This window comes from Gigantopelta aegis, chromosome 3, assembly GCF_016097555.1.
Source record: "Gigantopelta aegis isolate Gae_Host chromosome 3, Gae_host_genome, whole genome shotgun sequence".
In the NCBI taxonomy this organism is placed as follows: Eukaryota; Metazoa; Mollusca; class Gastropoda; order Neomphalida; family Peltospiridae; genus Gigantopelta; species Gigantopelta aegis.
In genome coordinates, this window is record NC_054701.1 from 65,170,665 (window position 1) to 65,314,843 (window position 144,179).

At 37.6% G+C, this 144,179-nt stretch overlaps 7 protein-coding genes across 8 annotated transcripts in view; 4 read left to right on the plus strand and 3 right to left on the minus strand.

Annotated features, from left to right (window-relative positions):
• Positions 1–7,880: 7,880 nt before the first annotated feature.
• On the minus strand, positions 7,881–12,570 carry LOC121391737 (zinc finger protein 431-like). Its single transcript, XM_041523265.1, has 3 exons — positions 12,438–12,570; positions 11,099–11,664; positions 7,881–9,987 (listed from the first exon to the last, which is right to left on the minus strand). Exons 1-3 carry the CDS (start codon positions 12,563–12,565, stop codon positions 8,441–8,443), a joined length of 2,241 nt encoding a protein of 746 aa, XP_041379199.1. The 5' UTR covers positions 12,566–12,570; the 3' UTR covers positions 7,881–8,440.
• Positions 12,571–16,277: 3,707 nt separating this feature from the next.
• Positions 16,278–30,962, plus strand: LOC121391748 (AH receptor-interacting protein-like). Its single transcript, XM_041523270.1, has 6 exons — positions 16,278–16,409; positions 21,627–21,806; positions 22,079–22,259; positions 25,243–25,429; positions 29,724–29,866; positions 30,726–30,962. Exons 1-6 carry the CDS (start codon positions 16,311–16,313, stop codon positions 30,926–30,928), a joined length of 993 nt encoding a protein of 330 aa, XP_041379204.1. The 5' UTR covers positions 16,278–16,310; the 3' UTR covers positions 30,929–30,962.
• Positions 30,963–35,815: 4,853 nt separating this feature from the next.
• LOC121368433 (ras-related protein Rab-35-like) lies at positions 35,816–53,598 on the minus strand. The gene is made up of 6 exons (XM_041493164.1): positions 53,271–53,598; positions 45,110–45,157; positions 44,441–44,555; positions 41,210–41,337; positions 38,210–38,334; positions 35,816–37,045 (listed from the first exon to the last, which is right to left on the minus strand). Exons 1-6 carry the CDS (start codon positions 53,320–53,322, stop codon positions 36,911–36,913), a joined length of 603 nt encoding a protein of 200 aa, XP_041349098.1. The 5' UTR covers positions 53,323–53,598; the 3' UTR covers positions 35,816–36,910.
• A 20,055-nt stretch (positions 53,599–73,653) lies between these two features.
• On the plus strand, positions 73,654–77,188 carry LOC121391759. Its single transcript, XM_041523277.1, has 3 exons — positions 73,654–73,818; positions 74,934–75,180; positions 76,154–77,188. The coding sequence occupies exon 3, from the start codon at positions 76,162–76,164 to the stop codon at positions 77,020–77,022; it is 861 nt and encodes a 286-aa protein (XP_041379211.1). The 5' UTR covers positions 73,654–73,818; positions 74,934–75,180; positions 76,154–76,161; the 3' UTR covers positions 77,023–77,188.
• Positions 77,189–87,084: 9,896 nt separating this feature from the next.
• LOC121391770 (tripartite motif-containing protein 2-like) lies at positions 87,085–91,071 on the plus strand. Of its 2 annotated transcripts, XM_041523288.1 has the most exons (3): positions 87,085–87,204; positions 87,487–87,779; positions 89,261–91,071. In XM_041523288.1, the coding sequence occupies exons 2-3, from the start codon at positions 87,491–87,493 to the stop codon at positions 90,640–90,642; spliced, it is 1,671 nt and encodes a 556-aa protein (XP_041379222.1). In that variant the 5' UTR covers positions 87,085–87,204; positions 87,487–87,490; the 3' UTR covers positions 90,643–91,071. The 2 variants fall into 2 exon arrangements, with proteins under 2 accessions (XP_041379222.1, XP_041379217.1); XM_041523283.1 differs by having other exon boundaries at positions 87,086–87,779.
• A 14,739-nt stretch (positions 91,072–105,810) lies between these two features.
• LOC121368435 lies at positions 105,811–112,102 on the plus strand. Its single transcript, XM_041493165.1, has 3 exons — positions 105,811–105,940; positions 106,256–106,547; positions 108,087–112,102. Exons 2-3 carry the CDS (start codon positions 106,529–106,531, stop codon positions 109,457–109,459), a joined length of 1,392 nt encoding a protein of 463 aa, XP_041349099.1. The 5' UTR covers positions 105,811–105,940; positions 106,256–106,528; the 3' UTR covers positions 109,460–112,102.
• Positions 112,103–118,061: 5,959 nt separating this feature from the next.
• Positions 118,062–144,179, minus strand: part of LOC121368436 (structural maintenance of chromosomes protein 1A-like) — a 40,060-nt gene continuing 13,942 nt past the window's right edge. Inside the window, exons 10-28 of the mRNA XM_041493166.1 lie at positions 143,245–143,459; positions 142,302–142,437; positions 141,835–141,912; positions 140,790–141,001; positions 139,368–139,530; positions 139,024–139,082; positions 138,398–138,593; positions 137,670–137,738; positions 137,099–137,232; positions 136,348–136,469; positions 135,714–135,799; positions 134,538–134,756; positions 132,521–132,715; positions 131,617–131,726; positions 131,080–131,248; positions 126,160–126,338; positions 120,709–120,778; positions 119,622–119,732; positions 118,062–118,970 (exon numbers count right to left, since the gene is read on the minus strand). Coding sequence (XP_041349100.1) covers positions 118,872–118,970; positions 119,622–119,732; positions 120,709–120,778; positions 126,160–126,338; positions 131,080–131,248; positions 131,617–131,726; positions 132,521–132,715; positions 134,538–134,756; positions 135,714–135,799; positions 136,348–136,469; positions 137,099–137,232; positions 137,670–137,738; positions 138,398–138,593; positions 139,024–139,082; positions 139,368–139,530; positions 140,790–141,001; positions 141,835–141,912; positions 142,302–142,437; positions 143,245–143,459 — 2,622 coding nt within the window. The 3' untranslated portion in view covers positions 118,062–118,871. The remainder of the gene's footprint in view (positions 118,971–119,621; positions 119,733–120,708; positions 120,779–126,159; positions 126,339–131,079; positions 131,249–131,616; positions 131,727–132,520; positions 132,716–134,537; positions 134,757–135,713; positions 135,800–136,347; positions 136,470–137,098; positions 137,233–137,669; positions 137,739–138,397; positions 138,594–139,023; positions 139,083–139,367; positions 139,531–140,789; positions 141,002–141,834; positions 141,913–142,301; positions 142,438–143,244; positions 143,460–144,179) is intronic.

Sequence of the window (144,179 nt, forward strand, 5' to 3'; positions counted from 1 at the left end):
AACAGTCCGAGGGTTCTGGCAGGCATATGTTTGAAAAATATATAACTAAATCTATCTGGCCCTGGAGCTGAGCCTTTACGGTTACCAAAAGCCTCTTTCAGTTCCCAGATTTTAAAGGGTGCATTATAAGGTCTGTCAGAATCTGGGCTATGATCTTCAAGGGGGATAGGACTATCTCTTTCCATTTTAATTTTTCTAGTTTGAAAAAACATTGAATAATTACTTGTAGCCGAGTTTTGTCTAAATGTTGCTCCTAAAACATTAGCTTTTAGTTGATCATTAATATAAACTTTACTGTTTTTAAGTATACTATTATTTTTTGTAGACCTCCCCTGAATCCTTTGAATCCTCGACCATACTTCTTTTACATCTGAATCCTTGTTTAGCGAACTACAGAATTGGTGCCATGAGGCATTTCTAGTTTTAGTAATATTTAATTTTAATTTATGTTTACTTTCTTTAAATTTCTGTATATTCTCTAAAGTTAAATATTTCTTTAGTTTACGTCTACATTTATTTCTTTCGGCTTTTTGTTTTGATAGTTCCTCATTCCACCACGGGACGGAAGAGCGACTACCTTTTTTACTAAAAACTGGTATTGTTTTATTAGCTATTTCTATAATTGCTTTTATCAAATTATCATTAAATTTATTTATATTCTTGTCTTTAATCTGCTCATGATCCAGGAGACCACACATGTGACCATAGTCCACCCAATTAGCTTTATCTAAATTCCATTTTTTTTAAATATTATTATTTCCGTTATTCCAGCTATCTAAAATATTAAATTTAATTTTTATGGGTAGGTGGTCGCTACCCAGGTCATCAAGAATCTCCCATTCACATTTGGCTGCTAGATTTTTGGAAACAAACGATACGTCCAAACAAGACCAGGTATGGTGGGTGTCTGATAAGTATGTGGAACTTCCATCATTTAAACACGCCATATTTAAATTGTCCATAAATTGTTCTATTAAACTACCTTGTAAATTAGTTGAATCTGACCCCCATAAAATATTTTTACAATTAAAATCCCCCACTACTATTAAATTTGTATTATTAATTCCTATTGGTTTTACAAAATCATCTAAACTTAATTTTTTACCTGGTAGTCTAGTGTGAACATAATAATTAAAAATATTAATATTGTTATTTTTAGTATGAATTGACACCCCCAACACCTCAATCTCTGGCTTCGTCTTAAACACAGTAAGTTGAGAGTGGGAAATTCCAATTCTGACAAAGGTAGCTACTCCCCCCGTGGATTTATTGCCACTATTGAAAAAGAGTCCTGTATATCCTGGAATTTTGTATTCTGTAAATAATTTATCTTTTTTATTTTTTAATGAATTATTCGGCAAAAGGGACTCCTGAATGGCAATAATATCAATAAATTTATTAAGGTCAATATAATTTTTTAATTCAGGGCCATTGGTGCGCAGACCACGAGCGTTCCACTGTAATATATTCAAACCATTTTGGTTGATAAGTTTATTATTATTATTATTAATATTATTAGTTATCGTATTTATGCCTATAGGGCCTATCTGCATGATGAGGCACGGAGCAATTCTAATTTCCCGGGGACTAACTTTATCTAACAGTTTAGTCCACATTATCATTGCTCCGTGGCTCCGGTGCTACCAGGTCTCTGGCCCTGTACCAAGCAACATTACGTGCTTCGATGGCACCAGGGTCAACCTCGATAGCTAAATTTATGTTAAGCAACTCGCAGGCGTCACTAGAGGCCATCCGGATGTCATCTGCAGAGAATTTAGAAGTCGGGACCTTTTTATTCTCTCGGGTCAAAAATAGTCCAGAAAGTATCCTAACTAAATCGAGAGCTGTTATTATGCGGTCTGACTTTAATTGATTGGTCCCTGAGGTTACGCCGGCGTATGAGTTAAGAGCAGAGACTGGTTGGCTAAATTTGTTACCAGACTCAGTCTTGCTAGTATATTTTGCGCCAGCTGCCAAACCCGGGGGGGGGGGGTAGGGCCCCGCCATATTACCTTCCCGAGATTTTTTTGGAATGGGCATCCTGTCCGTCATGATGCGGACCGCCCTCCTATAATCAGGACACCCCTTGTCATGGGTGTAATGAGCTCCCCTACAATTTGCACAAGACAGCGGTCTTGTACAAGGATTGTCCGGGGACCTCCTGGGGTGGGCGGCCCCACATCGAAAACAGACAGGGAATTCTCTGGTTGCTCTACACTTTTTTGTTAAATGTCCCCACTTTTGGCACCTGGCGCATTTAACAGGTTTGGCCTGATATGGGTGTAGTCGATGTTCCACCCCCTTAACCCGTATGGTTTCCGCCGCCGTGGGTTCGACCAGTAGGACATCCAGATACCCATTACCCCAAACCGTTACGTTCGAGATAGGTATATCCGGATTGTCCGTCCTGACCGAAGAGAAGATGGCTGGGCCATTAGCTCCCTTGAGATCGGTTTTAATAATTCTACGTAGGGAGAGGGGTGGGTTACCCCCTCCATCCCTCTGTGAAGAACCCCCCTTAGTACCTCCTTAAAGGGTTCCCTGTTTGGTTGAGAGCTGTAGGGGCGCTTTATTTGTGTTTGGGCGCCCCCTCTCTCACTGGTTTAATTTGTTTATAAAAGGGGGGGGGGGAGGCCCAGCCCCCCTCTGCCCCTGGCGGGTTTTTTCCCCAGTTTTCAGTGGAGGAAAAGGGTCCACCTCCATACCACCTCATGTCCACCAATCAAAACCTTACTTGCAGAATCCTGCCAGTGATTTAAAAATAATTTGAAAACATTCAGAATTATCCTGAGGGTATACGATATGTTTCATGTGAATTACGAATGCCTTATTTAGACCAGTAGAACTAATTTTAATCGGATTGCTAACAACACTGCGTAGTCCCCAATGTCCAGGTAACATTTCGTCTGTAAATAATAATTTAAATATTGACCAGTCACACTTCGCCTTTTATAACGTTATTTGGGAGCATACAAATTCTAAAAATATCGGGCGAGTCTATTTTAGTGGCCGCAGTACAGCGAACCATACCAGTACGTACGGGGTGGGTTATCATCAGTCTTCAATTTTACATTAAAAATTATTTATTTATTTATAAAAAACCCCAAACTAAATCAGTCTTCAGTTTTACATTACAAATTATTTATTTTATAAAATAAAACATGTTTTAAGGCATTCGTAATTCACACGAAACATGTCGTATACCCTCAGGATAATTCTGAATGTTTTCAAATTATTTTTAAATCACTGGCAGGATTCTGCAAGTAAGGTTTTGATTGGTGGACATGAGCTCCAACTGGCTGGTGTTAGATCCACATGTAATAGTGGAGCTAATTTTAATCAGATTGATTTCCATAACTGCACGAAATCAATGCAACGATAGGACAATATCGGGGGAGGGTGGGGTGGGGCACAAGCAATATTGTTATCTTTATGTATATAGAGTAGGACAAAATACGTACATTTCCGTCCTCGAGCAACGGGCCTGTGACACCCCACCCACCCCACCCCCTAGTCACCCGGTTCCTACAGGCATGGATATAAGTATACTTTTAAATCTCTACATTCGTGTCAGAGCTTGGTATGCAATACGTCTGCTATTGTGAAACGAATAGTATGGTGTAACGCAAGAGACGTCAGCTTTTACAGCTTTTAACTATATACAGTATTATTACTTCCATGTGTGCCGCCGGGATTATTTTTAAAGTTTTTTTTTAATGAACTAGTACAATTGTACAGCCAGTATCAGTAGCGGATCCAGAAAATCCATTTGGGGGGGTGGGGGGTGGGGGGGGGGGCAGTGACATGAGGTGGAATGCCAAGGGAACTTTGGGGGAGGTTTGGAGGGGGATCGTAAAAAAAATAAAAAAAAATAATATATAGTAAAATTATAACTATGGCAAAATTTAGGGGGGCCGGCCCCCCCCCCCCCCCATCCCCAGATCCGCCTCTGGATATATTTTGTTCAAAGTAAAAAACCCTGCAGAAATTAAAAGAAGAAAAGAAAGAAAAAAGAAGAAACGAAGATTTGCTTCCTCCCCAAGCCTCCGGTGACGCGTCTGTTTTCTCGTATAAATGATTAGCAATGACTAAAAAAAAATGCAAAGATTTGTTTTCATACGAAATTGTCATTCCCTAAAACAATGCCATTAACCACGGCGCTGTAATCACGGCTATCATAAATTGTGAATATAGCGTGGAAACAGGAAGTGCCGAATTTGTTAAATTTAATTATAGATTTGTCTTAAACATAGGATGTTACAAGCGGCAATCTGATGATGATGATGATGATGATGATGATGAATCGATGATGATGATGTCTGTGTGTGTGTGTGTATGTATGTTCGTATGTGTGTGTGTGTGTGTGTGTGTGTGTGTGTGTGTGTGTGTGTGTGTGTGCGTGTTTAGGTGTATGTGTTCGTTTGTGTGTGCGTTTGTTAGTGTGTTTTCGTTTGTGTGTGTGTGTGTTTGTTCAAGTGTGTGTTTAGGTGTGTGTTGTGTGTATGCGTGTTATGTGTGTGTGTCTGTGTGTCTGTCTGTATATATGTGTGTACGTGCGTGCGTGTGTTACTACTCTCCATTTATCTAGTCACTCTGTTATATTTGTATTTATATCGACTTCCACACATCATCAAACGTCTTGACAAACCAATGTAATCACTGTACGGATGGCACAGAGTTTTTTTCCCCCAGTGTGTTGAAGTGCGTGTTTTCTGGTAATGTATCTGTCACAGGACATAATGGTCCCTGCGATACGTCGGCCACCGTGTGCCAAGCATTGTCGTCAGCGATACTCAAAACACACCAAAATCAACTGATATAGTACAGAAGATTGACAGCAGTGGTATTGAGCGGTTCAGAAAATACACAAATCTGAAAGTGATGTTGTCTCTACTTGTCATCAAAACTAGAGATCTGAATAAAACATCTTTAGATAAGCCAGTGTGCATACTTGGCTTAGTAATTGGTTTAACGTGTCCATATACCACTAGGGTTTCGAACACGCCTATCCTCGAGTCCGGCCTCCGATAGGATCGGGGGTCTGACTCGGGACAGGAATAACCTAACAAATACGGTCACTTTTTAAAAATTTGAATATTAACACATAGCATACATACTAGAACGTGGGCCCACTATAACCCCCTCCCCCCGCCCCTCCCTAGGCATTTTTCAAGATGGGTATATCTGTGAAGCGACGTATTCAAATCAGAGTATCAAAAATATACTTCTCCAAAAATCCCTTGGGGGGGGGGGGGGGGGGGACTCGGTTTTTGGCCCATGGACTATACACTTGCGACATTGGGTTTACATTTACCATAGTTTGACACCCAATAGCCGATGTACTTTTCGTGCTGGAGTGTCGTTAAACATTCATTCATTCATTCATTCATTCATTCATACACTTGCGATGCCGGGAGTGAGGGAAATAGGGGTTAAGACCCTTTCTCCTCCATCTTGGAAAAAGCTTTAAGCCTATAGTCCTTCTCACAGGGAAAGTCTTTTATTTCATACTAAGGAATTTACTACAAGTTATTAGTTTCTGAATTTTGAAACCTTGCAGATTGTAAGTTCCTTTTTTGTTCACAGACTTAATTATGTACGGACCATTCCAGCAGGCGCCAAGTTTACCACCTTTTCTGGTGTTTTTTCTCGTGTTATGCATCAAAACTTTGCCACCAATATTGAAATTTACACATTTCACCTTTGTGTCATACCGTTTTTGCTTTCTCTGTGCAATCTTTATGTTGTCTTTAGCTTCTTCTCTATACAAAGAGAGCTGAACGAAGACCTTATATCTGTTTTTCAGTGCTAAATCGCTCGATTCAACGTCCGGTCCGCTGGGAATATCTAGTTTCACAGGTAGCCGAGCAGATCTCCCACAAACAAGGAACAATGGGAGTCTTCTTCGTTGACTTGTGCTCCGCTGTTTTGTAGGGGCGGGACGTAGCCCAGTGGTGAAGCGTTCGCTTGATGCGCGGTCGGTCTAGGATCAATCCCCGTCGGTGGACCCATTGGGCTATTTCTCGTCCCAGCCAGTGCTCTACAACTGGTGTAACAAAGACCGTGGTATGTACTGTCCTGTCTGTGGGGTGTTGCATATAAATGATCCCTTGCTGCTAATCGAAAAGAGTAGCCCATGATGTGGCGACAGCGGGTTTCCTCTCTCAATATCTGTGTGGTGCTTAACCATATGTCTGACGCCATATAACCGTAAATAAAATGTGATGAGTGGCGTCGTTAAATAAAACATTTCTTCCTCACGCTGTTTTGTACACAAACATGTATGGCAACGTTTCTTCCCAGTCATTTTGATGTTCATTAACATAACATTTTAACATGCTACACCATGTTCTGTTATATCGTTTTGTTTGTCCTCCGGTCTGTGGGTGATAAGGCGAGGCAATCACTGGTAGAGCATCCCCTCGGTGGTTTTCTAGTTCCATCCACTGCTCCGCGACTGATATATTTAAAAGAATGTGCTATCATGTAGTGGAAGATGCGAACGATAATCGGATTTCTACTGTCATTCCAGAAACAAAATAAGTAAACCAATAAACCATACAGTGCGAACATAACGGCTGTATTTTAAAATTAAATGGGATGAATTTACGAACCTCGTCTTTCTTAAAGACATACTGTCACAGATTTAAGGACCTTATTTCTCTTTTAATGAATAATAAATAAAAAATTACATAATTTTTACAGACCAAATCTAACTATTGCATCACTTTAACTACATCATGATGGAGTAAAATCCATGTCCACTCTCTCAGCAATGTTAGTTTTTGAATTATGGACCATTGCCATAATTCAATTATTTCTACAAAATATCATTAATAGGTGGAGTATGGTGGTTACGTAGATGGTTGAATAAAGTACGTTTATGGACAAATAAAATATATAAATTTTTAAGTAATACTTTGTTAGGCCATAAAACAGGTCAGTGGTCTGTGACAGTATGCCTTTAAACGAAAGTGTAAATGCATGCAGTTACACGCGTGTTAAAGGGACATTCCTGAGTTTGCTGCACTTTTTAAGATGTTATCTACTAACAGAGACTTTTTAACGATTGTAATTACATATCAAATATATTTTTCTGCATAAAATATTAGTGACTGTATATTAAACGTGTTTCTGATCGTTCTAATATTTGTATTAGGTAATATTTCATCTTATTTTCTAAAATATTGTTTTTTCGTACGTACGAAATTATTTGAAGACAAAATCCAGTTTGGGTTTTTTACAAATATTAAAACGACCAGAAACACATTGAATATACAGACACTGATATTCTAAACAAGAAAATATATTTAATATGCAAGTTTAATCGTAGAAATATTTTATTAGTCGGAAACATCTTACAATGCAGCAAACTCAGGACTGTCCCTTTAACAAAAATAGACACAATATATTCAGAGCCGCGCTAAGATTGCCTTATGAGCACAACTACCTTATGTACTAAGATGATCTTGATGCTAAGATCGTTTTGTAAACCTGGGCGCTAGTGTCTTGCTAAGCACATTATTCCTTTTCTTTACTTTAAAAACAGACCAATCGAAAGGAACTGTTTTATTTAACGACGCACTCAACACATTCTATTTACGGTTATATGGCGTCAGACATATGGTTAAGGACTACACGGATATTGAGAGAGGAAACCTGCTGTCGCCAATTCATGGGCTACTCTTTTTGATTAGCAGCAAGGGATCTTTTATATGCACCATACCATAGACAGGATAGCACATACCACGGCCTTTGATGTACCAGTCGTGGTGCACTGGCTGTAGCGAGAAATAGCCCAATGGGCCCACTGACGGAGATCGATACCAAACCGACCGCGCATCAAACGAGCACTTTACCACTGGGCTACGTCTCGCCCCCAGACCAATAGAAAGCTAAAACTTTACTATAACCATATACTAGTAGTAGAATCATGTTTGAGTCTACTGGAATTGAGCACATGGAAACGCCGCCTTAATCGGTCATAGGCTTACGGACATGTGTGTGTGCATGTGCGTGCGTGCGTGCGTGTGTCGGTGAAGGGGGCTGATTTTTGCCCCAATTAAATAAAAGTGCTCAAATCTTTATAACATGCATTCATTACTACTAAACAGCTTGGGATCCAAACAAATCTTACACATTTTAATATACGGATTACAACAATTATTGAGAGCAGAATGATGGTAATAAGGTGAAAACGTTTGAGGCCAGTTAATTTTTGTCCCACCATCGCCATCGTTTTCACCCGAATCCGAAGATTTGCTCCAACACTGGAGGACAGTTGACCCCCTGACAAACACCACCGTCTCGTACGGGCTTATGTCCTATCCTTATAACTTGAAACTTGTTTCACATGCTTATATCCATTGAAGGTTGAGGTATGTCTACCTCGGGTCCTACTCATGGCAAGGCCAGCAGTGCAGTTTGATCCGATGGAAACTTATAACTGGGGTGGTGCTGGCGGATATACATCTCTATCCCAAGCGGACGTCATGTATGGAAATGGCGTTGGAAACGTTACGGAAGCCGGCGCGTCCACCACGGCAGTGTAACAGTGCGTCTGTGAATGTGACTGCTGGAAGGTCGTCTGCGACTGCTGGAAGGTCGTCTGGCGGCTCACGTCTGCTTCGCGGTGCGTGCGTTTGTGTCTGTTCAGCTTGGCCATCAGTCGGAATCCTTTGCCGCACACGTCGCATATGTAGGGTTTCTCCCCGGTGTGCACCCTGCTGTGAGCCCTGAGGTACCCTGCCTCTATGAAGCCCTTCCCGCACACGTCGCACTTGTGAGGCCTGTCGACCATGTGCGTCCGCTTGTGCTTCTGCATATCGTGGACGGAGAAGAAGCTTTTCCCGCACGCGGAGCACAGGTGGTCCTTGACGCCCAGATGTCTCTGGACGTGAGCGCGGAGCTTGACGTTCTGCGTGAACTCCTTGCCGCACTGCTCGCACTTGTAAGGCTTGACGCCAGTGTGCGTCCTCGCGTGTGTCTGGAGCTGGGAGGACTGCGCGAACCGCTTCCCGCACGCGTCGCAGCTGAAGGGTTTCTCGCCCGTGTGCGACCGCCTGTGCGTGTGCAGGTTCGACACCTGCGTAAAGCTCTTCTCGCAGAGGTCGCATTTGTAAGGTTTTTCCCCAGTGTGAGATCGCTTGTGCAGCTTGAGGTGCTGAGCTTGGGAGCACTGCTTCCCGCATACGTCGCAGGTGTACGGCTTCTCTCCGGAATGCAGTCGCTTGTGTATTGTCAGGTAGCCGGTCTGCGCAAACTCTCGACCGCAGATGTTGCATTTGTAAGGTTTTTCGCCAGTGTGCGTCCTCATGTGATCTCTCAGATAAGCCTTCAAGGAAAACTGTCTCCCACATTCGTTACAGGTAAACTGTTTCACGTCCGCATGGCATATCATGTGTTTCTTCAACGTAGGAGCATCCGACAAAGCCTTGTTGCAGATGTTACAGACAAAGCTTTTCCCAGAATGGCACTTGTCCACGTGAAGCCATAAGCCGGAGTGTGACTTGAATGTTCGCGGACACTCCTGACAGCTAAAGGCTTTGAGGTTCTTTGTTTTGCCGCCATCTTTGTGTATCTTTGTCATGTGCGTGGTGTACCAAGCTTGAGATGTAAACGTTTTAGAGCAAATGTTGCACTCAAATGTAATTTTCTTCTTCTTCTGCCCTTCATCTGAGTCTGTTATTTCTTTGTGATGCTTCTTACTGTGCATCTGCAGTTTATGTCTAGAACTGAATGTGACTGAACATAACTTGCATTCAGTTTTATCCGACTTGTCCACTTCAATGTGGTTCCCAGCAATATGCACAGATAGAAGAGTCTTGGAATTGAAACCTCTGTCACAGAGCTGACACTTGTAATTTGTTACAGCACAGGGAGGAATCTTTTCTGAATCAGCAGCTCCATTATTACTACCTGGATACAGTTCACCAGCAGAAGCAGGGTTATAATAGTCATCAGTATCATCAGCATTATTGTCATCATCTGGGGGAAACAAAACAAATTAATTTTACAATAACTGTTTAAAATGGTCACAGATAAGCTAGCCAAAGCTAGTATGGTGCAGCTAAAGTATGTTCATGGAGCTGGACTCATAATAAGTATAAGTAAAAGAGGGCGGCAAAACGCAAAGGGTCACCAGCGAGAACACTGGAATCATTAAAATTCTAAAACAGAATTAGGCTTGTTTCCGTCCATTATAATAAAATATGTTCCTGTGTATGAATAAATGTTCATGCCATCCTTTCACTCAAAAAAAAGGAAAGAAAATCATAAAAATGCATGGTGTTATTATGTCCAGTCCATTACATTTTTTATGTATATATTTTTATAATTTACATGTAAAGAATTTCCCTAACAAACGATAGTGACAGATCCTTCTGATGCAAAAAAACCAAAACCGTTCACCATTCACAAACAAATGGAACAAACATTAATACGACAATGTCTCCAGTTGTCTGCCCCATAAATGATTAACAGTTTAGCGTGAGACGCGAAACTCGCCACAGTCTTCCGGCAATTCATTTTACTGATCAGCACTAAGAAATGTTTCGATACACTTTGATCAAGGAGTTACAGAGGAATAGAAAAAAGAAAACAAAAGAATATACTAGTATATTGCGATTTTGTCGTTCAGATTAACTAAATTGCATCTTTATTGTTTGGGGTATTTTTATATATAATCTGAACAACAAAATCGCAGTACGTGATCAGAGCCGTATACATGTATCTGCACAATACACAGTCAAATGGGCATTTTGTAAAATAGTTATACAATCCATGAATCTTTATCTAGTGTCTCGTTAGTAGGAGGACAGCCACTCCCGAGGAGATCAATTACCGATATTTCATCTTTCTTGCACCGTCACAAAGAGGACTACCACTCCCAGACTAGTTTATTAAATTAAAACTAGTAGTGGACAGAACTGATTGAAATAAATACAGCTGTGATAACATGCACTCATGAATCACTGTCATAACAGTGATGATATCAGGATATCACGGGAAGATGAGCATATCCTGCCTCACCGGTAGGAACAGAAAGCAAACCGTTGAGATCCATTGACATGACTAGTGATATTAAAGATTCACAAACCTGTTTCTCTGTCCATTTCGTGACTGCTCACCTCTGCCGTGGAATCATCTTCCCCATCATTACCAACTTTTTCCAAAACAGTACGTTCGTCCTTTACACCCACTCTCGTTTTACTAACTGGGGGAACTGTTCTCACGCTGAGAGATGTCCTTGCAGATCTAGGCTTGTTTTTCGTTCTTGCATCTTTCGTAACCTGAAACTTCCTCTGTCTTGACGAAATTCTCTTGGTGCCTAATGTTTTCAAACAGCCTCTTTTGGTGACTGTGGAACCTCTTACTTTTCTCGCAAGAGGCGAGGTACGGGAATTTGTAATTGTCATCTCTGTACCATTGTCAGTATTATCAGAGTCAGATGCGACTTTAGGATCGTCATCGTCTTGGCAGCTACTAGATGGTGGTCCTGTTAGCTCTGGAATACCAGCCAGTGTACATTCTACTGGGGTTTTCCCATGTACACCAACTGCTGCTTCGTTCTGGATAGCTTTCAGTGAATCATTTACAAGATGTTTCAAAACATTGGTCAAAGATATACCATCACTTGTATTTGATGACAGGACTGCCGTTACACTAAAATGAAAACCAATTTTCTGTACAATACATTTGCATTTTGTTTGTAAATATTAGTATATAATATTTAAAAATAAAATATTTAAGTGTCAATTGGCAGGTAATGTCTTTGAATAAAATGTTCCTACTGAATTCAATTAATATAGATTCACCTTTTAGATCAGTCGTTAAACCATATTTATATTTAATATTTAATATTTGATGTATATTTTTTTCATTTCAACTTATTTTCATGCTTCCATTAAGGTTTAAGCACATTGATGTGTATAATTAATATTTTGTAATTAAAATTATAAAAAATAAAGAAACAAAAAAGTTTTTAGAAAACTAAGAATTTGTTTGTCTGTCTTCGTTAAAATCCTACAACACATACTACAAGACCGTACCAAGCCTACAATAACTAGGGGAGTAATAAAAATAGAATTGGGGCATAACAATGTAGCGTCTTCTCCAGCTAAAACAAATGGCTTTTCTTAACTAAAATGAGCACCTTTCGATTTGTCCTTCCTCCAGCCACCACACACACACACACACACACACACACATGTGCGTGGGCATATACGCAACACAAACGCACAAACCTAGTTATGGCTACGCACCCGCTTGCAAACTGCTGGGGTGGCGTTAAACATTCATTCATCCTTTGCAGAGATCTGGTTATAACAGCTTACACCACTGTGTTAAAGATCCAGAGGATGACATCATCATAACTAGTGACATTCTATATCGAAAACTGAATAAATAAAAAAAGAAATCTCTCAGACGAAACCTACCAATTGAAAAGCTCAAAAAACAGTTCCATCTGAGCATTGGCGTCTAACTTGGTGTTGTCCTGTATGTGCTCAAACTGCAGTAGAACATCACGTCGCACCTTAATAACACATATTGAATGACCGTCCATTATTGTCAGTGTCTGTAAAAATAAGAATTAAAGAATTGCGGCAATTTTAAAAATGTTATCGACTAACAGAAACTTTTTAACGATTGTAATTACATATCAAATATATTTTTCTGCATAAAATATTAGTGGCTATATATTAAATGTGTTTCTGATCGTTCTAATATGTGTACTAGGCTACATTTAATTTTATTTCCAAAACATTTCCAAATTATTTGAAGACAAAATCCAGTTTGGGCTTCTTATAAATATTAAGACGACCACAAACACATTGAATATACAGACACTGATATTCTAAACAAGAAAATGTATTTAATATGTAAGCTTAATCGTAGAAGTATTTTATTAGTCAGAAACATCTTACAATGCAGCAAACTCAGGAATGTCCCTTTAATATGGTTTAAATATCGCCATGTCAGCAAGAATCTTTAATAATCTTTCTAAACGATCTGATTAACTTAAAGGTGCTATCTCAAAGGCACAGTGCCACATTTCTCTATTTTTATATTTAATTCTAATGACTACAAACTAATGGATCCCACACACAATATTTGCATAACTAAGTCGGGAATGTCGAAATTGTAATGTGAATGTGTTTACTACGTAGTCGTGTTTAGTACAACTAGGTTCCTGTCATCAAATCCTAGGAGTCCACAATATCTGTTAAATTGACAGTCGACAGCTATATACATGTAGTACCATGGGAGTCCCAGTTTCTAGTATTTATAATATTTTAAACATTTGGAATAGATAATCCGGTTTTGTTTTCTTCTCTATCTCTGCTATATATGTCTTGTGTATTAACTAAGTCATGTGCAAATTCAATGTCATTCTTCGGACCTGTTTGTTTAGGTTACTTGCATAATGCCTTAAAAATGGCGTCGAAACGTGTTATGCTGCACATTGTGGAATATTGAGGTTATTAATTAGTACAATTAATAGGTATTGGTTTTTGGGCAGCTGGGTTCTGGTTACTCTAACGTACAGCAAAGGTCCATTTAGCGAAAATCGATAGCCCGTCGAGTGCCTTTTTAAAAAACTTAAGTTACCCAAACATCATGGATCCGTCTCTGGTAAGTTCACCAATCAACCCGTACTTTTTGTGGCCCTACCTGCTTATAAACACCGAAAGGGTAAATATAAATAACAAATGGATTATTTTATGTGAAAGGGCGCATTTTAAAAATTATTTGTTGTTACAATCATACATGTATATCAAACGTGATCATGATTATGCACATATCTTAATTTATTAATATGATTTTCGACCTCTGTTATAAAGTTGAGCACGTTATGACTGTAGTGTTTATATGCAACACCATAGCTTCAATTTAGCCTAAACGTTACAAGGGATGGCGAAAAGGATTAACTTTCATCTTAGTGCTATCAATGTTAGACATTTCTTCATGTATTTTAGGTATACTTTTCGATGAGGCAGAAATGGAAATTTGCGCGAATTCTGTTCACGTTGCATAACTAGTGATTAATTATGATAAGATTTTTAATCACAGTAAAACTATGTTGACTATATTTGGTTTCATTATTTACAGTAAAGAAAATATGTAAATATTATATTTACCGGTAATATATGTATTGTCCATATTTACATTTAACTGACATATTTTTTACATTAAAATATGACCCCACAAATTGTTAACATCACACGGAGCATTAACAACCTTTTGTACAGGGGTAGCATTTTGGCTTGTCACCGCTGTTCAATGGGAAACGATTTTAGCGCGTCAAACCTTCGGAGATCTGTGTCGCTGGTTTAGTATTTAGTGCAGATTGCTAATAAAAATTTATACTTTTAACAGTCATTGGCAAGATATCAACAAAATATCTGATTACAAGTATTTTCTTAAAGAATCGGCACCCTCTGGGAGAACATCGTTATCTTACCCGATTCCATTGTAATCAAGGCTAATATGCCGGGAAACCTTGACGTAGTCTTGATCACCGAAATACTCTGACTATTATTTGCTACCGAAAGAAAAAGGTCCTGTCCATCTATACATCTTTTATAATGAGTTGCATTCTCAAGACACAGTACTTATCTTTTTTCGGAATAAAATCCCCAAAATAAAATCTTATATAGATACCGAAAATAATGTAGGTTTAAAATTAAAAAAAAAAAAAAATGAAATGTAACAGTAAAATGTAACCGTTTGGAATTCATTCTCATATCAACACTGGGTTTGGGTTGGGGTTTTTTTCAATTTAATTAATTAATTACTACTTCGTGCGGTGTATTGTCATAGTAGATGAATCGACCAATATCAAGCTTAGCCGACCCAGAGATAATTAGATACCTTCCAGACTGCAGTCATATTTTCTTAATTGATACACTGTACCGGGTAAAAATGTAAAATTGTACTATTCGTGAAGGTGTGAGTTTATGTTATTTGTTGCACTTTTTCGCTGTTGTTCAGACTAATGCTTTTTATAGAACAGTAACTATATTTACTGTGGCCTTTTTAAAACAGTTATTTTAACGATTTGGGATCCAGTGGCCGCTTTGGAAGGTGACCACTGATTACATGTGGCTGCTGAGACAGATTTGACTATTATCCCCTTATATATATATATATATCAGGGGCGGATTATGCTTTAGGTAAGGGGTGTTTCCGAAACAATATGTAAATGTTTATAATTTGAAATTATATGTTTTACAGGATACCTCAGAGAGAGAGAGAGAGAGAGAGAGAGAGAGAGAGAGAGAGAGAGAGAGAGAGAGAGAGAGAGAGAGAGAGAGAGAGAGTACATCTGATGCGTACATCAGCGCTACTTAATACAGTTACCTGCATTTATTTTTAGCTGGGGGGGGGGGGTGTCCGTGCAATTGGAAAACCTCCCATAATCCGCCCATATATATATATATATATATATATATATATATATATATATATATATATATATATATATATATATATATATATATATATATATATAGACCAGTGGCGTAGCGGGAAGGGGGATACGGGGGTAGCGAGGGGGGGGACGGGGGCAATGCCACCACCACCCCAAATCAGACCTTTTTAAAAAAAATTTTTTTACTGTATTACATTTTATAAAATCATACACACACACACACACACATATATATTGTGGGTTGCCCCTTCCCCACCCCGAAATATTGGATCCCCCCAATATAAAATCCTGGCTACGCCAATGATATATTATTATATGTGCGTCTCTCTCTCTCTCTCTCTCTCTCTCTCTCTCTCTCTCTCTCTCTCTCTCTCTCTCTCTCTCTCTCTCTCTCTCTCTCTCTCTCACACACACACACCCTCTGTCTGTCTGTCTGTCTGGGCTGTCTGTCTAAGTGAGTTAGAGGTTAGTTTGTTAGTGGTTAGTGAGAGAGAAGAGGGTGTAGTGGTCTTACACCTACCCATCCAGTCGTTAAAACTCGCTCTGGGTGGGAGCCGGAACTTCATTTCATTTCAACTTATGTTCGTGCTTATATCCAATTAAGGTTCAAGCACGTTCTCCTGGGCACACACTGTAGCTATTTGGGATGTCTGTCCAGGACAGTGGGTTAGTTGTTAATTGTTAATTGTTAGTGGTTAGTGAGAGAGAAGAGGGTGTTGTGGCCTTACACCTATCCATTGAGTCGTTAAAACTCTGTACCTACCAGCCTTATGTCCGATAGCTTAACTACGCTTACCGAGGTCGGTTCTGATGAACTACATCATGCGTTAGTTTCAAGGGAGACAATTTATTCCCGTTTTGACAGGCAAAAAACAACATGGCTGATATATTAGCAAATTTACAAAAAGAAGGCATTCATAAGAAGATTATTTACCCTGGAATTGGAGAAATTCCACAGTATTTGGACGGAACAAGGGTATTATGATTATGCAAATTACCGAGTAGTCTAAAGTTAAACTAAAAATGAATAGCATGCCTATTTCCGAGATCACAGATACGAGATGGTGATCATATTTTATCATAATTTACTCTGTTGAATCGCCTTACTTTATAATTTCATTAGTATATTTTAAAACTGCTTTGCAATTGTATTATAATTATTAGTTGAACAAACTGTTTAATTGTTACAGGAAACAACAATCCAAAAAATCTGTAGAATTGATGCAATCAATAATTATCAAAAGGGCCTACCCTAGTTCACCAAGATAAACCTCGCGTGCAAGCACAAACAGCGAGGTTTATCCTGTCTAGGCATTCCACCATTAGCAACTTCTGGACAACGGTTCCGAGGAATTTTGCTCGGAACGAAATTGCGGTCAAAATAACGATTACCATCACATTTCCACACCCTAATCATATATTGTGATATATTTCGAGCTCACTGAGACCAAGAAATACTTACTTTGAAACAATCTTCACTTTGAATTAAAGGAAAAAAAGTCCGACTTTACCGAGCGGATTCTAGCAGCCACTTTCTAGCAGACAATTACGCTGGCAGACAATTTCAGCTGACACGCATGGCGACGTTCTAAACACCGGACTCATACGCCTTTCAAACACCGATATGCTAATTATTAGTATTCACTATAACTTAAGAATTTCAGAGTTTAAAAGAGTATCTTTATATAAAAAAATCACACAAAATCAAAATAACAACCAAGACTCATTTTTATGTTTTAAAAGGTCTTCGAAAGACTCATTTTTATGTCCTTTCGAAGACCTTTTAAAACATAAAAATGAGTCTTGGTTGTTATTTTGATTTTGTGTGATTTTTTTATATAAAGATACTCTTTTAAACTCTGAAATTCTTAAGTTATAGTGAATACTAATAATTAGCATATCGGTGTTTGAAAGGCGTATGAGTCCGGTGTTTAGAACGTCGCCATGCGTGTCAGCTGAAATTGTCTGCCAGCGTATTTGTCTGCTAGAAAGTGGCTGCTAGAATCCGCTCGGTAAAGTCGGACTTTTTTTCCTTTAATTCAAAGTGAAGATTGTTTCAAAGTAAGTATTTCTTGGTCTCAGTGAGCTCGAAATAGATCACAATATATGATTAGGGTGTGGAAATGTGATGGTAATCGTTATTTTGACCGCAATTTCGTTCCGAGCAAAATTCCTCGGAACCGTTGTCCAGAAGCTGCTAATGGCGGAATGCCTAGACAGGATAAACCTCGCTGTTTGTGCTTGCACGCGAGGTTTATCTTGGTGAACTAGGCCTACCCCCGCTTACTGAATCAGTGAATGAAGAAACGTGACTCTATTGAGTTGCGTTATTTAGATCTCACTACACAGATGTCATCTGCCATTGAAATCCATCTTAAACTGCCCATCTTCAAATGTAGATTGACAATAGAACAGGTTCTTGTTGGCACTGACTAACAACTGTACAACTGCCAACATACATTATATATACTCTTCAAAAACGTAGGGGAACCTGAAATATTAAAACATACATTTTGACCACAGTCATCCTAGTAAACCGGCCTCCGTGGCGTCGTGGCAGGCCATCAGTCTACAGGCTGGTAGGTACTGGGTTCGGATCCCAGTCGAGGCATGGGATTTTTAATTCAGAGACCGACTCCAAACCCTGAGTGAGTGCTCCGCAAGGCTCAATGGGTAGCCCATGTAGTGGCAACATCGGTTTTTCTCTCAAAATCTGTGAGGTCCTTAACCATATGTCTTACGCCATATAATCATAAATAAAATGTGTTGAGTGTGTCGTTAAATAAAACATTTATTTCTTCTTTTTTTCATCCTAGTAAAGAACGTTCAGGTCTCAGTCTTTGCCAGGAAAGGCGAGCGATCGCTCGCGCTCGCCTCCACACTCGCCTGGAAAGTTTTAGGCGATCTACGAATCGATCGCCTTGCAATAAACTTTTTTTTTTTTTTTTTAAACTTCTAGCTCCTTTTCTCTATGATTTTGACAAAACAAAACTATCTCACAAATCGGACACAAAAACTATCTCACAAATAAATATGCATAGTAACTATCACGAACTGTTGTGTTTATTTGCATAGTAAAAATCTCGAAATGATGTTTTTCTTTGAAACTCTTTGTTTGCACCGTTATCACAGAAACTCATTCGGAACTCCTCAACAGAATCTATGAACATCACAACTAGGAACATCTCGGCTGATACCAGAGAAATCGTGACGGGCCGAGACATTACAACGGTCCGTTATCGACCAAAGTGTTCCGAATTAGTGGGTGCGTGTGTGTTTTTTCAATGGCGAGAAAAGGTAATTCTGTGGAATTCAAAATATTTAAAGCATAGCCGATGACTGACCATTTTGGTTACAAAATCACAGAGAAAAGTGGTAGAAGTTACGTCAATTTTGTTTGGTGCAAATTATGTGCAAAATACAGGGATTTGTAAAGCGAGCGTCACAAACTACATCAACGGCACGAGTATGGTGACAAAGTGTAATACCTCCCGGCATTATTTAGTAAATAGTACATATACATTTATTGAGGAGAGTGATTGCTCGCCTAGCACCATTTCAGGAGAATGATTTTGCTCATGGCGAAGACTGGGTCTGTTTATCTACACACCGAAACACATTCCATAGTTTGCACATGCATCACGCAGTTGCCCCGTACACGTGCGTGGGGTGTCATTCTTGATTTTGACAATTTCAAGGAAGGTCCATTAATCACTGTGAAACATTATTTCTGTCAATCTTTTTCATTCTGTTGATCATACCGTTGTTATTGTTTTGTTTTTAGTTATTTTTATTGTTTGAATTTGCGATTTACTGATAAAAAACGTCAACTTTCAAATTTCACTTCTGACCCCAACCATCCTTCAAGATCTTTGGTGGTTATAAGACCTACTATAATACTGAACTACTGGTTGTAATGTTTGCCCAATTAATTCACTATTATCATATAACCATTCCCCATAGCTTACAATTTTGGCAATTGTAAATTCTTATTAGAGTTCCCCTACTTTTTTGTGAAGAGTATATAAGCATTTATTTTCACTCAAAAATCGAGAACATTTCTGTCTCAGTTTTTTTGCTATATGACCACATCTGGACCGAACAGATGGTTCATTAACTGATTCACTCCAGCTGTCTCTTCCTCTTTACACCCATGTCCCAAAAGTCAATACACAATATTACAAAATAACATGGACAAAATCCAACCAGAAGGCTTACCATTAAATATACAAATTGTTTTAATTCTTCCCCAGTTTCTAGAAGTGAATATGTGAACCACAACATGTCACAATTAGGAACTATAGTGGACTGTGCTGAATAAACTTTCACTCTCACCCAGAAGTGAACTGTGTAGTGAGACTTTAGTATTTTTATTTTTAAGTATAGTAGCACAAAATTTCATCAAATCATCTATTTAAACTTTAAAAATTACAAATAATGACTTATTTTCAAATAAAATAGCAATTATTACATGAAAGTTATTCGCCAAATTAAAATATAATTGCCATTTGTTTTTAAAATTGGCCAGTGCCAGAGTTAGCTTTAGTATATATAACTGAAATTTTCACGGTTGAATATCATGTGAAGCAATCGATAAAAAAGGAACTATTCCAACAATTAGTTAAAATTATAGATTTAGCAGTTAGCAGTTTGTTGCATGGAGTTTAAAATATTGCTTGTAAGATAATCTTGTACAAACGTCTTCTCTGTTGTTTTTCTTATATAGCTTTGGTGATTTTTTATGTTATTTTTTCTCTGAATATTCATTTATTATTTATTCAAATGTAGTACTAACTATACATATTGTAGTAATACTAATAGTCATATTTTTATGTAAAACTCAATACTGATCTACATCCTAATTTACATTTTTTTAAATTGTAACATCATTTTTTTCGATAGAAAAATGATTGATGTGTGACTTCACACTTTTACTGACATCACTCAGTAGTATGCAAAATTTGCATTGCAAATGTAACCCTGCATATATGCAGATGACACTTTGCCATATATTTTGAGCATGATCACCACAGATTAAGAAAATTGTAAGTTTTTTTAATGTACATATGAGTCATGTGTTTTTGTCCTATTTTGGTTCATGTCCAGAAAAATTCATTTTGAAGACAAAACATATATCAAAACTTTTTGATATATTTAAAATTTCTTGGCTGCTCGACTGTCTTCACTTCTAATTGAAAGACTGGGAACATAAACAAACAGTAGGTGGCATATTACTTTTAAAATGGGGAAATTCCAAATGGCATGACCTAACAGAGACCTCGACTCCACAGGCAGCATCGACATCCCAAACTGTGTTAAGCTTAACAACAAAAACACATACCATGCCCACAGAAAGAATATTCTATATTTTTCAGTTACGGTACATGAAATAAAATATATTCAAATCAGTTAACGTAAAAAATAAACAACGTTGATGTAAAACAAATCCATTGTAGTAAACAAAGGGGGAGTGGGACGTATCCCAGTGGTAAAGCGCTCGCTTGATGCACAGTTGGTTTGGGATCGATCCCCGTCGGTGCCATGGGCCCATTGGGCTATTTCTCGTTCCAGCCAGTGCACCACGACTGGGATCGATCCCCATCGGTGCCATGGGCCCATTGGGCTATTTCTCGTTCCAGCCAGTGCACCATGACTGGGATCAATCCCCGTCGGTGCCATGGGCCCATTGGGCTATTTCTCGTTCCAGCCAGTGCGCTACGACTGATATATTAAAGTCTATGGTATGTGATATTCTGTCTGTGCGATGGTGTATATAAAAGATTCCTTGCTTCTAATGAAAAAATGTAGCGGGTTTCCTTTCTAAGACAATATGTCTGAATTACCAAATGTTTGATATCCAATAGCCGATGATTAATAATCAGTGTGCTCTAGTGGTGTCGTTAAAACAAAAAAGAATAATAAAAACAGTAGTAAACTAAAGTGGAACACCATCCAGTAAACAGGAAAGTGTGTTAGTTTCTAACTGTTTAGAATATTTTTTTGGCTACAGTTATTTTTAATCTAAGTGAGCCCTGGTTCGAATATATATATATATTTTTTAAAGTGTCTTTTAAGAAAAAAAGAGTTTCACTGTTGTTTAACTGAAGAAGACCCTGTATTATTAATATTATTAATTTTATTTTTTCCCTGCTACATTTATATATATGTATCTCTCTTTTCTTTTTATTTGCAGATAACCTTTCATTATCAAACCACCAAAACAGATGAAGACAAAACAGTTCTTGATGACAGTCGAAAACATAGCAAGCCAATGGAGCTTATTGTGGGCAAGAAGTTTAAACTGGAGGTCTGGGAGATTTGTCTTAAAACAATGAAAACCAAAGAAGTTTCTGAATTTCTCTGTGATACAAAGGTACAGTGTGAGATGTTTCATCACTTTACTTACTAGTTAGCAGGTTTTACAGTTTATTTTATTTGATACCAAACAGGGAATTTTCATGTTAACTTCCAAAAGGTGAATTTCATTTGTCTCTAAGTCAATATAAAATCGATCCCAAACCGACTGTGGATCAACCGAGCAGTTTACCACTGAGCTATGTGCCGCCTCTTATGCCTGTCGTGGTACACTGGCCAGAACAAGAAATAGCCCAATGGGATTTTAAAATAAATTTATTTATCTTTCAGCAAACGGCTATATATCCACTGGTAGCCAAGAGTCTGCGTAAGATCCACAGTGACAAGCCGGACGATCACAACCACGAAGAACAGCACTGCTGTGGTATGATGGCGCTCTCGGAACATGGTCTGGGTCACGACGACCTCAACGAACTTATGAAGAAACCACAGCCTCTCATCTTTACACTCGGTTTGTTTTCTTGTAGTACCTGGATGTGATTTTAATTATATATTTTTATATATATATATATATATATAAATCAATAGTGATTTATTAGCTTTTTAGGCTTAAAGCAAAACATTTACAGCCATTCATTTTTACACTTGGTTCATTTTCATTTAGTACCCTGGTGTGATTATTTATTATATATTATGGGTTTTTTTAATGGATGTGATTTATAAGCTTTTTAGGGTTAAAGCAAAATATGTACAGTCATTCATTTTTAATTTGTGTTCGTTTTTCATTTAGTACCTGAATGTTATTTAATTTTTTATATATATAAATGGATGTGATTTATAAGCTTTTTAAAGCTGAAAACAAAACATTGTACAAAGTAGATTTGATTTTTTTTATCTTAAAGCTGAAAAGTTTTGGTATGAAGTTTTCAGCCTTTTTTAAAATTAATTTTTTAGCTTTTATGTTTTCTAATGGTTGTCGCCTCCCTGTCACAATCATGTTTACAGACAGATAATTTATTAATGTCCACCGTATGTACATCACACATTTACAAAATAAAACAAACATAAAAGTACATAAGCCATTCCTTATGGAATTATGAGAGACAGTATGTAGATAAATAATACAAGTGTACAATTAAAATAATAATAATAATAATAACACTAAATTGGGTAGTGGTAGTTTTATGTACATGTAGTTTAAAGTGGTACTTAAGTAATGTAGGTTGATCTGCAAACATGAAAACCCATTGGATATGATCCTGGATTTTAGATCTACTCAAAATATAATTTTCAAAACCATGCCAGTGTTCTTGCTGGGTGAAAATTAAAGGAGGGCGGCCACACAGCACCCTACCCTTCGGGGGGACCAAAAAAAAAAAAAAAAAACCACGAAAAAACGAAAAGCAAAAAAAAAAGCTTGGGGAGAGCTTGGTTGTTACCATGTTGTTGTGTGTTGATAGACTTTGTGGAAAGACATACTCCTTATTTTGATTACAAAAAGTTTATACGAAATACAAGCAGACTCGTCTTTTAATTGAACCGAAGATGTTATCGGTTTGATATTCACTGGCAGTTCTTCATCGAATGAATCGATCGCTGTGATAAAATATTATCGCCAACTGATAAAAAGTTTTTTGTTTTTGTAGTGGCGGTGTATATATTATTTGGCACCCAAGATGAATGATTTTAATGCTAAACACTACCACTTCCGTTGATTTTATAAGCAGTGATATCCCCCCAAAATGAAAAGTTTGCAATATGTTATAAGTACTGCTGAACAAACAGAATGACAGAAATGCCAGAAAGTAAAAATCGTCAGTTACAATCAATTACATCTGTAACTGAGGACAAAATATCAGACGACAGTTAGTGGAAACAAAAGATAGAGTGACCGTTCTGATCACGTGACAAATTTGGCACCAAATAAGTGGGGGGGGGGGGGGGGGGGGGGAGGAGGGTTTCAGTCGGAGATTGCTGAATCCATAACAAATTTAAAATGTTTTTATTGCTCAAATAAAATATAACTTTTATTGTTTGTATTAAACATACAAATGGATACAGGTATGGGACAAAATAGAGGCTGTTAAAAATACTATTAAATGTTTCGTCAGTTGCTTTTTCGTACACAACGCAGCTTGTTTCCATTGATGTCCAGTGTGCAGACTGATCGTTGTGATTTGTTTTATGCGTGAAAAAAGTGTGCATTTGGAAATAGCGGAGATAGGTGCTGGAAAATATAGTATGGTGCTGGAAAATAAAGAGGGGTGCAGAAAAATAAAGGGGGGTGGAGAATGTGAAAGGAGGGCAGCAAAATGCAATAGCAGGGCGGGCTGCCCCGCTTAAATGGAGCAGCGAGAACTCTGCCATGCACAGTTTTCTATATATTTTGTTTGTCCACTCTAATTTTTCTCACATGATCTCACATGATATGGTTAATAAAGTTTTGTACAGTTAGATTTGCTACAAAGGTAACTTGAACAACAATCACTTTTCTATAAATAAAAAACCCCACACCTGATATATGTACCTGTTGCATATGTGTATATTTTAACAGATGTATATGCCCAAAATATTGTAAAAGAACCGAACATGTTTGACGTAGTAAATAATTCTAACCTTAGGACTCAGGATTTTACAATTGTACACTAACTGACTAGAATTTGATGTTTTTACCCCAATGTGACTATGTGCTTCAGCACTGGTGGGGCAGTTGATCCTTCCTGCTATGGCTCCCCCACATCTCGTATGCTGATGATATATAATTCACCATTACCATAATCACTGAAAACTTGTTTTTGATGGATTCTGGTGATGATTATAAGTAACTCACCTAAAATTTGAGATCTGTATGTTACTAATTCAGGAGTGGTGGGGGGGTAGTTCATTGGTACAGCACTCGTCTGAGTCTGATGTGCGATCGATCTAGGATAAATTCCCGTTGGTGGGCCCATTGGGCTATTTTTCATTCCAGTCAGTGCTCCACAACTGGTGTAACAAAGGCTGTGGTATGTACTGTACTGTACTGTCTGTGGGATGGTGCATATAAAAGATCTCTTGCTGCTAATCGAAAAGAGTAGCCCATGAAGTGGTGACAGCGGGTTTCCTCTCTCATTATATGTGTGGTCCTTAACCATATATCTGACGCCATATAACCGTAAATAAAATGTGTTGAGTGCGTCGTTAAATAAACCATTTCCTTCATTCCTAATTCAGGGCTTTACATGTCACTAATTTGGGCACAACAGGGATTTTTGTGTTATCTGAATACAGGAAGATCGTTTTAAGAGTTGTTGACATATTCAGAAATGCATTTCAGATTACTGTTATGTAATTAAATGTAACATTTCAGTGGTTTTGAGGTGAAATATTTTGAGGTTATCATGTTTGTACGCAATTTGGGCATGATTACTTTGGGTATATGTATTTTGGGCACAATGTTTATCATCTCGACTTTGATGCAATCTAAAACCCTACTAATTTCTGTTTTATTGCAGATGTATTGAAGGTAGAGCTTCCCGGAGAGTTTGACAAGGAAGTGTGGACGATGGACGAAGATGAGAAGTTGTCTCAGGTTCCTGTCATCAAACAGGAAGGAAATCAACTGTACTTGCAGAAAAAATACACGGACGCTGCCAAAAAATACGCCACAGCCATTGGAATGCTAGAACAACTACTGCTTAAGTGAGTCGATCTTCACTTGCTAATTTAAAAAGCTTCTGTTGTTTTCACTATTATGTTTCTTAATTAGTAGACCAAACCATTAACAAGCTTGTACATCACTGTAGATTTTTAATCCACTGCAGGTCGACCGGAGGGGAATATATGTTTCGTCTTTCTGTCTGTCTGTGTCACATGTCGTTTTCCGGGTGTATGTTTCACAATGCCTCAAGATATAGAGCAGAAATTTTGTGTATAGCTTTATCATGTACTGTTACATAGGAAGTTTGACTTTCATGGCAATTTGCCTATTTGTATGAGTTATGACCCTTGAACTTAGGAGTTAAAAAAAACTACGTTTTCCAGACTTTTATTTTTGCAATGCCTCGGAAATATTGAACTGATGTTTTGTGTACAACTTTATCATGTACTGTTACAGCTCAAGTTTGACTTTCATGGAAGTTTACTAATTTTTGACAGAGTTATTGCCCTTAAAGTTAGGGGGGCGGGATGTAGCTCAGTGGAAAAGTGTCTCTTTATGTGCGGTCAGTCTAGGATCGATCCCCGTCGGTGGGCCCATTGGGCTATTTCTCGCTCCAGCCAGTGCACCACAACTGGTATATCAAAGGCCGTGGTATGTGTTATCCTGTCTGTGGGATGATACATATAAATGATCCCTTGCTGCTAATCGAAAAGAGTAGCCCATGAAGAGGCGACAGCGGGTTTCCTCTCTCAGTATCTGTGTGGTCCATAACCATATGTCCGATGCCATATAACCATAAATAAAATGTGTTGAGTGCGTCGTTAAATAAACTTAGGAGCTATAAAAATGTATTGGGACTCGTATGTATTGCTTTTAACAGTACTCCCAAAATGCTTAAAAAATTATCACATTGAAGGGAAGTAGTGTGGTGCTACTGAAAATAATGTTTTTCCTTTAACCCTTTCAACATGCGATCCTCTTTGGTCAATACAACTTCAAAAGAATTGATTGTCCTGTGAAGATACCTAAAATAACTAGGCTTGAGGATGTAATAACAAAGAATTGGAATACAGTAATAATTAAGGGTCTTCTCTAGCTGGAGGTGACATTTAAATGTAAAAGGACACCACACTAAATATGGCACTGTTCATGGTTATAAATACATAATAAATTGTGGGTGCAAGTCCACATGCAGCATATTGTGGTGTAGTGAGGATAGTACGGTTACTCTAAGAATGACCTAAACCTTTTTTTCTTCATTCAAATATGAGATCATTGCTAGATCGAACATTTAAAGCTTGATCTGGCTTTTTATTTGACTGTGAATACTAAAAGTTTTGCTTTAAAAAAAAAAAAAAAAAAAAAAATAGTGCTCAATTAATTCAGATAACCAATTGACCACAGTATGAAATGGAGCAAAATGTCAAATCAGACTGAGTTCCCATGAGTAATTTGAAAAAAATAAATATTTCCACTGAAGTTCAATATTTTGGATATAGAAATATTGTGTTAAAAAAATGAAAGAAAGGAAATATTAAACAGGCCATAAAGAGGCTGTATAAATTATTCTGTTGGCTCTCTTGTGAGATGGTTCAAGCATTATTAGTGTTTTCCCTAGCTTGTTTTAGCATGGTGCAGCACCATGCCTCAATAGTCTAGTGCCATCTTGCCTTAACTCTTTCACCACTAAGTTTTACAGCCTTGACCTTCCCTGCACACTGAGTTTAAATAGCAGATTTATGATCATGTTTGTTAAAGGATAAAACTACTTGTTTTATCATTAATTTTAGTTATAGGCTATACATTTCCAGAAAGGTGAATGGACGGCTGTCTAGATAAAAAAATAATACTTTAAAAATGTTAGATTCAACAGATATAAATCTGGTAATTACAGGTAAACTATGCATATTACTCACCTATTTGAGTAGGTAGGACTGGTAATTTAAAAAAAACAAACAGTACAAATGTTTTTCTTGTTGGATAATTAATTAATTAACATTCCAGTTATAATTTTAAAAATATATTTACAATGCTTTTGCAAAATTAACAAGCCATAATAAGCTTTCATTTCATCGACAGAAACATCATACCACACACCTTTGTTGTTAGCAGGATCTGTTTCACGCTTTTTTTTGGCATTTCATGTTGGTAAATTACACAATTTTTCCATACACAGTATTGGAATAAAATAGCGAAAAGTACTTATGGCGTTTGTGTTGACGTCAAACACTTTTACGGGCCCCGGATTTTTAGTAAACGTTGATCTGCAGGTAACCGAATATGGCTCATGTGTCCAGGTAAACTCAGGCGCGTGGTAAAACAGTGGCAAGTCATCTTGTAACTCGTCGTCGGTATCATTTTCTTCTAAATTGCCATGTTGAATGACATTTCGCTCACGATCGCCAATCTCGATTAAATCAAATGCACCAAAGTCCATATTATCCCACATTTCATCATCGGAAAACCCGTCATCTGAATCGCAACCATTGTTTTCAACAGACGAAATTTCGTCACCTCGGTTCATGTTTAATTACAGTCAAAATATCAGTATAAACTTGGAAAAACTCATTCAAAATTCGCTAGAACATGGGCGCAGCCATTACAGTGTGTCACATGGCAGCTATGGTCGCGCGAGATTTTGTCTAATTATAATATTGATGCGTCACTCGGCGCCAAATATGAACAGGTGTTACAAGCCGGTAAATCGGCCTGTCGTGCTGAGAGGCACTGGTATCGCTAGCCGGTATACCGGCCTGTCGTGGTGAAAGAGTTAACAAGCTTTTTTCAGTAATTAATTCTAAAATTGCTTTTATAAAACACCCCAAAAGGTATTATTAATTAATAAGATATGCCTTTTATATCTTTTTTCATTCATTTATTAAAGCAAGCACATAAATTACATTAATGTTTATTTCAATTAATTTTTGTGTATTTTTAATGAAAAACAAGTGCCCCGAAAATGGTGAAAATGCCCCATAAGTGTTTGGTCTACCATGCCTTGCCAAATTTTTAGGGAAATCACTAATTATATTATATATAGAGTATTCGTCACAAGTGTTTTTAATATGGAAAATATCAACTGAGTTTATGTTAATCAGTATTTGTTGAGGCTCTGCTGAGACAAATACCAATTAACTAGAGAGGGTGATATTTTACACATTAAAAAACATGAGTAGCAAATTCTGTTTATCCTATAACACTTCTAAAATAACACTTTAATTTGATATTTAGTAAAAAGTTCTGAAGTTGCCTGACCAGTAATATGACGCCATCATGATTAGCACAAATATAGTTTGATGTCAGACACTTCTACTAAATCTCATCAAAATGTTAGGCTCAGGTATACAAGTCTTGTTGGCTGTAAACTAATCACCCATTCACAGTAAAACATTACTAAAGCCCAGTTCTCACTTGAATTTTTTTTCGTACAACTGCGGTGCGACTAAAAGATTGTACAGCCGTGCGATTCCCGTATAAATTACCTAGGGGCCCCCCCCCCCCCCTCCCCGCACAGTCTCACTTGTGCAACTGCCATGCGACTGCCTTTCTGCACCGGGCTCACATACGCTCACATGAGATTTGCACAGGTTGCACGACAGTTGCAGGGAAGTGTGATGGATGTCGCACGGGAGTCGCAGGGGGTCCGCTGGGAGTCGCACATCTCGGCTCCCTTAAGACTCACGTACGACTCCCGTGCGACCTATCATACTGCTGTGCAACCTCTATGCGACCAATGCGAACTGTGCGAACCTAGAGACAGCCGTACGATAATTTTAAACATTTGAAAAATGTCGCACTGGCATGCGACATGTCCGAAATACACACGACACCCCTACAACGTGTGCGAATCATCAACATACTGCCGTGCGACTCCCGCACGCCCTGTATGATTTGGTGGTCGCACGGAATTCGCGTAGAAAATCGTTCAAGTGAGAACGGGGTTTAACCGAGTTAATAATGGTAAATATCAAATGAGTTTATGACATGGATATTATGGGTAAGTTATAGGACAGATAGAGAATAATACATGAGATACCATTTATCTCACAAGAAGTTATTTTAAAATGTATCTAACCAGCGAAAGCGAGTTGTGAAATAAATGGTATCTAATGGAGACGAATGTATTATTCTATTTCTTACAACCCTTTACACCTGTAGCTGTTTTTTTATTGGACATATGGCATTGATGACCTGGTCATCACCTAGGAGCAGCCAGTCATATGTCTTGAAATTGTTAACACCCGTACGTTATCAAAAATAACGCATGGTGTTCTCACCAACGGGTGTGTAAGAAAATGATTTACTATAGGTCTGTTACATGTTTTGTGTTGTCAGAGAGAAGCCCGGAGACGAGGACTACGTGAACCTAGAGAAGTTGAAGATCCCACTGTTGTTGAACTACTCCCAGTGTAAACTTCTACAGAGTGAATTCTACCCCGTCATAGAGCACACCACAGAGGTCCTAAAACTGGATCCAGGTGAGACACAGTGCATTCAGGCAGTGGCAGATATAGAGGGGGGTGGGGGGGGGTTCACAAACTGGATCCAGGTGAGACACAGTGCAGGCAGGCAGTGGCAGACATAGAGGGGGGTTCACAAACTGGATCCAGGTGAGACACAGTGCAGGCAAGCAGTGGCAGATATAGAGGGGTTCACAAACTGGATCCAGGTGAGACACAGTGCAGGCAGGCAGTGGCATATATAGAGGGGGGTTCACAAACTGGATCCAGGTGAGTCACAGTGCAGACAGGCAGTGGCAGATATATAGGGGGGTTCAGAAACTGGATCCAGGTGAGTCACAGTGCAGACAGGCAGTGGCAGATATAGAGGGGGGTTCACAAACTGGATCCAGGTGAGTCACAGTGCAGACAGGCAGTGGCAGATATAGAGGGGGGTTCACAAACTGGATCCAGGTGAGTCACAGTGCAGACAGACAGTGGCAGATATAGAGGGGGGTTCACAAACTGGATCCAGGTGAGACACAGTGCAGGCAGGCAGTGGCAGATATAGAGGGGGGTTCACAAACTGGGTCCAGGTGAGTCACAGTGCAGACAGGCAGTGGCAGATATAGAGGGGCTTCACAAATTACTAATGGAAATATGTTGTGGGTTTCCTCGCATTACCAAATGTTTGACATTCAATAAATCAATGTGCACTAGTGGTGTCATTAAACAAAACAAACTCTTCTTTTTTTTTTACCCTAAAACTTAGAATCTAGACACTGTTTATTGGGCATTGGCTGTGTTCTGTTCTCTATTATACTTTTTTTTAAACCTTGATAGTCTTATATTAAACTGGATGGTATGACTCACGGCTATAATTATTGATTAATTTCAGACAACATCAAAGCACTGTATCGTAGAGCAAAAGCTCATGTTGGTGCCTGGAACATAGAGGAGGCTCGGGCAGACTTTGACAGAGTACTGGAACTTGATCCGAAGTTGTCTTCTTCTGTAAAGCAGGAAATGAAACATCTAGAAGACATTTTGAAAGAAAAAGAAAACCAAGAAAAGAAATCTTTGAAAGGAATGTTTAGTTGACTGTATACGCTTTTAACTTAAATTATTGTTATTCTTATATTTATTGTTGTTATTTATTTATCGTTTATTAATAAAACCATGCTCAAATGTTGAGGAAAGGTCTGTTCTGTTTTCTGCCATATGAAAGGATATCACAGTGACCTAAAGGTTTGAGATAAATCACAAGTTTTCAAGATCTGGAATTATCAAGATTTACATCGAGTGGGTGTTAGTGTCTATCATTCATACATGTATTTGTGCAGGACATAGCTCAGTGGTAATGTGCTCGCCTAATGTGCAATCGGTCTAGGATCAATCCCAGTTGATAGGCCCATTGGGCTGTTTCTCATTCCAGTCAGTGCACTATGATTGGCATAACAAAGGTCGTGATATGTGCTATCCTGTCTGTGGAATGGTGCATATAAAAGATCCCTTGCTACTAATGGAAAAATGTAGTGGTTTTACTCTACAACTGTGTGTGAAAGTTACCAAAATGTTTACATCCAATACCCAGTAATGAATAAATCAGTTTGCTCTAGTGGTGTCGTTAAACAAAAAGAAAACTTCATATACATATATATTATATAACCAGGAAGACTTTCAAATGTGGAATGGACAGTTTGTTTCAATTTTTTTTAGTGCAGATCATTATTATTAGCCGAGTAAATAACATATTGGCAGGTCGAATTTTAGATTTTTACAATTATTTCTTCTGTTTTCGTTTTTTATCCCACTGCTATCTTTCCTTTTTCTCCATTAAATTCCATCATATTTCTTCCCGATCTGGCAGCGCCTCAAACCCCCATGGCTGCGGGGAAAATGCAGATATAAAAGATCCCTTGCTGCTAAATGGAAAAATGTTGGGGGTTTCCTCTCTAACTATATATCACGATGACCGAATATTTGACTTTCTGTAGCCGTGGTGTCGTTAAATAGAACAAGGGGCAGGATTTAGCTCAGTCGGTGGATCCATTCAGCTGATTGTTTTTTTTCTCATTCCAACCAGTGCACCACAACTGGATAAAGGCTGTGGTATGTGCTTTCCTGTCTGTGGGAAAGTGCATATAAAAGATCCCTTGCTGCATTAGAAAAAATGTAGCAAGTTTCCTCTGATGACTACGAGTCAGAATTACCAAATGTTTAATATCCAGTAGCTGATGATTAATTAATCAATGTGCTCCAGTGGTGTCGTTTAACAAAACACACTTTAACTCTTAACTTTTGATGGTATACTGATACCTCTTTTCTGATAGCAGTATTGATTTTAAAACAGACAAATTTACATCCGTAACATTCATGTACGTACTGAAAGTAAAGTGTGCTACCACCTAAAATGGAAATACATGTAGTTGTTTGACATTATGGAATCAAGGTTTGAGACCAGTCAGGAAATGAGATTTCTGGTTTCTAGTAGTGTTTCCCACCTGATTCAGTGGGAAAGTACAAAGCTACATGCACTACTTTCACCCACTTACGTATTTTGTTGGGGGTTTTAGTGTTGGCTGCTTGTGATTTTTTTTTTAAATATGCTTTTGTATTCAACATGTATGACCAGAGGTGGATCTAGAGGGCCCGCTCCCCTCACCCCCTACCCCTAAATTTTGCGACAGTTATAATTTTATTATATTATTTTTTTTATGATCCCCCTCCAAACCTCCCCCAAAGTTCCCTTGGCATTCCGCCTCATGTCATTAGGGCCCCTCCTAAATGGATTTCCTGGATCCGCCACTGATGACTCTATTCTCAAATAGAAGTCCTGGGATATCATCATTAATATCATCATCTATGTGTGTGTGTGTTCTGAAAAATATTTTTTTATAACTGAATATATACTGATAAATAACAACAACCACAGCAACTAGTTAAAATTCATTTATATTTGCAGACAAATATTCTTCAATAAAGTCAATGAAAAGAAAAGCATTTTTTTTTTAGTGACCAGTCATACTGGCTATATAATGTACTTTTTTTTTTCTAAGGTAATAAATAAATTATTACAGGAACATATGTGTCATATAAATTTTGTACAACACATTTGAGCTACGGTGATAACATATAGCCTAATTCTGATAAACAGGTCGGTTTCACCAAAGAACAATATTTTCATCATTGACTTCACAGTATTCTTGAAAAGGTTGTGTAACCAATTAGTTGAGCCGCATGAGTAATTAAGTTATGTATGTAAAAAATAACCTATATTAGGTGTTCCCATTGTATTATTTCCTAGTCAGTCTCTCTCAGAAAAAAAAAAAGTTGATTAAAAAAAAAAATCATAACCAAACCACGTGTCCATTTTTAACAAAATGAGTTGGAATTCATGATGAATATATTTTTTATTTAGTCCACTAACCACAGGTATTATGTTCAGTTGTTACTGACTGACACACACATGTATAATATACAGGTATAAATTATTTTTATATATATAGGCTTATTAACAGCCCAGTTTGTCGACCCTTCAGTACATAATAAAAGGATTGTAATTTACTTTAAAAAAAAATTGTGACTGTGTGTCCATCTTCAGAGGGCTCTTCCTGGTTTTTATTTTTAGCTCCTGGTCTGGTGCTTATAAAACGTTTAGAGTCTAGACTCGAGACCAGTGGCCTAGCCAGCATGAGGCAGATGAGGCGCTTACCTCGTCTGGAATTTCCCTAGATTTATTTTATTTTCCCATGACACTGAATGATATTTATTTTACAGGTCTGGGTTTGCCTCAGCGTTTTTTCTTCTCTGGCTACGCCCCAGGAGACTAATAGAGTCTGATACACTAATGTCATGACAACGCCATACAAACTGTATGCGTGTGACATCATTTGAGATTGAGTCTGGACTCTAAAAGTGTTATAAGCATGAGCCCTGGTCTTGTTGGCCACTTGCCCCCTGTTTTTACCCTGGCCTTTGTGACAGGGAATGGTGAATTAAAACAAAAGCATGCTGAAATGTTTAAAGGTAATAATAATATATAAAAATTCGTGAACTGAGCGCAGCAATATGTTCGTTGGCTTGAATGCCGAAAGGTCGAACTCTTAACAAAAGAAAATCTTAATTGCAGTCTTAAGAAAATCCATCTGGAATATGTGTGACCAATTTAACACTGGAATGCATGTGACCATTTTAAAGTTGCATTATATCAGAGTTCGAATTTGTACAGATGTACGAGAATTTTTTTACTTAGAATGTATTTAGTATATACATGAATATTCTTTTAAAAAAAAACCCAAAAACAACCCAAGAATATTGAAAAGTAGCAAAGCTAGTCCCACTTTGAATTCATTATAAATGTGGCGAGATTTATTTGTGATCACAAGAGGAGAAGATGTATAGATATATGTAATTAAATTAATCACTTGTTATAATAAGTCAAAGTTTGTAAATTTATAAATGTATCACCGCCTCCCAAGTAAGCCAAGATAATGTGTTTGCGCCATGGTATTATATACCCACGACTTATATCTAACGTGACATGATAAAAAGCTGTTAGAAGCTGAACTCAAATAATATACCAGCACAAGTTCACAAAATGGCTGCTAGGTGTCTTTCCAATTAGCGTCCTCGTTATAATTGTTTAAACACAGGCACGGCGGAGCAGGGGGTGGGGGAAATGGGGATAATTCTGAATCAAGAATATTATTGGTAGTAAATCTTAACGCAGGGATGAATTTTACTTGTAGAATGCAGGAAATTGCATTTCACGATATTAAATTTTCACAATTTTACGGGGGAGCATACCCCCGAACTCCCTAAAAACTTTGCTTTGCGCCCTCCATCTGATCAGACCCCCCCCCCCCCCACACACACACATATACCCAATGTCTGTTTGCTTGTTTGCTTCCGTCGTGCCTGAAACAGAGATGTGATTGTTCACATTTTTATCCTATTTCAGCTTCTTTGTGTAAAATTATGTTCATAAACCATTTGGTCTGAAGTATTAAAAATACAACTTAACTTTGGTATAGAGTTTTCATCTTTATACAAATCATTTCAACTTTAATACCTAAACATGTAGCACATCCCTGATTAAAGTCTAATATAAAGTTTGATAAAGGCAAGCAATGAATAATGCAAAAACAAACGTGAACAGTTTAGTCCTCAATACTTTGTACCCAGAATGGTCATTAAATACAATAATAATAATATTTACAGGTTAAAAATAAAATTAAACTTGAGGTGCATGCCAAATATTTAATGTTAGACTAGATTATTAGTTCTTAAACCAATAAGGGCATGGAAATATTTCAAGCCACGGGAGTATTCTACATTATTGCAGAGCGTGTGAAAAGGTAATAAAACATTAAGATATAAAAACTATCAATGTAAACGAAGGAGGTGGGTAAACAGATTTAAGAACCAATAGACTAAACTAACTGTATAACAAAGCTTTTCAGCTTCTTTAATGAAGTCATTTCTATAGGATGTCGTACAACGAGTAGGATATACTCTGGGTTTTTTGCTAACACCTGATGTCACCTTTCTATTGACAGTGATTCGCGAGTGCATGTCATCACATTTGTCTATGTATACAGGGAACATTTTGTTTTCAATATCTTTATTACAATATTTCTAGTCAATTGAAAACTGATTAGCAACTATTGTTCAATGTTTTTAAATTGTGTAGTGATCTCCGAAACTTGCGTAGCGAATCGCGGCGCGATACTGAACAAAGTGTTCCCTGGTATATGTCCAATTGAGCTTTGTTTTGTACAGGTATTGAGTGGCAGTCCTCTTGCAGGCGGATTAGATATGTATCGTCCTGGCAGTCCTCTTATAGATAAAGGACATGGCGGTGATCATGGTTTCAGCCAAGACTTTGCCAAAACACCTTTGTCTCTATCTTACGATTTTGATTGTGGTAACTGTTTTGTCGTTCAGATTTACAAAAAAGAAAGAAACAAAGAGAGAAACAGCGAGCAGCCTTGTCTGAACCCACGATCGTCCAGAACTTTACTGTCAAAAAATTATCAGAAATGACATGGCAGATTTTATTCAACAATTATAAGATGATAATATAATCTTAATAGAAAACATAATCCAATGTAAAACCGTTGCGTGATATCCTTATAAATATTTAAAAAGTAAGCACGTGATACCACACCAGTTTGTGATGTTAGAAATTGTCCTCAATTATTTTTTATTCAACAATTATAAAATTTACGATACAATCTTAGTACAAAACAATCCATTGTAAAACAATGATGTGATATACTCATAAATATTTAAAATGTGAACATAATAATTATATATTACCATACAAGTTGCCGACGTTAAAAATGGAAACATAACGAGCCACATTTTTAATGTCAGGTGAGTTCACAAAAAAACCAGAAGCAAAATAAGATACAGTATCAGAGATCATTAAAAATTATAGCTTTTAGGTGTGGATATATTGTAACTCTGGAAATTAATCAGGTGATGCTAACAGAACGGAAAAAAAGATTCCGCACAAACTAAAACAATGAATAAAACTATTACAAACATAAACTTTAGTCATGTTATGCTAACGGTAACAGCTAGTTGAAAACAGATTCGCACAGATTAAACAATGACCATAACTCTATTACAAACATAAATATTAGTTACCGAATGTCGAACAACAGCACATGACAAACAATTCAGACAAATATATTTTCTTTAAAAAAAAGTATAAATATCATAAAAATAGTCCCATGGCTAAGCCATATACAATACCATGTACCACAGTATAATCACAAATATTCACCAGGTTCATTCTATAGAGATACTGAGCCGACAGTAAAAAGAAAATAGTCCGTGTTGTTCTCAGAGATATGAATAGACAAAAGAAAATGATTATTTTTCCAACAATTCACCGATATATTTGGAGTTAAACATATAAAATACGTTTCGCCTGTGATTAAATTGCATATTTAAAATATATTTCAATAATAAAATGCCAATATGCTCTTTTTGTATAAATAATTTAATTTCTGTGACAATATACATGTAATGACAACAACAAGCGGTAAACGTGCAAATGGCGGACCACCATTAAATGCATTTCTTCTTGCGTTTCTCTGTAGCACCAAGTTGCACCGTGTCGAATTCAACCTGCAACTGTAGTTCAGCTTCCTCTATCTGTATCTTTCTCTTTCTCACCATGTCTTTGGCCAGAGTCATGAACAGCTGTAATACATTTAATAGTTACACGTGTGGTCATGAACGTGATGGATGTATGGTTAGCCTACATGTGAATAAAAAACATAACTGGTCATGAATAACGTGAACACGTTTGATGAATAATGTATTATATGGCCATGAAAAAAACTAATGGACCTTCTGTAAACCGGAATTCCCTCAAGACCGGACGTTTTTCACGGTCCCTTTTTAAATATTCGTGCAGAAGATAACTTCTCTAAACCGGATACCTCTTAAAACCGGACTTTTTACTTGGTCCCAAGGGTGTCCGTTTTAGAGGAGTTTCACTGTATATATATATATATATATATAAAGCGTACACGTATGGTCATGGGCAACTGTAACTGATATAATGTTCACATATATGGTCGTAAATAGCACACATGCGCATGCGCGACTGCACACGCACACGCTGTCTTTCTTTATTATTTCTCTCTCTCTCTCTCTCTCTCTCTCTCTCTCTCTCTCTCTCTCTCTCTCTCTCTCTCTCTCTCTCTCTCTCTCTCTCTCTCTCTCTCTCTCTCTCTGGATGCCCCGAACTAATGTTCTCTGACACCTACTGGCGCTGTGTTAACTTCTATGAATATTATCAAACGGATTAATCTCCACTTGTCATCACTAAACGGAACATATCTGAAAACTCGATTAAAATGGCATAACAAAATATACAAACATATATCTAAACATTAAATGTGGAAAGTTCCTATTCGTACGATAAACATAGACTTGAAAGTAATCAACTGAGATCAAGGTGGCAAAACAAAATATACAGACATATATTTAAACATTAAATATGGGATATTCGTACTATCAACAAATTTGAGAGTAATCAATTGAGACCAAGATTGCCAAACAAAATATACAAGCATATATCAAACATTAAATGCAGAAAATTCCTATTCGTACGATAAACACATTTGAAAGTAATCAGTTTAAATCAGGGTGGCCAAAGCAAAAACATATACAAACATATATTTAAACATTAAATGTGGAAAATTCTTATTCGTACAATAAATAAATTTTAAAGCAATCAGTTGAGATCAAGGTGACGAAAACAAAAATATATACTAGCATATATTCAAACATTTTATACATATATTCCTAAAATAAACGTGAATTTGAAAACATGAAATCAAGTGATATCAGACTTACATCTTCGACGTCTGTTTTTTCCTGAAGACTTGTTTCATAAAACTTCAGATTCATTTCCTCGGCGAACGATTCTGCTTCCTCGGTTCTCACCAACCTCTGTTCCTCGGACGGACCCTCGGCTCCAACTGTGATGACAAAACAAACATTCTGGAGGCTCAAAGTTGCCCAAAGATTGATTGAAAAAAATATTTTATTGTACAAAGAACAAAATAATCGGGCACAAGTTTAACAACTTACGAGGCCCTCGTATCTGTCTGTCTGTCTGTCTGTCTGTCTGTCTCTCTCTCTCTCTCTCTCTCTCTCTCTCTCTCTCTCTCTCTCTCTCTCTCTCTCTCTCTCTCTCTCTCTCTCTCTCTCTCTCTCTCTCTCTCTCTCTCTCTCTCTCTCTCTCTCTCTCTCTCTCTCTCTCTCTCTCTCTCTCTCTCTCTCTGTGTGTGTGTGTGTGTGTGTGTACACACACACTTAACTGTATATATTTAAGTTACATTTAAACAGTTACAGATAACCAGAAGAAGGAAATATATTATGTACAAAAGAATATGATCGTCATAGGATGAATTTAATTGTAAAAACAATTGTACCTGAATAAAAAGCATTAAAACAAGTTTTCATTTATATTTATACAGGACCCTAATGAGAGCAAGCTTGTCAGACCAATGATAAACAAAACAGGAGACAGGCAGAATGTAAATGAAAAGACCGTTTATTTTTTTTAAAACCAGACTGATTTACATTACATGTAAATATGTAACACAGATTAGGGATCGAAATATTGCCGTCCCGTCCAGTTTTTGCCAGTCAACCGGAAGATGTTTTTGTCTGTTATGTTTGGTCCAGCAGGTTTAGATTTGGGTAGGCAGAATTTATAGCTAGTCTTACACGTAGACTTCCGGGGAAAACACTATTAATTTTTCCATTAGTAGCAAGGGATCTTTTATATGCACGTCCCCGCAGAGATGACGGTACATACCACGTCATTTGATATACCAATCGTGGGGCACTGGAAATCGACGGGAAAAAAACAATCACAAAATTAATCTATCGAGAATGATTCGATCCTCTATTCAATGAGCTAGATCCTGCTTTATTCATGGATATGAAAACATATTTAACCCGAATAATACAAGTATCAATGCACATCAATATACATGTTTTATTACAAAATCATGTCACCAATAATTGAAGCCGGGTTTCAATAGTATTCGGTTTAAAAATCCATCGGAAAATAATAGAAGCGTCCGGCTTGTAAAAATAAAATAATAAAAGCGTCCGTCTTGTAAACAACTATTTACGGTAAATCTGTATTTATTGATAAGGCACTAGTAAGGCGGTCTTCCAAGACCTGTGTGTATGGTGGTAGGATCTTTCCCTCTCGATGAACCTACTGGGTTAGTTCCCTTTACAACCAGTGCTCCACGACTGGTTTATCCAAGGCCGCGGAATGTTCTATGGGGTTGTGATAACGTGTGTATGTATAAAAGCTATTTCTGCTAATAGGTTATATTAATTTACTAGCAGCAACGAGTTTCTAACGAGCTACTCTCGATTCACTAATATCAAAACCTATATTAGCTCGGCCATTTACCTTTCGACCGACCGTTCAAAATTGCGCCAAATTCCCTCAATCAAAATTGCGCACCCTTTTCTGCTCCATTCAAATTCCATAGCACCACCACCACCTCCACCCGCCTGCTACCGATTTGATCGAGCTGCTGGTGCTCCCTTGCACCTGCCAGTGCAGGCGGTCCCTCCTCTCCCCTCCCCCCACCTTTCCTGTCATGGACGGAGGAGCCGGCCAAGGCCGGCTCTTGTGCCCACGACAGGCGTGCGCTACAACAGCTTGTTCTGAATGTGCACGAGTTTCTTCTGTAACGTTTTAAATCCACTGTTTTAATTACGATAATATACAACACATACAACATGTACTGGGATATTGCTAAATAATTACTCATTTCCTTTCTTTAGTGTTAAGGATGTCATACACCTCTCCCCCCCCCCCCCCCCCACACACACACCTAAATCTTCCCCCGCGCATATTCAAAATATACTAAACAACAAAAAAAAATGTGAATATTTCATTATATATTTTTTCATGATACAATTGGTTTGGTAAATAGACTGTCAAAATGGGCCTAAAATGTTCACTAGACATTGGTCATTTAAATAGACACCAAAAAAAAAAAAAAAAAAAAAAAAAATGGGATTCAAACTGAACTAAATTAATAATATCATCTCTTTTGTTATCGAGTATACTTCTATGATTATATTGTTCACAGAACTTTGTTTCGGTGGTAATAATATGACAATAATGTATTGTATTTTTTTAAAACGTATCTCTCAATATTGCCTACTTTGGAACTAAAGCACATCTTGCATTTTTAGTATAGGGACAGAGGGTGCGCGACTTTAATGATTTATATATATTTATATATGTATATATGTATGTATGTATTGATGTATGAATATCTATATATTGTATGTATGTATGTATGTATGTATGTATGTATGTATGTATGTATGTATGTATATATGTATATATATATATATATATATATATATATATATATATATATATATATATATATATATATATAAATGATAAAAGAAAACAAGTTTACAGTATATATGTATTTAAAAAATAATTTAAAGAAATAACTATCCTTTTACATGTTTCAATCTTATTTATCTTATATATATATATATATATATATATATATATATATATATATATATATATATATATATATATATATATATATATATATATATATATATATAATAACAAGTAATGTTTAAAATCGAACAGAAAATCATATTTTACGTTTATTTCCATAGGAAGAAGTTAACATTTAAGGTAATATTATTTCCCCCTCATCCACTGATTTTTCTAAATTGGTAAACGCAGTTTTGAACAATTCTGTCTTGATTTAATTTTAAAGATTTGCTGTTTGACAATCGAGGGGAAAAACAACAGATGAGTGGTATACGTTGTAGACTTACCGAGTATTTTGATAACGGAGCTGTCACAATTTTGGTTTATTTCATAAAGCCAGTTTGGAATGTTTGTGAAAGTCGTCTTGTCGCACACTTCGTACATTATAATGATTCCACTTGTCCCTCTGTAGTACCTAGATATAAAACAAAAAGAGAAAAAGAACGCGTGTTAACCAGGGAAACATCTGGCCTGATATAACTGGAGCAGAGGGCAGTAAACATTAATCAGAGCACAGCAATAGAAAAGTCTTTTTCGGCTAAACAAAATGACACTTTTAAACAAAAAAGGCAATTTAAAAAAAAAAAATTTTGAGGTGTTGAGTGTAGATGAGGGTTTGGTTTTTGTGGGTGGGATTACTGCCCTCCGCCCATTTACTGCCGTTTTAACGACACCCTAGTAGGCGCGTGTGTAGAGAGTGGGTTTCGAGGATCAGTTATCTCAAAGAGTCCATTGGAGGGGGGGGGGGGGGCGGACGTAACCTCGTGGCAAAGCGCTCGCTCGATGCACGGTCGGTCTGGGATCGATCGCCGTCGGTGGGCCCTTTGGGCCATTTCTCGCTCCAGCCAGTGCACCACGACTGGTATATCAAAGGCCGTGGTATGTACTACCCTGTCTGTGGGATGGTGCATATAAAAGAACCCTTGCTGCTAATCGAAAAGAGTAGCCCATGAAGTGGCGACAGCGGGTTTCCTCTATCAATATCTGTGTGGTTCTTGACCATATGTCTGACGTCACATAACCGTAAATGAAATGTGTTGAGTGCGTCGTTAAATAAAACATTTCTTTCTTTCTTTCCATTGAGGGGAGTCGATCTTACGACCTATTACACTTTAAGTGACTGAGCTAAACATATACCCCCGTTCGCTAATTAGATACAGCATCCCAACTAATAAAGATTAGTCAATATTATTGTTATTTATTTCTCTATTCCTTTCGTTATTCTTTCTGTTTTGTTCTTTCTTTCTTTCTTTCTTTCTTTCTTTCTTTATCAGGAATCCATATTGAACTGTTTGAACACAATATATAATTATAAATAAAACAAAACCCAGTAATATATATCGTGTCTGGACCTACTTTTAACCATCGACTTTATTTATTTTTATTATTTATTTATTTATTTATTTATCAGGAATCCATATTGGACTGTTTGAACATATATACACATGTCTATATAATTTATTGATACATATAAAAACAGCAATATATATCGTTTCATGACCTACTTTGAAGTATTGACTTTTAAGTTACATCTTCTGCCTACAACAGACATACTTTGACCTTACTTTTCCTGGAAACTCACAAAGGAAATACATAACACGTAACCACACAGTAAGTGCCCTATCGTGAAGATCTACGTGCACTTAAATCTTCCCTGTTTCCGAACAAAAATATTATTTTCATGTTCCTAATATATATATATTGTTTTGGAGTATATATATATATATATATATATATATATATATATATATATATATATATATATTGTTTTGGAGTATAACTAGTTGGAATCTTTTTAACTGTTTAATAATAAACTGATTTGAAAGAAAGTATTTAATGTTGATGTGATAGAAGAAACGAAAGTTGACAATACCAAAATAATACCATAGTACAGGACACACTATTAGTACTAGTATATCAGATGAGGGTGAAATTGTTGTTAATAAATAATGAAAAAGTAAATATGCTGTCAATGAAAGATATGTTTTTCAAGTTCACATAAGATAGTTCAGTGATTAAATCAGTTTGTTACTCATCTGTTGAATTTTTTTTTAATCCATATCATCAATCAATGATTACAAAACTGTAATATGTTATTAGAGTCGTATCTCTGCACAATGCAGAGTCGAAATGGCATTTGACAAAATAGAAAGAAAGAAATGTTTTATTTAACGACGCACTCAACACATTTTATTTACGGTTATATGGCGTCAGACATATGGTTAAGAACCACACAGATTTGGAGAGGAAACCCGCTGTCGCCACTACATGGGCTACTCTTTCCGATCAGCAGCAAGGGATCTTTTATTTGCGCTTCCCACATGCAGGATAGCACAAACCATGGCCTTTGTTGAACCAGTTATAGATCACTGATCGGTGCAAGTGGTTTACACCTACCCATTGAGCCTTGCGGAGCACTCACTCAGGTTTTGGAGTAGGTATCTGGATTACAAATCCCCATGCCTCAACTGGGATCCGAACCCAGTACCTACCAGCCTGTAGACCGATGGCCAAACAACGACGCCACCGAGGCCGGTTTAACAAAATAGTGGTTGATTCCATGATTCTCTGTCTATAGGACAGCCACTCCCGAAGAGATCCTTTGCTAGAGTTCTCATCCCTATTGCACTACCATAAAGAGGACTGCCACTCCCAGACTAGTTTACTAAATAAAAACTAACACCAGAGCTCATTAGAATAAATACAGCTGTGGTGACATGCTATCATAACTAACTAACACCAGACAGAGCTAATTAGAATAAATACAGCTGTGGTGACATGCTATCATAACTAACTAACACCAGACAGAGCTCATTAGAATAAATACAGCTGTGGTGACATGCTATCATAAATCACAATAGTGTGCCTGTGTTTGTGTATTTTCGCCCTCAATATTACCCAGAAGACAGCTAATGGTAATTTAGTGAAAATCCATTATATATTTCAATCTTAAATGATTATTAAATTGTTTTCTAATTGAAGGAAATAGTCGATTTGGGGCTAAGTTCAGAAGATGAAATTTCTTTACAATTTCCATGAATTCGATTTTCATGAACATAATTTTATGAAAAAATGAATGAAGTGTGAAAATATTTTTAAATTTTTTGTCCTAATCACTGATAACGTTCAGTAAGCCTACACATATCGTAACTTATAAATGCAACTACTGATAGAACCATGCTTTAAAATTCAAAGAAATACCTTTCTGAAATTACAGCCAAAAGTCCTCCGTCTATCGTTTTTTTTCCTTAATATCGTTACCGACCACTTTGCTCAATAGTTTTTTTCTTTATGCAAGCTTATGCCAATGTTTGATTTGGATATCAAGAAGAGAGTATAAAGGTGTAGTTTTAAAGCTTAGAGCATTTGTTCTGTTAAATTGTTATTCCACATTAAATTAAAATAAAGGTCAAACATTTTCTGAATTGTAATTCCGTTACCGTGGAATTTCCCTATATATTTCACATCTGAAGTTAATAGGCCTACAGTTAACACAACATAAACAAACAATGTCTTACGTTGATACAATTTTGAAGGGGTGCATTTCTGCTGTGTCCCATATTTGAAGTTTGATTTTCTCTCCATCTATCACAAGATTTCGGATGGTGAAGTCACACCCAACTTTAGTTGTCTCTGAAAATTATTAAATATAATAAAATTAATCATTGTTAGGACATACAAAATATTAAACAATACTGTTTGTAAAGTATTTTTAATAGATAAAGACTCCAAGACTCTATATATGCCATTAAAAAAACCCTCATATGTACGGCGATCTTTAATTTTTATCCTGAATTTATATCTCATTAAGGTTGAAGCACGCTGTCCTGCCGCACAGACACATCAACGTTCTGCCCAGGATAGTGGCAAATGGTTAGCTGTTAGTAATTATTCCTTTAAGGCATGGGAAATTATTTTTTACAGCATCTTAATTATTGCAATAAGTGTCAAAATACTTTACGATAAATTAACATAATCATACTTATCTAGACAAATTAACTCAACATAGCAATAAAGAAATCACGATTTGTTATAGCAGTTCTACGTTTACTCATGTTTGAAAGTAAATATAGTATGAAGTATTATATTTAGAACAAAAACAAATCATATTTTACAATTTTGTCTCTTCCCCCCCCCCCCCCCCCACACACACACACACACACACACAACATAACTAAAAATCTTACCAGTTGTAGTACTATCGGCCAGGTGTACAAGTTTGGTTTTCGGCACACCTGTTGAACACAAAACAAACACTGCAATAAATCGATATAAGGTATCTACCTATACAACGAGGCGGCCCGAAAGGCAGATGTTCCGAAGCGGAAGGCAACCGCCATACTGCCATACATAGATTCATGATATTATTGTTACCAATAAATATATATACATGTATATACATGTTCAACAGAAAATTAGATTACTGTAGTAATTAGAGATACCAGAATTAAATATTTTCATAAATATAATATTGCAAACATTGGAAATAAATTATCGTGTATCAAACGTGTTGCAACAAATCCACACGTGTCTGTGACATAACGTTTCGTAAGAGTTATGTGAACAACAGGCATATATCATCACATTGCATAAATACAGTGGCGCAGCCAGGATTTTATATTGGGGTTGGCACAAGAGGCAGGCCCAAGGGTTGGCGGGGAAGTCGGGCAGGGAACCTGTCCCTCTAAATATATTCAAGTGTCTCTTTTTGAATTGTTTCTTGAAGGCGTGTCCTTCTTATAAATTGGTCCATGTGCCTTCAGATCCTCAGACCCCAACCCCGTAAAAACATTTCCTAGATCCGGCCCTGGGTACTAACATTGGTAAAGGGCCAACCACACCGTCTATGAATCATGTTATAGGGCGACAGGAAAAGATAAAAGGTGATGGGGGAGAAAGGGGGTATGCATAAATAATATCTATAGATCTACGTAAATGGTTATACATATATATTTCGCGTCTATACACACACGCTGTCAAAATGTATTGTTTTAATCACTGTGGTGTAAATTCACGATATCAATTATGACAGGTAGCAAATACTCCGTCAAAACAAGTAACAATATTAAGGACTCGTAATTTGAAGGTTTCAAGTAAGACCAAATTAATCAGACGCAAAATTATGCTCAAACTCGTCATTTTATCGATAAAAAAAATCTTCGCCGAGAGAGAACTCGACTGTTCTAAATTCTGTGTAAGCGTGTACAGCTTATAAATTTATAATAAGATATTATCCGATTCATAACTTTGGCAGGAACTGTATTGATGAGATTGTTTAGGGCTTTTTTTCAAATCACCGGCCTCGGTGGCGTCGTGGCAGGCCATCGGCCTACAGGCTGGTAGGTACTGGGTTCGGATCCCAGTCGAGGCATGGGGTTTTTTAATCCAGATACCGACTCCAAACCCTGAGTGAGTGCTCCGCAAGGCTCAATGGGTAGGTATAAACCACTTGCACCGACCAGTGATCCATAACTGGTTCAACAAAGGCCATAGTTTGTGCTATCCTGCCTATGGGAAGCGCAAATAAAAGATCCCTTGCTGCTAATCGGAAGAGTAGCCCATGCAGTGGCGACAGTGGGTTTCCTCTCAAAATATGTGTGGTCCTTAACCATGTCTGACGCCATATAACCGTAAATAAAATGTGTTGAGTGCGTCGTTAAATTAAAACATTTTCTTTTGTTTTCAAATCTTATTTAGAGACGTAGATGCTTGTGTTCACAATAAAAAGAAAGAGAGAAATGTTTTATCTAACGACGCACTCAACACATTGTATTTACGATTATATGGCGTCAGACATATGGTTAAGGACCACACAGATATTGAGAGAGGAAACCCGCTGTCGCCTCTTCATGGGCTACTCTTTTTGGATTAGCAGCAAGGGATCTTTTATATGCGCCATCCCACAGACAGGGCAGTACATAGCACGGCCTTTTTATACCAGTCGTGGTGCACTGGCTGGAACGAGAAATAGCCCAATGGGCCCACCGACGGGGATCGATCCCAGAGCGACCGCACATCGAGCGAGAGCTTTACCACTGGGCTACATCCCGCCCCCTGTTCACAATAAGTTGAAGTACTCCAAATTGTCCAGAGGGCGGGACGTAGCTCAGTGGAACAACGCTCGCCTGATGCGCGATCGATCTAGAATCGATTCCAGCGGGTGGGCCCGTTGGGCTGTTTCTCTTTCCAGCCAGTAATCCACAACTGGTGTAACAAAGGCCGTGGTATGTACTATCCTGTCTGTGGGATGGTGCATATTAAAGATCCCTTGCTGCTAATCGAAAAGAGTAGTCCATGAAGTGGCGACAGCGAGTTTCCTCTCTCAATATCTGTGTGGTCCTTAACCATATGTCCGACGCCATATAACCGTAAATAAAATGTGTTGAGTGGCGTCGTTAAATAAAACACTTCCTTCCAAATTGTCAAAAATTCTGACACTTACAAAAAACCCAATATCATCAAAATATTTACACATCAAGGGCAGATCCAGGAAATATTTTAGGGAGGGGACCAGGGGCAAAATATCACATGGATTAACTCCTAAAATAAATGTTTGGCATTCGTGAAATGAAATTGTAAAGAAATTGTTTTGAAATAGTTTAGGTTCAGCTGGTCCTCCTGTGGCCTAATTCACAAAGCTCTCTTAGGCTTTGTTAGACAACAAAGCATCTTCTTTGCATTTATTTTAGCACTGGACTGCGAGATCGCAAAGTTACGAGAGTTTAGTGAATTAGGCCCCTGGCTCCATATTCATAAACATACTTAAGTCAATGTATGATAATTATCTATGTACTTTAAGTATGTATTTAGGTATCATACATTGACTTAAGTACGTTTATGAATACGGAGCCTGATCTCTTTCCTTGGACATACCAAACTGTCATGTGAAGTCACTGTCTTAAACATGATGGTACCACGCCACCATTCAACATGTTGTTACTTTGTGTAGCAGAACTTTATCATAGTCTGGTTTAGAAAATAGGTCTTCATTTAAAACATTAAATTGAATTAAATTACAGAAATGCCCTCATAGGCGTACGGGCTCCCATTTTTGTAGGGGCAGGATGGCCTTTGCCCGAATTAAACGAAAATGCCAGAATCTGGATAACAACATATACTCGTTATTAGCATTACTACGAAACAGCTATACAGGCTTGCAAACGAATCACTACGCATTTTTACGTGGATTACAACTAATTGTGTTGGTAGAATTCTGGAAATACCTGGTACAAGGTCTCAGGTTAGCACATTTTGCCGGAATATCTTATCACTTTTTCCCCAATTTGAGGTTTTGCTCCAGCACTAGGGGGCAGTTGTACCCCCCCCCCCCCCCCTCCCCCCGCCCCTCTGTCTCGTACGCTTATGAATGCCCTTTTCAAACATTTCTTTGATGAATGCAAGCTGGGCTTTGTAGCATTTAAATAATCCAGTGGATGAAAACTGTTTGTAATTTTTATTACTAAACGATAACAACTGTGCAGTTGGTATGCTGCCACTTTATAATAACAAAGATGGATGGATAGCTCCAACTTTTTGTGGTCAACTTTACATAGTCAACCATGAAGGATCTTAACATATGTTATAATAATGCATACCGATGGATGATCGGACAACGACGATCATACAGTGCCAGCAAGATGTTTGTCAGTCATCGAGTAAAAAGCGTTTTGCGCTTTACTTCGCTCAACAGCATATTCGCTGAAGGGCAGAATCGAAACAACCTCAAGCACCTACTTGCCCACCTGCGGTGTACAACTGTGTACGTCAAATCTGTATGTGTAAATCGCTGGCACAAGCTACTGTATATTATGTAATCAGTTTTGTATGTGATGTTTAAATATGTTCTGTGGATCACTGATCTAAAATAAAAATCTATTATTATTATTATAGTGGTTACCCAGTGACTGGACGTCTTAAAATAGCAATCTGATTGTTTCAGTGTTGTAATATTTTTTCTACAGAATGTATTCTGATAAAGAAATTGAATTGAAATGCATGCAAATGTGAATGGTGGTATGCAATCTTTACAGATATTAGCACAACCACAAACACTCCTGGTGGAAATTCCACAAAACATTCACTTTACGATCACGATATGTTTATTTGTATGTCTGCTTTGTTAACGACACCACTAGAACACATTGATTAATTAATCATCAGCTATTGAATGTAAAACATTTTGTAATTCTGACACGTAGTCATCAGTGGAAACACGCTACATGTTTTTCCTAATGCAGCAAGGGATCTTTTATGTGCACCTTCCCACAGACAGGAAAGCACATACCACGGCCTTTGACCAGCTGTGCTGCACTGGTTGGAACGGGAAAACTCCAATCAGTTGAGTGAATCCACCGAGGTAGTTTGATCCGGTCACGCAAGCACATTAAGCACGCACTCAACCGACTGAGCTATCCTTCTCCCCCCGCCATCATACATACACACACACACAAAGTGTGGTCCCCCCAAAAAAAAATCCTGGCTACGCCAGTGCTGCTGATCATAAACGTACAGTTTAGTGAAATTAGTTGCAGGTGAAAAAAAAAAAAAAAATTCTAAGCACGAAACTATAAGACTGAACCACAACAACCATACACTTTTTTTAAAAGGACTGTACATCTTTAAGGTTCCGTAGCCCAGTGGTAAAGCGCTCGCTTTATGCGCGGTCGGTTTGGGATCGATCCCAGTCAGTGGGCCCATAGGGCTATTTCTCGCTCCAGCCAGTGCACCACGACTGGTACATCAAAGGCCGTGGTATGTGCTATCCTGTCTATGGAATAGTGCATATAAAAAACACTTGCTGCTAATCGAAAAGAGTAGCCCATGAAGTGGCGACAGCGGGTTTCCTCACTCAATATCTGTGTGGTCCTAAACCATATGTCCGACGCCATATAACCGTAAATAAAATGTGTTGAGTGCGTCGTTAAATAAAACATTTCCTTCCTTCCTTCTTTAAGGTTCCTGCCATCATTTAAAAATCTGTCGGAATGCTTGGTGACACGGTGTTCTCGTTAGATCGCCTCGCAATCCCGGTTTAAGCCTACACGGTTAGAAAAATGGCCTAGTTTCTTTAATGAGGAAGAATCAATATTGATCATCCGCTGTTGCAAATATAGCCACTGCGGCTTACTCCTACACACGCACGCACACACCGAACATCGTGGCGATTAAAACGGATTGTTTTCAAACTGGGCGTGGCACTGACGTTCATTTGCTGTGCTTTCCCCAGCAATTTTAAAGCCGTACGTAATTCCGGCAAACATAAAATGATTCAAGACAATGTTCTTACTATGCTGCCATTGTGAAATATTAGTTAAAATGTTTCTTTTTGTTTAACGACATCACTAGAGTACATTGATTTATTAATCAGCGGCTGGTATTAGATGTCAAACATTTGGTCATTCTGACATATAGTCTTAGAGAGGAAAGCCGCTACATTGTTTTCATTAGTAACAAGGAAGGAAGGAAGGAAATGTTTTATTTAACGACGCACTCAACACATTTTATTTACGGTTATATACGGTTATACGTCGGATATATGGTTAAGGACCACAAAGATATTGAGAGAGGAAACCCGCTGTCGCCACTTCATGGGCTACTCTTTTTGATTAGCAGCAAGGGATCTTTTATATGCACCTTCGCACAGACAGGGTAGTACATACCACGGCCTTTGTTACACGAGTTGTGGAGCACTGGCTGGAACGAGAAATAGCCCAATGGGCCCACTGACGGGAATCGATCCTAGATCGATCGCGCATCAGGCGAGCCCTGTACCGCTGAGCTACATCCCGTCCCCTAGTAACAAGGGATCTTTTGCATGCGTCATCCCACAGCAGTCTCTACGCTAACTGTTCCACCTAGGAGCCAGATGGCGACTACTTGTAGTGTTATATAGATAGTATGAAATGTTTCAGTCGCCAAATGAAACACAAAATGGTCGCATATGCAACCAAATCGGTCGCAGTGTAGAGGACAGGCGTGACAGACATAATAGCACATACCACGGGCCTTTGATATACAAATCTCGGTGCTCTGTCTGGAATGAGAATTGAGAAATAGCTCAATGGGCCCACCGACGGGGATCGAGTCATTGTACAACATAGTTCGGGATCTTGCTCAGGCGATAAAGCGCACGTAGGATCAGACGCCTTCTGTGGACCCATTCTCAGGCCCGTAACCAATGAGGGGTGGGTGGGGGGGGTGGGTGGGTGGGGGTCGAACCACCCCTAAGTAACTTCGTGCCTTACCATAACCCTACCCCCCCCCCCCCCCACACACACACCTCTCAAAATCCTGGCTACGGGCCTGATTCTCTAATTGTTTTGGGCTTTTTGTCCTAACCAGTGCCCAATGACTGGTATATCAAAGGGCCGGCAGTGGTAGGTGCTGTTCTGTTTGTTGAAAAATATAGGTAAAAGCATTAAGATCCCTTGGTGCTAATGCGACAACGTAGCGGGAGTTTTTTTAAATACTAAAGAATTATCAAACGTTTCACATTCAGTAGTAGATTATTAATAAATCGGTGTATAGTGGTGTTGTTAAAGAAAACTTTCTGACATGTATTTGCCTAATAGAGCCCTTTTAATGGCTAAAATTTCACATTGTATAAAATATGTTTCTGTATGTTTTTATTACACTGGATTTTACATGCACACACACACGCACACACACACACAGAGAGAGAGAGAGAGAGAGAGAGAGAGAGAGAGAGAGAGAGAGAGAGAGAGAGAGAGAGAGAGAGAGAGAGAGAGAGAGAGAGAGAGAGAGAGAGAGAGAGAGAGAGAGAGAGAGAGAGAGAGAGAGAGAGAGAGAGAGAGAGAGAGAGAGAGAGTGAGAGAGAGAGAGACAGACAGACAGACAGACAGACACACACACATAGAGAGAGAGAGAGAGAGAGAGAGAGAGAGAGAGAGAGAGAGAGAGACACACACACACACACACACACACACACACAGTCATACAAATACAGTAATTTCACTCGTACGAAAATAATACTACTGACTAATAGGATGGTCAAAACCAGATTGCATATACACACTGATATTCTAAATGAAAATGTCTTTAATATGTATTTCTAATCGTTAAAAAAGGGTCTGCTTGTTAAAATCTTAACACTGGCAGAAAACTCCGGAGTTTTTTTAAACACAGGATGTTAATAAAGGTTGTCTGATTTCCACATTTAAAATCTCCATCTCTAGTATATTTTTAAAACTTAAACATTTAAAATTTCGATCTGCCAGGTTTGTTTTCTTCTCACGACGCACCATTCTTGACTATGTTATGTGTAAATGCGTTGATCGCCATATCGACACTCGGGAGAGTGGCAGGAGGATAAATATTTTATGTTTTGAGTTGTACAAATGATTAAAAATGGCGACGAGACTTGAATGTTGTATTAAGATAATGGGTGATCTCCGTTGATATCGACATCTAACTATTCACAATCTCTTTAAGGCACCGCTCACAATATTATTGTGAACATTTGCATGAGCATACAAAACATACTCTTCTTTTTTTGGCAACCCCCTCCTAAAAGTGTCTTTACACCCCACTGAAAAAAAAGGTACGCCCCCTTATTATGTTGACAAAAATAGCATATGAAAAACAAAATACGTAAAAAGATACCTTTTAAAAAATCCAAATTATCGTTGAATAAACATTTATTACATACCAATTAAATCTTACTATATAAATACAGTCCTGAATACAAAAATTAAATACACTTTTCCGTATTCAAGTCAACTGCCAAAAATATATAGAAAAATAATAATTACACAAAAACAATCCTTAATAAAAAAAACTCTAAATTAATGTTGAATAAACCCATCATAAATGACTGTGCGATTTTGTGTGTGTGGTGTGAGAGAGAGAGAGAGAGAGAGAGAGAGAGAGAGAGAGAGAGAGAGAGAGAGAGAGAGAGAGGGAGAGAGGGAGGGAGGGAGGGAGGGAGGGAGGGAGAGAGAGAGAGAGAGAGAGAGAGAGAGAGAGAGAGAGAGAGAGAGAGAGAGAGAGAATTTGTCTTGTCTATACCATAACGATATTAAATCATATACTGAAAGCAAAATTTTATCTAATCCATAACGTAGGTAGAGTCATGTGCTTTTTTTCTTTATTACGCAACAATGACATAATGTATAAAAATACGTGTCTAGCATTACCGAACAAAGACGAACATGAGTCATGTTTTTCAATCGATATTGCCACCAGAACTAGGTCGACACAAAACATGCGAATTCAAACACTGATAATAAAAAAAACCCACAACCACCCATCACATTGTCCTTATGCGACTCCAAAACCGGTTCGAGAACCCGAAACCCGACCCCAACATCCAGTAAAGGTTGCACTTACCGCTGTCACCGACGACGATCACTTTGAATAAATGGTCCAAATGTTTGGACATCGTAACATAACTGACGTCGTGTTGTTGTCGCTATCCTCGTCTCGATTTCGTTATGTGACGCATGTCGACTGCATTATGTTGTGTGTGTGTGGATGTTTTTTTTTCCTCTATTTTTTTTTTAAAACTAGGATGTACTATTCCTATAGATCCAGAACGAGTTTTTGCGCAAGCCTTCACTGCTGACTAGGCGACGATGAAGGGAAAGCTAGTTCCAAGTACACAGGGAAGATGAACCGAACACCTTTACGACTTACTCATCCACGGCGCCCGAACTGGCAACCTATAACCTCGAGCTATTTCGCGTAGTCTTGGTTAAATTTGCATTTCTCAGGGATATGTTATGTATGTAGCTGGGAGATGCGAAATGTAGATCATCAAAATCACGATGATAATGTCAGGCTACGTATCAACACCTGTTAAATTTTATACACTGAATTATTATAGTGTGTGACTGAGCATGTGTAGGCATGCGTTTAATGTATGTTTGATGTCAAAAGTGTGTGTGTGTGTGCGCGTGTGTGCGTGCGTGCGTGCGTGTGTGTATTTATAAACAAGGCTTATTTTTAAAACAAATAAAATACATACTAATTATCTGTGTCTGTGCGTGTTTGTGTGTGCGCGTGCATGTGCGTGCGTGCGTGAATATGTATTTATAAAACAACCAAGGCTTATTTGTAACACAAATAAAATACATACTAAGTTACTCTGTGTGTGTGCGTCTGTGCGTGTGTGTATCTGTGTGTCTGTGTGTGTATGTGCGTGCGTGCTTGCGTGCGTGTGTGTGCTTGCGTGCGTGAGTGTGTATTTATAAAACAACCAAGGCTTATTTTTAAAACAAATAAAATACATACTAACTGTAAATGATGACGTCAAACGATTTACTTCGGTGCAATAAAAATCAATCTAATGGCAACTATTTATTATATTTTAGACTAATTAACTGTATTTAAAAATTTTAAATACGTTAGATGTCATAGATAAATATGGAAACAGCGGAAAATTATCCAATAACAAAACAAACAAACAATAAAGTCAGAAAATAATATGCATTATCTATTATAGTAAACACGTGTTACAAATGGTCAAAAAAACTCAACAATAAAACTTTTGTGTCTCCGTCTGGTCTGTACATTTACATTGTTATTATCCCCTAATTGTTGTTTTTGTTGTTATTGACGTTATATCATTTTTATTCCTGTGACACCATATTGTTTGGTATTGGGCAATAAACTAAATTGATTTGAAACTGAATATGGAAAACATGTTATCATAATGCTTGGAACTTCTACGAAAAACTACGATTGACACCAAGACGCAAAGTGTTCAGTTTAAACTTCTACAACGTATATTAACTACGAATACTTACTTGAATAAAACTGATATATACAATTTAATAATCAGTATGCAAAACTTTCTGTTTTAAGGAAGCGGAATCCAGTGGCGGATCGAGGGGGTGGGTGCAGAAGCACGGTCACCCCCTAAATTTTGCGACAGTTGTATTTTTTTTTTTTTTTTTTTTTTTCCATTCGGGAACGTTTGTTATTGACACCCCCACCTCCACCCCATCACCCACCCCCAAATGAATTTTCTGGATCCGCATCAGGAATCATTAGAACATGTATTATTCACCTGTTATGAAACCAAGCAATTTTGAGTAAATTTAAAAAACTTGGTTTGAGATCAAAGCAAGTAGTGCCGTAAACTTCGGTAGTTGTGTTATATTAATTGGAGATCCACATTTAAGTCTTTTACAGTCCTCGGTGGTGTAGTGGTTAACCCATCGGACATACGGCTGGTAGGTACCACTGGCGTATATTGGGTGAGGGTGACAACCCATATTGGGGGTGGGGGTGGGGGTGGGGTGGCAACCCACACTATGTATGTATGTATGTATGATTTTATAAAATTTAATACAGTAAAAACAACAAAACAAAGGTTTGATTGGGGGCATGGACCAACTCCCCCCCCCCCCCCCCCCCCCACACACACACACTACGCCACTGGTAGGTACTGGGTTCGCCTCCCGGTACCGGCTCTAACCCTGGGCGTGTTTAACGACTCATTGGGCCACAACATCAGTTTCTCTCACTAACAACTAACTACTAACCTACTGGTAGTACTAAACCAAATAACGTCAAAGTTCGAGGTGCACCGAAGTTTTGACAGAGAAGTGAACACCACAAGTCCTGTGATTGGTGATAAATGTGAGTGTGTTGGTTGTAAATAGAAATAGTTTCATCTGGGCAAAAAATTGTGCAATTTAATTTCACGTAGTACCACTGTGTCAAGTAGCCTTGTGCTTGAAACATGTATGGGGTACCTGCAAAAAACAAAGTACTCGAATTTTGTGCGGAACTAGGGTAGTCATAGACGCTACCCGTTATCTTAGAAATGAGTAGCTTGACCGCCAATATTTTCTGATTCACTTTAAGGGCGAGGAGTGGTAGTATGTACATCCATGGCGTTTATGTCGATTGATATGCTGCAGGTAGGAGTTTTAGCCACATATGTTACTATTGTCGTCTATGGGATTTGATTTGGTAGTATACATCCTACTGTACTGGGCAAACAGTCCAGATAGTTGAAGTGTGTGCCCAGAACAGTGTGCGTGAACCTTAATTGGATACAAGCTCGAAAATAACTATGAATGCGCGAATGAATGGATGAATCATCTATTTTTAATAGTTAAAAGGTACATTTACATTTTCAAATTTACAAATCATACTCTAAATGTTATTGATGTTCTACATATAATAAAGTATTTAAGAAATATTGAAAATATACATATTGTCAGGAAAAGAAGACCTGTAAATGGGATAACTTAGAACTTTAATCATTTGAAGACGGCTTCCCCTAGTTTTTAAACAAATTGTACTATTTCAAATAACATAAGTACACTTTGGATATTCTTTCTCCTTCCTTCTTTATCATCCCCCACCTACACCCATTTTCTGCACCCCCCCCCCCCCCCCCCCCCCGGTCCTAAACTGTCTATGTTTTATTGATGTGTATATTATGTGTGTATATACATATACATATACATATATATATATCTATATATATACACACATGTGTGTGTGTATGTGTATGTATATGAATGCATATATTTTTATTTTCATATATATTATTATCACAAAATAAATATTTAAAAAAACCCAACAATAACAACCACAAAAAAAAAGAAAAAAAGAAAAAAAGAAACTAAACAATGATCTCTTTGATTTATTACAGTGGGACTGGTCGACAGGCTAGGACTTGTCCGTACAGATTGTAGTAACAGATAGGTTTTATTTATAGCATGTTTATTGCTTGCAATAAAATGATAAACGATTTTCAAAATGTCTATATATATTTTCCTGGTTTGTTGATTCATTTGAACTTATTTTCGTGCTTATATCCAATTAAGGTTCAAGCACGTTGTCCTGGGCACACGCCTCGGCTATCTGTGCAGTCTTTCCAGGACAGTGGGTTAGTGGTTAGTGAGAGAGAAGAAGGTGTAGTGGCCTTACACGTACCGGTCCCTTACACGTACCCATTGAGCCCTTGAGAATTTGCTCTGGGTTGGAGCCGGTACCGGGCTGCGAACTCTGTACCTACCAGCCTGTAGTCCGATGGTTTAACCACTGCGCCACCATGGCCGGTTGGTTTATTGAGCGCAAACAATGATATATTTGACAGACACATTTCTTACAAATATATTAGCCATCAGAAAATGGAATATTATACTGCATAATTAATACTAAACTATGTTGTATTTTACTTGTTTTTACACAATGGACTATTTTGGTTTTAAAACGCTAGCTTCGATTAGATTAACCTGTTACATTATTAATTATAATGTATAAATTTTGATACATACTATGCAAAAATGTAATTACATTAGACTTAATTATATAGTTTAAACATACCTTATTCAAGAAAACAAAGCTAGGTTACAAGTTTTTACCGCTCCAAGAGGTAGAAAAGATATATAGGGAGAGAAAAGAGACCGAGAAAAATGAAATGAGAAATACTTTTGTAATTATATACATTAATTAAACATTTCTAGTAGTTAATGACTTGTTGAATGACCAGATTGATATTTATAAAACAGTTTATTATCTAATTGGAGGTAAAGACAAGTGACCACCAAATACTGTTATATAAGTGTGCGTGTATATATATATATATATATATATATGTGTGTGTGTGTGTGTGTGTGTGTGTGTGTGTGTGTGTGTGTGTGCGCGCGCGCGTGTGTTTGTGACGTGCGTGTGTGTGACCTGTGTGTATGTGTTTGTGTGTGTGTGTGTGTTTGTGGCGTGTGTATGTTTGTGACGTGTATGTGTGTGACGTGTCCGTGTGTGTGACGTGTGTGTCTGTGTGATTATGTGTGGCGTGTTTGTGACGTGTGTGTGTGTGTGTGTGTGTGTGACGTGTTTGTATTTGTGTGACATGTGTGTGTGTGTTTGTGACGTGTGTCTGTATGTGTGTGTTTGTGATGTGTGTATGTGTATGTGACGTGTGTGTGTGTGTGTGTGTGTGTTTGTTACGTGTGTGTGTGACGTGTGTGTGTACGACGTGCGTGTGTGATGTGTGTGTGTTTGTGTGTGTGATGTATGTGTGTGTGACGTTTGTTTGTGTGTGTGACGTGTGTGTGCGTGTTTGCCTGTGTTTGTGACGTGCGTGTTTGTGTTTGTGATATGTGTGTGACGTGTGCGTGTGTATGTGTGTGTATGTATGAGTGTGTATGTGTGTGTGTCTGTGTGTGTGTATGTATCTCTGTGTGTGTGTGTGTGTGTGTGTGTGTGTGTGTGTGTGTGTGTGTGTGTAAAGTACGGGGACTGTAACTTTGATATTTCACACCCATTACTATATGGGTATTTGCCCCTTCAGTGAAAGGTTTAAAATAGATCAGATATCGTTAAAATAACAACAGATTCGAAATTGTAAGTGAAAACAATTGTGATGCTCATTGCACTTACTGTTCTGTCTGTCGTCACAATTTTGTTTATTTTGGTCCGACACATTTTGTCTGAAGCCGATGTTGGGACTCGAACCTATGGTACCGAATCGTCAGCAGTTTTCTGACCTCCACGATACTGTATGGATGGATGGATATATGGATGTTTGGATATGTATATATGTTTGTGTGCATGTGCGTGCGTGCGTGCGTATGTGTGTGTGTGTTTCTGTAGTAACACCAATGACAAATAAGTGCATAATTAATTCATGCTTTCTAAAGGAACAGTTGAGAAAACTGAAAAAGCGCATGTTGTAGTAGACATACGATGTCTATAATAACATGCAAAAGGTTTCTTAAAATTAACCATTACATAAATACGATTGTAACACCAATGACAGTCAATAAACATACTTTTATATTTTGACAACACATTCATAACATTTAAAGAAAACTATTCACAACTGTTCATATATCTGCTGTTTTTGACAAATAAGTTTGATGGCCGATATCTACCGGTGGAATGTTTCATCCAGAGAGCATTTAGTTTCTTTTGTTTTCTCATAAGTATATACAGTAACACAATTGACATAAAACTCAGGGACAAACTTATATTGCCCACCATCTTTTGAATACGGAAAATATTTACAAGATTCCTTCTTTCGTAAGTCAGCCATCAGTACGTATTAGATTAAAGGTATTCACTGTTATGTCTTCTGCTATATATTTTAACAGTGCATGTTATGTATTGTGTTATGCTTGGGACAAGTAACACCAATGTCAGTTTACACTAATCTCGAATAAAATCTCTATCAAAGCTGATTACCACAGAGAAAAAAATGCTATGACAGGATGATATTATTAATAAAGTATCGTTAAAGACAACACATTTAGTTTTCTATATATAAATAAAAAAGAAATTGTGCAGGGACATAAAAGTGACACTTTCCGTAGAATGACCCAATTCTAAAATATTTGAAACATTTTAGAATCGTGGGACTACAAGAATTTACCCGTGGCACCATAAGAATGTACCGTGGGACTACAAGCAGTTACTCGGTAGCATGTGATCTCTCTCCCCCCCCCCCCCCCCCCCCCCCCCCCCACTAAAGCTAATACTGAAACAGCAAAGTGCGAACATAGCCAGTTGTAATAACAAAGCGTAGTTTTTCTCAATTTTGTTTTACCGGAATGTAAATGAAGGAAGAGAAGTCGCAAGTTGGTAATGTAGGTTCTTGTATTTTACTTTCCAACATTAAACATGATTAACAAGTTAACTACATGGTGATACAGAAAAAAAAATATATGTCTAAGCTCTTAGGTGAACGACAGAGTTGACATTGCGACTGAGACCTCAAAGGTCTCCCCTTGGGTCCCACCTTCCCGGTCTATCTCTGGGTCTCTATATATCTTTTCATGTAAGAAAAAACTAATATTTATAAGATAGATATGTTTGTTGACTCGTAATTGCCATGGGTTTTAGTCCTTAGCTGATAAGCAACGATTAAAAGTTGAACAACCAAAAATCTATTCAACCTATTCAACACAGAACAATGGAACCTTTAAGAAACCTAGTTCATTATGCTGTCTATCGATGGTGAATCTTTCACTTTGATATATAATTGACATTTGACACAAAACGTATGAAAATAAATGCTATATTATTGAGGAGCTACCTTTTTTGCTACATGCAGTTCTTTACTTCTTCGAAAGATATATTTACCCAGCAATTAGAGACTTCCATTATAGAGGAACTGTCCTGAGTCTGTTGCCATTGTTAAGATGTTGCAGACTATCAGAAAATTTTAATGACTACCATTGTATGTATGTATGTATATGTATATATATTGATGTATGAATATCTATGTATTGTCGAGGTTGACTGTTACATACATAGATATTAACGCACTAGCGCAGGGGATAATTAAATCCTTTCTGGCCTCACAAATTGTCCCGTGCCATTGCTGGGACTCGAACCTATGGCACCAAATCGCCCGCAACATTTGATATCATGTGATACTCCTCCAATACTGAAACAGCAAAGTGGAAACATAACCAATTGTTGGAAGCCACATCAAAGTCCAAACGGTTAGTTCGTATCTGATAAAAGTTAAAATTCAAAGTAGCTAGTTTTTAAAAAGGCGGGACCTTAGGTTTGAATTAGTATGTATTCACGTGTAAGGGCTCACTAATAATTATACTTGTTTTAACTTTAAACAAAAAAGTGCTATCCTAAATTCATCCTTACCAGGATGGGCCAATAGAAGTGAAGAAACCTTATCAATGGTCAGCTGTTTGTAGGTAAACAACTTCCTTCGAGTCTTCCAGGGCGTTGTCACGTGATCGGTAAGTGGTGGGCGGGATCTAGATCTGTCGGCAGATCGCTCGCATGAGGTGTTTGAATCGTAGGATGTTAGGAACGAATCCCTTTGGTAAAGTTGTTGAATTTTCCAGTGCCACATAACTGATATGTCAAAATCCGTGGCATGTGCTGTCCTGTTTGTGGGGATGTGCATTCAAAACATCTCGGGGCAGGACGTAGCCCAGTAGTAAAGCACTCGCCTGATGCATGGTCGGTGTGGGATCGATCCCCATCGGTGGGCCAGTTAGTGGGCTATTTCACTTAGAGAGTAAACCCGCTATATATGTTCTATTAGTAGCAAAGGATTTTTTATATGAAACATCCCACATAGAGGACAACACATACCACAAACTTTGACATACCAGTCGTGGGGCATTGGCTGGAACAGAGAATAGGTCCGCCGAGGAGGTTCGATCATGCGACCGTTATATATATATAAGCTACCGATTGAGCTATACCCCGCACCTCGTCGAAATTAGTGTCCCTATACTAGTGCTAATTCATACATTTCCCTATAATATTTATTTGTATAATTTTATATAAATAAAACTTTATATATTTCAAGCACTGTTAACACACAAATAAATTATGAACAATCAAATGTATGATTAAGATAAATGCACGATTATTGTGTTTGAATCGATTATAATATGTAGTAAATAAAAATTAGTCAACTTCCATTTGCTGTGCTTTTAAAATGTCATCGTGATTTTATAGTACCAATCCAATGTAGTGTCCGTAACAGCCGCATGTTGGCAGATAAAAACACTTGTAACGTTTTTAACAGAAATATCTACTGAATGAAATTTAGAATTTACATTGATTTCATAAGCATTCTACGTCAGCTAAGTGTCACACGTTAAATTTATTTTGGCACTCGTCGTCTGACTCGTTTATAATTCTACAGAAAGTGTCACTTTTATGTCCCTGAACAATTTCGCTTTTATTTATATATAGAAAACTAAGTTTGTTGTCTTTAACGATACCTTATTAATAATATCATCCTGTCATAGCATTTGTTTTCGTCTGGTAATCAGCTTTGATAGAGATTTTATTCTGGATTAGTGGAAAATGTCATTGGTGTTACCTGTCCCTAGCACAAGCCTATATATAACATGCACTGTAAATATATATCTAACAGAAGACATACCACTGAATAACTTTAATGTAATACCTACTGATGGCTGATTTACTCACTAAAGGAGGAATTTTGTAAATATTGTCCGTATTCAAAATATGGTGGACAATATAAACTTGTCCCTGAATTTTTATGTCATTGGTGTTACTGTATGTACTTATGAGAAAACAAAAGAAACTGAATGCTCTTTGGATGAAATATTCCACCAGTAAATATTGGTCATCAAACCTATTTGTTAAAAGTAGCAGACGTATGAAGAATTGTGAGTAGTTTTGTTTAAATCTAATGAATGTGTTGTCAAAATATAAAAGTAGGTTTATTCAAACTCATTGGTGTTACAATTGTATTTATGTAATCGTTAATAATTTTAAGAAACTGTTTGTATGTTATTATAGACATAGTATGTCTGCTACAACTTGTACTTTTTTAGTTTTTTTCAACTAATTTTTTAGAGAGCAAACATTAATTATTTACTTATTTTGTCATTGTTGTTACCTGACTGAAAATTAAAGGGACATGTGCAACATTATAGTTGCATAATGGTGACTACTCAAACAAGAATACACGAGAAGTCCAGACAAACAAAAGCATTGTTAACTGATCAAAAAGACTATTTAGCGACTATAAACCATTTGTTGAATGACGCAACAGTTTCGGAGTTTGAAATAATGAAATGGATTGAACTAATGCACAAACCAATGAAAGATGTTGACACATCCCATAAGGGAGTTTCACCTTATGAAATGACTTTTACTTCATCTAACGAAGTTACAGACATTTCCGCCAGTTTTGGAACACACTGGCTCTACCAGATGACGACACGATTACATCTACAGCTGAATATAGTAGTATACTAAACTGCTTCCGGAATTTGATTGGTCAAAGGTCGAGGCGCAGGACTACTAACTTCCGGCTGTAGAAATGAATTGAACATACATAATTATTATATTCGCTTGAAATGCAATTTAAAAACCCCCAAAAACATGTCTTATGATAAACCGAAAAAACAAAAAACTGGATGGTAATTCTAGATATTTTACAAGCATAAAACATCCAACCACTGTAGGTTACGCCTAAAATACATTAAGGTATATGGGGTTTACAGTCCATATTAGGAAACTGGAAGGGCTGATGGAGTTTTAAATTCTTCTACCAGTTACTTGACGCTAACCATATTTAATACCCAGAATCTTCACCAACAGTGATGTGTATCACATTAATTCAGTACTTCATCTGCATGCAGTGATGTTGATTTTAAGTTTGTTTTTGTTTGTTTGTTTGTTTGTTCGTCGTCGTCGTCGTTGTTGTTGTTGTTGCTGCTGCTGCTGCTGCTGCTGCTGCTGCTGCTGCTGCTGTAATTAGTCCGAGCTCAAAAGCCAGAAAAATAAGTTTACCCTACACCACTTGGCCCCCTTAATTACTGGGTATTTTATGATGCGTATACCATTGCTCTTTGGAAATCAGGACGCTGCACTAAAATTTAACCCTGCGAAGGTTTTTATTTCCGGTCAAATCCAAGATGGCTGCTAAAATGATCAAATTCTATCAATATTATACTCTTTTTTTTGTCTCACGCCACTAATAATGATCCAATTGTGGTTAGTGAGAGAGAAGAGGGTGTAGTGGCCTTACACCTACCCAATGAGAACTCGCTCTGGGTTGGAGCCAGTACCGGGCAGCGAACCCCGTACCTACCAACCTATAGTCCGATGGCTTCAATAATGCGCCACTGAGGTCCATGAGCTGAATAGATATTATTTAATACAAATGATATCATCCAAATACGCATGTTGTCACTACGTATATAGTTGAACATACACAGCCAAATGACATACATAGCTGTAAGCAATGTTTTATTTATTTATTTTGAAATATAATATATTGCATCGGGTACACATTATGTAAGGTTTCACTGTGAAAACAACGAATTTAATCCAGTTATCAGTTCATACATCACATCCTGATAGTCATAAAAATACCCTAAATTGACACGTTTTGAAAATGTGTATTATCAATATTATGAGTTTTTACATTATTATTTTTAATATTTATTTTATAAATTGCCACATTTACAAATCACACTATATATCCACGTGCCGTGCCTATATATCGGATTGATAATTACAATGACATATTACAGTAGTAACAATACATATGAAAAACAAAGACATGTGCATACATATAAAATTCGTCACGAGCGTTTTTCAATATAGAAAACATCAACCATGATTAATCGGTATTTGTCGAGGCTCAATATAAGAAAGATTATACCAATTAACATTCGGCAGGGTCAAAGTTATTGTACAAAACGCCCAAATAAGATCGGTAACAAAAAGTTTGTTTGTTTTGTTTAATGACATCCCTAGAGCACATTGATTTATTAATCATCGGCTATTGGATGTCAAACATTTGGTAATTTTGATATATAGTCTTAGAGAGGAAACCCGGTACATTTTTCCATTAGTAGCAAGGGATCTTTTATATGTAACATCCCACAGACAGGATCGCACACACCGCGATCTTTGATATACCAGTCGTGGTGCACTGGCTGGAACGAGAAATAACTCAATGGGCTGACCGACGAGGATCGATCCTATACCGACCGCGCAACAAGCGAGCGCTTTACCACTGGACTACGTCCCGCCCCGGTCGGTAACAAATACGTGTTACAGGTGGGGCAGCTAATGTTGTATATATTGTTTTGCACTTTTGGTTAAAAACTGACCCATTACAATTATTTTCATATATGGACGCAAACCAGTAGTGTCCCCTGGTGGCGCAGGAGGATATACCCCTCCCACTCCCCCATTCATGTAGGAAATTCTTAATGTGTTACAAATATCTGCATGCATATCCTACACCAACTCCGAAAGACATAAAACTATTTTTAAATAGATACAATAGGCATTCTATGCCATATATTTATATCAGAGACCTACTTCTTCCAAATGGAAAGCACACACCACGGCATTTGAGCAATTGTGGTGCACTGGTTGGAACGAGAAAAACCCAATCAGTTGAATGGATTCGCTGAGGTGGTTCGATCCTGCGACGCAAGAACCTCAGGCGAGCGCTACCGACTGAGCTAAATCCAGCCCCTGTTCGATTACAAAAATTCATGATCGATTAAATGGGGAAAATGTTAACGCATGGGCGTACATGGGGGGGGGGGGGGGGGGGGGGGGGTTCGATGGGTTCGACCGAACCCCCCCCCCCCCCCCCCCCCCCCCTGAAATCGCTTTTTTTTATAATTTAATATATCTGACATTGATATCTGACATTATTATATTTACTCAACATAGAAATATATGCCCAATATCTCTGCAATCTATTTTGGAACCCCCTTTTCAAAACTCAACATAGAAATATATGCCCAATATCTCTGCAATCTATTTTGGAACCCCCCTTTTCAAAACTCAACATAGAAATATATGCCCAATATCTCTGCAATCTATTTTGGAACCCCCCTTTTCAAAACTCAACATAGAAATATATGCCCAATATCTCTGCAATCTATTTTGGAACCCCCCTTTTCAAAACTCAACATAGAAATATATGCCCAATATCTCTGCAATCTATTTTGGAACCCCCCTTTTCAAAATCCTATGTACGCCCATGTAACGGTAATTGTTCCTTCAGTTTAGATGATGGAAATGATGCAAATATGTTAGGATTGTGTTTGTTTTCTTGTATCATATAAATAAACATAAGATATTAAATAGTTATTAAAGGTAAAATTAGCCATGTGTAGGGTCTAGATCCCGATAAATACGACGATATGTGCATGGTCCTTATACTTAAAGGCACTCAATTACGGATTTAATAACCTTCTTTTATTCTTATTTCTCTACATGTGGATTACAAATGAAACTTACATTTATTTGAAATACTAAACCTCACTTTTGTATTATCCAAGACGTTTTAATTCAATCACAGTGGAGGTGATCCAAATAGCCGTTATTATTCTTTAAATTATTGATCGTCGACATAATTCAATTGTTTTTACAAAATATCAATAATAAGTGAGATATGGTGGTTATGTAGGTGGTTAAATAAAGTACTATTAGGAACAAATCAAATGTATATATTTTCATTAATTTGGTCAGCCATCTGTGACTGAGTGCCTTTAAAATCCTCCTTATGTTCACGATTCTAACAGATTGTATAATCGAAGGTTGATATATTTATTTAGAAAACGAAGATCGCTTCACAAATAAATGGGGTATTTTACAATTATAATAACGATTATTATATTAAATTAACTTTGTTGTTGCTTTTTAATTCTTTTCTTGATTATTATAAAAATAGACGAACAAAATAGACCACAGAAACACACCTTTTTCTGTCACAATTGTCTATTCACCTCTGACTAAAGTGTGTATCATCCATACATTTTTAATTGTAGAAAATATTCTGTAGAACTTTACAATATTACCCACTCAAGCTGTGTTAATTAGTTAATAATTGTTAATAAACGCTGGTCATTCCTAAGATGGTGATGTAGTACAGAATTCAATGAATGATGATTTAACATAAAATATCATTTCGATTTCAAATACATGTACTAACAAAAGTACGCTTGGCAAATTGTAGACAAATAAATAAAGTTTTTGTTTTGTTTAATGACACCACTAGAGCACATTGATTTATTAATCATTTTTACATTAGTAGCTAGGGATCTTTTATATGCACCATCCCATAGACAGGATAACACATACCACGGCCTTTGATATACATATGGTGCATTGACTGGAACGAGAAATAGCCAATGCACCATCCCATAGACAGAATAGCACATACCACGGCCTTTGATATACATATGGTGCATTGGCTGAAACGAGAAATAGCCAATGCACCATCCCATAGACAGGATAGCACATACCACGGCCTTTGATATACATATGGTGCATTGGCTGGAACGAGAAATAGCCAATGCACCATCCCATAGACAGAATAACACATACCACGGCCTTTGATATACATATGGTGCATTGGCTGAAACGAGAAATAGCCAATGCACCATCCCATAGACAGAATAGCACATACCACGGCCTTTGATATACATATGGTGCATTGGCTGAAACGAGAAATAGCCAATGCACCATCCCATAGACAGGATAGCACATACCACGGCCTTTGATATACATATGGTGCATTGGCTGAAACGAGAAATAGCCAATGCACCATCCCATAGACAGAATAACACATACCACGGCCTTTGATATACATATGGTGCATTGGCTGAAACGAGAAATAGCCAATGCACCATCCCATAGACAGAATAACACATACCACGGCCTTTGATATACATATGGTGCATTGGCTGAAACGAGAAATAGCCAATGCACCATCCCATAGACAGAATAACACATACCACGGCCTTTGATATACATATGGTGCATTGGCTGAAACGAGAAATAGCCAATGCACCATCCCATAGACAGGATAGCACATACCACGGCCTTTGATATACATATGGTGCATTGGCTGAAACGAGAAATAGCCAATGCACCATCCCATAGACAGGATAGCACATACCACGGCCTTTGATATACATATGGTGCATTGGCTGGAACGAGAAATAGCCAAATGGGTCCACTGACGGAGAACGATCCTAAACCGACCGCGCATCAGACGAGTGCTTTATCACTTGGCTTGTCCCGCCCCCCTTATAGAAAGAAAGAAATGTGCTATTTAACGACGCACTCAACACATTTTATTTACGGTTATATGGCGTCAGACATATGGTTAAGGACCATAAAGATATTGAGAGAGGAGACCCGCTACCGCCACTCCACGGGCTACTCTTTTCGATTAGTAGCAAGGGATCTTTTATATGCATCAAGCCACAGACAGGGTTGTACATACCACGGCTTTTTATATACCAGTCGTAGTGCACTGGCTGGGACGAGAAATAGCCCAATTGGCCCACCGACGGGGATCGATCCCAAACCGAACGCTCATCGAGCAAGCGCTGTACCACTGGGCTATATACCGCCCCTTATTTCCCAAATTTTATAAAAAAATTTATTAAAACATGTTATACTGATATTCAATCAGCTGTTAAAGTTAATGGGTATGTATCAAACCTCTTTAATCTCTCTCGGGGTATTAGACAAGGGTGCCCGATCAGCACTGTTTTATATATTTTGGTAGCTGAAATTTTAGCTGAAGCTGCTCGGGAAGATTCCAAAATTAATAGGATAACTTTACCAGATGCTTTTGTCAGTAGTGGGTAGGCTATTCGGACGACGGTAACCAGGGCCGTAGCTAGGATTTTTTGTTTGCTAGCTACGGCCCTGGTAACGCAACTTTATCAGACTTTGACTCAGTTAAACAACTTTTCAAAATTTTATATATTTATGAACGTGCATCTGGAGCTAAAGTTAACTTTCAGAAAACCAATGGTTTCCTAATGGGGAAACTTAGGTACGAGAAAGATACTCCTCTTGATATAAGATGGACCAATGATAAGATTAAAATATTAGGTTTCTACTTTGGTAATATTGATGTTTCGGCAGATAACTGGGAACCTAAAATTAAAAAAAATTAAAGCAGTTTTAAATATATGGAGTAATAGAAAATTAACATTACATGGTAAAGTAGTGGCTGTAAATTCACTTGCCACTAGTGGCATTTGGTATTTATCAGACGTTTTGGAACTTCCGGAAAAATGTGCCAAACAAATTGATACAATGATTTTTTATTTCATTTGTAGCTATAGAAAACATTTTATATCAAAAGAGCAAATTCAACTACCTAAGGAGTTAGGCGGGTTAGGAATTAAATTTATAAGTAGATTTCTGAGTTTAGAGGGTGAAGGGAATTGGAAATCTTTAGTAGATTATTTTTTTAGGCCAGTATAAAAATTTAAATATCGATAGATAAAATGTAAAATTGTAAATAAAAAACAGAATTTTAAATCAATGCCGAACATTTACAAAGACATACTATTAATTTGGGATGAACTTGACTAAGTTGACAATACGCGCGACACGGAGAGTTATCAACAGATTCTGTATGAACCTCTCCATGACAACTCGACTATAAATAGCACAAAACACAAACACAATACGTAGAGAAGGACTAAATTTAGTCAGAGACATATCGGACTTGGGTACGAACGACTTCATGGACTTCGCTGGTTGCTCGACTAGCGCGGCATTGTATTGCCAAATAAAAGACCTACAGGACAACTTTCCGCGACCGCTATTATGGACATTAAAGAATGAAGACTCTTTTGATGGTAACTTAGACGCCATCTTTCGTAACAACGTAGGTGATACGAATAAAGACGTGGCAGTCGCGAAAAAAAAGACATATACACAGTTTTGTTATTGCGAACTCACTAAGACCAGATGGGAAACCATTTTTACTGAAAGCATAAATTGGAAAAATATTTGGCAGACACTAAATTCGGCTTAATTGAAAATCATGATTTTGATTTAATTTATAAAATGATTAGAAATGTAATTGCAGTTAGAAAAAATATTTATGATTGGAAGATTGAGTCCACCCCCGAGTGCGTTGTGTGCGACGGAGTGGACTCAGTCTTACACGCTTTTTTTTCACTGCAATAAAACTAGACTATTTATTAAACAAATTGAATCCATTTTCAAAAAACGTTTTAGATATAAATTCAGATTAAACCCATATAGAATGATTTTTGGAATTAAACATAACCCTGACAACTATGCATCGAACTTAGAGATCTTTCTCTGGAGTAAAGTTATAAGGGTAATTTGGACTACACGAAAATTATTAGAGGGTGATAAGCCATGTAATGAAATGGCACTTTTCAAACATTTAGTATATTCAAGGGTGGAAACTGAATATTTTGCTGCATTAGAACGACCTAATAGAAGAGAAAAATTCTTAAAACACTGGTGTTTCGAGGGGGTTATTGCCTCGTGCAATGATGCCTTCGACATTACATATCAATTATGAAAATTATTGGCCAATTTTGCCCAAAACGTAGAAAAAAAATAGGCCTGGACCTCCCGGCTTGTAGCTTTGGAGGCTAGGCCCGCAAATCAGGTTAGAATCTTTTAACTAATCAATTTTAAACAACACACACAAAAGTATAAATGAAAACAAGAACACAAGCATGCAGTGAATATATATTTTATTATGACACAAGCACAAACACTTTTATTGTACATATATTTTTAACATTCAAGGAGAACCTGGTTAATTGTAAATAGGTAGGATTGATAAATAAATGGGGCAACCGGCGAATTGGCCGGTAGTGCCCGAAACGTAAAACAAAAATAATTATATATATATATATATATATATATATATATATATATATATATATATATATATATACCGCCCCCGCCCCCTTATAGGCAACAATACAACTACTGAACTGTTAGTGGTGTTGGTGTTTTATATATTTGTATATACATGTATATATATATATATATATATATATATATATGTATGTATGTATGTATGTATGTATGTATGTATGTATGTATGTATGTATGTATGTATGTATGTATGTATGTGTATGTATGTATGTATGTATCTGTATCTATATCTATATATAAATATATATGTATGTGTGTGTGTGCGTGCGTGCGTGCGTGCGTGCGTGTGTGTGTGTATTATATGGGGTAATCGTAATCAGTAATTGCAATCGACTGTAATCGCAATCGTAATCGATTGCATTGCGAATGTAATCGTAATCAGCGATTACTTTCATGATTACTCATAATTTACCAGAACAGAACAGAAAAGCAATTTATAACACTCAGGCCGTTATGCAATGGCATAAGAGGAACATACATATTCTGATTTTGACAAGATGGTTTACAGAAGGGTACAATTAATAGAAATGCATGGTATTACAGTATAACAATATGTGTATTAACAATATAGATACACGATATTACATTATAGAGATATCTGTATTAACAATATAGATACATTCCGTGATGTAACAGAGTAGAGATATATTGTAAAATATAATTATTCAGAATATTTCAGTTACAACTGTGTACTTTGCAATTCTTGATAGTACAATATATAGATATAAATAGGTAGTGCATTTAAATTTTTATAAACGTATACAATTAGATGTAAAAAATATATTTCCATAAATTAAAACTAAAGACGTAAAATAATGTAATATGATTTAAAATATATCAAATATAGTTGTATGTTGACATTCAGTTTCATTAACTGGTTAAAGTGTGGTAATTTTGGTTGTTGTTGGGTATTGTTCTTGTTATGGGTTCTTAAATACTTGAAATATATGTATATGTATATATATATATATATATATATATATATATATATTCGTGAATTTAGCTATTTTTGTTATTGTGTGCTTATTCTTTAACTGCTCATAAGTTCTCTAAATTTATATATGTTTTGTCGGATATAATAGTATGGATGTAAACATTCTGTATTGATATTATTGAAAACACTACATACAAATAAATAATGAAATTCGTCTCCTATATCGTTTTCATTGCAAATTGTACAAAGTCTATCTTCCAGTAGAACTGTATTCCAACGTCCAGTCTCCACGGGTAAATAATGGTTGAAGTCTTAAATTTTTATCATAACGGTCCATAATTTTTCAGGAATAATATTACGATAATTTTAAAAATGTAGTTGCTCTTTGAAAAATTCGTAGGTTTTACCTCTTGATGACACTGAAATATTATTTTTCTATGTTTGTAAATACTGGTCGTTTTGTCTTATGCTAATTTGTTGTGATAGCCATTTTACGGATAGAAAGGTTTGTGATAGCCATATATTACTCATTCCTAGGTGATCCAAAATATTTTTAACATCAGGAATCCTGTTACAGTTAGTTCCATTGCTAATATGGTCTCTCATTGTTGATATGTATAATAATAGAAATAGTTTAGATTGTTTCCCTGAGATAACTCGAGCCCAATAACAAATTAATGTTTTGTGGATAGTCAACTCGACTGGCATTCTATCGAGTTCACCATATAACATGGAAGAATATGTCTAATAAAATTGATTTGAACAGAGTTATAGATGTCCTTGTTTTCGTATCCCTATATTTCACAGCCATATAATAATATTGGCAGAACCACCGAGTTAAACATTTTGAAATGAAGGAAGGAAATGCATTAAATGATTATTTAACGGCGGACTTAACACATATTATTTACGGTTATATGGCGTCAGACATAAGTTCAAACATTTTGAGTTTACACTCTATTGATAGATGACGATCTTTTGCTTTTGCCAGAACGAAATACCTAGCCTTTGTCTCCTGTTGTTTAAATCTAATCTTAGTATTTTAAAAGTTATTTGGTATAGTAAAAGTGGCACCTAAATATTTGTATTCTTTGACATTTTCAAGAATAGTTTTCAAATCTTAAAATTATATTTATAATCTTTACAATTTCCATTAAAAATTAATACTTTTGTTTTTGTAGTATTTATTTTAAGTTTCTAAATATTACAACATTGATAGAATATATTTAATGTGTGTTGTAAATTGGCCGCACGTGTTGCTAGTAAAGCAGTATCATCACCGTACAATCAGCAAAGAAGATGTATTCCAACTTCTAGTGAGTTATTTTTATTATCTTTAGTATGTTTAGCATCAGCTGCAGCACTCAAGATTTTCAAGATTTATTAAACAACACTCAGACACATTACAATGTGTAACAAGAGGACATTTTCCAATACATAATTAACATACATGACAATAACAGGCGTCAACATAGAAGTATCTATAATGAACATAGAACACAAGATATGCAAACAAAATAGCTAAAATATACGGAGAAACGTCAGTTCACTAGACAAGATAATCTTTTAATAAATATAGCAAGTTTTTTTTAATAATGGTGCATTACATAATGACAGCATACCTTTCATTTTAAAAACGCTAGGATTAATTCTATAATATTGTTTTATATATTTTCTTCTAATATTTTCAATATTATCATTTTTACAATTGAACAAATAATGGTATTCATCTCCAATATCGGTATTACAAAGTTTACATATTCTGTTTTTTGTAGGAACTTTAAACCATCTGCCAGTTTCGATTGGTAATCTTAAATTTAACGTACGCAATTTAGTTATCCAGCATCTATTTTGGTACGATAATCTCGACAAATAGGTTTGGAAATAAAATTCTGTTTTAAATAATGTATCAAACTGACCCCTAGAAGAGTTTGTAATGTCCGAGAACCACTGTTGTATAAATTGATCACAGCGGTTTTGTTTTAATTCTTGTTTATACGATTTGAAATCATTATTTTGATTGGTATAGATGTACTGGTCAATCAGTGTAATCAATATAACTGATATTCCACTGTTTCTACTCTAATAGTAGAACTGTCCATATATACTGATTAACCCAATTGAAATTTAGCATCTGTATTGCATTTTATAAGAAACGCATGATTAATTATGTTTTACATAGACGTTAGCACAATGTGCTTTTAAATATTTTAGAATTTTAAATGTTTGAAGTATCTCGTGGGCTGTTTAACCGGATGCTGTACCTTCTATCCTTTGTATATATTCGTATATTTATATTCTATGATTTATGTAGACACTGTATGTGCGTGCGTGTGTGTCTATTTATTTATTTATTACCCATATGGTCTTCAATAAACGGTTACATGAATGTCTTATTTCCCTCCACGTAATCTTCATTGCCTGGGTCATAACAATACCTTGAAAACCGTTATTCTTACACACCCGTTGGTGAGAACATCATGGTATCCAACAGCCACTCATGTATTATTCACCAGTAGCACACTACTAGTACTGACGTAACGAGTCACTATAGCAGCTGCTGTTATAAACAAATATCTATTGAGAAACAGAAAATTGATTTATTATTGACATTGTTACAGTTGTATCACGTAGGCCGACGTTTTTATTTCGCAAAATCACTAAAGTGGCAGATCGAAATACCCGTCAAAACGATGAATGATTTCAAATGAGTATTAAGGACTCATAGTTTTAAGCTTGCAGGTAAGAAGAAATGGAAAGCTAAATTTCATCGCAAAAATTCTACGCCAAGACGTTTTCTTCCGGGTTCGTTTCTCATTTTTCATCTCGTTTTTCATTTTTCATTTCAACTTATTTTCGTGCTTATATCCAATTAAGGTTCAATCACGCTGTCCTGGGCACACACCTCAGTTATCTGGGCTATCCAGGACAGTGGGTTAGTTGTTAGTTGGTTAGTGGTTAGTGAGAGAGTAAGTTAGCTACAAGTGCAAAAGGTTGTAAATATGTTTTAGTCAATAAAGATGTTAAAATGTGCTTAAAACCTGGTTTTTGAGGATATGTAAGAAATTAAATAATACATTCGTGTCCAATAAATACTATTTATCTCACAACTCGTTGCTTAATAACGTATCAAACTCGCTTTCGCTCGTTAGATACATTTTAAAACAACTCGTTGTGAGATAAAAGGTATCTAATGACCACTCATGTATTATACTCTATATTGGACATGGCTACATTTTCCATTAGTAGCAAGGGATCTGTTATATGCACCATCTCACAGACAGGATAGTACATACCACGGCCTTTGATATACCAGTCGTAGTGCGCTGGCTGGAACGAGAAATAGTCCGATAGGGCCACCGACGGGGATTTATCCCGAACCGACCGCGCAACAAGCGAGTGCTTTACCACTTGGCTACGTCTCGCCCCTCGAAACAACACAGTCTGAACAAAAGTTTAATTTCACCTTAAGATATATATCATTGAATAAAAATAATAAGATCACTGATTATCTTTCATTTATTTACAGAGTCTACAGAAAGTCTCAAATTTGTAGAGACCGTTTCATACCTTGATCTATACATAGATTCAGAATGACGTTGGCCTTCATACAAAGCCGTGTGATAAAAGGGATAACTTCAGCTTTTCAATAGTCAAGTTTCCCTTCATGTCGAGTAATATTCCTTCTGCTTCTTACGTCTTGAGAATGACAGTCCTACAGACGTTTCAGGAGGGATGAAACATCATGTTACGGATCTCTCAGGGGAGTGGCGGTCCTCTTAAGTACAACCACCTGATAGTGGATTATGGAAGCAATCACGACTTTGCCTAACTTCCTTTCGACTCTGGCTTGTGCAGAGATACGATTTTGATTGTGAAAAAGGTCATTTCTTTAGTATATTTTTTCTTACTTTTTTCAGATCTATGGCCACCTCAGCTGATTTCAGTGACGACATATCCTGTATAATCTGTCTGAACATATTTACGAATCCACGGTCCTTAACAAGACTGGCATTAGGAGCACATTCAGTTGTCCAATCTGCAGAGACCGTGCCAAACTCGTCCGCAGAAATGAGGTTCAAGACAAGACTGAGTCCCTGGCGGAACAATTCCCAATTAACTACGCACTCGTCAAGATCATCGATGTTATACAGAAATTACAACCACGTGAGTTTTAAAATGTATCAGTGGGGCTAGGTTACCCAACGAATTACCACTACTACTACTACTGCTGTTTTTCTTTTCCGAAGCATATCTTTCTTATTAATGTATGTAGGATCATCAAACCTTGCATTCAAGTACAACTTGGGATGGCGGTGTGTCGCTTACCATAACTAGGTCACCGTGACCTACTTTCCAAGCATTACTGCAGATTAATGTAAATCCTTACCAAGGCCACTTCTTCCTTATCAATTCATATAAGATCATCAAACTTTGCATGCAAGTACAACTTGGGATAGCGGTGTATTGTATACCATAACCAGGCCACCGTAATTTACTGTTAACGGTCGTATCATGTACCTCACTAGTACTCTCGTTTTTATATTATTATACGTTTTTCCAGTGTTCTATGTGCATGTTTAAAGGTGCATTCTTAAAGTTGCAAGTGTCATATGTTGCTATGTTTACATGTATTTGTTATACACAACTACAAATTAATCTATTCCACTTATAGGCGTGGCATAATTAACTTAATGACATGTATATTAAAATTGCAATGTGTCACTTCGGAATTCTTGATGAAAAATATGAAGTACATACAAAATCTTCAACTCTCAGAAAAGTTTAATAATATACGTATGATTACTCATTCTTTCTGATTCTGAAGGGGTACAACCAACACGTTCTCTTCCTGTGTTTGTGGAATATTCTTATAACATACATTGCCAAAAAAACAAACAATTCTTTCAGCAAAAGGGGATTCTATAAAGATGTCCCCTTTTGCTAAATCTCCTAGATTCGCCAGTGACAATAAACTATATATAATAATAATGTTAAAATGTGTCCATCTCCATTCTGTTATTAGTCAAATCATTGAATGCACACTATTCTGTTGAATGATATAACATGATCGAATTTTAAAATACAATGTACTTTTATTAGCATTTGATTTGTATTTTGTTTAAATTCTGACACACAGCGTCATCCATGAATGCATCAAGTAAATCCAGACACACACTCCGACAGATAGATCGAGAAAAAGACAGTCTCCAGCTTGTTACTACCATAAATGCAAGTCACAGCTCTGATACATTCAGCCCCATTCTGACAGCCAGTGATGTGCTACATGTTGGCACTTCAGTAAAAATACTAGTCGCAGACAACAACAACCACTGTGTCAAGTCCTTCAACCACGACGGCACACTGCACTGCATCTACAAACCTAACGGTATACCTGAAGGTCTTGTTAAGTTTCGTGACAACGAGGTAGTAGTAACTCTAACACGACAGAAGGAGATCGTGTTTCTGAAGGTTAACGACAAAGACATCACACTGACAAAAAGAGTGACAACTGAGAAGCATTTTACAATGATAACTGTCTTACCGAACTTCAATCTGGCCGCTGTTGAAGATTGTTCAGGTGGTCTGCTTTATGACATTATGGACCAGGACTGTCGTGTAATCTGGTGTGCACATGATATTTTACCACATGCCTATCTTGAATATCTCACTGTGATTGATGATTGTCTGCTGATTGGGTCTATGGGTTGTTACGAGTGTGCTAGAGGTGTGAAATGTGTAACAACATCAGGTGACAAATGGGCGACTAACAATGAAACTGGGCTTATGAGCAGTGGCGGCATCACATGCGACGCCAAGGGGTTCATTTATGTTGCTAATCCTGACAGACATTCAGTTGTTCAGCTGACATCCAGTGGTCAATTCGTACATAACATCCTCACCCAGGACCACTTGTCTTGTCCCAAGCCTATCTGTTTCTACCATGATCAGCTGTATGTGGGTGAGAAAAATGGCGAAATAAAAGTATTTACCTGGAAGACAAAATGAAATGAAATGAAATACAAGTGGAAATGAATGATGTATGTTTAACAACGTCAAGCATATTTTAACCTGCGGCTAAAAGATGCCCACCATAGTGATAACTGTGACTCGGTCTGCAAAGTGAGAACAAAATTCTGCTGTAGCCATTTTCCAGACAGACTATATGTATATGTATATATATATATATATATATATATATATATATATATATATATATATATATATATATATATATATATATATATATATATATATATGACCGGTTTAGACAGAGTTCATTCAGAGTTATGGTTCTTGAATGATCGACAACTCGCGATCAACAATGACATTTGAACCCATGGATGGTTGGGAACCACAGACCCAGACTTGCAATCGATTATTTCACAGACATAAAAAATATACTTAAAGGGACATTGCTAAGTTTGCTGCAATTTTTAAGATGTTATAGACTAACAGAGATTTTTTAACGATTAATTACGTATCAAATATATTTTTTCTGCATAAAATATTAGTGGCTACATATTAAACGTGTTCCTGGTCGTTCTATTATTTGTACTAGGTTAAATTTCATTTTATTTCCTAAAACATTATTTATTCGTACGTACGAATTAAAAATGTTGTGCTAAATCTTTCTGTTTTGACTAATTTTTGTATTAATTTGACTTTAGTTTCTAACGAAAGTTCGATACGTTGCCGTTTTTTGGGTTGCTCCGCCATTATAAATGAAATAAGACAACACAAAATATACGAGCGACTCGCACCTATTTAGACATGCGTTAGGTTGACAAGTAAAACTCGCCGAATTCATAAGAGTGAAATCAGTTAGGTATCAACACACACACACTAATATTAATCCGATTGATCTAACGGCCCACCGCAATAAGAGCAAACTTCATACGAGTACGATTACATTTTGCATTTGATCTTGCGACGGCGTCCTGATTACTTGGCAATTGACGATCATTGTTTAACTAATTAAGCAGCTCGTCGTTCAGACAAATCCCAGTCCGGTGTAGACAGAGGTAATTAATACATGAATAGTTCTTTTGTTCTTGATTTTTGATCCGGAGTCCGGAGTAGACAGAATACGGATTAGGCAGAGATTTATACCTAAGAGATAAACGGTAGCTGAACGGGGCTTTAGAAATTAACCGGTTTACGCAAAGATCTGGATTACACAGAATCGGTTTAGACAGAGTCCACTGTATGTATATATATATATATATATATATATATATATATATATATATATATATATATATATATATATAACAGGTAATCACATAATGTTGTAGATGTTTACATGTGTAATACATTTTATTTATAGATATAAAATATAAACGCAAATTTCTGAAAAATATTGTAAAATTTATATATATATATATATATATATATATATATATATATATATATATATATATATATATATATATATAATATATATATATATATATAAATTAATTTTGACATAGTCTTAGATAGGAAACCCGCTGCATTTTTTCCATTAGTAGCAAGGGATTTTTTATATGCACCACCCCGCAGACAGGATAATACATACCACGGTCTTTGATATACCAGTCGTGGTGCACTGGCTGGGACGAGAAATAGCCCAATGGGTCTACCGGCGGAGATCGATCCCTGACCGACCACGCATCAAGCAAGCGCTTTTCGGTAAATTACCACTGGGCTATGGCCCGTCCCTTCTTTTCTGTCTAGACTAAGTGTCACAATAAACATGTTAGTAAATAGCCATAATTTTAAAATGTGCTGAGGTGCCACTAAGAAGAAGAAGAAGAAGTACATGAGCACCACCACTAACAACATTCCTTTCCTTTCCCAACAGTATATTATTATTTGTTAGACCTTTTAACTTACTTAATGATTCACCAACTATTGGATTACATAATGTTTTTAATTAAACTATATTTTTTATTATGATTGCTACATATTAAAACATTATTAGGTAACATGTAAATTCTCGTCCCAGCCAGTGCACCACGACTGGTATATCAAAGACCGTGGTATGCATTATCGTGTCTGTGGGATGGTGCATATAAAATACCCCATGCTACTAATGGAAAAATGTAGCGGGTTTCCTTTCTAAGACTATGTCAAAATTACCAAATAGCCGATGATTAATAAATCAATGTGCTCTAGTGGTGTCGTTAAACAAAACAAACTTTAGATAGAAAAAACCATATTGCCGTCGCATAGACTACCACCAAACAGCACTTTTAACAACCTTTATGTTGATATTATAAAATTAGTTCAAACTAAATGTTTGAGAACCCATATTTAACTACTAATAGTTTTATTCAAGTATTTCCACTTTGAACCTTTACACCGTATATTAATCATGGATGGGTGGTTGGGTGGATGAATGGTTATATGTGAATTGTTTGGCCCATAAAGTTCAATCACTAACATCAAAATATTTTCCCAGGTGGATGCAAAATGCGATAATTGAAATTTCCTTGTTCTGGCTATAATAGTCATGGCCATCTTGGATTTAAATGATGCTACAGTGTCTTGATAAGTTGAGGGTAGTTCGAAATTAATTCCTTGACCCCTAAAATACTGTCATAGACATCAACAGTTTCCTCATAAGGGATAAAATATCCAAGATATTGCCAGTTGTGTATTTTGGCATCCATCTTCAATATTTAAAAGTAAAGTTTGTTTTATTTAACGACGCCACTAGAGCACATTGATTTTTTTTATCTTATCATCGGCTATTGGACGTGAAACATATGGTCATTCTGACACTGTTTTTAGAGGAAACCCGCTGTCGCCACATAGGCTACTCTTTTTACGACAGGCAGCAAGGGATCTTTTATTTGCGCTTCCCACAGGCAGGATAGCACAAACCATGGCCTTTGGTGAACCACTTATGGATCACTGGTCGGTGCAAGTGGTTTACACCTACCCATTGAGCCTTGCGGAGCACTCACTCAGGGTTTGGAGTCGGTATCTGGATTAAAAATCCCATGCCTCGACTGGGATCCAAACCCAGTACCTACCAGCCTGTAGACCGATGGCCTGCCACGACGCCACCGAGGCCGGTTCAATATTTAAAAATGCTCAAGGGTGCAAAGTTTGTACCTCTCGGATCTTGAGCACCTTTCAAAGTGAAAGGTGTTTTTTTTTGTTTGTTTTTGTTTGTTTAACGACACCTCTGGAGCGCCTTTCAGCGCCTTTCAAAGATGCAAAAAACCACAAACAACAGTTGTGGGTACCGAACTACAAGGTTCACCCAAACAATGAGAGTTTGGCAAACCGATAAGTGATTACCGTGGTGGTCTGGAAGCTGTGGGCGATTCGATGCCTAAGGGCATGAGACAACTAATTTATGAGGCCATACGGATTTTATTTCCTGTGCGTTAATATCAGTGTACATATATGTACTAGTCAAACCTGACCTAGAATATTTAGAGGTTAGGTCAGGTCATAGTTTTAACGTGCACATTCAGAGCAAGCTCTATTGAACTTTTAAAATATCCCGTAGGATTGAATCAAAAAATGAGATAGTTTGCGCAATTTCGTTCATTCATTTGAACTGATTTTCGTGCTTATATCCAATTGTTTCAAGCACGCTGTCCTGGGCACACACCTCAGCTATCTGGGTTATCTGTTCAGGACAGTGGGTTAGTTGTTAGTGGTTAGTGAGAAAGAAGAAGGTGTAGTAGTCGCTAAAACTTGCTGTGGGTGGGAACCGGTACAGAGCTGCGAAACCTGTACCTACCAGCCTAATGCCCGATGGCTTAACCACGACACCACCGAGGCCGGTTCAATTTCGTTAAGTAATTTTGACGCATAATTCGGAACGGTTCAGCAAAAGTAATTTTTGAGTGATTTGACTTAGTTGGTCAAATTATAGCTCTTGTTGGAACCTTGCCTATTTAGGGCCGTCGTGGTTGGTCTCCCATAGTTGCCTTCTTGTTTTACCCTTCGGAGGGTATGATCGATTGGGTGATCACTTTTTTTATGTGTTCCGGTTCTGCCCATGGCTGGTTGATGGGGGCGACCCATTGGAGTCTTGTTGTTAGTCCTTAGAAGGGCTTGTATATGATGACCTTGTAGGGCCGGGAGACGAGGTCGCAAAGCTTGTGCCTTTTCTTTGTTTTCATGTTATCCTTCATTCATTTGTTATTAGTCCTCCTCTTCTATCTTTCCCATCATTCCTTCTGCCCATCCAGTCATCCGCTGTGCCATGCGTCACCAAGAACCAAGTAATATTTAGATATCCGTACACCTATATACACTTGCCAGTGTCAGAATGTTTCGGTGGCCGAGTAGTTACTCGTGGTGGTCTGGAAACTGCTGGCAATTCAGTGCCTAAGGTTCAGTAACAGACAGACAATTTGTGAGGCCAAAACGAATTTCATCTCCCTGTTCCTGTGTGTTAATACTTATGCACGTACTGACATGTATACATACAATATATACTCTTCAAAAAAAGAAACGCAAAAGGGTACAAATGGGTTATAACTCCGATTTTATGTTTCCTACCGGTTCATGCTTTGTGAATATAAGGTCATTGCATGTCCCAAACACATTCCCACGGTTACATTCGATAAAACGCAGCTACTGTACAATAAAGTTCCAAAATGTGAATATTCGCAAAAACGCAGGCACGTGCAAACCATGTCACCACTGCACGTGCGTTGTCTGCACGTGCAACATGAACACCGACAGTATAAAAGTGCAGGGTGTTCGCTTCCCTGGCCTCTGTATCTGGCCGACAGTTGACAATCCAGGACATGCCACGTCTCAGTGAACCGCAGAGAAACAATGCCATCGGCCGACTAGACGCAGGCGAATCCAGAACGGCCGTTGTCAGGGCATTCCATGTGTCCCCAAGCACCATCTCCAGACTGTTGGACCGTTACCAGCAACATGGATCAACACGTGACCTCCCTAGATCCGGTCGACCACGGGTCACTACCCCCGGGCAGGACCGCTACATCCGGGTACGCCACCTTCGGGAACGATTGACTACTGCCACCTCCACAGCCGCAGCAATACCAGGTTTGCGCAGGATATCCGACCAGACCGTACGGAACCGCCTACGTGAGGTAGGAATTCGTGCCAGACGTCCAGTTCGAGGTGTCATCTTAACACCACAACACCGTCGACTCCGACTGCAGTGGTGCCAGATTTATCGACAATGGCCTCAACTGCGATGGAGACAGGTGTGGTTCATTGACGAGTCCCGATTTCTGCTCCGACGTCATGATGGAAGATGTCGCGTGTATAGGCGTCGTGGTGAACGTTATGCGGCAAACTGCGTGCAGGAAGTGGACAGATTCGGCGGGGGTAGTGTCATGGTGTGGGCAGCCATCTCACACACTGGCAGAACTGACCTGGTCCACGTGCAGGGCAACCTGAATGCACAGGGCTACATTGACCAGATCCTCCGGCCACACATCGTTCCAGTTATGGCCAACGCCAACGCAGTGTTCCAACATGACAACGCCAGGCCTCACACAGCACGTCTCACAACGGCTTTCCTACAGAACAACAACATTAATGTCCTTCCTTGGCCATCGATATCACCGGATTTGAACCCAATTGAGCATCTATGGGACGAGTTGGACCGACGCCTCCGACAGCGACAACCACAGCCCCAGACCCTGCCCGAGCTGGCAGCAGCCTTGCAGGCCGAGTGGGCCACCATCCCCCGGGACGTCATCCGTACTCTGGTTGCTTCAATGGGCAGGCGGTGCCAGGCAGTTGTCAACACACGCGGAGGCCACACCCGGTATTGACTCCAGATGACCTTGACCTTGGTGGTGTGTCCTATCACTTACTCACAATGGACTAGAGTGAATTGTGAACAATCCTGCAACATTTGGTAATTATCGGACTCACCATTCAATAATTAAATCAATTCTCCAAATGTTACGACAATGTGGTTTTGCGTTTCTTCTTTTGAAGAGATATATAGATATCCATACATCTACGAAAAACATAAATACAGACAGACATATGTACGTACTTACATGCATTACATACCTGTGTGTGCGTGTGTGTGTGTGTGTGTGTGTGTGTGTGTGCGTGTATGTGTGTTTTCAAGGGGTTTTTTCTTCTGTTTTTCATTATTGCGACTTTATTTTATTACTGCCAAATATTTTATGCCATCAACTATTTCGGGTTGATGAGTCAGTTTATATTATATAGTTTATATAATCATATCGATTTACCTCTGTAGTGCAAGTGGGTGGGGCGTAGCCCAGTGGTAAAACGCTCTCTTGATGCGCGGTCGGTTTGGGATCGATCCCTGTCGGTGGGCCAATTTGGGCTATTTCTCGTTCTAGTCAGTGCACCACGACTGGTATATCAAAGGCCGTGGTATGTGCTATCCTATGTGGGATGGTGCGTATAAAAGATCCCTTGCTGCTAATGGGGAAAATGTAGCGGGTTTCCTTTATAAGACTATATACCAAAATTACCAAATGTTTGACATCCAGTAGCCGATGAATAATACATTAACGTGCTGTAGTGGTGTCGTTAAACAAAACAAACTGCTACTGTAGTACAATACAAATATATCGCATTGTGCATTGTACCTATACATCAAACAGGGCCGTATCTTGTCTTAATTAACGGGGTTGGCAATATTAAAAAAAAACATGCAGGTTCATTTATTAAATAGAAAAGGGAAACTCGCTTCCACCACATAGGCTATTCCTGTTAAATCAGCAAATGATCTTTTATATGAACTTTCTCAAAGCCGTATCAGTTCGTAACATGGCTTTTGATTTATCTATCAGTCGTGGAACACTGCATGAGACGGGGAAAACATGTCCATCGAGAGCAATCGAGGCGGAGACGCATTGCACCCTCGGCGAGCGCTATATCACTGACCAACATCCCACTTTTGAACTATTTTACATTTTGGAATCGTGGAACTACACACATTGTTCGTGGGATTACACAGATTCATCGTGGGACTACACATATTCATCGTGGGACTACATATATTGCTCATAGAACTACACACATTCATCGTGGGACTACACAGATTGATCGTGGGAGTAAACAGATTGACCGTGGGAGTAAACAAATTGATCGTGGGACTACACAGATTGATCGTGGGAGTAAACAGATTGACCGTGGGAGTAAACAAATTCATCGTGGGACTACACAGATTGATCGTGGGAGTAAACAGATTGACCGTGGGAGTAAACAAACTGATCGTGGGACTAGACAGATTGATCGTGGGAGTAAACAGATTGACCGTGGGAGTAAACAAATTGATCGTGGGACTACACAAATTGATTGTGGGACTACACAAATTGATCGTGGGACTACACACATTGTTCGTGGGACTACACAAATTGATCGTGGGACTACACAAATTGATTGTGAGACTACACAAATTGACCGTGGGACTACACAAATTGATTGTGGGACTACACAAATTGATCGGGACTACACAAATTGATCGGGACTACAAAGATTGATCGTGGGAGTAAACAGATTGACCGTGGGAGTGAACAAACTGACCGTGGGACTACAAATACTGATGGTGGGACTACACAGATTGATCGTGGGACTACACAGATTAATCATGGGACAACAGAGATTGACCGTGGAGCTAGAAACAGTTACTCGGTATAATGTGATTCCCCACTAAATCCATTACTGATACAGCAATGTGTGAACGTATAATAATCTTCATTAGCTTCGACAAAGTCCAATGGTTAAATCGTATCTGATAAAATTCAATGTGACTAGATTTCGATATGTGTGTGCAGTAATAGATCGAATACTTCTATCGTTGTATATACATCTTTAATATATACAAATGTGTGTTCACTAATTATTCTACATTTTTTTAACGTTAAAAAAGTGCTATTCCGAATTCATCCTTACCAGGATAGGCCAGTAGAATTCAAGAAACCTTATCGATGGTCAGTCTGTGGGTAAACAACTTTCTACTAGAGAATTGTGGCGTGATCGGTAAGTGGTGGGTGGGACCTAGATCAGTCGGCAGATCGCTCGCATGAGGTGTTTGGATCTTACGATCGAGCCCCCTAAATGAAGTCACTGATTTTCCCCCCATCCCAACCAAAGAAAGAAAGAAATGTATTATTTAACGACGCACTCAACACATTTTATTTAGGGTTATATGGCGTCAGACATATGGTTAAGGACCACACAGATTTTGAGACGAAACCCGCTGTCGCCACTACATGGGCTACTCTTTCCGATTAGCAGCAAGGGATCTTTCATTTGCGCTTCCCACAGGTAGGATAGCACAAACCATGGCCTTAATTGGAGCTCATGTCCACCAATCAAAACCTTACTTGCAGAATCATTAATCATTAATCATTAATTGCATTTTATAAGAAACGCATCATAGGTTAACACAATGTGCTTTTAAATATTTTAGAATTTTAAATGTCTGGAGTGTCTCGTGGTCTGTTTGAACGGATGCTTTACTTTCTATTCTTTGTATATATTCATATATTTATATTCTATGATTTATGTGTGGGTGTGTGCGTGCGTGCGGGCGTGTAGTGTAGTCACAGTGTATTTATTTATTACCTATATGGTATACAATAAACCGTTAATTGTCGTATTTTCCCAATCTAATTAAAATTAGCTCCACTATTACATGTGGATCTAACAGCAGCCCGTTGGAGCTCATGTCCAGTTGACCTTTCATTTGTCCAATCAAAACCTTACTTGCAAAATCATGCCAATGATTTGAAAAGAATTTGAAAACATTCGGGATTATGCCGAGGGTATACGAAATAATTCGGGTAAATTACGAAGTATGCCGGAAAGTAATTGCAATATAAAATTTTATATAAAATTCGTTTCAAGACGAAAAAATAAACCGTGATGATATAGCCATAAAATCTGTTTATACTAGTATACAATCCAGAGTTTATTACTGCACTTTTCTCCCTGTTTTTTCAATGTTGAAATAGACCAAGTTGGCCTATTGCATAAATAGCTCGCCCGGTATTTTTAGAATTTGTATGCTCCCGAAAAACGCTATAAAAGGCGAAGTGCAATTGGTCGATATTTAAATTGTTATTTATAGATGAAATGTCACCTAGGCAATGGGAGTCCACGCAATGCTGTTAGATCTACTGGCTAGACCCAGTAGAGCTAATTTTAATCAGATTGGTATTTTCCCCACGTAATCGTTATTGCCTGGGTCATAACAACACCTTGAAAACGGTTACTGCACACTACTGACGTCACGAGTCACTATAGCAGCTGCGGGGCGGAACGTAGCCCAGTGGTAAAGCGTTCGCTTGATGCGCGGTCGGTCTGGGATCGATCCTCGTCTGTGGGCGCATTGGGCTATTTCTCGCACCAGCCAGTGCACCACGACTGGTATATCAAAGGCCGTGGTATGTGTTATCATGTCTGTGGGATGGTGCATATAAAAGATCCCTTGCTGCTAATCGAAAAGAGTAGCCTATGAAGTGGCGACAGCGGGTTTCCTCTCTCAATATCTGTGTGGTCCTTAACCATATGTCCGACGCCATATAACCGTAAAATAAAATGTGTTGAGTGCGTCGTTAAATATAACATTTCCTATAGCAGCTGCAAGCTTGTTTTTAAGGTCGATTGTGACGTGATTACAATAATATGTATTTAACGTTTGTTCAGAATCATAGTTTGTGAATAATAAATATAACATTCGCAAGAGTACCATTCGGAATTTATGAAACTCGTTTGGGGAATAAAATAATTCCCGAAATAAAAAATTCCGTATAGCACTCCCACTCATGCAATAATTATCTCTCTATATCTCTCTCTCTCTCTCTCTCTATGTCTCTCTCTCTCTCTCTCTCTGTCTCTGTCTCTGTCTCTGTCTCTCTCTCTCTCTCTCTCTCTCTCTCTCTCTCTCTCTCTCTCTCTCTCTCTCTCTCTCTCTCTCTCTCTCTCTCTCTCTCTCTCTCTCTCTCTCTCTCTATATATATATATATATATATATATACATACATACATACATACATAGATAGATAGGCGATTTGAAGTGGGCTGGTCCGTAATACGGGGAGGTAACTCTTTTGAACAACAATTTATTGTTGACATTGTATCACGTAGGCTTGTACGTTTTTGTTTCGCAAAAAACACTAATGTGGCAGATCAAAATACCCGTCGAAGCGATGAATGATTTCAAATGATTATTATGGACTCGTAGTTTTATGGTTGCAGGTAAGAAGAAATGGAAAGTTAAATTTCATCGTAAAAAGTCTGCGCCAAGACGTTTTCTTCCGGGTTCGTTTCAAGCCGATGTACATGTCGTACGACCGTGGATAGCTCGAGTCGTTGGAGTGGCAGTCCTACAGGCGGATCTCCTAGGAGAGTGGCGGTTCTCTTAAGTACAAGCACCAGATAATGGATCATGGACCAAATTTTGATATTGGAATACGGTATTGTCGTTCAGATTGTGAAAAAGGTCATTTCTTTAGTATATTTTTTCTTACTTTTTTTCAGATCTATGGCCACCTCAGCTGATTTCAATGACGACATATCCTGTACAATCTGTCTGAACATATTTGTCAGTCCACGGTCGTTGCCATGTGGGCACACGTTTTGCCACAACTGTTTAAACGAGCACATTAACAAGACTGTCACTAGGAGCACATTCAGTTGTCCGATCTGCAGATACTCTGCCAGACTCGTCCGCAGAAACGATGATCAAGACAAGACTGAGTCCCTGGCGGAACAATTCCCAATTAACTACGCACTCGTCCAGACCGTCGATGCCATGCAGAAATTACAAACACGTGAGGTTTTAAATTTATCAGTGGGGCTAGGTTACCCGACGAATTACTACTACTACTGTTGTTTTTCGTTTCCGAAGCATATCTGTCTTATCAATTTATGTAGGATCATCAAACCTTGCATGCAGTTACACCTTGGGATGGTGGTATGTCGCTTACCGGTACCATAACTAGGTTACCGTGACCTACTTTTCAAGCATTACTGCACATTAACGTAAATCCTTACCCGGCCAATATCTTCCTTATCATACTTTGCATGTATGTACAACTTGGGATGGCTGTGTATCGTGTACCATAACCAGGTCACTGTAATTTACTGCTAACTGTTGTATCATGTACCTCGCTAGTACTCTCGTTTTTATATTATTATTTAAAGGTGCATTCTTAAAGTTGCAAGTGTCATATTTTGCTATTTTTACATGTATTTGTTATATATAACTACAAATTAATCTATCCCACTTATAGGCTTGGCATAATTAACTCAATGACATGCATATTAAAATTGCAATATGTCACTTATCGGAATCAGTAGTTTCCTTAGTAATCCTTGATGAAAAAATATGAAGTACATACAAAATCTTCAACTCTCAGAAAAGTTTAATTATATAAGTATGATTACTCATTCTTTCTGATTCTGGAGGGGTACAACCAACACGTTCTCCTCTTGTGTTTGTGGAATATTCTGAAAACATACATTGCAAAAAACAACAATTCTTTCAGCAAAAGGAGATTGTATAAAGATGTCCCCTTTTGCTAAATCTAGATTCACCAGTGACAATATATATATTGTCATATTATATGCAAAAACATGAAAGACGATAAAGACATTAAACGACAGTATAGAGCCCTTTGTGTATGTGCAAACATGTTGTTGCGGCGATTTGCAAAATGTTCAAAAACTGTTAAAACACAATTATTTGTAAGTTATTGTAGTAATTTGTACGCGGGTGCATTATGGGTGAAATTTACACAGGATACCATGAAGGATCTTAACATATGTTATAATAATGCATACCGATGGATGATCGGACAACGACGACCATACAGTGCCAGCAAGATGTTTGTCAGTCATCGAGTAAAAAGCTTTGACGCATTACTTCGCTCAACAGCATATTCGCTGAAGAGCAGAATCGAAACAACTTCAAACGACCTACTTGCCCACCTGCGGTGTACAACTGTGTACGTCAAATATGTATGTGTAAATCGCTGGCACAAGCTGCTGTATATTATATAATCAGTTTTGTATGTGATGTTTATATATGTTCTATGGATCTCTGATCTGAAATATATATATATTTAATAATAATAATAATAATAATTTTTAAATGTGTCCATCTCCATTCTGTTATTAGTCAAAGGACTGCATGCACACTATGATCACACTGTCAGTATTTTATTGAATGATATAAGATCATCGAATTTTAAAATAAAATGTACTTATATTAGCATTTGATTAGTATTTTGTTTAAATTATGTTTTGACAGAATACATCAAAGCCCAGTTGAAAACGGACCGTGAAAACCTGGAGCGGTCATATCTGCTGGCAGGACGAAAAACTGATTCACAATGTGAACAGCAACTTCAACAACTAGACGTGAATGTTATCCAGATTTCAGAAAACATCGATAAAACAGCGTACGAAACAATTGAACAGCTAACATCTGCAATTCGTTCTCATCAGAAGATCTTGCACCAACAGCTCGTCAACTGTCACAAAACTGCTCAAACAAAAATACTAGAAAGATCCAGACGGACAAAAGCATTGTTAACTGGACAAAAAGCGTCTGTTGACCTATTGTTGAATGCCTCAACAGTTTCTGAATCTGAAATACAAAATGAGAGAGAAAAGGTTGAACTACTACATAAAACGTCGACAGATTTTCGCACATCCCATGATGAAGTTTCTCCTTATAAAATAACCTTCACTAAATCTAACAATGTGACGAACATTTCCACCCATTTCGGTACGCTGAAACTAACAGAGGAACACACAGCGTCATCCATGAATGCATCTAGTGAATCCAGACAGGCACTCCGACAGATAGATCGAGAAAAAGACAGTCTCCAGCTTGTTACGACCATTATGGCAAATCACAGCTCTGATACATTCGACCCCATTCTGACAGCCATTGATGTCCTACTCGCAGGAGGTTCACTGAAGATACTCGTTGCAGACAACAACAACCACTGTGTCAAGTCCTTCAACCACGACGGCACACTGCACTGCCTCTACAAACCTAACGGTATACCTAACGGTCTTGTTAAGTTTCGTGACAACGAGGTAGTAGTAACTCTAACACAACAGAAGGAGATCGTGTTTCTGAAGGTTAACGACAAAGACATCACACTGACAAAAAGAGTGACAACTGAGAAGTCTTTTACAATGATAACTGTCTTACCGAACTTCAATCTGGCCGCTGTTGAAGATGTTTCAGATGGTATGCTTTATGACATTATGGACCAGGACTGTCGTGTAATCTGGTGTGCACATGATATTTTACCAAATGAGTATCTTGAATATCTCACTGTGATTTATGATTGTCTGCTGATTGGGTCTATGGGTTGTCACGAAACTGCCGGAGGTGTGAAATGTGTAACAACATCAGGTGACATTAAATGGGCGACTAGCAATGAAACTGGGCTTATGCGCGGTGGCGGCATCACATGCGACGCCAACGGATTCATTTATGTTGCTAATCCTGAGAGAGATTCAGTTGTTCAGCTGACATCCAGTGGTCAATTCGTAAGCAACATCATCACCCAGGACCACGTGTCTTATCCCAAGCCTATCTGTTTCTACCATGATCAGCTGTATGTGGGTCAGAGAAAGGGCGAAATAAAGGTGTTTACCTGGAAGACAAAATGAAATAAAATAAAATACAAGTGAAATGAAGGATGTATGTTTAACAACGTTAAGCATATTTTAACCTGCGGCTAAAAGATGCCCACCATAGTGGTAACTGTGACTCGGTCTGCAAAGTGAGAACACCATTCTGCTATAGCCACACTGACTATTCTTGTGAAATAGCCTCAAAAGTCTGTAATATGCACTTTTTCCAGACAGACATTACATATATTTAATTTTAAAAAATTCCGATATTTTTACACAAAATTGCGTTTATATTTTATATCTATAAATGAAATGTATTCCACATGTAAACATCTACAACATTATGTGATTACCTGTGTAAAAACATGTTAAAGGGACATTCCTGAGTTTGTTGCATTGTAAGATGTTTCTGACTAATAAAATATTTCTACGATTAAACTTACATATTAAATATAGTTTCTTGTTTGGAATACCAGTGGCTGTATATTCAATGTGTTTCTGGTCATCTTAATATTTGTAAGAAGCCCAAACTGGATTTTCTCTTCAAATAATTTCGTACATACGAAAAAATTATATTTTAGGAAATATAATGAAATTTAACCTAGTACATTATAAGAACGATCAGAAACAGGTTAATATGCAGCCACTAATATTTTATGCAGAAACATATATTTTATATGTAATTACAATCGTTAAAAAGTCTCTGTTAGTCGATAACATCTTAAAAATTGCAGCAAACTCAGGAATGTCCCTTTAAATAATTATAATTCTTATTTTAACTGGAAATCACACATATTATCAATTTACGTTGCCTAATAATGTTTTAATATTGTAGCAATCATAATGAAAATATAGTTTAATTAAAAAGCATTATTTACAAATTCTCTAATCCAACAGTTGGTGAATCATTAAGTAAGTTAAAAGGTCTAACAAATAATAATATACTGACACTATACAAATTAAACGCTGAGATGCATACGCTATTTTTGGAGTATATAAAAAAGTGAAATTCTTAGGGGGCTGGCAAGTGTTCTCACGACCAAAACTGTGGGGATATTCACCTATACACCGAGTAAGTATGGGTATAACTGACTTATACCTAGTCCGAAGGGACGTAGAAAGTGTGGTTCTTTCTACGTCCGAATATATTGTTTAATACCCCACATATAGCTGGTATTCAAAACTTGTGGCACCGTGTTTCAACCGTTTTTCAACCGAAATAGTGCAATAAATGGACACACGAATCAAAATATTATAACCTACCGTACTCACTAAATCCCGATTGCTGTATTTGATAAATGTTCCAACGACAACATAAATAAAATTACCAGCGATTTTAAATTTGCTAAATAGAGGGAAGCAACTCGTCTTGCACATTAAGAAAAGTACTGACTTAATGTGCGCCCTGCATTCACTTATACCCTACTTTAGGAAAAAAATAATAATAAAAAAGTAAATAAAATTAATAATAATAATAATAATAATAATAATATACTGTTGGGAAAGGAAAGGAATGTTGTTAGTGGTGGTGGTGATGTACTTCTTCTTCTTCTTCTTCTTAGTGACACCTCAGCACATTTTAAAATTATGGCTCTATACTAACATGTTTATTGTGACACTTAGTCTAGACAGAAAAGAAGGGGCGGGCCGTATCCCAGTGGTAATTTACCGAAAAACGCTTGCTTGATGCGTGGTCGGTCAGGGATCGATCTCCGTCAGTAAACCCATTGGGCTATTTCTCGTGCACCACCACTGGTATATCAAAGACCGTGGTATGTATTATCCTGTCTGTGGGGTGGTGCATATAAAAGATCCCTTGCTACTAATGGAAAAATGCAGCGGGTTTCCTCTCTAAGACTATGTCAAAATTACCAAATGTTTGACATCCAATAGCCGATGATTAATAAATCAATGCGCTCTAGTGATGTCGTTAAACAAAACAAACTTTAGATAGAAAAAACCGCATTGCCATCACATAGACTACCGCCAAACATCACATAATGTTGTGTATGCACCATCACAACCTTTATATTGATATTATAAAACTAGTTCAAACTAAACGTTAGAGAACTCAGATTTAATTCCAACTACTACTAGTTTTATTTCAGTATTTCCAGTTTGAACCTTTACACCGTATATTAACCATTAATTCTTACCTGAATAAATGTGGTATACAATCTGGGTTTTATGTGTTCTGGTGTGTGTGTTTTTTATTATTATTATTATTATTTGTTTGCTTTTTTCTATCTACAAATTAATTTTGGCTATTTGAGTGTTTCTTTGTAAATTCGGTATTAAGATTATTAAACAAATTTATGTATTAATATAAAAACATTTTAGAAACATTTATGTATTCGTATTATTAGATTTTTGAATTTCTTAGTGTAACAGAAATCTTGAATTTGTTTATTTAATTTCAGTCATGCATGTACATTTTTTAAAACATCTATAGCTTGATCTCACATCCATAACTTATCTTTATTTATTTTTTTACTATTATTTTTATTGTTTGGCTATTTGGAATGGTTTTATTTTGTGTTGCATTTAAAATGTAATTTGCTTATACGTGTAGTTGCTTTTTTAGTATAAAGCAAAACCTTATCTTGGACGTGGATGGGAGATAATGTTTCTTTAGCCGTATAGAATTACTTTTGTAGCAGTTGATATTAGTTTACTTAATTGAAGCGTATAACTGGAACTTAGTTTAAGTGATTAAAACGTGAAGTGAGAATGTGCATGGTGAACCATGGTCATCATTGATATTTTGAGACATTCTCGTTCCAGCCAATGCTCCACAACTGGTGTAACAAAGGCCGTGGTATGTTATATCCTGTCTGTGGGATGGTGCATATAAAAGATCCCTTGCTGCTAATTGAAAAGTAGCCTATAAAGTGGCGACAGCGGGTTTCCTCTCTCTCTCTATATCTATGTGGTCCGTAACCATATGTCTGATGCCATATAACCGTTAATAAAATGTGTTGAGTGCGTCGTTAAATAAAACATTTCCTTTTCCTTCCAAGATAACCACCGGTTCGTATCTTCGGCTATAATTTCAACACTATTAAATCCAGGATGATTTAAGGAATCCATTTAACCTCTTAATTAAATTGGTTTGGATTTACATTATAGGGAATTCAATATGACCACAAATATTCCCAAAACGTTCGTTAATTGGTTCTTAATGCGGCATCTTAGGGTTACACACTACCATTAATTACCCCCATGCAGTTCAATATAATTTCTATGTCAGAATATATTCTGTGAAAAATACAACACTATCGATATGGTCATGTGACTACTAATTTTAGGGAGTGCTCTCAACTGACAAGTACCGTGTACAATTTACGCCAACCCCCCCCCCCCCATGCCTGACCACCGCCTCGTGTTGCTGTTATACAAGTAGCACCATACCACTTGCACAGTTGTTATCAGTTAGTCTTACATATAACAAGTTACTTCAAACCAATGGGTATTTAAATGGTACAGAGGTCAAATAAAGATTTCAAAAAGGATATCAACATTTTGTAGTATTTTTTTTATGAGGAACTGTTTCCTAAACTGGACTATATTAAGCTGCTACAACAAGTAACGACACGCCAAATGGTGGTGCGTTTGTCTTAAGATGTTCATTATTCTAAATCGTTTTATACATGTAAGTGGTCATTGTTTCCTAGTGCGTACAGTAGAAGATACTGAAGACGTTTTTCAGTTTCAGGCGGTTTGTAAATGTTTTTCTTTGTGTAGTAACAACTTTGATATCAATTATTCTAGTGATCTGGACCCCGTTTTACGAAGTGATCTTAGCGCTAAGTGCATACGGTAGCTATCAGGGGCGGATCTAAGGGGGGGGGGGCAGGGGCCCGGCCCCCCTAAATTGTGCAATAGTTATAATTTTATTATATATTAATTTTCTTCCTTTTTTTTACGATCCCTCCAAACCTCCCCCAAAGTTCCACTGGCATTCCGCCTCATGTCATCCCCCCCATCCCCCCCCCCCCCCCCCCCCCCCCCCCCCCACACCCCACCCACCCCAATTGGCGCATAATTCGGAACGGTTCATCAAAAGTATTTTTGAGCTATTTGAGTGATTTGACTTAGCTGGTCGAATTATAGCTCTTGTTGGAACCTTGCCTATTTGAGTGATTTGACTTAGCTGGTCGAATTATAGCTCTTGTTGGAACCTTGCCTATTTGAGTGATTTGACTTAGCTGGTCGAATTATAGCTCTTGTTGGAACCTTGGCTATTTGAGTGATTTGACTTAGCTGGTCGAATTATAGCTCTTGTTGGAACCTTGGCTATTTGAGTGATTTGACTTAGCTGGTCGAATTATAGCTCTTGTTGGAACCTTGGCTATTTGAGTGATTGGATTTGACTTAGCTGGTCGAATTATAGCTCTTGTTGGAACCTTGGCTATTTGAGTGATTTGACTTAGCTGGTCGAATTATAGCTCTTGTTGGAACCTTGCCTATTTGAGTGATTTGACTTAGTTGGTCGAACTATAGCTCTTGTTGGAACCTTGGCTATTTGAGTGATTTGACTTAGGTGGTCGAATTATAGCTCTTGTTGGAACCTTGCCTATTTGGGGCCGTCGTGGTTGGTCTCCCATGGTTACCTCCTCGTTTTACCCTTCGGAGGGCGTGATCGATAGGGTGATAAATTGTTTATGTTTTCCGGTTCTGCCCATAAAAGGGCATGGCCGGTTGACGGGGGCGACCCACTGGAGTCTTGTTGTTAGCCCTTAGAAGGGCTTGTATATGATGACCTTGTAGGGCCGGGAGACGAGGTCGCAAAGCTTGTGCCGTTTCTTTGTTTTCATGTTATCCTTCTTTCATTTGTTAGTAGTCCTCCTCTTCTATCTTTCCCGTCGTTCCTTCTACCCATCCAGTCATCCACTGTGCAATGCGTCACCAAGTACCAGGTAATATTTAGATATTCGTACACCTATATACACTTGCCAGTGCCAGAATGTCGCGGTGGCTGAGTAGTTACTCGTGGTGGTCTGGAAACTGCTGGCAATTCAGTGCCTAAGGTTCGAGTCCCAATAACAGACTAAGACAATTTGTGAGGCCGAAACGAATTTCATCTCCCTGTTCCTGTGTGTTAATACTTATGCACGTACTGACATGTATACATACAATATATATAGATATCCATACATCTATACATACATAAATACAGACAGATATGTACGTACTTACATACATACTTGTGTGTGTGTGTGTGTATATGCGCGCGTGTGTGTGTGTATGTGCGTGTGTGTGTGTGTGTGTGTGTGTGTGTTTTCAAGGGGTTTTTGCCAAATATTTTATGCCATCAGCTATTTCGGGTTGATGAGTCAGTTTATATTATATAGTTTATATAATCATATCGATTTACCTCTGTAGTACAAGTGGGTGGGGCGTAGCACAGTGGTAAAACGCTATCTTGATGCGCGGTCGGTTTGGGATCGATCCCCGTCGGTAGGCCCATTTGGATTATTTCTCGTTTTAGTCGGTGCACAACGACTGGTATATCAAAGGCCGTGGTATGTGCTATCATGTGTGGGATGGTGCATATAAAAGATCCCTTGCTACTAATGGAACAATGTAGCGGGTTTCCTTTATAAGACTCTATGTCAGAATTACTAAATGTTTGACATCGAATTGCCGATGCTGTAGTGGTGTCGTTAAACAAAACAATCTGAAACTGTAATACAATATAAATATATCGCATTGTACATTGTACCTATACATCAAACAGGGCCGTATCTTGTCTTAATTAACGGGGTTGGCAATATTAAAAAACCTGCAGGTACATTTATTTCGAAACTTGGTCGAGAGCCATAAAAATAGAAAAGGGAAACCCGCTCCCGCCACATAGGCTATTCCTGTTAAATCAGCAAATGATCTTTTGTATGAACTTTCTCAAAGCCATAACAGTTCGTAACATGGCTTTTGGTTTATCTATCAGTCGTGGAACACTGCATGAGACGAGGAAAACATGTCCATCGAGAGCAATCGAGGCGGCGACGCATCGCACCCTCGGCGAGCGCTATATCACTGACCTACATCCCACTTTTGAACTATTTTACATTTTGGAATCGTGGAACTACACACATTGTTCGTGGGACTACACAGATTCATCGTGGGACTACACAAATTCATCGTGGGACTACATAGATTGCTCACAGAATTACACAAATTCATCGTGGGACTACACAGATTGATCGTGGGAGTAAACAGATTGACCGTGGGACTACACAAATTGATTGTGGGACTACACAAATTGATCGTCGGACTACAAAGTTTGATCGTGGGAGTAAACAAATTGATCGTGGGACTACACAGATTGATCGTGGGACTACACAGATTGACCGTGGGAGTAAACAGATTGACCGTGGGAGTAAACAAATTGATCGTGGGACTACAAAGATTGATCGTGGGAGTAAACAGATTGTCCGTGGAAGTAAACAAATTGATCGTGGGACTACAGAGATTGATCGTGGGACTACACAGATTGATCGTAGGAGTAAACAGATTGACCGTGGGAATAAACAAATTGATCGTGGGACTACACATATTGATTGTGGGACTACACAAATTGATCGTGGGACTACACAGATTGATCGTGGGACTACACAGGTTGATCGTGGGAGTAAACAGATTGACCGTGGGAATAAACAAATTGATCGCGGGACTACACAGATTGATCGTGGGACTACACAGATTGATCGTGGGAGTAAACAGATTAACCGTGGGAGTAAACAAATTGATCGTGGGACTACACAAATGGATTGTGGGACTACACAAATTGATCGTGGGACTACACAGATTGATCGTGGGAGTAAACAGATTGACCGTGGGAGTAAACAAATTGATCGTGGGACTACACAGATTGATCGTGGGACTACACAGATTGATCGTGGGAGTAAACAGATTGACCGTGGGAGTAAACAAATTGATCGTGGGACTACAAAGATTGATCGTGGGAGTAAACAGATTGACCGTGGAAGTAAACAAATTGATCGTGGGACTACACAGATTGATCGTGGGACTACACAGATTGATCGTGGGAGTAAACAGATTGACCGTGGGAGTAAACAAATTGATCGTGGGACTACACAAATTGATCGTGGGACTACACAGATTGATCGTGGGAGTAAACAGATTGACCGTGGGAGTAAACCAATTGATCGTGGGACTACACAAATTGATTGTGGGACTACACAAATTGATCGTGGGACTACAAAGATTGATCGTGGGAGTAAACAGATTGACCGTGGGAGTAAACAAACTGACCGTGGGACTACAAATACTGATGGTGGGACTACATAGATTGATTGTGGGAGTAAACAGATTGACCGTGGGAGTAAACAAATTGATCGTGGGACTACACAGATTGATCATGGGACTACACAGATTGATCGTGGGACTACAGAGATTGACCGTGGAGCTAGAAACAGTTACTCGGTATCATGTGATTCCCCACTAAATCCATTACTGATACAGCAAAGTGTGAACGTATAATAATCTCCATTAGCGTCGACAAAGTCCAATGGTTAAATCGTATCTGATAAAATTCAATGTGACTAGATTTCGATATGTGTGTGCAGTAATAGATCGAATACTTCTATCGTTGTATATACATCTTTAATATATACAAATGTGTGTTCACTAATTATTCTACATTTTTTTAACGTTAAAAAAGTGCTATTCCGAATTCATCCTTACCAGGATGGGCCAGTAGAATTCAAGAAACCGTATCGATGGTCAGTCTGTGCGTAAACAACTTTCTACGAATCCTAGAGAATTGTGGCGTTATCGGTAAGTGGTGGGCGGGACCTAGATCAGTCGGGGTATCGCTCGCATGAGGTGTTTGGATCTTACGATCGAACCCCTAAATGAAGTCATTGATTTTCCTCCCATCCCAACCAAAGAAAGAAAGAAATATTTTATTTAACGACGCACTCAGCACATTTTATTTAGGGTTATATGGCGTCAGACATATGGTTAAGAACCACACATATTTTGAAAGGAAACCCGCTGTCGCCACTACATGGGCTACTCTTTCCGATTAGCAGCAAGGGATCTTTTATTTGCGCTTCCCACAGACAGGATAGCACAAACCATGGCCTTTGTTGAGCCAGTTATGGATCACTGGTCGGTGCAAGTGGTTTACACCTACCCATTGAGCCTTGCGGAGCACTCACTCAGGGTTTGGAGTCGGTATCTGGATTAAAAATCCCATGCCTCGACTAGGATCCGAACCCAGTATCTACCAGCCTGTAGACCGATGGCTTAACCACGACGCCACCGAGGCCGGTCCATTCCAACCAGTGCCACATAACTGGTATATCAAAGGCCATGACATGTGCTGCCCTGTCTATGGGAACATACATACAAAACATTCCTTGCTGCCAATGGAAGAATATAGCGGGGTTTTTTTGAAGACTTAAAATTTCCAATGTTTAACATCCAATAGCCGATGTTTAACACCCAATAGCCGATGTTTAATTAATTAATGTACTCTAGTAGTTTCGTCCGATCCATAACTGGTTCAACAAAGGCCATGGTTTGTTCTATCCTGCCTGTGGAAAGCGCAAATAAAAGATCCCTTGCTGCTAATCGGAAAGAGTAGCCCATGTAGTGGCGACAGCGGGTTTCCTTTCAAAATCTGTGTGGTCCTTAACCATATGTCTGACGCCATATAACCCTAAATAAAATGTGCTGAGTGCGTCGTTAAATAAAACATTTCTTTCTTTCTGATATTCTAAACAAGAAAATATATTTAATATGTCCGTTTTATCGTAGAAATGTTTTATTAGTCGGAAACATCTTACAATACAGCAAACTCAGGAATGTCCCTTTAAAGTTTAGATTATTAGTGTGTATATTTAATGTGTTTTGTAGTCGTCATAATAGCTCACAATTCAGTTCGTTTCACAATTATATATTATAACATATTTCCTGATTCCAATCAGAATCAAGACTTTTGTATAAATTACGGACAACATTAAAAAAGGATAGAAAAAACTGAGATAGACACTATTCCAATCGATGTGTTACGTAATAGTGCTACTCGAAAACAAAATTCTTGATTTGTTCATTATCTGTTTCAGTAATGGTCTAGTACCCGATATGTGTCTAAATTAGTACAACGAATACCAGGAGCCTGCTGTCATACAGAGGTATATATTTGTGTATAAACTATATTGTAATATTATGGGGTTTTTTAAAAACCAGACTTTTGTTATGGCAAGAAGACAGTGAACTTATAGACGATGTGAACAAAATGGCTTCAGGAGAGAAGACGTACCATTGTCTTCTTTAAAGGAGACCGGACACCAACAGACATGTAGTGTGTAATGGATTAAGTTAGCGTCAAAGACAGCATTACTCTAACGCCCGGCTCGCTGCGAGGCACCGGTCAGCTGCGCGTCTTAGGTTTGGGGTAAAAACAGAAGTGGGCGGGATTATGCATAGATCTGAACGAAAGCGAGGCAATACGTCATCGGTGAGAGTTACCAAGCAATACCGGCACACGTGTTGATTCTTTGGTTGTGCCTTTTAGTCGTCTTTTCTTTTTTTATCTCCAGGTTTATCGGAAATTTAATTTACAAGATAATTAGTGTTATTATATACTTTCGACATAATTATACGATGGTTAACTGCGCAGTGTTTAACTGCAACAGTAACAGCAATGCATCCCAAGAAACGGCCAACATCATGGTTTCGATTTCCAAAAAAACGAAAGTTGTTTTAAAACTTCACATTTATTTACCTATAATTACCAAATTAATTTTCACCGACAGCCCATAATGACTCCATACTAACGTCTCTTGATCTAGTTGGTTTGTTAACCTCATAACAAAACACCTTCAAAACGTGAATTATTACGTTAGTTAACAATGTTTATCGTCAGTTCAGTATATTGTCATTAAAATTAAAATGCTAACACTTTGGCAGGAACAACATATGTACTCTGGCCAGAAGGAATGATGGTTAAATAATTTTAAAGCTAATGTCGATTATTAAAGCATAATAAAATTGTACTTTTCAATGCTTTCTGTATGTCATATTAAAAATACTCTACACCAAATAATTATTTTAATACCTACCCTGGGTTTCTGCCAGAGGGTGCGGAGGGTAAACTTATATGTATGTACTAAAAAAATCTCAGAAATTAATGTATATATATATATATAATGTTTTATTTTTTCGATAGATTATAGTAACATAATTGCTGTTTAAAATTTATAAAAGTGCATGAAATAAAATGTTCAATAAAAAAACATTTCAAACCTATAACCACCCAATATACTCCTTTGAATATATTTAGTTTTTACAGGCCCATAGGAAGGACTGGGGGGGGGGGGGGGCACTGACGGACTGGGTATAAACTCTATATCAGATTTTGGTTACAATGGCAAAAATTAATGTGATAAAGAAAAGCTTACAAGCGGGGGGCACCCCCCCCCCCCCCCCCCCCCCCCCCCCCCCCCCCCCCCCCCCCCCCCCAGTTCCTACGGGCCTGTTTTATTACGTACCGTCAAATTATTTTCTGGCAGAAAACCTGGTACCTTTGTCAGAGGTTGAAACAACTGGTCATCTAATTTTGGACTGTTACCATAAAATAATATAATTAATCACTTTTGGCATCTAGCAATTTATAGCAAAATTAACAATAGTTACCATATGGAATAAGCATCATATATTATTATTTTGTTTTACCTGTAATATATTTTACCTGTAATATATTTTAATCAGGACTTCCTTCTTCCTCCATGAATGATTAAAGAAAATAACACTGGATATATTGTAATTATTTTTATTTTATTCCAATATATAACAAATGTGTTTTATTTCAGTATGAAACAGTTGGTTTGAAATCCTGATTACAAAATCCTAAAGATAAAAGGAACTGGTTCCTAACTTCACCCTCTACATATTATCTACATTTGTATAGGCCTGTAGGAACGATATTTGAAGTGTGTGTGTGGGGGGGGGGGGGGGGGGGGGGGATACAGTCTCTAGTGAGGGATACAGACTAGATTGTTTTATCTTTATATCTTTATTTATGCACAGTAGTGAAAATTTAAAACATACATTTTCATCCTAGAGTGTGTGATGGAGAACAAGCCCCTAGGCCCGCCCCTCCCCAGTTCCTACGGGCCTGTTGTATTTTATATTAATAAATGCAAAGACTACATAATAATATTGTCGATAAGACATATTAGTTGTAAAGTGATTGTCAGTATGTGGCAACAGTATATTTTCCAACATTTCTGTGTTTCTGTACCCGGCTGTGGACAGTTTCGGCAGACTGGTAACACATTTTCTTAATAATTAAAAATACACGGCTTAAGCAAACACATTAAAACTTGGAGGGTAACTAGTTAAGAGAACAAAGTTTTTTGTTAAATTATTATATCTTCCTTTGGTGAGGAGGGAACGCTTTTTGCAAATTTGCGAAATCGGCCTCTGGAATATCCACTGACGTGTCATATTTACATCTATGCTGAACAAGATTTATGATGAAATATTATTACATTGTGTGTGATTTTCTTCTAATTAGGTCCATTTGCTTCAGTTTACATTAAATATGTCATAAAAAAATGTTTAAAAAAATGCTTGTATGCAAGTCTATGACCGTGTGGCTTCCTCGTCTTCGTCGGCAGTTGATTCATCCGAATTGTCGTCTAAGACAACATTTCCAGGATTAGGGACAAAGTCTCTGATAAGTGGTTCAAACTGATACGGTTTGATGCCATTAGCACAAGCTGGACACAATTCTTCGTCACTCTAATCGCTAAGTTCGACCATGCAGCTTGGTAGTTTCTTCAGTTTTCCTCTCATCGATGACGTCATGGGTCTAGCTCATCAATTGTCGACAGTTTTCGGCAAACATCGGAGATCGGCGAAAAAAAACCCAACCAAGACTGGCACGCTTAACTTAGTCAATAAGGGGAGCTCGGTTGTTGCGTGTTGTGGTTTATGACGGCAAACAATTCATTACGCCGTATATATGGTTTGGTGTCCGGTCTCCTTTAACTTCCATTATTGAAATTAGAAAAAAAAGAGTAATGTCCACGTTTAGTTTATATAAATTTCTAGAAAGCATATGACCTTGTAGATAGATACTTATTGTGGTGCAAAATGTGTAATATGGATATTAGCGATAAAAAATGTCGGATGTTTTACGTGCTATTTATGATAATCTTTCCACTTGAGTCCGGTTAAATGGTTGGTTCTCTTTAAAATCTTCTTTTTTAATATGTGTATAAATGACATGGCCACTGCTTTAAACGTTATTGGCACCGATGTTCGTATTGATAATGCTGTGATATGATACTGTGCTTCTGGCTGAAAATGGTCTTTTGACTGCTCGGTACTGTGTCTTATCCATTTTTATACCAATCATAGAGGTACCATAGGCATTACAATTTGTGCAATGCAAGCAGCTGAGCATGCAACGTGCATCTTAGCAGTACAGAAGTTAAACCATTAGCCGTTAACTACACAGGTCAGGGCCCGTGCTTATAAACTTTTAGTTCAGACTCCATCTCTAATGACGTCACACGCATACAGTTTGTATGGCGTTGTCATTACATTAGTGTCTCAGACTCTAATAAAGTTTCGAGTCTAGACTCTAAACGTTTTATAAGCACCAGGGCAGATGTTTATTTATGTGAATCTCAAAACTATCTATTTCTCGTTCCAGCCAGTGCACCACGACTTGTATATCAAAGGCCGTGGTATGTGCTATCCTGTCTGTGGGAAAGTGCATGTAAAAGATCCCGTGCTGGCATTAAGAAAGATGTAGCGGGTTTCCTCTAATGACTACGAGTCAGAATTACCAAAAGTTGGCATCCAATAGCCGATGATTTATTAATTAATGTGCTCTAGTGGTGTCGTTAAACAAAACAAACTCAAAACGTTATCACCCCTCATATATATTTTCTCCTTTTTTTAGAACCATGGCCACCTCAGCTGATTTCAATGACGACATATCCTGTACAATCTGTCTCAACATATTTGTCAGTCCACGGTCCTTACCATGTGGCCACACCTGATTCTGCAAGTAAGGTTTTGATTGGTGGACATGAGCTCCAACTGGCTGCTGTTAGATCCACATGTAATAGTGGAGCTAATTTTAATTAGATTGTATTCTATTTCTTACATATCCTCAAAAACCAGGTTTTAAGCAAATTTTAACATCTTTTTTGCCTAAAAGTTACTTACAGCCGTTGCACTTATAGCTGACTTACGCGTAACTGACACATGAATGTCAGGTTAACTATACGTCATAGTCTAATCGATTTCCATCGTGTAGTTTTTCATTGGATGTATGGCATTGGTGACCTGGTCTTCAACTAGGAGCAGCCAGTCGTATGTTTTGAAATTGTTAACACACGAACGTGTGTAAACAACTATGTGTAACCAAATATAACGCATGGTGTTCTCACCAACGGGTGTGTAAAAAAAACTCTAATAGTAGAACTGTCCGTATATACTGATTAACCCAATTAAAATTTAACATCAGTATTGCATTTTATAAGAAACGCATCATAGGTTAACACAATGTGCTTTTAAATATTTTAGAATTTTAAATGTCTGGAATGTCTCGTGGTCTGTTTGACCGGATGCTTTACTTTCTATTCTTATATTCATATATTTATATTCTATGATTTATGTGTGGGTGTGTGCGTGCGTGCGGGCGTGTAGTGTGGTCACAGTGTATTTATTTATTACCTATATGGTATACAATAAACCGTTAATTCTCGTATTTTTCCAATCTAATTAAAATTAGCTCCACTATTACATGTGGATCTAACAGCAGCCCGTTGGAGCTCATGTCCAGTTGACCTTTCATTTGTCCAATCAAACCCTTACTTGCAAAATCATGCCAGTGATTTGAAAAGAATTTGAAAACATTCGGGATTATGCCGAGGGTATACGAAATAATTCGGGTAAATTACGAAGTATGCCGGAAACTAATTGCAATATAAAATGTTATATAAAATTCGTTTCAAGACGAAAAAATAAACCGTGATGATATAGCCATAAAATCTGTTTATACTAGTATACAATCCAGAGTTTATTACTGCACTTTTCTCCCTGTTTTTTCAATGTTGAAATAGACCAAATTCGCCTATTGCATAAATAGCTCGCCCGGTATTTTTAGAATTTGTATGCTCCCGAAAAACGCTATAAAAGGCGAAGTGCAATTGGTCGATATTTAAATTGTTATTTATAGATGAAATGTCACCTGGACATGGGAGTCCACGCAATGCTGTTAGATCTACTGGCTAGACCCAGTATAGCTAATTTTAATCAGATTGGTATTTTCCCCACGTAATCGTTATTGCCTGGGTCATAACAACACCTTGAAAACGGTTACTGCACACTACTGACGTCACGAGTCACTATAGCAGCTGCGGGGCGGAACGTAGCCCAGTGGTAAAGCGTTCGCTTGATGCGCGGTCAGTCTGGGATCGATCCTCGTCTGTGGGCGCATTGGGCTATTTCTCGCACCAGCCAGTGCACCACGACTGGTATATCAAAGGCCGTGGTATGTGTTATCATGTCTGTGGGATGGTGCATATAAAAGATCCCTTGCTGCTAATCGAAAAGAGTAGCCTATGAAGTGGCGACAGCGGGTTTCCTCTCTCAATATCTGTGTGGTCCTTAACCATATGTCCGACGCCATATAACCGTAAAATAAAATGTGTTGAGTGCGTCGTTAAATATAACATTTCCTATAGCAGCTGCAAGCTTGTTTTTAAGGTCGATTGTAACGTGATTACAATAATATGTATTTAACGTTTGTTCAGAATCATAGTTTGTGAATAATAAATATAACATTCGCAAGAGTAGCATTCGGAATTTATGAAACTCGTTTGGGGAATAAAATAATTCCCGAACTCGTTTCAAAAATTCCGTATAGCACTCCCACTCATGCAATAATTATCTCTCTATATCTCTCTCTCTCTATCTCTCTCTCTCTATGTCTCTCTGTCTCTGTCTCTCTGTCTCTCTCTCTCTCTGTCTCTCTGTCTGTCTCTGTCTGTCTGTCTGTCTGTCTGTCTCTCTGTCTCTCTCTCTCTCTCTCTCTCTCTCTCTCTCTCTCTCTCTCTACATACATACATACATACATACATAGGCGATCTGAAGTGGGCTGGTCCGTAATACGGGGAGATAACTCTTTTGAACAACAATTTATTGTTGACATTGTATCACGTAGGCTTGTACGTTTTTGTTTCGCAAAAAACACTAATGTGGCAGATCAAAATACCCGTCGAAACGATGAATGATTTCAAATGAGTAGTATGGACTCGTAGTTTTATGGTTGCAGGTAAGAAGAAATGGAAAGTTAAATTTCATCGTAAAAAGTCTGCGCCAAGACGTTTTCTTCCGGGTTCGTTTCAAGCCGATGTACATGTCGTACGACCGTGGATAGCTCGAGTCGTGGGTGTGGCAGTCCTACAGGCGGATTTTCTAGGGGAGTGGCGGTTCTCTTAAGTACAAGCACCAGATAATGGGTCATGGAACATCCTTTCAACTCTGCCTTGTGTAGAGATACAATTTTGATAATGGAATACGGTATTGTTGTTCAGATTGTGAAAAAAAGGTCATTTCTTTAGTATTTTTGTTCTTACTTTTTTTCCAGATCTATGGCCACCTCAGCTGATTTCAATGACGACATATCCTGTACAATCTGTCTCAACATATTTACGAATCCACGGTCCTTACCATGTGGGCACACGTTTTGCCACAACTGTTTAGATGAGCACATTAACAAGACCGTCACTAGGAGCACATTCAGTTGTCCGATCTGCAGATACTGTGCCAGAATCGTCAGCAGAAACGATGATCAAGACAAGACTGAGTCCTGGCGGAACAATTCCCAATTAACTACGCACTCGTCCAGACCGTCGATGCCATGCAGAAATTACAAACACGTGAGATGTTAAATTTATCAGTGGGGCTAGGTTACCCGACGAATTACTACTACTACTGTTGTTTTTCGTTTCCGAAGCATATCTGTCTTATCAATTTATGTAGGATCATCAAACCTTGCATGCATTTACACCTTGGGATGGTGATATGTCGCTTACCGGTACCATAACTAGGTTACCGTGACCTACTTTTCAAGCATTACTGCACATTAACGTAAATCCTTACCCGGCCAATATCTTCCTTATCATACTTTGCATGTATGTACAACTTGGGATGGCTGTGTATTGTGTACCATAACCAGGTCACTGTAATTTACTGTTAACGGTCGTATCATGTACCTCGCTAGTACTCTCGTTTTTATATTATTATTTAAAGGTGCATTCTTAAAGTTGCAAGTGTCATATTTTGCTATTTTTACATGTATTTGTTATATATAACTACAAATTAATCTATCCCACTTATAGGCTTGGCATAATTAACTCAATGACATGCATATTAAAATTGCAATATGTCACTTATCGGAATCAGTAGTTTCCTTAGTAATCCTTGATGAAAAAATATGAAGTACATACAAAATCTTCAACTCTCAGAAAAGTTTAATTATATAAGTATGATTACTCATTCTTTCTGATTCTGGAGGGGTACAACCAACACGTTCTCCTCTTGTGTTTGTGGAATATTCTGAAAACATACATTGCAAAAAACAACAATTCTTTCAGCAAAAGGAGATTGTATAAAGATGTCCCCTTTTGCTAAATCTAGATTCACCAGTGACAATATATATATTGTCATATTATATGCAAAAACATGAAAGACGATAAAGACATTAAACGACAGTATAGAGCCCTTTGTGTATGTGCAAACATGTTGTTGCGGCGATTTGCAAAATGTTCAGAATCTGTTAAAACACAATTATTTGTAAGTTATTGTAGTAATTTGTACGCGGGTGCATTATGGGTGAAATTTACACAGGATACCATGAAGGATCTTAACATATGTTATAATAATGCATACCGATGGATGATCGGACAACGACGACCATACAGTGCCAGCAAGATGTTTGTCAGTCATCGAGTAAAAAGCTTTGGCGCTTTACTTCGCTCAACGGCATATTCGCTAAAGAGCTTAATCGAAACAACTTCAAACGACCTACTTGCCCACCTGCGGTGTACAACTGTGTACGTCAAATATGTATGTGTAAATCGCTGGAACAAGCTGCTGTATATTATATAATCAGTTTTGTATGTGATGTTTATATATGTTTCTATGGATCTCTGATCTGAAATAAAAATTTTATATATATATATATATATATATATATATATATATATATATATATATATATATATATAATAATAATAATAATAATAATAATTTTTAAATGTGTCCATCTCCATTTCTGTTATTAGTCAAAGGACTGCATGCACACTATGATCACACTGTCAGTATTCTATTGAATGATATAAGATCATCGAATTTTAAAATACAATGTACTTATATTAGCATTTGATTAGTCTTTTGTTTAAATTATGTTTTAACAGAATACATCAAAGCCCAGTTGAAAACGGACTGTGAAAACCTGGAGCGGTCATATCTGCTGGCAGGACGAAACACTGATCGACAATGTGAACAGCAACTTCAACAACTAGACGTGAATGTTACCCAGATTTCAGAAAACATCGATAAAACAGCGGACGAAACAATTGAACAGCTAACATCTGCAATTCGTTCTCATCAGAAGATCTTGCACCAACAACTCGTCAACTGTCATGAAACTGCTCAAACAAAAATACAAGAAAGATCCAGACGGACAAAAGCATTGTTAACTGGACCGAAAGACTGTTTAGCGTCCGTTGACCAATTGTTTAATGTCTCAACAGTTTCTGAGTCTGAAATAAAAAATGAGAGAGAAAAGGTTGAACTACTACTTAAAACACTGACAGGTTTTCACACATCCCAGGATGAAGTTTCTCCTCATAAAATAACCTTTACTAAATCTAACAATGTAATGAACATTTCCACCCATTTCGGTACGCTGAATCAAACGGAGGAACACACAGCGTCATCCATGAATGCATCAAGTGGATCCAGACAGGCACTCCAACAAATAGATCGAGAAAAAGACAGTCTCCAGCTTGTTACTACTATTAACGCAAGTCACAGCTCTGATACATTCGATCCCGTTCTGACAGCCATTGATGTCCTACGTGTAGGAGGTTCAGTGAAGATACTCGTTGCAGACAACAACAACCATTGTGTCAAGTCATTCAACCACGACGGCACACTGCACTGCATCTACAAACCCAACGGTATACCTAAAGGTCTTGTTAAGTTTCGTGACAATGAAGTGGTTGTAACTCTTCCAAGACAGAATCAGATTGTGTTTCTGAAGGTTGATGACAAAAACATCACTCTGATAAAGAGAGTGACAACTGTGAAGTCATATGCAATGATAACGGCTTTACCAAACTCCTGTCTGGCCGCTATTGGAAATATATGCTACGATTTACTTTTTCACATTATGGATCAGAACTGTAACGTGGTCTGGTCTGGATGTAATATTATACAAAATACGTATCCCTCGTGTATTACGGTGTTGGATGATTGTTTGCTGTTGCAGTCATGTTCACGTGATGTGAAATGTGTAACAACATCAGGTGACATCAGATGGGAGCTAAATTACACTGGTTTTGGGATCTGGGGCGGCATCACATGCGACAACAAGGGGTTCATTTATGCTACTGATTCTGATAAAAATGTAGTTGTTCAGCTAACATCCAGTGGTAAATTCGTACGTAACATCATCACCCAGAACCAGCTGTCTTGTCCCATGCCTATCTGTTACTACCATGATCAACTGTATGTGGGTCATACAAAGGGGGAAATAAAAGTTTTTACCTGGAAGACAAAATGATCAACTGTATATGGGTGAGAAAAATGGTGAAATAAAAGTGTTTACCTGGTCGCCACACAGGTGGACATGAAGCCTAGGAATGTATATTTAACAACACTGATCATATTTTAACTGCGATAGATGTCTACCATGTTCAACACTTTTATTCGGTCTACTGAGAACAAAATTATATTGCAGGTATACCACTCTTACTAAATTACTGCAAGGGTATATAATATGTACACTTTTTTTGACAAGGTCTATGCATGTATTTCATATTTACCTATTTATATACCGTTGTTGGCTAGACTAGTATACGGTGGGCTTAATAATAGAACATAATTTTTTGTTTATCTCTACAGGTATAAATAACAATATTTATTTAATATGTAAGTATCTTAGGAATATACTTTTTAAAGTGCACATTTAACAAAATTATTAATAAGTTTTGTGATTAACTTGGTAAAGATAATATCATGTTGAATATAATAATTTTAAGTGCACATTACATTTATTATTAATTTACATATGGCTTAATAGTAATTAATAGTTTAACAACATCAATAATAATAGTCATAATAATATTATCAATTAAAAGTATAATAATTTACACATTTTCTGATTCTCAACACTGCACACTTCATGCACTCAACATACTGTGCTTGGTATCACAAACATTTTGCACCCCTGTTTTGAAAATCTATGTATCTACTCTCATAACAGTTACATTATTGAAATATTCCACTGTGGAACAAACAAGATACTAATATTTATTAATTACACTGATATAACATTAATATTATGAAGTGAAATGCTGTCCAACACATATCTAGAAATATATGAAATAATACAGTTTGATATATATATATATGTAAGTAGTCAATTGGTCTGAAAGTTACACAAGTGAGACTGACATAAACTAAACTTATGTAAGTTAATAATAAATGTAATGTGCAGTTAAAAATTAATATATTCAACATGTGCAACGAATAGGATAGCAGACAGAAAATTAACAGTCATTGAAATAGGGCTATATTATAAAAAAAACTTTCTTATAATATTTATTTTGTAAAGTAATTCTATGTAACAGTCTAACTGATGTTTTGACACAAATGTGCTACCCCCCCCCCCCCCCCCACACCCACACACACCTATTCATTACTTTGAATATGAATGTCTCTATATTGTGTATGTGTAGTAGCTAAAACCAGTTTTGAAACAGGGTGCACATTTTAACAGTGTAGCTGTGTGAACTTAATGGTGGGAATATGATGGAATTTTGTGATCAATTATTAGTTTGCACCAATTATGTATGCTGTTAATAACTGATACTAATAAATGTAAATATAACTAATAGGGTACTTTCAAGTTTGATAATACACCTTTCATTTAATTTCAAATTATTTTCGTTCTTATATCCAATTAAGGTTCAAGCACGCTGTCCTGGGCACACACCTCGGCTATCTGGGATGTCTGTCGAGGACAATGGGTTAGTAATTAGTAGGTTAGTGGTTAGTGAGAGAGAAGAGGGTGTATGGGTTGGAGCCGGTATCGGGCTGCGAACCATGTACCTACCAGCTTGTAGTCTGATGGCTTAACCACTGCACTACCGAGGCCGGTCTCGTAATACACCTTTTTTGACCGCAAAACTAAAAGGGAAGTAACTCTGTTTTGCTTTGGTTGGAAACTTGTACTTGATTGATTGATCAGATGGTAAACGTGAATAATGCTTGTCCTTAATTTGTAAAATTGTACTTGATCAGCTGATTACTTGATTAAAGATACAGTGTGTGACAAACGTGATTAATATAGATATATCTTTATATGAACAACAGTTTGTGCGAAAACTTGGGTCTGTTTTAGTGACTATTTCCAACATAAAACCCAGGATATAATAATCATTTAACATACCTTACAAAAAGTTTGTTTTTGTTTAACAAAACTACTAGAGCATATTGACTGATTGAAGCATACATTTATTATTGGGCTTTATACATAAATAATGCATACATTGTGTCTATCGGCCTCGATGGTGTCGTAGTTAAATCATCGAACATAAGGCTGGTAGGTACTAGGTTCGCCTCCCGGTACCGGCTCCCACCCAAAGGCCACTACACCGACTCTTCTCTCGCCTAGCCACCAACCACTAACCCACTGTCCAGATGGCGGAGTAGTTTGCCCAGGACAGCGTGCTTAACCCTCAATTGGATATAAGCACGAAAATAACTATGAATGAATGAATGAATGAATGTTGCACATTAGGTGCAGATTAACAGTGTAAATGTAACCACCTTATGTTTTAGCAAATTCAGGTCATTGCAAAGCACTATAAGCTTATAATAATATTGCATTCATAAACACATTTGGCTTTCTTAATTCTGTTTAATAGTTGTGGTACATGTATATATAATGCTAGGATCAGACTACCAACTGCTAGCAGAAAGTTGGCCAATTTTCTGCTCTCATGACTTCTACGACTGTCCATTTGCGACTTCTACGACGGCCGTCGTATCCGATTCAAAAAATTAAGCGGCCATACATGGCCTCAGATTACAGTTATCTTCCCATTTGGTTGTCGAAAATCCGGAAATTTGACCGCGCAAGTAGTCTGCTGTTTGACTGTGATTATTTCATGGCAGACAGCTATGAAGTGGCAACTGTTTGACTGAAGTGACAGGGGATAGCATGTAGTTTGTAAACATGTGTAACTTGCTGACATTGAAGACTTGTTTGTGGTAATTCCGGCCCATGCAAAAGTAGTGCTTTTTGTGTAAAATGGGTGTACTCCGGCCTGGTTTAGAGGGTGTGTCTGTTTAAACCAATATGCTGGGAGAAAGAGCTGGACAACAGGAGTTGTCCTTTTCAGGGTATGTGTCCCCCATGCAGGCAAAGGTACATACAAAACTTCACGGGCCTGCTGATATTAATAAAAATGTTATAGCCACTAAGGCTATATAGAAACATATAGCGAAATTAATTGTGGTCTGAGGCCACATATGTTGCTAGTCTGAGCGCGCATTACAATTCAACGCGACGCCCAGTTGTTAATCTTAGCGCACCCGTCGTAAGTCGGGAGTTGGGGAGAATTAAAACGCAACCGTGGAGTTTGGCCAACTTTCTGCTGGCAGTTAATCGTCTGATACTATGTGCTATGTTCGTCACCAATAATGTCTATTAATACAGAGGAGTCTAATGACAGTTTTAATAAATAAGGTTATATGTATGCATTTTCTATGTACACTGCTACCGACCTACATGTATTCAAATAAAACTACAACCAGGTTGTTGTTTTATAATGCGAGTTCTGCTGTGGACTGTCACCGATGGGTTGGGTTTTTTGTTTGTTGTTAGTTGTTTTGTTGTTTGTTGGGTTTTTCTTCTTTTTTTTCTTCTTTTTTTACCTCTTCTGAACTGCAGTGAACAGATACAGAACAATTTGTGCTGAACTGAATTAAACACTTAACAGGTATTATGTTCTTCTCTTTTCTTACATACCCGTTGGTGAGAACACCATGCTTTATTTTTCATAGCACATGGATTATTTACACACGTGTGTGTGTGTTAACAATTTCAAGATATACGACCGGTTGCTCCTAGGTAATGACCAGGTCACCAATGCCATGCATCCAATAAAAAAACACACGGTGGAAATAGGTTACACTGTGACGTATAAAAGTTAACCTGACAACCATGCGTCTGTGACGCGTAAGTTAGCTACAAACGCAACGGCTGCAAATAACTTTTAGTTGAAAAAGATGCTAAAATTTGCTTAAAACCTGGTTTTGAGGATATGTAAGAAATAAAATAATACATTCGTGTCCGTTAGATACCATTTATCTCACAACATGTTGTTTAAAAACGTATCAAACTCGCTTTCGCTCGTTAAAAACATTTTAAAACAACTTGTTGTGAGATAAATGGTATCTAATGGCTACTCATGTATTATTCTCTATTTATGTTATGTTGTGATAAAAAAAAAATAATTACACTACACAGAGGACATACCCTAAGACTGATTTTGGGAGTGCGTCTTGATTCAATATATTTATTGTAAAATTACTTTAAATAACTTGTCTTACAATATTGACTGTAAAATTAGGTATGAGTGTTTTTGTGGGGGTTTTGTTTAGAGTCCGATATATTTTAACATGCACATATATCACGAAGGTTTAGATGTTGCTTTGTGCTTGTGTGTGTGTGTGTGTGTGTGTGTGTGTGTGTGTGTGTGTGTGTGTGCGTGCGTGCGTTTTCTTTTCCTAAAATTATTCTTTCTTTCTTTCTTTTTTTTGGAGGGGGGGGAGGGAGGTTGTTTCTTTTGACGGCGAGGGGTCATCGTAGTCTTCAGTTTAATCACATTTTCTAACACTTTTTAACTAGTATCTTTGCAGTTTTCGTTTTTATTTTGTATTCCCCTTTGGAATCATTGTATTATTGTATTGCACTCAAAATGTAGTTTGTACTTTACAGTATTTAACAAACGTAAGCTTTGTTTCTTTGCTTTGTTTTGTTATGCTTTGTTTTTTGTATTGTTGTTATTACAAGTGATTAGGTATAGCTGCAATTTACTTACGATTTGAAATGTGATGCGAATTTTCGTTTTGGTTTAAATTTTATAATTTCCAGAAAACATTATAGAGATATTCGGGCAAAATGTGGTAACCTGAGACCTTTTTACCGTGTATTTTTAGCATTCTAACCTCAAAGTTAGTTATAATACACGTAAAAATGCATGGTGATTCGTTTGCAGCCCTATATAATTGTTTGTTAGTAATACTAATATGAATAAATGTTGTTATACAGAGTCGGGCATTTTTGTTTAATTCGGACAAAAACCAGCCTCCCCCCCCCCCCCCCCCCCCCCCCACCTAAAAATATGGGAGCCCGTACGCCTATGCCCAGACAAATATGTGGTACTGGGATTGAAACATTGATAGCCCTATCTTATTTAATAATTAGGGAAATGATACGGATATTTGTGGTATATTCAGTAGCAGTAATATTTAACATGGAAACATAGCTTTATGTAATACACTCACACACATGCGTAGCCTACACACACACACACGCACGCACGCACGCACGCACGCGCACACACACTTTTGGAAGTAAAATGAAAAACAAAGTTGAAGAAAGATAAAGATTTAAATTTCAGATTTTCAAACTAAACAGTAGTAAATTTTGTGTTGTAATAAATAATTGTAGATTAATATGTTGTCATGTTGTTTTTAGGAATCAGGGCCCCGTTCCACGAAGCGATCTTAACCCTAAGATCACCTTAAGTGCATAGCTACCTTATGTACTTAAGGTGATCGTAGCACTAAGATCGCTTCGTCGAACGGCGCCCTGAACCATAATCGTATATTATACATACATGTCTGGGACACAGGTCCTGAAACGTCTGTACATGCGTGCGTGCGTGAGTTGTGTGTATGGTTAAGCCTACAACTTGTTGGACGTCAATCAGTTAACAGTTGTCATCAAGTACATGTATCTTCATCTGATAGAATATTGATTTATTAATCATCGACTATTGGATGTCAAACATTTGGTATATTGACATATAGTTTTAGAGAGGAAACCCTATACATTTTTCCATTAGTAGCAAGGGATCTTTTTTTATGCACCATCCCACAGACAGCATAGCACATGCCACGGCCTTTGATATACCAGTCATGATGCACTGGCTCCAAGAAGAAATAACCCAATTGGTCGCACCGACGAGGATTGATCTTAGACCGACCGTGCATCAGGTGAGCGCTTTACCACTGTGCTACGTCCCGCCCCCTCGTCCGATAGGTATGCGACTCCCATAAAAGTATGATCAGTACACCTAAGAAAGGACCATCGTATGCTGTGGTAAAAACAAAAATCGGCCCGACAGTTTAAGTAAGGTAAGTCGAGTATTGCAGATGGTCTACGGTTAGGGATGTGACAATACATCGAACTATCGATATATTGCGATAGGAAGTGCCTCGATAGCAATGTGTCAGTAATTTTCAATAGTATGCATAGTGAAATATGGTCCGTGGCGGTTCCCCAAAGAAGGAAATGTTTTATTTACACATTTCATGTACGGTTATATGGTTTCAGATATGGTTAAGGACCACACATATATTGAGAGAGGAAACCCGATTTCGCCACTTCATGGGCTACTATTTTTGATTAACAGCAAGGGATCTTTTATATGCACCATCCTACAAACAGGGTAGCACATACCACGGCCTTTGATATACCAGTCGATGTGCACTGGATGGAACGAGAAATAGCTCAATGGACCCACTGACGGGGATCGATCCTAGACCGACTGGGCATCAAGTGCTTTACCACTGGGCTACGTTCCGCCTCGTTCCCCAAAGACGGCCTCGGTGGCTATCGGTCTACAGGCAGGTAGGTACTGGGTTCGGATCCTAGTCGAGGCATGGGATTTTTAATCCAGATACCGACTCCAAACCCCGAGCGAGTGCTCCGCAAGGCTCAGTGGGTAGGTGTAAACCACTTGCACCGACCAGTGATCCATAACTGGTTCAACAAAGGCCATGGTTTGTGCTGTCCTGCCTGTGGGAAGCATAAATAAAAGATCCCTTGCTGCTAATCGGAAAGAGTAGCCCATGTAGTGGCGACAGCGGGTTTCCTCTCAAAATCTGTGTGGTCCTTAACCATGTCTGACGCCATATAACCCTAAATAAAATGTGTTGAGTGTGTCATTAAATAAAACATTTCTTTCTTTCGTTCCCCAAAGAAGTGTAAGAAATTCTATACAAATTACAATCAATAATAGGGAAGCTAGCGTTTTGCTCGCATTATGACCAGCTTGTTTCCAGAACATAGTTTGCCCCTAACTATTTGCCACTTTATCCCACATTATACATTGTAGCAGTTTGCTCCAATTGTTTGTTTTTTCATCAGATATTTCTGGTATTAAATAAAGATGATTTTTAGGGATGAGTGAATTATCTTCAATTTATGTTTGTGTGTGTAGGGGTGTGTGTTAAGGTATACAATTAGGATTACTGTTTATTTGGTAGATTACGCAAGGCAAATCAAATAAAATGAAAATCAAATAAGCTCCGTTATTCATCTGTAATACAAACAAGAAACAAATACTTCTATCAACATATTTATTAATCCTGATTCTGCACATACTAACACTTATTAATTACACTGAATATTAATATGAATAAGAAATGAGATGATGTGCAACACAAATCTACAGACAGGCACATGTGCAGGAATTTTACAAGGGAAGGGGACCGTCTAGACTGGCGAGCAAAGTTTATGGGGGTGGGCGGGGGGGGGGGGGGGGGGGGGGGGGGGGGTGGGGGTCGAGTCATGCTCCCCTGGAAAATATATTGGGGGGAAAAAAACACAGAGAAAGAAATATGCTTGAGAAGGGTTTTGTTTTTTCAATCCCGAAACTCCCCACTGCATACATGCCTGACAAAGACTATAAATATTAAATGATACATTTTGTTACATGTCTGTTAGCAGAAATTCGAAGAGAAACAAATTTAATATTTTTTCATGAAGTTTTGTTACATGTCTGTTAGCAAAAATTCGAAGAGAAACAAATTTAATATTTTTTCATGTAGTTGTACCACATTCTTGCACACAGTGCAAAGATTCCGTCCCAGGCCACACCACTGGCCTTGACAGAGCTGTGGCCTGTGAGGGACGTGCCCGATAACCATAGGGGTAAAGGGGCACGTTAATAAGAATTCAGGATCAGTGCAAAGATTATTAGGATAGCAGACAGAAAATGAACAGTCAAGGAAAGAGAGCTAGATAATAAAGGCCCACTTTCTTATTGTATTTATTTTGTAAAGTATTTCTCTGTAATAGTCTAACTGATCTTTTGAGATAAACATACTGTTGTTGTTTTGGGTGGGGTTTTTTTTTTTTTATCCAGGTTGATGCATACATTTATGATTCAGCTTTATACATAATGCATATATATATTGTGTTGTCTCATGATAAAAATATTCCTGGATTGTTCAACACTTCCAGCGAATGTATTTGTAAAACACAAGTGAACCTATAAACGTTGGACAAAATCCAAGCATGATCAACTTTAAAAGATAAACCTCACATTGAATAAAATTAAAATCATGATGAAACAATAAAACAAACTTAATGACAAACTGTGCTGGCAAACTATAACATGTCACTGATCACCTGAAGTACATTATCAAACCAATATCTGTGTAAATCACTGTTATTAGCAGTAGTAGTACATACTGTTATATGGAAATTATACTCGGGGCTTCTAGATTATGGTAGCCCCACTCTCATGGCTAGTGATATTCAATGTTGGGCTAGTAAATAACTACCATTGCCATGCCCGATGGTTAGTGAATTTGTTTTGGTCAAATGCTGTAAATATGAATACCCATCTTCATAAATCAAGGCTGATACATGTCGTCAAGAAATCGTGCCACAAAATGCTTAAATTTAATTGGATGCGATGAGATCTGATTGCAACGAATTGCAACGCTCCTTATAGATTCCCTTGTTATTGTAAACAAAGATGGCAGCGTCAGCGTCCGGCGATTAATTTTTGATATTGCTTTCAAGATTGTCACATGTTACCGATGCTGTGATTGGTCAGCGATGTCATCGTGTAAGGGACATAATCGGATTTACAAATTTTCTTCCAATAGAGGGCGCTAGTAGTGGATATCAGTAATCTTGACTACATGTATCAAGGCTGAATACGAGGAACGAATATTAGCCTTGATTTATGAAGATGATGAAGCCCTTTCCTCCCCTCATATCTAAGGGTTTTTAAGCTCCATCTAACTACTTTAGATAACATATCCAATTATTCCTATTAGTAAAATTGTATTTACTTAAGTAGGTTTAGTAAATGTTTTAAATCACTGATCCCATGGCTAGTGGATTTTTATCACAATTCTAGAAGCCCTGTTAATACATTGGAAATTATTTTCAACTTTTAACCTATTCTAGTCTTTGGTGAAAGACTCAAATTTGTCTGAACTCAATGGATGATGTTATAAAAGCATATTCAATCTACCCTGCCAATGCTCACAAATACAAGATTATGGATCCAGATCAAGAAGTTGTTTTGTTGGAGACAGTTTCAATAGAACTATCCTTCAAGAATCTACATAACAAATTTGCAAAATGCATGTTTAAAATATAATTAATACACAAATGTTATGTCACAAGCAATGTGTAATTCACAGAATTATGGTTATAGTCTACTGACAAATGAACACAGATAGTTAGTAAGCACATTCAACAATTAATGCACCATGTTGTATGGGTGATGAAATGAAGGTTAACATGTGTTTCTGGTATACACGATGTGTCACATTAAACAATAAATGCACCATGTTGTATGGGTGATAAAATGAAGGTTAACATGTGTTTCTGGTATACATGATGAGTCACATTAAAATGTTTGTCAATGATGCTATCGAACAATCGGCATGTGATCCTCTTCGTGGGCATGGGGATCAGGATAATCTGTGAGGTCAAGGGTCAAACTGTTGCTGATGATACAGTCACCTTGCTGGAAAATAAATGAAATGATTGTTTAATGATTAAATCTGTTTTGTTTAACAACACCACTAGAACACATGGATTTATAAATCATCGGCTTTGGATATCAAACACTTGGTAATTTTGACATAGTCTTAGAGAGGAAACCCGTTACATTTTTCCATCAGTAGCAAGGGATCTTTTATAGACAGGATAGCATATACCACAGTCTTTGATATACTAGTCGTGGTACACTGGTTGGAACAAGAAATAACCCAATGGGCCACTGATGTGGATCGGTGCCAGACTGACTGCGCATCAGGCGAGTGCTTTACCACTGGGCTATGTCCCACCCCTTGTTTAATGACACCTCAGCATATTTTAAACTAGTCATTTGCTAAATAAAATGGTTATTTTGACACTTTGGAGATAAACAGACCGAGAGAGGGAGAGAGAACAAAGACAGAGAGAAGTAGGACTTCAATTTCAACTTCAGTGACTTTCTTTATAGAAGAAACAATAAATGTCATTTGTAAATGAAACTTGTATTTGCAATAATTCCGCTATTAGAAGCTATATAAAACTAAAATTGTATGAAGCCAAGAAATGACACAGACGACACTGTTCTAAAATTAGGGTAACTGCATCCTCAATGGCAGGCTGTCTGTCCCCGGACACTCACCTCTGGGTATATACCAATCAGAGAATCGGAACGGTTGTAGAACTCCTCTTTTAGAGAAATCACGATGATCTGAAAGTGGTTCTGTGATTGGTCACGGATGTAAGCTGCAACCTAGGATGAGAAACAAACAGTGTAAGCCCATTCTAGCTTATAGATGATGTATTATTTTAAGAAAACAACAATTGGAATTCTTAGTTGCAAGAGTTTTCTATAAAAATTTACAATAATTTCTGAATAGACGTTCTAAATACCATGATATATAATTGTGTTCATTGTCAGAGAACAACTCAAAATGTCATTTGATATTTTTAAAATCTCAATTTGTCCAATAAAACAATCAAATTTTATCTTTTTCTTATGATAAATGTTGTTACCACTTTTAAAAAAACATTCTGACCATACTTTCACTGTGACTATGGACACATTCCATTATTTACATGATGGAGCATATTCTGGGTATTCTATTTTTCTATATCAGGCTGATATTCAGTGACAGCGAGAAACACTGAAGGAAGGAAGGAAATGTTTTATTTAACGACGCACTCAACACATTTTATTTATGGTTATATGGCGTCAGACATATGGCTAAGGACCACACAGATATTGAGAGAGGAAACTCGCTGTTGTCACTTCATGGGATACTCTTTTCGTTTAGCAGCAAGGGATCTTTTATATGCACCATCCCACTACCAGGATAGTACATACCACAGCCTTTGTTACACCAGTTGTGGTGCACTGGCTGGAACGAGAAATAGCCCAATGGGGCCACCGATGGGGATCGATCCGAAACAGACCGCACATCAAGTGAGCACTTTGCCACTGGGGCTACATCCCACCCGGCAAGAAACACTGAGGTTTGCAAACTATTTGACTGGTCCCCAATGTGGTCATTTGGTTTAACGTGAAGCACATGAACCAGTTTAACAAATATTTGTCTGCTCGATTTGGCTGAACTCAGTGGAGGGAACATTCTGTTTTCAAAATGTTCATTATCAACAGTGCTAATCAATTTATGGCGATCTCTAAAACATGCATGACAGATTTCAATGTGGTATTAAATAAAATATTGCCTGTAGATGTGAAATACCTTGCCAATATTAGTGTTGTCTAGTGCAGCATCAATCTCATCGAGAACAAAGAAGGGAGCTGGTTGAAAACTGAAAATAAAACAAGAGCAATGAGGATATAACAGATGCATGCAGAGTAAACACAGATACGCCACACAGTAGTCTCTATTCATACTCTAGTGTCAGGCATGTATGCAGACACCCCCCCCCCCCCCCTCCCCGCTCCAAGAAAATGTGATGTTCCCGTTTTGTAATGAAGCCCAAAAATCCCACACCAAGACATTCCCATAAAATGAGTTATTATCTGAACTCTTTCACCACTAAGTTTTACAGACTTGACCTTCCCTGCACACTGAGTTTAAATAGCAGATTTATGATCATGTTTGTTAAAGTGCTGTTCCAGATGTATGATGTATTGAGCTATATTAATCAAGATATTATTTAATATGATTAGAAAATTAAAAAAAAAAGAATTTTAAATTTATATATCGGTATATTTTCCATTTAAAAATATTCCCCTGAAAAACAGAACCAGCTGAATTCGTTTCGGGAATTTCCGTAAGATTTGATCCGTGACGTCACGAAGGGAAATCCTTTCGATAGTCAGAGCCATTGTTCATTGCTTCTTTTGTGTTTATTATGGTTAAACGGCGTGTTGTTGGCGGCTGTAGCAATACAAAAGCCGATAAATTTAGCCTTCACGCATTTCCTAGTAATGTTGCTGTGAGAAATCTGTGTGTGAATTTGATTAAAACAACGTGAAAATACTGGACAGGAAGAAAATGCCGGAGACCGTTGTGACTGCAGGCACTTTAGTTTCGATTCGTCCGAACTGGCTTGTCGGCTTAAGCGAGATATGGGAATACCATGTGTTATGACTTTTAAAAAAAGATGCCGTACCAACAATTTTTCTGCCAAAAAAAAAAAAAAAACAGCCGACGCCATCCACACCGAAATGACCTTGGGGTGCATATCGTCAATGTCCCAAATTGCGTTATGCTTTCAACTCCGGTCAGTTTGTTTTTTCATGCACGGTTCGTGCAATCATCGAGATCCGATTTGTTGTCGTTTGCATCTCGTTAATTTGTGAGATTTTTCTTTACATTTCGAGAACATTAAAACAAAGTACAAACAAGTAAGTATCTATAGCCTAGTCCGTCCCATCCTACAAAAATGTAGGGTTTTTTTTGTAAAAAAGAAAGAAAAAAAGAAGCTAATTTTGTATGCATCTTAGAAAACAATCGGCTCAGAAATAAATGACTTGTAAATTCCATAGTATGAAAAAAGGTGTTCCCTGTAAAACAGACTATAAATAAATTAAATAAATTTTACTATACCTTCCCACAAAGAAAACCTTTTTTCATACTATGGAATGTGCTATACGTTATTTATTTCTGAGCAAACTGTTTTCACAACTGCACACACAAAAATAGTATTGTTTTGTTATTTCCAAAACACTTTTACTCTTTTTTTTTAAGTCAAACTAAACTGAAATTATTCACACAAAAAAACATCTTCATGGATGGATGGGACGGACTAAGTCGTTTTTGTTTATTTCTTCAAATTAAAATAAGTTATTTATTTCTGAGCAGACAGTTTTCACAACTGCACACAAAAAATAGTATTGTTTTGTTATTTCCAAAACACTTTTACTCTTCTTTTATTTTTTACGTCAAACTAAACTGAAATTGTTCATTAAAAAAAACCCCATCTTCATAGAGGGATGGAATGGACTAAAAGTCGTTTTTGTTTATTTCTTAAAATTACCGATATCGGGTCCACTTGACTCGTAGAATTCAAGAGTTATTTATCGTCTTCTCTACTACATCACAAGTATTAGAACATACAGTGTAGCAAAATAATTCGCACGAAAAGCTAAAGAACAAAACAAGAATAAAAGTTGTAAATTAGTGGTAAGCTGTCCCCACGACCATTTTCATCGTCATCTGTCAGGCCGGTGGTTCGTCGGAAGATATTCCAGGTTCAAACTGATAAGGCATTATTTGTTGTGTTGCACAAATATTAGTCCAGTTGTTATTACTACACTATTCATCATCGAAAGAAGAATCGCATGATCAATGAGCTTGGCAGTCGCTGTCGGTCCTACTTTCGCTTGCGCTAAAAGTCATCTTGTGGTAGGTTTCTGTGAAGCGAGTTCCCTTCGTGACGTCATGGCTATTTACAGGCAAATGTTTTTACTGAGAATTTTACTCGGTCATTTCCGGCAGTGTTCTACGGGAGTGATGTTTTAATACTTTTATGGGGCATTTTCGTAATTATTGATTTACATATCGGTGTAAAATATTATTGCAATGAATTAAGAAAGCATTTAATTGTGGGATTTGAAATTTTAGTGTATGGTCTGGCACAGCACTTTAAAGGATAAAATTACTTGTTTTATCATTAATTTTAGTTAAAGGCTATACATTTCCAGAAAGGTGAATGGATGGCTGTCTAGATAAAAAAATAATACTTTGAAAATGTTAGATTCAACAGGTATAAATCTGGTAATTACAGGTAAACTATGCATATTACTCACCTATTTGAGTAGGTAGGACTGGTAATTTAAAAAAAACCCAGTACAAATGTTTTTCTTGTTGGATAATTAATTAATTAACATTCCAGTTATAATTTTAAAAATATATTTACAATGCTTTTGCAAAATTAACAAGCCATAATAAGCTTTCATTTCATCGACAGAAACATCATACCACACACCTTTGTTGTTAGCAGGATCTGTATCACGCTTTTTTTTGGCATTTCATGTTGGTAAATTACACAATTTTTCCATACACTGTATTGGAATAAAATAGCAAAAAGTACTCTATGGCGTTTGTGTTGTCGTCAAACACTTTTACGGGCCCCGGATTTTTAGTAAACGTTGATCTGCAGGTAACCGAATATGGCTCATGTGTCCAGGTAAACTCAGGCGCGTGGTAAAACAGTGGCAAGTCATCTTGTAACTCGTCATCGGTATCATTTTCTTCTAAATTGCCATGTTGAATGACATTTCGTTTACGATTGCCAATCTCGATTAAATCAAATGCACCAAAGTCCATATTATCCCACATTTCATCATCGGAAAACTCATCATCTGAATCGCAACCATTGTTTTCAACAGACGAAATTTCGTCACCTCGGTTCATGTTTAATTACAGTCAGAATATCAGTATAAACTTGGAAAAACTCATTCAAAATTCGCTAGAACATGGGCGCAGCCATTACAGTGTGTCACATGGCAGCTATGGTCGCGCGAGATTTTGTCTAATTATAATATTGACGCGTCAATCGGCGCCAGATATGAACAGGTGTTACAAGCTGCTAAACCGGCCTGTCGTGCTGAGAGGCACTGGACCAGTATACCGGCCTGTCGTGGTGAAAGAGTTAAGGAATGAATGAACAAACAAACGAACAAACAAATAACAAAATCCTTATCGTAAGGTTACCATTTCATTATTTTAGCACCCAAATCTCGGGAAATGAAAGGAATAATTGTTATTAAACCTCAGCATATTTTAAACTACAGATATTTAGAGTCTAACACATGGCTATTTTGACAACTGATCCAGAGTAGAAAGGAAACCTACTGATGCCAAATTGGCTACTCCTACTCATAACCCACTGAAATACATCATTATTGTTTAGCTTTTTACAACAAAATATATATATATATATATATATATATATATATATATATATATATACTCTTCAAAAGAAGAAACGCAAAACCACATTGTCGTAACATTTGGAGAATTGATTTAATTATTGAATGGTGAGTCCGATAATTACCAAATGTTGCAGGATTGTTCACAATTCACTCTAGTCCATTGTGAGTAAGTGATAGGACACACCACCAAGGTCAAGGTCATCTGGAGTCAATACCGGGTGTGGCCTCCGCGTGTGTTGACAACTGCCTGGCACCGCCTGCCCATTGAAGCAACCAGAGTACGGATGACGTCCCGGGGGATGGTGGCCCACTCGGCCTGCAAGGCTGCTGCCAGCTCGGGCAGGGTCTGGGGCTGTGGTTGTCGCTGTGTGAGGCGTCGGTCCAACTCGTCCCATAGATGCTCAATTGGGTTCAAATCCGGTGATATCGATGGCCAAGGAAGGACATTAATGTTGTTGTTCTGTAGGAAAGCCGTTGTGAGACGTGCTGTGTGAGGCCTGGCGTTGTCATGTTGGAACACTGCCTTGGCGTTGGCCATAACTGGAACGATGTGTGGCCGGAGGATCTGGTCAATGTAGCCCTGTGCATTCAGGTTGCCCTGCACGTGGACCAGGTCAGTTCTGCCAGTGTGTGAGATGGCTGCCCACACCATGACACTACCCCCGCCGAATCTGTCCACTTCCTGCACGCAGTTTGCTGCATAACGTTCACCACGACGCCTATACACGCGACATTTTCCATCATGACGTCGGAGCAGAAATCGGGACTCGTCACTGAACCAAACCTGTCTCCATCGCAGTTGAGGCCATTGTCGATGAATCTGGCACCACTGCAGTCGGAGTCGACGGTGTTGTGGTGTTAAGATGACACCTCGAACTGGACGTCTGGCACGAATTCCTACCTCACGTAGGCGGTTCCGTACGGTCTGGTCGGATATCCTGCGCAAACCTGGTATTGCTGCGGCTGTGGAGGTGGCAGTAGTCAATCGTTCCCGAAGGTGGCGTACCCGGATGTAGCGGTCCTGCCCGGGGGTAGTGACCCGTGGTCGACCAGATCTAGGGAGGTCACGTGTTGATCCATGTTGCTGGTAACGGTCCCACAGTCTGGAGCTGGTGCTTGGGGACACATGGAATGCCCTGGCAACGGCCGTTCTGGATTCGCCTGCGTCTAGTCGGCCGATGGCATTGTTTCTCTGCGGTTCACTGAGACGTGGCATGTCCTGGATTGTCAACTGTCGGCCAGATACAGAGGCCAGGCAAGCGAACACCCTGCACTTTTATACTGTCGGTGTTCATGTTGCACGTGCAGACAACGCACGTGCAGTGGTGACATGGTTTGCACGTGGCTGCGTTTTTGCGAATATTCACATTTTGGAACTTTATTGTACAGTAGCTGCATTTTATCGAATGTAACCGTGGGAATGTGTTTGGGACATGCAATGACCTTATATTCACAAAGCATGAACCGGTAGGAAACATAAAATCGGAGTTATAACCCATTTGTACCCTTTTGGTTTCTTTTTTTGAAGAGTATATATATATATATATATACATACGAGTCCCAAATATACCACAGTACCCAGTACTACCACAGAATTTGATGTATCATGCTTTCCATGATTAAGTCCATATTTACAAAACTCAAGCACTTTTCAAGTACCACCAAGAAAATCAAGGATTTTTCTAGATCTGTGTGAACCCTGTAAAATATCTGTAAGTTTTTCATTGGTTTTAAGATTACAAAATTCCGACATCACAATAAAGGCTTGAGTGGAAAACAAATCCCTTCCTAATTAAATGTTCACCTGTGAATGGCGAACAAGAGAGCGAGAGCTGCGACGGTTTTCTCTCCTCCAGACAAGTTATCCATGGGTCGGAAGCGTTTCCCTGGGGCCACGCAGTTATAGTTGATACCGTCCAGATACGGCTCTTCGGGGTTCTCGGGACCAAGGAACGCCTGGGCACTCTGATTTCTGGCAAGAGCCTGCAGGAGAAGAAAAACATTTGTTTTGTTTAACGATAACACCACTACAGCACATTCATTTATTAATCATCGGCTACTGGAGATCAAACATTTGATACATTTTGACATATAGTCTTAGAGAGCAAACCTACTACATTCTGTTCATTAGTAGCAAGCGATCTTTTATATGCACCATCCCACAGACAGGGTAGCAAAAAGTTTGTTTTGTTTAATGACACCACTACAGCACATTCATTTATTAATCATCGGCTACTGGAGATCAAACATTTGGTACATTTTGAAATATAGTCTTAGAGAGCAAACCTACTACATTCTGTTCATTAGTAGCAAGTGATCTTTTATATGCACCATCCCACAGACAGGGTAGCAAAAAGTTTGTTTTGTTTAATGACACCACTACAGCACATTCATTTATTAATCATCGGCTACTGGAGATCAAACATTTGATACATTTTGACAAATAGTCTTAGAGAGCAAACCTACTACATTCTGTTCATTAGTAGCAAGTGATCTTTTATATGCACCATCCCACAATCAGGGTAGCAAAAAGTTTGTTTTGTTTAATGACACCACTACAGCACATTCATTTATTAATCATCGGCTACTGGAGATCAAACATTTGGTACATTTTGAAATATAGTCTTAGAGAGCAAACCTACTACATTCTGTTCATTAGTAGCAAGCGATCTTTTATATGCACCATCCCACAGACAGGGTAGCAAAAAGTTTGTTTTGTTTAATGACACCACTACAGCACATTCATTTATTAATCATCGGCTACTGGAGATCAAACATTTGGTACATTTTGACATATAGTCTTAGAGAGCAAACCTACTACATTCTGTTCATTAGTAGCAAGCGATCTTTTATATGCACCATCCCACAGACAGGGTAGCAAAAAGTTTGTTTTGTTTAATGACACCACTACAGCACATTCATTTATTAATCATCGGCTACTGGAGATCAAACATTTGGTACATTTTGAAATATAGTCTTAGAGAGCAAACCTACTACATTCTGTTCATTAGTAGCAAGTGATCTTTTATATGCACCATCCCACAGACAGGGTAGCAAAAAGTTTGTTTTGTTTAATGACACCACTACAGCACATTCATTTATTAATCATCGGCTACTGGAGATCAAACATTTGGTACATTTTGACAAATATAGTCTTAGAGAGCAAACCTACTACATTCTGTTCATTAGTAGCAAGCGATCTTTTATATGCACCATCCCACAGACAGGGTAGCAAAAAGTTTGTTTTGTTTAATGACACCACTACAGCACATTCATTTATTAATCATCGACTACTGGAGATCAAACATTTGATACATTTTGACATATAGTCTTAGAGAGCAAACCTACTACATTCTGTTCATTAGTAGCAAGCGATCTTTTATATGCACCATCCCACAGACAGGGTAGCAAAAAGTTTGTTTTGTTTAATGACACCACTACAGCACATTCATTTATTAATCATCGGCTACTGGAGATCAAACATTTGGTACATTTTGACAAATAGTCTTAGAGAGCAAACCTACTACATTCTGTTCATTAGTAGCAAGCGATCTTTTATATGCACCATCCCACAGACAGGGTAGCAAAAAGTTTGTTTTGTTTAATGACACCACTACAGCACATTCATTTATTAATCATCGGCTACTGGAGATCAAACATTTGATACATTTTGACATATAGTCTTAGAGAGCAAACCTACTACATTCTGTTCATTAGTAGCAAGTGATCTTTTATATGCACCATCCCACAGACAGGGTAGCAAAAAGTTTGTTTTGTTTAATGACACCACTACAGCACATTCATTTATTAATCATCGACTACTGGAGATCAAACATTTGGTACATTTTGAAATATAGTCTTAGAGAGCAAACCTACTACATTCTGTTCATTAGTAGCAAGTGATCTTTTATATGCACCATCCCACAGACAGGGTAGCAAAAAGTTTGTTTTGTTTAATGACACCACTACAGCACATTCATTTATTAATCATCGGCTACTGGAGATCAAACATTTGGTACATTTTGACAAATAGTCTTAGAGAGCAAACCTACTACATTCTGTTCATTAGTAGCAAGTGATCTTTTATATGTACCATCCCACAGACAGGGTAGCAAAAAGTTTGTTTTGTTTAATGACACCACTACAGCACATTCATTTATTAATCATCGGCTACTGGAGATCAAACATTTGGTACATTTTGAAATATAGTCTTAGAGAGCAAACCTACTACATTCTGTTCATTAGTAGCAAGTGATCTTTTATATGCACCATCCCACAGACAGGGTCGCAAAAAGTTTGTTTTGTTTAATGACACCACTACAGCACATTCATTTATTAATCATCGGCTACTGGAGATCAAACATTTGGTACATTTTGACAAATAGTCTTAGAGAGCAAACCTACTACATTCTGTTCATTAGTAGCAAGTGATCTTTTATATGCACCATCCCACAGACAGGGTAGCAAAAAGTTTGTTTTGTTTAATGACACCACTACAGCACATTCATTTATTAATCATCGGCTACTGGAGATCAAACATTTGGTACATTTTGACAAATAGTCTTAGAGAGCAAACCTACTACATTCTGTTCATTAGTAGCAAGCGATCTTTTATATGCACCATCCCACAGACAGGGTAGCAAAAAGTTTGTTTTGTTTAATGACACCACTACAGCACATTCATTTATTAATCATCGGCTACTGGAGATCAAACATTTGGTACATTTTGAAATATAGTCTTAGAGAGCAAACCTACTACATTCTGTTCATTAGTAGCAAGTGATCTTTTATATGCACCATCCCACAGACAGGGTAGCAAAAAGTTTGTTTTGTTTAATGACACCACTACAGCACATTCATTTATTAATCATCGACTACTGGAGATCAAACATTTGGTACATTTTGAAATATAGTCTTAGAGAGCAAACCTACTACATTCTGTTCATTAGTAGCAAGTGATCTTTTATATGCACCATCCCACAGACAGGGTAGCAAAAAGTTTGTTTTGTTTAATGACACCACTACAGCACATTCATTTATTAATCATCGGCTACTGGAGATCAAACATTTGGTACATTTTGAAATATAGTCTTAGAGAGCAAACCTACTACATTCTGTTCATTAGTAGCAAGTGATCTTTTATATGCACCATCCCACAGACAGGGTAGCAAAAAGTTTGTTTTGTTTAATGACACCACTACAGCACATTCATTTATTAATCATCGGCTACTGGAGATCAAACATTTGGTACATTTTGAAATATAGTCTTAGAGAGCAAACCTACTACATTCTGTTCATTAGTAGCAAGTGATCTTTTATATGCACCATCCCACAGACAGGGTAGCAAAAAGTTTGTTTTGTTTAATGACACCACTACAGCACATTCATTTATTAATCATCGGCTACTGGAGATCAAACATTTGGTACATTTTGAAATATAGTCTTAGAGAGCAAACCTACTACATTCTGTTCATTAGTAGCAAGTGATCTTTTATATGCACCATCCCACAGACAGGGTAGCAAAAAGTTTGTTTTGTTTAATGACACCACTACAGCACATTCATTTATTAATCATCGGCTACTGGAGATCAAACATTTGGTACATTTTGAAATATAGTCTTAGAGAGCAAACCTACTACATTCTGTTCATTAGTAGCAAGTGATCTTTTATATGCACCATCCCACAGACAGGGTAGCAAAAAGTTTGTTTTGTTTAATGACACCACTACAGCACATTCATTTATTAATCATCGGCTACTGGAGATCAAACATTTGGTACATTTTGACAAATAGTCTTAAGAGAGCAAACCCGCAACTTTTTGTTGTTAGTAGCAAGCGATCTTTTATATGCAACATCCCACAGACAATAGCCAATGCCACAGCCTTTAATATACAAGTCATGGTGCACTGGCTGGAACGAGAACAGGAGAAGCAATTCATTCTGTTTTGTTTAAAATCTTTGTTTCCATCATTTAAGCCAATATTGAATAATATATAATTTGCTATGACCCAACCAAGTGATGAAAACTGCAAGAACTCTTTTACCTTTTTTCACCAACATTTTTTTGTTTCTAATTTTAAATCTTATTTCAAAACATTAAATAATGCTGATCAACTGCTGAAATGGTAACAGCAAAATAAACACTTTTTACAGATGGACTGCAGTCCAGGGAACATATACAGTGATAGTTGGTGATCAGTTGAAAATGATGTAGTAACTAATATTTAACACTTTAAAATTATGTAGCAATCTCTGAAATGTTTTGTAGCAAATCATGACACAATACTGAACAAAATGTTCACTGCAATCACAATCTATCAATTCTGGCTGCCACCTCCAGTCTTTTCTTTCTAAATGCTACAGGTCCCCCATCTCATGTAGTCATCTGCAATGATCTCCAGTATTTTAATAAATTTCTAAAATTTCACAATTCTATTCTTCTCTGCAAGACTCAATGTAAGGTTTCAAAGCATCAATGGCAATTCTAATAATGAAATGCTTCATATTATTTAGAGATAATCTTAAAGGATTTAGCCATGAAACAATGTATATAAGCATAATCGCCAATGTGCATACTTTATAAATGTAGGGGACTAATAATGAAATGCTTCTTACATGTATTTAGAGATAATCGTCTCTTGTTTTTTCACTAGCCATGAAACAGTGTATCTAAGCTTAATCAAATTTCACTAGTCGTAAACAGTGTATTGTCAATGTGCTTACCTTATAAATGTCGTCAATGCGAGTGGCCACGTGGTCGAAACATGACATGAATCGGTCGTACCTCTCCTTGCGTATTTTCTCAAACACCTGCTTAGCTCTCTTGGCACGCTTTCTGGCATTTTCAAATTCTTCCGATGTTAAAACCAGCCTCTCCTTCACACCATCAAGCCTAAAAGAGCAAAAACAAAACGTTGGACTGGGAAATTAAAAAGCAACAACAATAAACCACCATCTCACACCCCTTCTGTATACATTTCTCATCAACACGGACATTCATAAGATTAACCCGGTACACACAAAAAACTTCTTCATGTGAACATGGAAAAAAATAAAGTTGCAAACAAACTAGTTGGGTTTTTAAGAATTTGCCAGTCACTGAATTTTTTAAAAACAGGTGTATGAGCATTTCAAAGTAAACTCACTCCAGATAACAGTACTCATTAGACAGTGAAAGTTTTATCTATTTCGTAGTTAACATTGGATCCCATTTAGAGACTACATTCCTAGGGAAAGTCCGAAAGAACGATATCAACATACCTTTCCATAGCTTTCATATTGGGGGCATTAATTCTCTGCAAAGTGGTGTTCATATCTGAGACTGCCTTGTTCAGTGAATCGAGAACCCTTTTCACTTCATCGTGTTCCAGCTGCAGAAGAATTAAACAAAGATGATGTTATTCACTAATTTCACATATAAACTTCTACTTTAGTATCCACAATAAGTAGATATGGTAAACTTGATTTTGCCTTGGTCTCCATAATAAGTAGATTTCACATAAAACATCTACCTGCTTTGATCTCCATAATTAGTAGATTTGCTATCCATAATTAGTAGATTTGCTATCCATAATTAGTAGATCTGCTCTCTATAATTAGCAGATTTAACATAAACCAATGTCATTTTGTATCCAATTTACCTTTTGCCATGATCAGTCATTCCACTTATTTAGCTATAATGGCAACTTATGAGGAAAAACAATGATTTTTTCAGCTGTTTTGCTTCGTTAAATAAAATATCATCTGGACACATGATAATACTGGCTAACTTTGGATGTCTGTCCTGACAGAGATTCAAACACAGAGTAGGCTGTAAGATCCAGACTCAATAGATTTTCAACCAAATGTTCACTATGCAAAAACCAAGTTGGAATTCTATTTTTGAAATACTGTTATTGTTAATATAATCAAGGAAAGACATGGGAACAACATGGTATTGGAGACCAAATTTAAATCACTACTAGACTAGCTACGTCTGCAATAAAATACCAAGACGTATTGTGGGATTCAATGTCAGTACTGTGGGTTTGACTGTCAGTAACATGGTTAACGTCCTGATACTCAGGATGAGAGTTCTGGTTGCTGTTACTATAGTTTTATTTCTGAAATTTAAGTTGACACCCAGGGCATCCATCAGTATATGTAAATATGAGACACGACTTACATCCAAGTAGTCATCGCTGAGACTGGAGTAATCGATGCGGATCTTGGCCTCCTTTTCGTAGATGGCTTTAGCACCCTGACTGGACATGCTGTCTGATGGCGTCTCCTGGCTGGCCTCCGGCTGACTGGACACATCGCCTTCCTGGCTAATGTCGTCCATCGTGCCTCTCTTCATAGGCAGTTGGATATCTTCAATCTGGAAAAAGGAAGGAAGGAAATGTTTTATTTAATGACGCACTCAACACATTTTATTTACAGTTATATGGCATCAGACATATAGTTACGGACCACACAGATATAGAGAGAGAGGAAACCCGCTGTCACAACTTCGTGAGCTACTCTTTTCGATTAGCAGCAAGGATAGTACATACCACAACCTTTGCTACACCAGTTGTGAAGCACCGGCTGGAATGAGAAGTAGCCCAATGACCGACAAGGATCAATCCTAAACCGACCATGTAGCAAGCAAGCCCTTTACTACTGGGCTACGTCCCACCCCACCTGGAAACAGAGACAATGACAACTCAGGGAGGCTATTAAGAGATTAGTATGCATATAAATTTAATATTTTTAGAACAAAAAAGAAACATTCATCATTTGCTAATCCTAAAATGTTATTTCAATGCTGGTTACCACCTGCAAACAACAACTGAAAGAAGAAAGAAGGAGATAGCTATTACCTGACTTGAACTGACTAGGACTTGTTGGAAGATTTCAGCCATTAGATTAGCTGGATTTTTGGAACAGTCCAATGGACTAGGAGGGAAATGCCATAAATAATGTATTAAGGTATGGTAATGTATAAAGTTTAATTTGTTATTAAAATGCTGGTTACAGCGCCACATGTAAACAACTCTGATGTTGTCTGGTTCTTTATACATCTTGGCAGATACCACCCCAGCCACCACCACTTATTAAGAGCAACCAGTCAGTGGAATGGCTGATGACATATATAATGCTAGACAAAAAGAGAAAACAGCTGTTTTCTTTCAATGAATATATAACCAGACTTCTTAGTAGTCTGAACATCACAACAGCCAATAAAATGACTATAATTTTTGTTACCAGTCACTCATACGATCCTGACATAAATTTAGTGGTTACTTTCCCGTCCAGTTTCATTGCTTGCAAGATATTTAGTGAGGAGGGGAGATAACCCAATGAATAAAATAGAATAGAATAGATGTTTAACAACACTCCAGCATGAAAAATACATTGGCTATTGATAACCAAATGATACCACCATGACAATTTTATCCCACAATTAGCGAGAGCTCTTACCACTAAAATTTGTTTTGTTTAATGACACCACTAGAGCACATTGATTAATTAATCATTGGCTATTGAATGTCAAATATCTGGTAATTCTGACTTGTAGTCATCAGAGGAAACCTGTTACATTTTTCCATTAGCAGCAAAGGATCTTTTATATGCACTTTCCCACAGACAGGACAGCACATACCACAGCCTTTAACCAGTTGTGGTGGCTCTTACCACTAAGTTACATCCCACTATTGTTGCATTCAAGGCTACACATGACTAATAAAACTGACTTGTTCTGGTTGAAATTCAGTTTTGTGCTTAAAGTATTCATTTTGTTACATTCTGTGTGTTATTCATTGTCCAAATGTTTATATATGCATAAAACAGTGTTCTGATATGACCAATTGACAAGTGCCAGTATTTGAGATCATACTATAGTTTTTAAAGTACTTTTTATAAATACATCTTACTGACCATTCTGATGTTTTTGACATAAGCATTAAATCTGTAGCCAAGGGATTATGCAATGAACAAAAACTTTCAAACGACAAGGCACCATGTTTAAAAAAATTTTAAAACGTTTATATTTATAGAAATAGCATGGGCTTAGTTTAAATCTGAAGACGTCAAAGTTTTATAAGCATGGGCCCAGATGTGAAGATATTACTATTACAAGCCAGACGCTGTTCTAACCAGAAACATCGCACAGTGTTGTAAGACGATCAACAATCCTTTAAGTACAACAGTCCTCTAACCTTGCATGTTTTCAGCAAACTGTGTCTGTCGGCTCGTTTCTGCTCCAGCTTCGTCTCGAGCGACGTGATAACCTTGGAAATGGCAGTGACGTCTTTCTGGTGTGACGACAGTCTCTTCTTGATCTCGGCCATCTCACCTTCCACGTCGTCGATCTGAGACTTGGCCATCATCTTCGACTGTTTGAGCTTCTCCTGATTCTGCATCTCCTCGTCTATCACCTACAAAACACGATAAATATAGCATTAATGCAAGCATGCAGAACATTAGGCTTATTTTTTTATGCTTAATTCTTCTGTTTTCAAGCTATATAACTGATCATGCTTAATATTTGGAGTCTGGTTTTGTTTGGAAATAACTGCTATCTGGCTAAAGTCTTGTTTGGTGCCCCAAAGCTTGTCGGCCAGTGTTGCTCCATACAGCCAGTGTTTCAACCTGGTTTCATAATACATCAGGCAAGACTGCAGGGCAGTCGACAATGCCTACCAGCTTCAGACAGTATATGTGACCAGAGATAAGAGTTAAAGTTTGTTTTGTTTAAAGCAACTGATTTATTAATCATTGGCTATTGAATGTCAAAAATTTGGTAATTTTTAATGTATAGTCTTAGAGAGGAAAACAGCTACATATAGCAAGGGATCGTTTATATGTAGCATCCCAAAGGCAGGATAGCACATACCACAGTCTTTCATATACCAGTTGTGGTACACTGGCTGGAACAAGAAAGAGCCTGTTGAGCTCACCGAGGGGGATCAATCCCAGTGACCTCATATTAAGCGAACGCTTTAACCACTGGGCTACATCCCGCTCCAGAGATAAGAGTGACCATTCCATGGTCTGCTTACATCTAGTTATCTATATCTCCCCATGAATCACTTACAAAACAGACTTAATACAGACTCACAGAACATTTACTTTAATTTTTCATTCTTGTATCCAATTACCTACATCTTATCAATCACCAACAAAACATAATAAAATTAATACATGCCCTTGGAACACATAATTCTTCATGCTTGTATTTACATCTTCTCATTTATCACCTACAATCATTAACCCATACTGATGGTGGTTCTTTGAACATCCAAAATATACTAACTGTATACTAAATGATGGGCAGCAAAATTGCCATGGATTCAAATTCCAGGTAAAATATATTACTGAAAATGTATTTTCACCTTCATATGTTTCTGTTCCTCATTTTTAACTTTTTCCAGTTCCCGTTCATCAGTCTGTACGGTTTTCTCCCACTTCAGAACATTTTCTAAAAGTAAAACATATTAATTTTCACTGTAAAAAGTACAAGACCAAATTTCAAAATCAGCAACAGGTGCTCATCATAGCATAGTCTCCTTATTCATATTGCCACATTATCAAGCAATACCTGTAATGCACTTCAAAGATACACCTACAATACGAGGAACAAATTTCAATGGAATGTGAACTTGTAAATACATATGCACATTCAAAATAAAAAATGAGCCTTGCGATGGTATGTTGAAAAGATTAAATATCAATTGTGTCCACTATTGTCTCTTTTGAGTTGGAGCTATTTTGAAGTCATTAAAAAGACTACATTTGGAGATTGTGGGCGATTCCATGTAAGAATTCCAACACTGGTTGGTTATAATAATAATTATTTCACAATATTCTGTAACCTGTTGTGACATCTCTGTATATGAGATGTTGAGGTGCTGGATCTTCTCTGGCCAGTGCCGTGGGGGAATTACGTATGGAGGAAAAGACCAGGGAAAAATGGGGTGGGGGGTGGGAGGGGAATGATCATAATGAAATGCCCTGATAGATATTTACCTCCAGTATCACGGGATCTCTCAAATTCAATCTGATTTTGAAGCCTGAATTTCTGATTTTGAAACTCAAGTCGCTTTTTCTCTCTTTCTTGCTGAATACGCAGTTCACGCTCCTCATATTGCCTGTAAAACAAATTATTTCACCATGTAATGTGTGGCTTATAGACAGTCAATGCTGACTAACCATTTAAATGTTAAATTAAATGTATCCATGCTGGTCTTATTGTTTTAAGGACACATCTTAAGAGCTAATGTAGTACTAGTATTAGTATATTCAAGGATTTATCTGGGACTTTTTGTCAGGGTCCTATATCGAATGGGACTGGGACAATTAAAATGATTTAATCATAACTGGGATATTTTTAAGCCGGTGAATGATACAATGCACCATTCTTGAACTAATTTATCAGAAATGATATAATTACAAAAATATTTACAAATAAAAATGGGAATTTCCAGTGCCACTTGTTTTTGGGTAGGAGCCTATATTCCATACTGCAGAATGTCAAGGTAAATCCCTGATATTGTCCACATATATGCATTAAAGTTGTTTTTTATTATAACCTCCACTGAAAACAATTAGATAGGCTGAACATTTTTTCTAAATGTAAATGTTTTTGTGTAATTCCACTGTACTACAAAATACCTGAACATATTTTCTGAATGTAAATGTTTTTGTGTAATTCCACTGTACTACAAAATACCTGAACATATTGTTTTGAATGTAAATGTTTTTGTGTATTACAAAATACCTGATATTTGCCACACCAATCTGTTCGCAGAAATCAGAAAATACTTCATCTTCAACTCGGTTCATCTTGTCTTTTAACTGCTTGATTTTGTCACCCCGCTCTGACATCCGTCGGTCAATTTCTGCCATTCTTGGCTAAAAAAGAATCCATCCAACATTATTTTAAGTGTGAGATTATTACATATATGTGTGAGATTTTAAGAGTGTGATGTCTGCAGACTGGAGCATTTGATCTTAAGCGTGACAAAACTTCTCTACATTTTGAGATCTGAAATCCATATATACGACTATAAACCCAAGTATGAAATATCTGGAGGGAAAATGACACAAATAGAGTATATTTATTAATTCATCGTCGTCTGTTGGATGTCAAACATACCATGGCCTTTGAAATACCAATCATACGGTAGAACTGGAGAAAACCCAATCAGAAAGCAGGTCTCACCTCTTCTATCTGAAAAGAATGATACCCTAGCATAAAAGGGTTCATACTGGAACAAATTTTGATTATTAGTTTGACAACAGATTTTTGAACAAAGAACATAAATATCAAAGTTCATTCGCATACTTACATCAAATGATTTCACCATCTCATTGTACACCATCAAGTCTTTCTCATTCTGCAGTAACTGTTTGTTTTGCTGAAATAAAAAAATCACACACACAAAGATACAATCATGTCTATAATGTTATACACTAAAACAAAAGACAAACAAAAACATTATTACTAATCTTATGTATGTTCACCATCAGCAGATACTGTCAACTGACTAGATATAACATACACTTCTCAACCATTTTAAAATACACTGGGCCAAATTTACGAAGCAGGTGTTTCAACATTGTGAATGTATGTAGTTACATGCGTGTAAGACATAATCAGGCTTTGTAAATTCAGCTCATTAACTTTAGAAATAGTTTGGAGAGAATGACATACATTGTACAGTGTTCTGTGTTGTCTCTGTCAGTGATAGAGTATTTTAATCTTCCCTTAATTTGAGATTTAAAAACATACTGTGTTGTCTCTGTCAGTAATAAAAGTATTTCACACACTTGATTTGAGATTTAAAAACATAATCTGTTGTATTTGTCAGTGATTGATTTAAAAACGTACTGTGTTGTCTCTGTCCATGATTGATTTAAAAACGTACTGTGTTGTCTCTGTCAGTGATTGATTTAAAAACGTACTGTGTTGTCTCTGTCAGTGATTGATTTAAAAAACGTACTGTGTTGTCTCTGTCAGTGATTGATTTAAAAACGTACTGTGTTGTCTCTGTCAGTGATTGATTTAAAAACGTACTGTGTTGTCTCTGTCAGTGACAGAGTATTTCAGCCTGGTCTCCAAGCCCTTGATTTGAGATTTGATCGTGTTTAGCTCAGATTCCTTCCTCTTCTTCTTCATGTGTTCCTTGTACTCCTCCTGGAGTCGTTCCTTCCTTGACTTCAACTGATTCAACATTTTCTCATCCCATCGTCTGGCTTTTGCTCGCAAATCACTGTCAACAGAAAAACAATTTTATATTTATCAAAATCTGTTGCTATTTTTAAGCAATGCTGAAATTTGACACCCATTTAAAACTAAAAGCTAAAACCTCTATATTATTCCTCAATAAATGTGGGGGTTTTATAGGATTTTAGATCAAAATCCATAAACTTTTGAGAACTTTTTCTATACAAAAAAGAAAATTGAAATCGGATAAAAAGCAGAAAAATTACACCCTGAAATGCCAAATAATATCACTTTATTTAGTAAGTGGGTAAATAAAGCTATTTTGATTAACTGCTAAGTCAGGAACAAATTACAACTTTGTACATTGTCTTGCTTCATACTAAAACCTACATTTTTAACTATATTGTATAAACCAGCGATGGTCTGCGAATGGTTGTTAAACTATTAAGATATATTTCTTAACTAGACAGGCATACCTTGCACCTCCAGATATGATACCAGACTTCTGGAAAAGTGTACCATCCAATGCCACAGACTGAAAAGAGATGGAGTGATACACATTTTAATACAAAATCATTAAAACTTCGGAAGAAAAAGCAAACTTCATCAGCATTGGGATGCACATATTCATTTCTAGCAATTGGGGAAGAATTAAAATAAGTTATATTTTTAGATGCTAAATCATCGTTCAACGTTGCGCATGGGTGTACAGCAGAATATTACAGTAGAAAAATTATCTTGTTCTTGTTTTATTAGAATTTTAAAAACAAAATCAATTATTTTTTAATAATTTAAAATAATTAAATATCATATGGATTACCTTGTGTCTTTCTGTGCTGCCGAACGCAACTCTGCGAGCATCTTCGACAGTCTCTGCAACGAGAGCATTGCCGCAGGCGAACAAGAGAGCCTTTTTGATGACTGGGGGATCATATCGGATCACATCTATCACCAACTTCACATTCTTTGGCTCTCGAATATCTCTGTTTGGAAGAAAGTCAAACCACTATTAATTATGGAGAAAGAAAGAAGTGTTTTATTTAACGACACACTCAACACATTTTATTTACGGTTATATGGCGTCAGACATATGGTTACGGATCACACAGATTTTGAGAGGAAACCTGCTGTCGCCACTACATGGGCTACTCTTCCGATTGACAGCAAGGGATCTTTTATTTGTGCTTCCCACAGGCAGGATAGCACAAACCATGGCCTTTCTTGAACCAGTTATGGATCACTGGTCGGTGCAAGTGGTTTACACCTACCCATTGAGCCTTGCGGAGCACTCACTCAGGGTTTGGAGTCGGTATCTGGATTAAAAATCCCATGCCTCGACTGGGATCCGAACCCAGTACCTACCAGCCTGTAGACCGATGGACTGCCACGACGCCACCGAGGCCGGTAATTAATTATGGAGAAAAAACACTTTGCACACAGGTTGGATACCAGGCTCCATATTCATAAACGTATATAAAGATAAAGTAAGATACTTATTTCTATACTTAAGTAGGTAGGTAAGTAGCATTAGTTGACTAGTCTATTTTTGAATACGCAACCAGTTTTGTAGAATACCACAGAAAACAAAACCTATTAACAAGGACAACTAAACCAAAGTATTACATAATAAAAAATTGTTTTTTTTAAATTTCTACGTGATTCTGACGTTTTGTACTGGGATGATGTTAGGCATAGAGAGAAGTAACCGTAAGTTGTCATCCAAGTGAATGTTGGGCTATTAATTTTGTTTTAATTAAATAAATCTTAATTGTCCCAAAAGAAAAATATGTAGTGTTAGATGACTACTGTACAAAGTACATACAGTAGGAGCAATGGAAGGAAGGAAGGAAATGTTTTATTTAAAAATGCACTCAACACATTGTATTTACGGTTATATGGCATCAGACATATGGTTAAGGACCACACAGATATTGAGAGAGGAAACCCGCTGTCGCCACTTCATAGGCTACTCTTTTCGATTAGCAGCAAGGGATGTTTTATATACACCATCCCACAGATAGGATAGCACATACCACAGCCTTTAATGTACCAGTCGTGATGCACTGGCTGAAGCGAGAAATAGCTCAATGGGCTACCGACGAGGATCGATCCCAGACCGACCGCACATCGAGCGAGCGCTGTAACATTGGGCTACATCCCATCCCTTAGGAGCAACGAATACAGGTAATTACAGAGGAATGTGATGATAATGTGCTATTGATACTAATATAGTAAGCCTCACCTGAGTTTCTCATTGCATGGCCGGACATCGAGATAGTCAAGTGGCAAGAACGTTTCCGGTTCAATTCGCTGTTCCTTCATGTACTGGATGCAGTCCTTGGCGGTCTTCTCCGAGTCACAAACAATGGCATCCATATACTTGCCCAACACTTTTGTAATAGCTACTTGATATTTCTTGTGACTGGGCTCACAGAGATCGATAAGGCGACCGTGCTAAATGAAAGAAAGGTCAGAATCTTAAAACAAAAATTTGAAATGCCATTCCCATAAAGAGCAAAATTTTTTTTAGGATTTTCAAGGATTTTTCTATGACCATCAGTATAATCTAATATAATATTACAGTGTTTTGATGCAAAATGCCAATATTGTGTTGTGGTTGTTATCGTTAAAAAAATATATATAACTATCAACCAAGTTTCATTTTCCATAATCCAGATCAAAAACTTTCCAGGCCTGAAAAAGTGACATTTGCAAATTCCATAATTTTCACGATTTCCATTACCCATACAAACACTGTAACGTTAAATACTGCTTAAAAATGTCAATGGAACAGACTTTTGGCAACTTTTATCAAAATTAATATCAAACATCAAAATATTATAACACATTTAAATGTCAACAATATTTATTTAAACAGTATGAAATAACTCCCTTCAACTTCCTTTAATGTTACATATTTCATAATTAGAATTCAGTTGATGTGTTATTAAAGTAAATAAACTTTGTTTTGTTTAACGAAACCAATGGAGCACATTAATTCATTAATCATCGGTTATTGGATGTAATTTTGACATATAGTCTTAGAGAGGAATGGGCAAAATTATTCCATTAGTAGTGACATATCTTTTATATACACCTCCCCAGACAGGGGAGCACACACCACAGCCATTGATATAACATAAGTGGTGCACTGGCTGGAACGAGAAATAGATCAGGGCCCACCAACGGGGATTGAACCCTTACTGACTGAACACAAGGCAAGCAATTTACCACTGGGCTACATCCCACCTATTTAAAGTAAATACCCTTGCAACTGAGACACTCACCACTCCGGGGAAAAGACGCTTCAAATTATCTAGCAACTCCGCTTTTTTCATAGCTCTTGCCGATTCATGCTTATCAACCTAAAATTAAAAACAAAAATTGTTATGAACAATTTCTAAATTTGAATATTGTCTTCTGTATAAAAAAACAGTTGCTGCTCACAGCTATTCTCCCAAAGCATCTAAAATAGTACATATTAACTTCTATTAAGCAGTGATACATCTAATGTTTTCTCAGGTAGTTATACACCTCCATTTATGAACAAGAATTCTGTGGAGTTAAATGTCTTGTAAACCATAAACTCATTGTGTCACTGTACATTTGTTAATTTTGACATATATAGTCACAGAGAGAAAACCCGCTACATTAGTAGAAATGGATCTTTTATCTATATCATCCCATGGACAGGATAACACATACCACAGCCTTTGATATTTCAGTTCACAAATAAATTCTTTAACGATATTACCTTAGCTTCTCCCAGCTGTATGACAATATCCTCGAGTTCTCTGTTGATCTCATCGATGCGACTGTTGGCGATCTCCACCTCATCTGACAGTTCACGCTCAACCTGTCTCTGCTCAGACACAGCCTGGGTGCTCGTTCTGTACACCAAAACCAGACATTAAATACTAGTACAAAAACAAAACAGCGAAAGAATGTACATCAAAAATTAAACAGGTGATTTTTTTTGTAAAATAGTATGCTACTGATTATTTCAATACATGTATGTAGCTACATCTTCAGTAGTTGAAGACCTGGGCGGAGCTCATCAAAACCAAGCAGAAAAATGTCCGCTAGACTGGTTTATGTGGTTCATGTTATCCCAAATGACCACACTGGGAACCAATCTAATAGTCTGTGAACGTTAATGACACTCGCAGTCATAGAAAATAGGGCTATTTGCAATGCAGTTGTTAGGGAGTGAGGTTGTCTTTGTTAAATACTAAATTCAGAGAAAATGGCTTGATTCTACCCACTTCATTTCCATTTAAAAAACAACAACAAAAAACACATATACTAAAAGGCAAAAGTTATTGTGACATGGATTGTATGGAGTAATAAATTTGTGAATGGATTCATGGATGTAAACCAGAGAAAATGTGCATGAAACAGCTCGAAGAAATGCAACCAAACAGCTGTTGCAGCGATTGCATGCTTTGTGCAAGAAACATGGAATATTTGGGAGAAATCCTGTCCAGTGTTCACCATAAAAGGCCAAACATTCAGTCGCAAATCACTGCCACTCTGTGCAGCCTTCAGAAGTCCAGAAGTCAGAAAAACCACCATTACTGAACTGTTTCGTCATGCCACGCCTCAGTGAAAATGACAGATGGTGAGTCATAGGTATGCTTGAATCAATAACTTTTGCCTTTTAGTATATATACACACAATAATGTTTTGCTCTGTACCTAATATACTCATTTAGTTTGTCAACTCTTTTTCTGTTTTCCTCCATTTCGTGTTCCTTCTGTTTTATCTTAGCTAATGCCTCATTTTTCTTCCGCGTCTCGTTGTCATAGCGATCCTGATCAGACTTCTGTTCACGGCTGATTGACTCAAGCTCCTGTAAATTGCGGGCGGCTCTCTTCCCAGCTTCTTCCTTTAATCTGTGGTACTCGTTCACCTGTATTTTAATACATAGTAGGGTGCATGTTATCATTCAATCGCAGATAAAACTGAATTTGGTGAATAGTGTAAATCAGAAAATGTCAGCAAGCATAAACTTTTATAAAATTTAGCGAGGCCATACATGATGTTAATATTTCAAGACACTAAATTTAAAGAGGCATATAATAGATAGTTAAAAGAAACTGTGTGATTGTTTTGTTGGTGATTAACTGAATATACACTAATGGTTATATGCTATCAGGGCCGTAGCTAGGATTTTTTGTTTTTTTTTTGGGGGGGGGGGGGGGGGCGCGACTGAGTAGTTAATAGTCTAAAACTCATTTTGTTTAAGTTTCTATATGCCCCCCCCCCCCCCCCCCCCCGCTAGCTATGGCCCTGGCTATTGATTAAACCAAGTTTTTACTAAATTTAAATTGTCTGTAAGCTGCATAACAATTAACATAAAAAGTGATCAAAAGTATTATTTCACCTCATTTTACAACTTAATGTTGGGTTGTTGTTTTTTCAGTGTTTGATACGACATCCGTGCTAAAGTTTTATGTTGCTAATATGTCACTTATTAGGATTTTGTTAAATTTTAAAATCGCTATAATTTTACGATTTACAGTATATTGCAATATTTCTGTTATTAGTGAGCTCAGAATTCTACTTAATATCAATAAGCAAACTTACTTATCCAAAAGTAACAGAACAATATACAAAACAGAGAAAGTTA

Excerpts from the sequence above, each read along its gene's own strand:
- LOC121391770 (XM_041523283.1), top strand. The coding sequence starts at position 87,395 with ATGGACCAAATTTTGATATTGGAATACGGTATTGTCGTTCAGATTGTG. Across the intron at positions 87,780-89,260 it reads CATGCAGAAATTACAAACAC|AATACATCAAAGCCCAGTTG; the intron begins GTGAGGTTTTAA and ends ATGTTTTGACAG.
- LOC121391748 (XM_041523270.1), top strand. The coding sequence starts at position 16,311 with ATGGCTGATATATTAGCAAATTTACAAAAAGAAGGCATTCATAAGAAG. Across the intron at positions 21,807-22,078 it reads AATTTCTCTGTGATACAAAG|CAAACGGCTATATATCCACT; the intron begins GTACAGTGTGAG and ends TTTATCTTTCAG. Across the intron at positions 22,260-25,242 it reads GCCTCTCATCTTTACACTCG|ATGTATTGAAGGTAGAGCTT; the intron begins GTTTGTTTTCTT and ends GTTTTATTGCAG.
- LOC121391737 (XM_041523265.1), bottom strand. The coding sequence starts at position 12,565 with ATGGACGGTCATTCAATATGTGTTATTAAGGTGCGACGTGATGTTCTA. Across the intron at positions 11,665-12,437 it reads TTTTTTGAGCTTTTCAATTG|TGTAACGGCAGTCCTGTCAT; the intron begins GTAGGTTTCGTC and ends TTTTCATTTTAG. Across the intron at positions 9,988-11,098 it reads CGAAATGGACAGAGAAACAG|ATGATGACAATAATGCTGAT; the intron begins GTTTGTGAATCT and ends TGTTTCCCCCAG.
- LOC121391759 (XM_041523277.1), top strand. The coding sequence starts at position 76,162 with ATGAATGCATCAAGTAAATCCAGACACACACTCCGACAGATAGATCGA.
- LOC121368433 (XM_041493164.1), bottom strand. The coding sequence starts at position 53,322 with ATGTCCAAACATTTGGACCATTTATTCAAAGTGATCGTCGTCGGTGAC. Across the intron at positions 41,338-44,440 it reads CCCTTCAAAATTGTATCAAC|GTACTACAGAGGGACAAGTG; the intron begins GTAAGACATTGT and ends TTTTATATCTAG. Across the intron at positions 37,046-38,209 it reads AAAAAACAGACGTCGAAGAT|CTGTTCATGACTCTGGCCAA; the intron begins GTAAGTCTGATA and ends AATGTATTACAG.